General features: G+C 37.5%; 14 protein-coding genes across 42 annotated transcripts; 8 read left to right on the forward strand and 6 right to left on the reverse strand.

Annotated features, from left to right (window-relative positions):
- Positions 1-3,044: 3,044 nt before the first annotated feature.
- On the reverse strand, positions 3,045-23,035 carry LOC135584942 (protein PARALOG OF AIPP2-like). Of its 18 annotated transcripts, none has more exons than XR_010491430.1 (17): positions 22,626-23,024; positions 22,081-22,161; positions 19,301-19,381; positions 14,631-15,860; positions 11,805-11,890; positions 11,196-11,722; positions 10,616-11,068; positions 10,413-10,534; positions 9,714-10,333; positions 9,351-9,581; positions 9,137-9,261; positions 8,410-8,960; positions 4,926-5,046; positions 4,031-4,845; positions 3,845-3,890; positions 3,587-3,709; positions 3,045-3,502 (listed from the first exon to the last, which is right to left on the reverse strand). XR_010491430.1 is itself a non-coding variant. In XM_065126619.1 (17 exons), the coding sequence occupies exons 1-15, from the start codon at positions 22,692-22,694 to the stop codon at positions 4,034-4,036; spliced, it is 5,010 nt and encodes a 1,669-aa protein (XP_064982691.1). In that variant the 5' UTR covers positions 22,695-23,024; the 3' UTR covers positions 3,045-3,714; positions 3,845-3,890; positions 4,031-4,033. The 18 variants fall into 18 exon arrangements, 15 of the variants coding, with proteins under 15 accessions (XP_064982691.1, XP_064982694.1, XP_064982697.1 ...); XR_010491428.1 differs by having other exon boundaries at positions 3,587-3,714; XR_010491429.1 differs by having other exon boundaries at positions 3,587-3,733.
- Positions 23,036-35,977: 12,942 nt separating this feature from the next.
- On the forward strand, positions 35,978-37,439 carry LOC135623538 (AT-hook motif nuclear-localized protein 23-like). The gene is made up of 2 exons (XM_065126631.1): positions 35,978-36,102; positions 36,290-37,439. Exon 2 carries the CDS (start codon positions 36,327-36,329, stop codon positions 37,197-37,199), a length of 873 nt encoding a protein of 290 aa, XP_064982703.1. The 5' UTR covers positions 35,978-36,102; positions 36,290-36,326; the 3' UTR covers positions 37,200-37,439.
- A 3,762-nt stretch (positions 37,440-41,201) lies between these two features.
- LOC135585931 (uncharacterized) lies at positions 41,202-45,322 on the forward strand. 3 transcript variants are annotated; one of them, XM_065126634.1, is made up of 3 exons: positions 41,202-41,496; positions 44,549-44,818; positions 44,900-45,322. In XM_065126634.1, the coding sequence occupies exons 1-2, from the start codon at positions 41,227-41,229 to the stop codon at positions 44,780-44,782; spliced, it is 504 nt and encodes a 167-aa protein (XP_064982706.1). In that variant the 5' UTR covers positions 41,202-41,226; the 3' UTR covers positions 44,783-44,818; positions 44,900-45,322. The 3 variants fall into 3 exon arrangements, with proteins under 3 accessions (XP_064982706.1, XP_064982707.1, XP_064982704.1); XM_065126635.1 differs by having other exon boundaries at positions 44,916-45,322; XM_065126632.1 differs by having other exon boundaries at positions 44,549-45,322.
- Positions 45,323-47,329: 2,007 nt separating this feature from the next.
- On the reverse strand, positions 47,330-51,570 carry LOC135621885 (type I inositol polyphosphate 5-phosphatase 2-like). Its single transcript, XM_065123506.1, has 10 exons — positions 50,997-51,570; positions 50,793-50,892; positions 50,618-50,698; positions 49,444-49,531; positions 49,221-49,325; positions 48,396-49,143; positions 48,137-48,321; positions 47,954-48,062; positions 47,742-47,890; positions 47,330-47,632 (listed from the first exon to the last, which is right to left on the reverse strand). The coding sequence occupies exons 1-10, from the start codon at positions 51,024-51,026 to the stop codon at positions 47,443-47,445; spliced, it is 1,785 nt and encodes a 594-aa protein (XP_064979578.1). The 5' UTR covers positions 51,027-51,570; the 3' UTR covers positions 47,330-47,442.
- Positions 51,571-52,843: 1,273 nt separating this feature from the next.
- Positions 52,844-57,385, forward strand: LOC135584955 (vacuolar protein sorting-associated protein 55 homolog). 6 transcript variants are annotated; one of them, XR_010491431.1, is made up of 6 exons: positions 52,844-52,998; positions 56,071-56,227; positions 56,308-56,347; positions 56,424-56,502; positions 56,588-56,842; positions 57,044-57,385. XR_010491431.1 is itself a non-coding variant. In XM_065126636.1 (5 exons), exons 2-5 carry the CDS (start codon positions 56,129-56,131, stop codon positions 56,778-56,780), a joined length of 411 nt encoding a protein of 136 aa, XP_064982708.1. In that variant the 5' UTR covers positions 52,844-52,998; positions 56,071-56,128; the 3' UTR covers positions 56,781-57,003. The 6 variants fall into 6 exon arrangements, 5 of the variants coding, with proteins under 5 accessions (XP_064982708.1, XP_018686698.2, XP_064982709.1 ...); XM_065126636.1 differs by lacking the exon at positions 57,044-57,385 and having other exon boundaries at positions 56,588-57,003; XM_018831153.2 differs by lacking the exon at positions 57,044-57,385 and having other exon boundaries at positions 52,856-53,807; positions 56,588-57,003.
- Positions 57,386-59,325: 1,940 nt separating this feature from the next.
- Positions 59,326-60,231, forward strand: LOC135622066 (uncharacterized). Its single transcript, XM_065123702.1, has one exon. The coding sequence runs from the start codon at positions 59,326-59,328 to the stop codon at positions 60,229-60,231; it is 906 nt and encodes a 301-aa protein (XP_064979774.1).
- A 2,352-nt stretch (positions 60,232-62,583) lies between these two features.
- LOC103998761 (B3 domain-containing protein Os02g0683500-like) lies at positions 62,584-64,159 on the reverse strand. Its single transcript, XM_009420338.3, has one exon. It carries the CDS (start codon positions 63,786-63,788, stop codon positions 63,018-63,020), a length of 771 nt encoding a protein of 256 aa, XP_009418613.2. The 5' UTR covers positions 63,789-64,159; the 3' UTR covers positions 62,584-63,017.
- Positions 64,160-68,481: 4,322 nt separating this feature from the next.
- On the reverse strand, positions 68,482-76,093 carry LOC135623539 (uncharacterized). 2 transcript variants are annotated; one of them, XM_065126640.1, is made up of 11 exons: positions 75,934-76,093; positions 75,730-75,813; positions 74,352-74,447; positions 74,096-74,171; positions 73,921-74,016; positions 73,724-73,812; positions 73,511-73,615; positions 71,710-71,847; positions 70,453-70,558; positions 69,383-69,582; positions 68,482-68,932 (listed from the first exon to the last, which is right to left on the reverse strand). In XM_065126640.1, the coding sequence occupies exons 1-11, from the start codon at positions 76,000-76,002 to the stop codon at positions 68,864-68,866; spliced, it is 1,128 nt and encodes a 375-aa protein (XP_064982712.1). In that variant the 5' UTR covers positions 76,003-76,093; the 3' UTR covers positions 68,482-68,863. The 2 variants fall into 2 exon arrangements, with proteins under 2 accessions (XP_064982712.1, XP_064982714.1); XM_065126642.1 differs by having other exon boundaries at positions 75,730-75,809; positions 75,930-76,090.
- A 6,843-nt stretch (positions 76,094-82,936) lies between these two features.
- LOC135623540 (tricetin 3',4',5'-O-trimethyltransferase-like) lies at positions 82,937-84,389 on the forward strand. Its single transcript, XM_065126643.1, has 3 exons — positions 82,937-83,748; positions 83,833-83,897; positions 83,958-84,389. Exons 1-3 carry the CDS (start codon positions 83,022-83,024, stop codon positions 84,252-84,254), a joined length of 1,089 nt encoding a protein of 362 aa, XP_064982715.1. The 5' UTR covers positions 82,937-83,021; the 3' UTR covers positions 84,255-84,389.
- Positions 84,390-90,054: 5,665 nt separating this feature from the next.
- LOC135623541 (tricetin 3',4',5'-O-trimethyltransferase-like) lies at positions 90,055-91,464 on the forward strand. The gene is made up of 3 exons (XM_065126644.1): positions 90,055-90,843; positions 90,909-90,973; positions 91,045-91,464. The coding sequence occupies exons 1-3, from the start codon at positions 90,117-90,119 to the stop codon at positions 91,339-91,341; spliced, it is 1,089 nt and encodes a 362-aa protein (XP_064982716.1). The 5' UTR covers positions 90,055-90,116; the 3' UTR covers positions 91,342-91,464.
- A 9,988-nt stretch (positions 91,465-101,452) lies between these two features.
- On the forward strand, positions 101,453-102,368 carry LOC135621886 (caffeic acid 3-O-methyltransferase-like). The gene is made up of 3 exons (XM_065123507.1): positions 101,453-101,828; positions 101,894-101,958; positions 102,030-102,368. The coding sequence occupies exons 1-3, from the start codon at positions 101,468-101,470 to the stop codon at positions 102,324-102,326; spliced, it is 723 nt and encodes a 240-aa protein (XP_064979579.1). The 5' UTR covers positions 101,453-101,467; the 3' UTR covers positions 102,327-102,368.
- Positions 102,369-104,165: 1,797 nt separating this feature from the next.
- Positions 104,166-109,404, reverse strand: LOC103998766 (septum site-determining protein minD homolog, chloroplastic). Its single transcript, XM_009420345.3, has 2 exons — positions 108,188-109,404; positions 104,166-104,579 (listed from the first exon to the last, which is right to left on the reverse strand). The coding sequence occupies exon 1, from the start codon at positions 109,284-109,286 to the stop codon at positions 108,315-108,317; it is 972 nt and encodes a 323-aa protein (XP_009418620.2). The 5' UTR covers positions 109,287-109,404; the 3' UTR covers positions 104,166-104,579; positions 108,188-108,314.
- Positions 109,405-110,688: 1,284 nt separating this feature from the next.
- LOC135585859 (uncharacterized) lies at positions 110,689-119,190 on the reverse strand. Of its 4 annotated transcripts, XM_065126645.1 has the most exons (10): positions 119,012-119,190; positions 117,281-118,428; positions 115,291-115,969; positions 115,109-115,192; positions 113,127-113,282; positions 112,984-113,040; positions 112,126-112,223; positions 111,331-111,430; positions 111,133-111,231; positions 110,689-111,023 (listed from the first exon to the last, which is right to left on the reverse strand). In XM_065126645.1, exons 1-10 carry the CDS (start codon positions 119,087-119,089, stop codon positions 110,961-110,963), a joined length of 2,562 nt encoding a protein of 853 aa, XP_064982717.1. In that variant the 5' UTR covers positions 119,090-119,190; the 3' UTR covers positions 110,689-110,960. The 4 variants fall into 4 exon arrangements, with proteins under 4 accessions (XP_064982717.1, XP_064982718.1, XP_064982719.1 ...); XM_065126646.1 differs by lacking the exon at positions 112,984-113,040 and having other exon boundaries at positions 119,012-119,169; XM_065126647.1 differs by lacking the exons at positions 110,689-111,023; positions 111,133-111,231; positions 111,331-111,430; ... (1 more) ...; positions 112,984-113,040; positions 113,127-113,282 and adding exons at positions 114,640-114,783; positions 114,879-115,011 and having other exon boundaries at positions 119,012-119,169.
- Positions 119,191-136,372: 17,182 nt separating this feature from the next.
- LOC135623542 (probable voltage-gated potassium channel subunit beta) lies at positions 136,373-139,072 on the forward strand. Its single transcript, XM_065126649.1, has 2 exons — positions 136,373-137,109; positions 138,869-139,072. The coding sequence occupies exons 1-2, from the start codon at positions 136,546-136,548 to the stop codon at positions 139,055-139,057; spliced, it is 753 nt and encodes a 250-aa protein (XP_064982721.1). The 5' UTR covers positions 136,373-136,545; the 3' UTR covers positions 139,058-139,072.
- The last annotated feature ends 2,897 nt before the right edge of the window (positions 139,073-141,969 follow it).

Raw genomic sequence — 141,969 nt, forward strand, 5'->3', positions numbered from 1 at the left:
CTGAGCTCAGGCTGATGCACCACTCTGCCAGAGCTCGAAGACTGAGCTCTGTGGTTGCATCGCCTGGCAGAGCTCGGAACTTGAGCTCTGGCGGTGCAACCTCTTGGCTGGGGCGGTTGCACCTCCCAGCCGTGCAGCCCTGGCGGTTGCACCTCCCAGCCCCACAGCCCAGGCGGTTGCACCTCCTGGCTGGGGCGGTTGCACCTCTCAACCCCACAGCCCAGGCGGTTGCACCTCCTGGCTGGGGCGGTTGCACCTCCTGGTGCAATCAGGGTCCGAATGGTTCACTCCATTCGACCCACTTTGAATCTTTTCAGGGGCCCAATTGCCCCAAGATTAAGCTAATGGGATCACCTCCCATTTTCATGCTTAATCATCGTGCTAACTACGATTATCTCTAAGACAACTTCTGCAGCTTGCTCCGATGCGTCAATCGCTTCTTCCGGCGAGTTTCCTGCCAACTTCCGTCGATCAACCGATAACCCTCGGTGATCCTTCTGCGGACATCCGGCATACTCCTGGACTTTGCGACGATCCACTTGGCGAGTTCCGACGAGCTTCGCTTGGCAAGCTTCTGGACTTCTCGGATCTGTTCTCTCTGAACCTCCGACGACCGTCCGAACTTCCGTCGAACTCTCGAACTCCCAACGTGATCATGATCTTGACTCCGGCGCAACTCCTGCTGCTTGTCTTACTCTCATCGTAGTTAATCCTGCACACTTATCTCAACACATAGATTAGATAACAGATGACAATTGACTTCATCATCAAAATCCGAGATTCAACATTTTTCCTTTGAATTAATTTGTTTGGTGGAATTCAACTGACTTCTAAAGGGGCAAGGAGAGGTGAGGTCGATTTAAGGTTACCTTTGTGTCAAATCGTTATGGAGATATTCGACGATGATTAACCAACAAATGAAATTGGTTATATCAAGTAATGATAATTGAGAAGTCATGAAAAATAAGGATACTATTGATAATTAAGGAATTGTATTTAGTAAATTATATATATTTTTTAGGCAAGCATACGAAGTAAAGTGTTGCCGACAAAAAAAAAAAAAAGGGTTCTGCAACAGCAATCTCCTTTGTAATTTTACACCATTTTCATATTTACTGCAGCATAATGCATGCAATGTTTTAGCTCAACTGATTCCTGTTGATTAATGATTCAAACAGGTCAAATAAAAATCTTGAGAAAAGAATGGATCTCACAGTATAGAAGACTTAAATCAAATAGGTTTACCATAACATTGGTGGCTGATTAGCTCAAGTTTTTAGGTGGATGTTTTTGGCACTTAAATTTTACTTATGTCTAAAATAATTTACCATAACATTGGTGACTTAAATCAAATGATTCTAACAGGTCCAACTTTTTAGCCATGCATCACTTAAATTTTACTTATGTCTAAAATAATTCATCTATTTTTAAAAATATAATATATAATTTTATTTTGATAAATCTAAGTTAACAGATGTTAGAATATGTTTATATGGTATGTTATAAAAAAATTTATTTAGCCCTATAATGACATACGTAATTTAACCAATATAATAAACTATTAATATAATGACATACGTAATTTAAGTTATAAAAAAAATTTATTTAGCTCTCGTGATTTTGGTTATGAACCTTTTAAGCCCTTAAGATATTGCTCATGTTTAAAATAAACTTTTCATTTTAAAAAATATAGCATATAAACCCTTCTTATCAAGTTTGAGTAAACAAACATTAGAATTTGTTTACGTGATGTGATATATTGACTCATAATAAATTATTAATATAATAATATATATGATTTAAATTAAAAAAAATTAAGATCATAATCAATGACGAGAGGAGACATCGTCATGGAAGAGATAACTAGTAGTAGCACCGAGTCGCTACTACCTAGTAGGGTATCATACGCACAGAGTCTCTCCCGCATTGACAATGAGCTTAGGAGCTTCCGGTTCTGTTTTAGGTGGATGTGCATCGACTAATCCGACACTAAGCATACAATGGTCTCTTGTTCCCTCTTCCTCCTCCTAGGCATCTTCGTCCATACCGCCTCTCATTTCATCATCTCATGTGCCCCCACTCATCGCGCCTACGACGTAATAGTCTAGCTCTCCCTTACCTATGTCGTTGGCCTCTCCTACCGTTGCCTCTACGCTTTCGTTAGCCTCCGCTACTTCCTCTTTCTCAACACGATAAACTTTTTTTTAAAACTTAAATTATATATATTATTATATTAATAATTTATTATGAGACACCATATCATATAAATAAACTCTAACGTTTATCAACTTAAACTTAATGAGAAAGACTTATATATTATATTTTTAAAAATAAAAAATTATTTTAAATATAAACCAAAAGAGCTGAAAGTAATCCAAATCACAAGAACTAAAATGAATCTTTTTTTAATATAAATTATATATCATTATATTAATAATTTATAATGAATCAATATGACACGAATAAACCTTAAAGACTTAAAGAAATGAACCGTAACCCTTAATTATATTAATAAAAAAATCTCATGTATCAATGATTTCTCCTACATAGGAAAGTTCCCACACCAATCTATTACATTTATCCAACTTAGAAAAGTTGTTTATTGTCTCCATTTTGTCTTCACCCTGAAAGAATGTTTTAGATATGAGATCAAAAAGATTTAGCCATTACCTCCTGCCATTTATATGCAAGATAGCTTTGTACATTGAAACAATAACACATGATTAGCACGTAAGAACAGATTATATTCACAGGATAATCTGATGTGATGAAACACCTTAGTATAAGTTCCAAACATTACTGCAAGGTTTCATAGAACTATAAATCATTCAGCTCACAAATGGACAGAGCTTCTCTAGATCGGGATATCACTGAAGCTTATTATCAGGCCACCAAGATCCTACCCTGAATGAAACTTTTATCAGATCCCAATTACCAAGCTCAGCTGAATGCGATCGTGGCTGGAAATAGAGCTTTAAAGCAAAGCTCAAAGTTTTAATTTCTCCAAGGGTAGATGGACTCAACATGGATCTTTCCAACAAAAATAAGAAGCAACAAACAGTATATATTTGCATATTCGGGACCATTAATCTGGTGCTGACACTTATCGGACATTTAAGAAGAAAACAGAAAAAAAAAAAAAAAAAGAACACTTGCCTCTTGTTAGAAAAAAGAAAAAAGAAAACTAGAGCTAATTCGGACCAGCATGTACACCATACTTTGAGAACCCAAATTCATCTTCCCGATCAGACCAGCATGTAAAATACTTCTACTTCGGCATGACTGTGGATGCATCAATCCCCTGACTTATTTTCTTGACCTCTCCTTGTTTTTTAAAGTATGTACTAATTACAGGGCATGATGGCATTTACCTTCAGCTGCATGTATGAACTGAACTTGAAACCTAACTCTGAAAGTTTAGCTAAGAACTAAAAAACGAGATACAATGACAATATTTGCCTTAACTTCAATCTCGTAGGTTTATCTGCTGCACCCTGATGGCCTGCGATAATTGTCCAATGCTGTCAGGTAGGCTCCAAATCATTGTTCAGCATCAGGAAGGGGAAGTGGGCAGCAGTAAACTAACCACATTTCGGTCAGCAATGTACAAGTAAAGCTAATGGAGCCAGCTGGCTCAAGGATGACCAATGTCACTTGATTCCCAGGTACATCATGCTATCATCATGCCTCTTGATTCCCAGGTACAGGACTGTACTGCAATAAGAATTTATACCTAGAAATGCATGAGTTAACACATAAAGAACTTTTTTCATGAACTTTAGAGCCAAAGAAAGTATATAATCATGACAACATAGATGGAACATAACAATGGAGCCCCACTAACCTGATCCTGGTTAGACTTCTCTTATACACAACCATGGTGCTACAACCTGAAAGCAAAAATCAGGAAAAAAAAAGGTTAAAATAGTTGCATGTTGTACTGTCAGTGAAAGATGCCCAAGGCCCTGATAAAGCCTTGTAATATTCTCAGGAAACTATATTCTGACTACTCTAACAGATGACAACTTACAAGTTATCCATGCTCTGAATCTTTGTAGCCGCCAAAAAGAAGCAAAGTATTAATACAGGGCTTATCAGGCAAAAGCTGCTCTGCTTGTGGAATTGGTTTGACCGTTTGTGCCTTCTCAGAGGCAGGAAAAGCTAGTGAGAGTGAAAGCGAAGCTCTTAAATCATCACAATCCACTGCAGAAGCAGGCATCTTATCTCGATGACTCTTTTCTCCAACCTTTGGAGATAACAAAGGAAAGATATCCTGCTCTATTGGTCTCTTCTTTCTTCCCAGACCGAGTTCAAGATCAGGGGCATTAGATTCAGGTGAATCTTCATCATCCGATGAAAGGACATATACTAAATTGTCTGCCTTTGTACTTGTTTGAGGACCTGGATCAATTGGGAAGAAGTGTCTTTCAGCGTTTTTTAAGCTCTCAGATACATTTTCACAGTAGATGCTATCATTTGTTAAGCAAGACAGTAACGGTTGCATCTCTGAGGATATGCTACTGCTTAGATTTTCTCCCGTGGATATACAAGGGAGATGCCCTCCACTATCAAGCCTCGTCTTTTTGTGCACCTTTTCATCAGTCAGAGATGTGAAGCTTGCTTCATCTTTCCAAAGCATTACATCAGAAGAGCGTTTTAACATACAACCAGAAGAATTTTTAATTGTTTCGAATGAGATGGATTGTGCACGTTTCTGATTAGGCTTTAGTTTCCAGCTAAGCCGGTCCACCTCAACATTTTCTGATAATTGATTATTTAAAATAGATTCACTTGTAATGAAGTTCTGAACTTTCTGCTTGAAATTCTGAACTTTACTGTCATTCCCTGCATGAACAAAGTGGAGGAAAAATGAGAACACTTGTATAACAAATCATAAAATGTAAGTCAACCTCAAGACAACTCACCTTGCCCACAATTTAATGAAACTGAACAAGTGGGGCCTTCATAATCACTGACTTTTTTATTATTAGCAGGAACATGATGTACAAAAACTTCTCTGCTATCTGAATCACCAGCGAGATTGTCCTAGCACATAACAAAACGTTAACCAAATTGGTGAGATTAAAGAGCCAACAGATGAAGACATGATAAAATATCAATACACTCGATTTGATTTAAAATTAACTTCAACATAGTTGACTGTTGCAAGTTTTTTTCCCTTTGGAGGAAGGTTGACCATTTCATGTACACCAACATGCAGTACAATCAGTGATTTAAAAAGACGCTCGGGTGCTCGCCTAGGCGCTCGGGCGAGGCGAGGCCTGAGCGCCTCGCCTCATTTCCAGGCGGCGTGCTTCAAAGAGACGAGCGCCTAGAGTTTTTTTCCCTTTGGAGGAAGGTTGACCATTTCATGTACACCAGCATGCAGTACAATCAGTGATTTAAAAAGACGCTCGGGTGCTCGCCTAGGCGCTCGGGCGAGGCGAGGCGAGGCCCGAGCGCCTCGCTTCATTTCCAGGTGGCGTGCTTCAAAGAGGCGTCGCCTAGGCGCTCGCCCGAGCCTAGGCGTCGGGCGCTTTGGGCGAGCGCCTGGGTTAAACCAAGCGACCGAACCAACGGTTTAGGTCTGGTTCGGTCTCCGGTGCTTTAGTTGGTTCGATTGAACAAACTAAAGCACCGATATCAGCGCGACTTCCCCAACCCTAACCCTGCTCGCCGTTCACGCTGCTCGCTGCCGCTGTTGCCGCTCCCGCTCCCGTTGCTACCACTGTTGCCGCTCGCCGCTGCTCGCTTTTACTGCTACCACTGTCGTCGCTCCCGCAGCCGCTGCTCGCTGTTGTCGCTGCCTCTGTCGCCGCTCTCGCTCTCGCTCCCGCTGTTCGCTGCTACCGCTGCCACTGTCGTCGCTCGTCGTTGCCACTATCGCTACCACTTCCGCTTTTCTCAGCACCCTCGGTCTTCCCTTGCACTCTTCTCCTCTCTTTCGCTTCTCTTTCGAAATCGAAAGTATACTGTTAACAGTATACAGTATAATATACTGTTATACTGTATACTGTTAATAGTATACAGTATACTGTTAACTGTATACAATATAAAACAATTATTTTAATTTTAATACTATTAATTTTTATTTATTTGAAATTATTGTTAACTATATACAGTATAGCAAGTGTACATTGTGATTTTATATCTTAGATTTTCTTAATTTAATAGCATATTTTTTATTTAAAATTTTAAATAATTATATTTATTAATTATATTATATATTTTTATATTTTAGCGCCTCACTTCGCTTGGACGAGCGCCTAGCGCCTCGGACGTTTTTGGACCATGACGCCTTTTGGCGCCTAACGCTTTTTAAATCACTAAGTACAATTTAAACAAAGATTATAGTTACATGCAAGGAGGTCAAATCACTTGGCTTACCACATGTTCGAGACCTGTGCATGCAAACATCCCAGAATGCCTTAAAGTGTTTAAGAAAGACATAGAGGGTCTCAAATATTGCAATTTTGTACAGTTGATACTACTGAGTGTTGGTACACCTATGTACCGAAGAGGAAGAAGAGGAGATGGTGGAGGAAAAGGAGAGGGAAGAAGAAAAAAACGCTGGTGCTGCGATTTCGATTTCCGAAGCGAACACCAGCAACAGCACCGAGCCGCTACTGCCTAGTAGGGCGTTGTACACACGTAGTCTCTGTCATGCTAACAACGAGCTCAGGAGCTTCTGACGCCCTGTTAGCCAGCAGCGGCTCGATGCTGCTACTGCTGGTCGCTTCCATGACGACGCATTCTCACACCATTGATGGAGGTCTCAATTTTTTTCTTAAACTAAAATTATGTCATTATATTAATGGTTTATCATGAGTCAGTATGTCATGTAAACAGACTCTAACGTTTATTAACTCAGACTTGACGGGAGGGACTTATATGCTATGTTTCTAAAAATATATAGGTTATTTTAGACATAAGTAAATCATAAGGGCTTAAGAGATCTATGACTAAAACCACAGGGGTTCAAATGTACCTTAACCCTAAATTACACATGTCATTATATTAATGGTTTATTGTAAGCTAGCATGCCACGTAAACAAACTCTAACGTTTGTTAACTCAAACTTAACGGGAGGGGCTTATATGCTACGTTTTTCTAAATATAAGGATTATTTTAGACACGAGTAAACTATAAAGACTTAAGAGGTCCACGGCTAAAACTATAGAGGCTAAAATAGACCTTAACCCTATAGGCAAAATACTATTTGGGTAGTCACCAAAACAAAAGAAGAATGGAAACTGACATATTAATGTTGAGAGGAAACTTGACAAATTTCAATATAGCTCCAAGAAACTCTATACATCTTTGTTTCTAATATAATCTTACTATATCAATTTACTTGATATTTATTTATTTTGCTAGACTTACATGGATTGAAAAATCCAATCAAGTCATGTTTGCATGGAAAAAGTGTTCTTCAGTAGACTATACAATGAACAAGAGTAAATTTGATTTTGGATTCACTTTTTTTACTGATATTAGTTTAAATTGTTGTTTAAGATTCTAATAATGATACAATTAAAGTTGCATCTTTGGAAGGTCAATCATCTTTGACAATAAACTAGGTGCATATGAGAATACATATACATATCAACTTGTTTGTGGAAGAAAACACATTTAAGAAAAAAAAATAGATATGATTAATCATCAAGATCTGCTTCGTTTGTGTTTTTATTCTCACATTAGATCTGCACAGAAATGATTTAGGACTTGTATAGGACCAACTAATACAACGAACCATAATATTCCAAAATTGAGGGTTGGCAACATGGATCATTTACTGCTATTAAACTCTAGTCAAGCTACAAACAATTGAATCTCTTTTTATTGTTTATAATAAAGCTTTCTTAGGTGTTCTATCTCTCCTTGCATTATGAATCTTATGTGACTAAACTTGTGTAACTGGAGCATTTATTAATCTCCATTGGTCATGTCCATACCATTTTGAATGGTTTTCGAGAAAGATAAGAGATAATTTCTGATTTGTTCTTTTCGGTGAATTATAAGACATGTAAGAAGGTACCAAAACCAACACAACTCATATCAATATATGGCTGTGGGGCTCATGGTGAATTTAGTGTAAGCACTAAGCATCTGACCACAGGCCAAACATAACTGTTATATGACATCTGATATTCAGTGCAAGAAATGAAAGAAAAGAAGGTATCTCATTTTTTCTATAAGTTCAGAAAGATAATAGTTGTTGAGTAAGTTATTAAAACAACACAAGGATCAATTACACACAGGATCCATCATTTATTTCTAAGATGTAAATAATTTCCAGCGGTAGCTGTAACCATCAAAGATGCTTCTCTAATCAATAAGCATGGGCATATAATTGATATTGGAAAAAGTAAAGATAAAAAAATATGCACCAGAAAAAACTGAGCTTACTGGGCTAGTGAGATCATTTTCGATTTCCGAAGGCAACCGTTCAATATCTATCTGAAACTTTGGCTCCGAATAAGCAACAGGGACACTAGGAATCTGAAGCTTTGGCTCTGGATATGCAATAGGAGTACTAGGAAGAAAATTAATGTTCTTAAACGAGCAATTTTCAGAAAGCAAGCATGAAGCCTTCTCTCTCAGCACTTTATCATCAGCAACAACTTGACATAAGGTCTTCTGGACAATAGGAGGTTTCTCTGTGTTGTGTATCCCATTGTTGTTTCCTGATGGAATAACCACAGGATCAGTGCAGGCACCAGATTTAGATGGCTTTTCCTTCGGTGATCTGTCAGATTCTGATAGCTCCTTAGAATCCTCATCAGATGCATGAAGAGAGCAACAAAGTCCAGAATCAAAAGTGGTTGGCAGATCTTGGATAATAGTTTTTGAGTTCAAATTGCAAACAGAAGGTTTTCTCTCCAGACCAGGCAGGTCCACCAAGCTATTTATCTTTCTTCCTCTAAATACACCCCAAAGATAAAATAACTTGTTCCAGCCTGAAACAGCACAGCAACCCACAAGTTAGATGATTATTAGTGCTATAGAAATATAAATAATGCATAAGATCACATGAAATATGCAAATCTAGATAGCTTATAAAACAAAGTCCACAAAAGTAATCCTTTCCATTCTCCCTCTTACTATGAATATTACTGCTAAGGCCATTGCTTACGTTGGGAATTCTCTGGTAACATGTTCGATGGGAATATAAGAAGTTCCACAGTATCAATATTCCCTATGAGGGCTAAATCATTTTTTAGCATATTTTCCAGCAACTTCCAATAGTATTTTCCGTAACTGCTCAAGATGAAGCACAAAATATCAATTATTTTGTCAATATATAGATCAAAAGGCAATTCACAGGGAGAAAGTACTTAATAAATCACCTTTCAATATCTTTAGCAAAGAAAAAAAGAGCAATGTTATCATCTTTAGGACTGTTTATGTGAAACTGCAAAGGCCAGGATCTTAGACGAGGTATTTCCTCCAGTTGGATTTTGCAAGGAAATTGAGATGCCACTTCAAGTGCTTTAGGGGAGACATAAGTAGACAAGTGGGCCTGAAAACCATCAAAAAGTGTAGGAGCCTCGGCAGTTCTCAGCACCTCAAAAGCACCTCTGCACATAATAAACAAAAGTAGAAAAATTATAATGCTGGAAATTCTATAAATGGTATTGCATAATCTATAAGATTAGATGGCTAAAGACGAATTTGAAGGCAACGTATGAACTAAAAAGAACATATCATACTGCCAAATGTAGTCGAGCTCCGGAATTACTGAAGCTCTTAATGGATGCATTGGAATGGAAGCTTCATTGGACAAGGTTTGTATGATGGGTTTCTTTAGATTCAAGTCATCTCCAATGTCAAGAGCTATCCCTTCTCCAGCAATAAGCATAGCTTTCTTATGGTTTTCCACTTTCTGGTGTGCATGAATGGCATTTGTTGCTTTGCTAAAATTTTGCACATCAGATGTACCTTCCAGGGATGGCAAGTTTCTAAAATTTAAAGAACTTGATGAAAAATCTTTAGCTGTTAATTCAGAATTTGCATCGGCACTGCACAAAGAAACTTCCTCAGATTGATCAGGTGATCTAGAAGTCCTTTTTGTTCCAAGTTTCCAACCCAACACCTCAGGGCCATCTTTCGACTTCACATTTCTGTTATCCATATCCCTTAAACTTCGTTCAGAAGAAGGCTTCATGGCAGATATGCGAAGTTTGTCAACTGCACAGAACTGTGTTGAATGACCTGTTTCATTACACCTATGGCAACGAGGTAATCGATTGCTGGCTGAGGCTGCCTGCCTAGAATTGCTTGAAAATGTGTGGTCCTTGGTTTTATCATCTCTATGTGTCAGTTCTGCAGCCTGAGGTGTATTGAAGTGTTGCAATATTAGGTTACTGCATCATCTAGTAAGAAAAACAGAGATTTGGGTGGATATTTACCTTGGGTACAAGTTGAAAAGGCTTTTGATCTTCATTCTTACATGATCTAATTGAAGATATACATGCAGAAGTTTGTGACAAAGATGATGATGGCTGCTTCTTCACATCATTAGCTAATGAACCTCCCAACAGTCAGTTATTAACTTGATTAAAAAGATGAACAATATATGACTAAGCTACAAAAACAAAGAAGGATACTTTACCTAAAGTAGCTGCATCATTTGATCCTTTATTGTTGCCAAGATTGCCGGAATCAGATGTCCTTTTTAGTCTGGGATCATTTTGTTGAACCTTTGAGTCGACCTTCAGAGGAGAAATACTGGTGGTAGATGCTGATGGACTGACAAAGCGGGAACCAGGTATAGAACCTTTAAGATCTACGGCACTCCTTTCTTTCTGCTGTTTCACACCTCTAGGATCATCAGGCTGTGGTGGGTTAAGTGACTGCACTTTGCTCATTGTCTTGACACTCGAGAAGCCTGAACTCTCACTTCTGAATGATGCCGATTTTGTAATCGTTCGCAATGGGCCTTCTTTTCTTATGCTGCTTGAATTAAATTCTCTGGTCATTTTTTTATTTTGAGGAATATTCTCCACCAACTGTTTCACTTTTGGCACTTTTGAGTTGTTAAAAGAAGCTGACTTTGATAGAGGCCCTACCAAATTTATAATTTGTAAAGTTTATAAATATGTGGAAGTAGGAATGGTACACAAAAATTGTCTAATATAAAAGAAAAAAATAAAATAATATAAATCTACAATCATACAGCAATATGAAATTACCCCTTGTTGGTTCAAGATGTGCTTGTGGCTTGGACAAATCAGGAACAGAAGAAGTTTGTGAGCGAGGAACAGGTTGAGAGATAACTTCTGGCTGACCACATGATGTTATCAGGGCAGATGGTTTTACCTTAACAAAATCAGGTTTGTTAGAGGAGTTCTCATGGGAGTGCAGAGTAGGTTTCATTGGAATGGTTGTCTTAGTGGAAGCACCACATGCTTCGGAGATTTTCTCTTTTGTAACACAGGTAACCTCCAAATTCTCCCCCTTCCTTTTAAATGAATTGGAGTTTCCAAGTTCTTTATTATCTGTCCTAGTGTCTGCATTGTCTCCCTTATTTTCTACACAAGGAAAACTATTTGATGTGCTCCCAGTGATCTGATTATATTCAGATACAGATGGTGCTTCTATTGCTTCAGTTTGTGCTTCAGATTTTCCTATCATTTGATTTTCAGCCTCCTTGAGTTGGCATTCTTCACATAGCCACTCACCTTCAGGAACTTTATCCAACATTATTCGCATACAGTAACTGATCAAAAGAAATTTTCTGTTAAACGCAATATCCAATGAAAAGCATTCAATAAGAAAAAAATCACTCATTTTGATCTTACGTATGCTCTGCACCATCACTGCACCTACTACAAATAGCAAGCAACTCTTCCTGTCCTGCATCTCCACAGATATCACAAACTTTTACCTGCAATAAAATTAATATGGAAGATAACAACCAATTGCATGCTATCAACCTCTTCAGAAGTAAATTACAAATGGAACAACAAATTGTGCATAATCAATATGGACAAGGCTGCTAAGCATTTTGTCATGTGCATGAGGCATCAAAACTATACTGAAATTGAAAGTTGACTGGACCTTCTGCAGAAAGATTCTGATATAACCACTAGTGTTACTAATCTGCTAATGAACCATACAATTTACATGATAAAAAATCAATAAGTAGTACATTTATCACAAGCATATGGGAAACAATTTAACAAAAAACATTCTTACATTAGGAATCAATGGATTATTGAAACTAATTTTTTGCATTTACAGGAGGCATCTAGCATCTTTTCTCCCTCATTTTTTCTTGGTTTCACTTTAAAAATAAAGATTAATAAGAAATGAACCGATATGATATGACGTGCTTAGAGTACATTAGATATAGGACAGATATATATAGATACAATAACAAAGCCATGAAGTCCTAACTATTTGGGGTTGCAGATACAAAAATAATATAACCTAGAAAATCACCCATAAAAATGTTTCATTCTGCTCAGGCTTCAAAAGGCAGTAAGAGGAAAATAAATGGTGGCCTGACAACATTAACTATTCTGATATTTTCTCAGGTTAGATTTGGAATTTCCAACAAAATACAGACAAAGATATAGGACACAAATATGATATGCTGAATCTTGAAAACCATAAGATACAACATGGCATGGATATGGCAACACAAAAGTACATAAAACATTATATACATAGAAATATGCAATATTCTTGACATGGTTAAAAATGGAGCAAGGGAAAAACTTTCAAATGTTAAAAAATGTAGTTACCTGTCATGATAAATGAAGCAACTGACTAGCAACCTTAAATTATAATCATGAATAAAATAATTAATAATAACATAATAATCCAATAATACAGAGAAGATAGATATTAGAAAAATAAATGAAGAGCAATATTTTAATTGCATTTATCACAATATGATGCTTCAATTTATCATAAATCCATCTTAACTGTGGTCAAGAGATCAACATACAAATGAGAACAAAAGTTGTATAGAAATGTTCACAAAGCATCCTAGAGCATAGTTTTAAAGAATTGTTGAATAGATACATACCGGTTGAGATTTGCCAATCAGATCAGGAACCCAAAATTGAACATATAGTTCAGTACCACTTCAGATTTAGTTTTCATTATTCTATGCTAGGCAATATAGGTTGGTTTACTGTATGGAATACCAGTATTGTATTGGTCCAACAAGTTATCAAACTCAATATTAGACAAGTATTCAAAACTTTGCCATAGGGTACCCCAAAATTATTCGACAATTTAATAATTATACTTAGGAAATGTCTCAAACATGTCCAGAAAATCCTGTAAGTATCAGATCCAACACAGTATCTAATATGAACACAGCACAAAGTTAGAATTTGTGTTTCATAGAAAATTCTGAATGATCTGACAAACAAGCAAGGAATTCAAAGTATACATCTATACCTAAAGCATCCTTGCGGCCACAGAGGAAATGGAAGAGATGCTTTATATAAAAATGGGAGTTACTCTTTAATAAAAAGAAAACAAAAACACATCTAGTTTTCTGAAATCAGAGGTGGGAGAGTTCAAGTAGTCATTTAAGCACTACCACCAACCATCAAATTTTTATATCATGATTCTAATAAGCATCAGCTTCATTATGTTTATATATTCTACAGGCTCTTCTATTAACCTGAGGGGTATTAATATATATCATTGGAACTACTTCAGATTCTGGCTTCAGTCATTTTCATGATGGCAATTACCATGTACAGCATGACTAAAACTGAAAATAGTGACAACTGATTAGGGTCAAGATTGGTTATTATGGCTGTAGTCACTCTATGGAGATGGTTGCTGTATGTATAGAATTTGATCAGATTTGCAAGCAGTCAATTGATACACCCTATGTTGCTGATTCATATATCATAAAATTACATGACAAATTTTGCACATAGCTTATAGAAATTTTGATTCAATAATCAGTTCATGCATTAATGCTGCACTGTTCTTCATATTTCAACAGTAAAAGTAGAATATTTTAGACATTCCATTTCTGTTTCCTGTTAAAGTCAAATAGTTAATACTTAATAGGTACCCTTTGCAGACAGTCAAAAGGAATCCTGAGCTGGATGTCCATTTTACACTTCATCCAATAGCCAAAAGCTTCATCGAAGTTCTGCAAATTCTTAAAGTCAACCATGAGCAATTTTCTTTTATTCATACCCAAGCTCATCAACAAAGAACTCCCACATGTTAGGTTGACAGATTTAAGATGCACACAACATTGACAAAGAAATAGTAGAAAACTAGAAATCCCTTTAATATCTTAAGAAAAAATAAGTGCAGAAAGAGTGAACAGCAAAAGATTCTTTTTAACAAATCTAAAATGGCAATTTTACAGCATATGTGAAATCCTGCTTGTCACTTAAGCATATACAATGTATGCAACATTGCACAACCTAGGCCCCTTATTGATGAGATTGTAGTGCATTTAGCTGACATATTTTATCTTGTTTCCGAGTAATTATTTCTACGGGCAAATGATTTAGTAGTTTAGTATAATCAAGCATCACATTAAGCACACTGACAGTCACCTGACTGCAGAAAAAATCTAAATGAATAATATTATTAAAAATATCTCAAAAACTGAAGAAAAAAAATTATGAACTTACATCATCTTCAATTTCTGTTGAAACTTCACACATTGAGTTTGGCTCCGATGGCACCTGAGATGACTGTGAGTTTGACATAGGCTTATCAGATTGCTGGTTAGCACCCCTGCTATTTGTTGCCACATGAAGCTCGAACCTACTGTTATCACCATTCTCAGCTCCCAGACATTCATCAGAATCTTTTAGAGAAATTAACTGAGGCTGACTCTTTCCACTATCTTCTTTGGTAACTCCAAGTGTGATATCTTTTTTACCATCAACATTACATGCAACTAGTTTTCCCTCTACTGGAGGTTTTTCATCATCCATGGAGCACTGAGAAAGACTTATGTTCTTTGAGGAACCTGAACATGGAAATTGTGCTTTTAGAGATATATTACTACTTGAGCATGGGTCTTCGATGTTGTCAATCTTCTGACACAAGACATCATCTCTAAAACTAGAAGTGTTACTATTTTTCACTGAGGATTTTCCATTTCCGCTAGACTTCTGATTCTCTTCAATTTCACTATTATTACATTGTTGGGCAGCCTCTTTCTGAATTGCCTTTTCATCATTTCTGACAAGCAAATTATCGGCTGACACAGAGGTGCCTCCTATGACTTTCTCACCCAGTTCCCCAAGACAAGCATGAATTGCATTATTGGCATCTTTAAATCCAGAAATATGTGAATTATTTTCTATATGACACTCTTGTCTATTCTTTTCTACAGTAATAGCTGAAGCTTTCCTCTGATGCAACTCAGATGTTGTACTGCCATTTAGTACAAAAGGATTACCAGTTGTGTAACTAGTTTCTTCATGAAGAAAATTATTATCTTCAGCGGCATCTAAAGAAACCTTTGAATTTACAACAACATTATCAGATGCATCATGTGCTTCTGATGCTCTAGATAATTCTTTGCTCTCAGCATTTTCGATAGATGAATCATAACTTGAACTAGATAAATGGCTAGTTTCAGAAAATGCATTGTTCAGCTTATCATGCACTCTGCTCTTAACAACATAACCACTAGCAGCAATACAAGAGCTACTATCATCTTCTTTTCTGGAAGAAATATTATCAGATTGTCCGTCCTCAATTTTTGATTCCATAAGTGGTGAAAGTCGATTAAAGTGCAAACAGGAAGAGCAAGGAGCAGAGCACACGTTGCATGTCCCAGGTTCTGCTCTACTGGTGTGAGGACCCTTGAGTATGTTTAAGCATTTAGTTTCAACTGGAAATTGTTCCTGTAAATAACCAAAAAAAGGTCAAATGTAACTTGGACACATGATTTGAACTCATGTTGAAATTTCATTATATGTATAGCAAGGGGTTCCATAGGCACAAGAAAATACCACACATGTTCACCATATTCTAGATGGGTGACTTTATGTTCCCAGAGTTACAACAAAAGCAAAAGAACTGTGGAAGATTCTAATGTCTGAGCTCACAAAAATAGGTGCTCAGAAATCTCAGAAAAAGAAAATCCGATTTGGAATAAAAAAGAAGAATCCATAAGTTGAGACAAATTCCTACTTCAGTATCAAGATAACACACAATGTGCATATCAAGATATTACCCAAAAGCTTATATAAGACAACAGTAAAGACGAGCTCTGATGCACCATAAAAACTATAACTGTAAATAAAAGCACACATGTACACACAAGCACTAGAAACTCACATAGTTATGACAGTTTTCAAACTTGAAACAACTCATGGAACACCATATGCCATCAGAAAAGGTGTGATCTTTAGAAAGGCCAGTATAAAGAATGGCACGAATGGATTATCAAGCAACATTGCAACTAATAAAATTTAATTCAATTCTAAAATAACTGACATTACACAGCAGAAATATTATGCCTAAAGGATTATAAACTATTATTGTAGAAGCTTGACAGAAAACTAGAGGACATGCCTTGGCGCCACAATAAGGCCACTCCTTTGTGACTTGGGTGATAACACTCTAGTCAAAGAAGCAAACCCCCTACTTACATTGGCAGAAGTCTCATGTGTTGAGCCGCTTTATCTTATTGAAGTCATCAGGAGCCCAAGAGCTCGCCTAGGTGCCGCGCGAGGAGAGGAGTGGCCCGAGCGCCTGCCTATTGGGCCGGGTGGGCGACTTCACTCAAGTGCAATCCAGGTGCTCGCTTGGGCCCAAGAGTTCGGTGGGCTAGGCGCCCACGTGGTTCAACTCAGGCCAAGTCGAGCCTGTGTCAAACCAAATTAGTTTCCTATCTGGTTCGACTTAACCAGTTATCTAACACTCCAACACCCGACACAAGTCATGTGCCCTAATGTAGAACTCTCTCTTTCCCACAGTGTTTCTACATGGCGACAAACTTCCTCCCATCAGTGAACGACGACAGTAGCGACGTCTTCCTCTAGCGGCGACTTCTTCCCCTCCCTTTTGGTATATTTCTCTCTTTCTCCTCCCTCCTCCCTCTCACTGCAACCCCCTTCGCCTCGCTGTAGCCCTCCCCGTTCCCCAATCGCTCTTCCCTCTTCCCTTGTTGCTGCAATTTCCCTCTTTGCTGTTTGTCAATATAACTTATAAATATACAGTGGTATTTGTTTTTCATATGAGCTTTCCTACTGTAGTCAACTTGCTTATTGGACTGAATCAATAGTAAAATGTCAATTATTATGGAGAACTTGATTGAGCTTTCCTGTTGTTGCCACAGCATGCCCCCTTCCCCGCTCACTCTTCCCTCTTCCCCTCCTTATACGACCCGTGTATCTCTTTCCTGCTGTTATTAGATAAGGACAATGTAGTTTGGTACTTTAAATTAATATAAGGTTGATGTGTTATTTTAGTTTTAGTTTATTTTTATTAATCATGATATATAATTTTAAAATTATAATATTATGGAGCACCTAGCGCCTCAAGCGTTTTGGGACCGTAGTGCCTTTTGGAGCCTAGCACTTTTGACAACATTGCTTTATCTTAAACTTGACAAACATATAGTAGGCTTGTCAATTTTTTATCATAATACCCTAAAAATAATAAATCTGAAAATGAATCTTAACAAACAAAACTTCTCACAAAGGTTTGTACTCATAGCTATACACGCAAAATTTTGCTAGACATCAATAATCTGTGTTTTGCAAGGAAAAAATATAAATTTAGTTAAAGAAGCCAGTGGATTATCATACATAAAGAAATGATACATGTTCAAATAAGTATTAATAATATGTCGGGAATTGTAAGAAAATCCAGCAAAACAGTTGCATCCCTATTTTAATGAAAAGTTATAGTCTAGAATGTTACAAGTTTGAGAACAATAAGAATGCCATGAGGGTTAGTCACCAGGGGAAAACACACATAAGACATGCAAAAGAGTTAAGCATCAAGGGGATACCATGATATTTACATAAGAACCAACATAATTATAAGAAAATCCAACAAAACAATTGCATCTATTAGCCCAAAATTCAAGTCTAGAATGTTAAAGTTACGTGTCAACTACATGCAGTGGGATTCTATAAGAACTTAAAACCTGTCCTTCCATGGTGCTGAAGTTTAAATGGAATACCACCAACAACTGAAAGCTTTAACAAAGCAACACTGTACTTTTACCATGAGTACTGAACTTAGGCCTAAGGGCATGTTTGACAGAATCACTGATAGTGATAATTGTGGTGGTGGTGGATATGGTAGTAGTGGTGGTGAAGGTAGTAGCGATATTGGTCGTGGTAAATGATGATGGTAGCTAGAACAGCAGTGTTGGCTGTGATGATAGTAGTAATGGTGATAATGATGGTTGGTGATAGTGATAACCGGTGATGATGGTGGCAGTGGTCAGTGTTGGTGATGGTGTTTGTATGAAGGTAGTGCTTATCAAGAAATGGTTAAAGATGGTGAGCCGATAATGATGGTCGATGGGGGTAGTAGATGGTCACCATACAGATGGGTGTCGGGATCAGGAGATATTTTATCATAAATTCTTTTATGAGAAATCAGGAGGTCTTGACCTCCTACTAAAAGCAATTTTTTAATTGCTCCTCCCAAAAAGCCCTTTTCAGAAATTGATACCAAACACTCAATATTTTGTGAAATCAACTTTTTATATTTAAAAGTTGTAGATTACTACTACCAATACTACCATTATCATGATCACCGCCACCGTGGCTATTACCACCACCTCTACCTCTACATCCACCTTCATCAACACCTGCCACCACCTTCATAACTGTTACCACCAACAACCACAGCAACTACCACTGAGGTCGCTGCCACTATCACCACCACCTTTACCCCTGTCGCTACCAGCATCATCTTCATCAATAACTTCCACTGTCAACTCTACCACAGCTATCACTTGCACTAGCACTGCTACCACTATTAGCAAAAAACACAGTTGGCATTATTAGATATATTACCAGCAACATTTTTCTAGAAGTTGCTTTGTCAAACATTTATTTTGTAAGAGAAGTACTTTCGCAAACTAGAAAGCCTTTTCTAACCAAATATATTCACCATCCTTCCATCCATAAAGCTCCTTCAAATGAAGCATTTTCAAAAGCTACTTTTTAAGAAAGAAGTTAGCTTTACTGAAGATGTCCTAAGGAAATTATGTCAAGAAGGACAAATGTCAACAATATATAAAGAAGTATAAGGCTAAACTAAGGGCTCAAAAATTACAAAAAAAGGACTAACAACCTATCTCAGTTGAGTGTCTCACCAAATTCGTCGTCTGAGGCTCATGGTCATACTCGTTAACAGGATCTTGGATGTGGCAAGCTCCTTGGAGTATTTGTGTGATCTAGAAAGCAGTTTCAGAACCCATATCAATTATTACAATCAGCATAGCAGAACTAAACCTACCAGACAAAGAAAAAGCAAAAAATTTATCACCACCAGTAAACCATCAAACTAAAGAACTCATCTATATACACATCCAAAAATGCCATTTACCATCATCAATCATTTTCCCTACCTAGTAAAGCAGATGCTCAAGGGAATGGAACCATGCAGCCACGTCAAAATGCCTAAGATCCACAAACTATGTAAATTAATATGCAAAAGAATCATTCTTTCCGACAAGAAACAAATAGTGTCTGAAAAAAAAAATCCAATTCCCACAACAATCAGTTATACAAGCAGATAGCATCAAAATGCAAGCTATAAACAAATCAAACAAATCATTCCACCAAGAAAGCCAAAGGACCAAAAGAGATCCAATTGATCACATAGGCAAATGCAGGATCATGATCAAGGGCAGTAAAGGGGCATTTCTACATTCCTTCGGTTGAGAGATCCTCCTGGTGGCATCATAAAGCCCTGCCAGACTGGACAGCAATCAGAAATTCCCCAACAAACTAGCAAAATGCCAAGAATCAGCTAGAAATCAACAGAAATTGGTAAGAACGAACCATCCAATGGTACCTAGACTTACTACTGGAAAAATATAAAAATGAACATCGGGCTTTAGCCAATTTAGTTCTAAGAACACAATCATTCAGGTCAGGTTTGGTCTGGTCCAGTGGCTCGGGGAACTGGATCGTGTGGAGCACCTGGGTTTGATTCCTAGTGAAAGAAACAAATTTATTTTCTTTAGTTAAACATGTATATTGAGAAATTTCAATTATAATTTATATATTACAAAATTCAAATTGTAACTAACAAATATAATTTATCTTTTGAATTAAATTTATATATAATATATGGTTCTTGCAATTGCTTCTCATGTGGGGGACCTAATATCAATAGCTAATAATAGCACAAAAAGAAATTTTTCATTTAAATTTATATTTTATGCAATTTCAATTATAACATAAATTTTATACCACTTTTGTATCATATTATATATTTATATTAGGAAATATAATATATGTATAATATACAAGTTAACTTCCCCTTATTTAAACCTGTGACTTGCATATTAAGCAATTTATATTGCACTTATAAGATTAAACTAGATTTATATATAAAGTGATATATAATAATATTAAGCAATTTAATATATATTATATTAGACAATTCAACTAGTAAACAAGCTTAATTTGAACTTAAATATTATTACATTAAAACACGAACTCAGCCATGAATACTCATCAATTTTACTTTCTTCTTTTTTATTTTTTTAATACAGTATTTTTTGGCCAATTCTGATACAGTCAATTTGATCCGACTGATCTAGATGATAATGAGTTTTATGCCACTAGATGATCCAAAGACCAAATTTTGCTAAAAGACAGTTCCTTTTGTTATTATCTTATGATGTTTTTTCTCCTCTAGAGTGACAATTGCCGATGCCAAACATTCCCATAAAAGTTAAGTCTCTATCAAAAGGTTCACAATTTAGAGCCAATAATAGTAAAACCACAATTATTTTGTCAGAATGGTAAAATATAGTAATGAAGACAACTACATATAGTCAAAATCAGCCTTAAAGTTTGTGGTACCACCACGGACTAATTTGAGAAAGATGTGAATGAGTCGTGGAACTTCAAGAAAATATGTCAAATCTCAAAACAAAATCAATGTTCATTATGCTGAAATCCTATATCCAACTACATCATACCAATGTAAATGTGAATCTTCATTAAAGTTTCTGTTAGATTAATAGTTATTCTTCCGCAACTATCAAAGCTTTCTATATAACCTTATGTAATAAAAAACTGCATATCTTAACCTTGGATCAAAATTAAAAACACCGAGAGCACTGTGGAATGTTATTATAACTTAGTGTTCATCATAAATAATCTTCTATGCAAAGAATGATTCTTTGCTGCAGCATAAAATAGATTATTTGCAATTGAAATCATCTAACACAAACAAAGTCCAAAAACCTCACTGCACAGGTAGGTTTTAGGTGTGAAACTCCAATGCAATTATGCAACCATTTCTTCAAGAAGAAAATTAAGTAGAAGCCATCATATTTGTATTTCTTTGTTATGGTTCCAAGTGAGGTTTGTAGTTATGATTCCTAAAAAGTCAAGGAAACAATAAAATAATAAGGCTCTTTTGCTGGAAGTCTATAGTCATGCAATTGAGGTATCAAACAACACTTAATACTGGCAGGAATAAAAGGATTACAATGCTAATTTGACTAGATTTCGTGCAAGGAGGATGTGGATTTAAAAGAGAACAATGTTTCCCACTGGTTCAACAGGATTTTATAAAAGAAATGTAAACTAGATAAGATAGCTACATAAACACTCACACACACAAATCATCAGAAAAAGGTTAATATTTACTACATATGTGGCTTGAACTTATCCAATCTCGCATGCAAGCTAAAAGAAACTATCTACGTGACTTAAAAGATTGCAATCATTATGCTCAAATGAGTTGTCTTCTACTCCTGTTAAGTAGTTAATGAGAATGCAATAATGCAATCATATTGTCTCCTTAAAGAAAATTCTGACGATAGTGCTGTAAAAGCAATAAGACTAAAATTAAGGGATCAAAAATTGCCGACATAGTAAGCAACTCACTCATCTTGGTTGAGTGTCTCACCGTATCTGTCCCCTGAAGCTCATAGTCATACTCATCAACAGGACCTTGAATGTGGCAAGTTCCTTGCAGTATTGGCGTGATCTAGAGCAGGTTCAGACCACATTAATTATAACAATCAGCGTAGAGGAACCAAACCCATTAATTCAAAAAAGAAAATTTTATCACCACTACTAAATCATTGAACAAAAGGCCTTATCAGACGACACATCAAGATCTGCCATTACTATAATTATCCATTTTCCTACCTACTAAACCAGATGCACAACAGAATTCGAACCATGGGGCCGTATCAAAATGCCTAAAAACCACAAAGTACAGCAAATTAATATGCAAAAAAGAATCAATCTTTCTCCAACTAGCGACAAGAAAATTTGCAAAGAACCCAGTTTCCGTTTCCAATTGATTACACGCGCGAATAAGATGAAGAACGGAGCAGAAAAGGACCAAATCAAACAAATCATTCCGCAAAGACCGAGACAGATCCAACTGATGAGGCGAATATGGGAACATGATCAAAGAGCAGTGAGGGGGGTCTCTTTACATGCCTCCGGTCGCGAGAGACTCTCGGTGGCGTCGTAGAGTTCAGCCAGGGCGCGATCCCGGCGGTTCCTCATCCCTCCCGCGTTGGTCCCTATCGGTCCCGATCGGATTACCCCCCGTCAGGGTTCCATCCGTCTCCGCCGCGACCGGAATCAGGGCTTTCGAGGCTTCCTAGGAGAAGAAGAGGGCGCAGATTGGAGAGTGGGGTTACAGAAGGGGAGGAAGTGGGGGTGCGACGGCTATCGTGAGCCGGTGGAAGGGAGGATCGGCGTGCACCGATGGGGGGTCACGCTTAATTTTCTTGTGGGCTTTATCGGAAGCGGAGAGGCGATGAGAGAGAGAGAGAAGACGGTAGAGAGGAAGGAGAGAAGGGGAGAAAGGGGCAGGCGAGGCAAAGGGAGAGATGAAAGAGAAGGCTACTCCTCTTAATAAAAAAAGAAAACAAAAATAATAAAAATCGAGAAAATCTCATTGGCACGTGACTTGCACATGATGTCAATTGTGTGCGACTCCAAAGTAGCACCTGTGAAACACCTGATGATATGCACGTGAGTCACACGTGTATGCACTCTTTTAGGGGAGGCGACGCAAATCTCTATGGCGTGAATTCTAATCTCCCTCTCGTATTATATTAATGATACATTTTTTTTCCTGAAAATTAAATTATATGGAGAATTGATTCGAAATAGTCGGAAACTAAATCAAAATTATTTATGTCCTTAAACTTCAGCAGTTCCAACTATAAATTATTTATGTCCATAAACTGATATAATGGTAGTATCATTTAAGTATTAATGTTGCTCTTAATTATTAAATTAGTTTAAGGGAAATTTATGACTGAATTATTAAAATGAAAATTCTTGCTCATGGATACTCATTAATTTTTATTTTATCTTCTTTTTTCTGAAATTTAATTTTTTTATCATTTGCGAGCTCATCGATTTGATCGATATTGAGATTTTGCAGCTGATCAATTTAGATATTAATTCCAATATTACTGACTTATTGTATCAAAGTGTTGGGTGCTAAAAATCCAGTAGTTATATATATATATATATATATATATATATATATATATATATATATATATATCTCTCTCTCTCTCTCTCTCTCTCTCTCTCTCCCATGGGGTGGTCATTGAGAATGCTTGACATGGCCTAAGAAAAATGAAGTCACTGCATGCCAATTGGTTAGTACAATCACATTTGTTCTGTCAGAATGGTTTGAATTCAGCAATGAAGAGAATCTGTAAAGTGTAAGCAGTCATAGCCAGCCTTGAATCTCTTATGTACTGTCAGTGGAAAGTATTCTGGGAAGAATGTGATTGAACAGTGCAAAACTTTAGGAACATGTTTCAGAACTTATCACAAAAGCTCAGTAATCACTGTGCTGAAAGTCCTACCACATCAGACTACATCACATAAATGAGGCTTCTGCTAGATGAATGATTACTCTTCCTTAGCTCTTAACCTTGGATCAAAGCTGAAGCTACAGATATAGCATTTCTGCAACTGCAGTATTCTTACATAGGAATAGTCCAAAGGCCTGAAACTACTTGGGTGTGGAACTTCAATGCAACCATTTCCTGGAGAAGAAAGTTGAGTTAAGATGATCATATCCTTGGTTCTTTGTAAAGGTGGAGTCATGACACCCTCAAACTAAAGGAAGGAAATAATAGTTTATATAACTGGTTTCCACCAAGAATTTAGAAAGGAAAAGAAAATTGTATGAACACATTAGAAGCACTGAGAAGAAAGCACAAAATCCTACAAATCATATACCTTCAATTTATCTTTTCAGGCTTGTAGGCTGGAAAAAATAAACTGAAATGACACTTAATACATTTTTTTATTTAAGCTTTTGATTCTATCAATCAAATTTAATGTCAAGAAGCAGTCTATGAAGATGTCTGTGTATTCTCCCTGCACAATCTTGATATCCAACAAAAGTAATGGTTTAAGACATACAGGAGCACATGATTAGATCAGCTCCACAAAAATGCACTATGTAAAGAACTTCACTTTAGCTCCAAACAATATTACCTTTTTGTAGTCCATCATTACTATGATTTTAGAAACTAATATTCTATCTACTTTTGAAACTAATTGCTAAAAGATTTTACTTAGCCAAGATTATACAAGTTTATTTTGAACTACTAAACTCATGTGAGTCTTTATCATTTGCATGGACTTTGAACATTTCCATAGTAACTTTCCCAAATATCCTTCTATTGCTCTTCTTCCTTGTCTACCAAGTTGTAGGTTGCAAAGATTTCTTTCAAGAGTCTCTAAATATGTCCTTTAGCTGCTAAATTGAAGAAGAAGTTGCATTACATTTTAAAAGACCCCACCATGGGCAGTTGATCAAGACATGTTTACTGCTTTCTTCCCCATTATTCAAAGAAAAGCAACATGTTGCAAGCTGATTTCCTTGTCTTGTGTTTGAAGTAAGCAGCATGTAATAAATTAATCTCCATTACAGTGTCTAGAAGTCTTCAATACCAGCATCATCCAAGTAAAAAAGTTGCCTAAAGACTGGTTAAAGCAGATGGCAAGTGTAAATCAGTGATCTATAAGAGCCACTTGCTTGTGATCTTCAAATGCTTCATCTTGATTCTTCAATGTCAGAAAGCTCCATGTCAAGCCCATGTGGCTTATATGTGACCTCTCTAATCTTTTTGTGATGCCATCATCAATCATGCCATCAATTAGGCTGCCAACTGACCAAAGCAGGAAAGCTGATTCACCATCAATTCTGTGCTAAATTGTATTCCTTGTCATCTTCCTCCCTCAAGTAACTTCATCTCATCCAGGCTCTCCACTTGTTTGTTTCACTTGAGATAAATTCCAACCACTTTCACATCTTTGATTCTTGGACCACTCAATACCATTGATTACTACTTTCCAAATTTCAGAATTATTTTCTACATTTATTACCATTGACTTTCTAAGAAGTTTTATGAGACTCTCTCTCTCTCTCTCTCTCTCTCTCTCATATTAGTAAGAATAGACTTTGGAAAACAAAGCACCAATCTGTTTAACTGATTAGAAGAGCAAGTTGGAAGTCATAAGAAGTATACTAACTTTAATAAGCCAGGTTTCCTGCATAGTAGAAAAGACTATTGACCTGGCTTTGTATTCTTCCGTCCACATTTTCTCATAAGCTTCTCTCTCCAATTTTCGAGGAAATACATTTTTTCTCTCAATCAAAGGGGAAAATTGGATGATCATTCAAACATGACAATAGTGCAACTCCTTATCATGGTTTTTATTCCCTAACTTGTTGGACTCTTAAAGTTATCAACACATGTTTACCTCACATTGTTCATGGCCAGTTCAGAATCCCAAGCAATATGTGGACTTGACAATACTACTCAAAGTATGAGCTTGATTCTTTTTGAAGGACTTGTTTCTTTGTACATTAATGTATCCAGTGATGTTTTGGCTGACACAAGAAAAAGAAACCAGCTAAGTTTGACGAAAGTTTAAGTATAGGACTAATTCTTGGGCCAGTCTAAAAGAATGTGTTTGTCTTGGATTCAGTCATGAAAAGGAAGCTGTATTCTAATGGCATAAGCTGGTGGCTTACTTGGACAGACTCAACTAAGCTGTTTGAGGTCCATTTAAGATTTTTCTGCCTTTGACTAGGCCATGTTAGGTTTGGTTCCTTCAAACATAAGCCAGATGGTTCATATTATGTTTGGTAGATCCATTTGATTATGTTTGATTGAACCAAAACTTGATTATGCTGTATTAACTTGGAGTCTGGCAAGCAAGACATGTGTATGTACTCTTTTTTTTCTTTCTTTTGAGAAAGAAGGTGCACTTTCATTCACTAAGATCCATCAAATTGTATAAGAACCATATTCTCTCTGAAAATTCCAAAATTACAAGAGCCAAAAATAGTTAGTGACTCATTTTCCAGGGTTCCACTTGATGTCCTCCCAGGCTGGAATAAAGAAGGATAGTTTCAGAAAGTTGGAATTGCATCTTTAGGCTCCTACTGTCAGTTCCCATTGGAATAAGCATATGGAAGTAACCAATTTCTTGTGAATTTTCTTTTTCACTTTGAGCCTATGAATTCACCACAAATAAAGATGTTAGAATCATGAGATTTTTTGAGTTTCTTCAAGGGATAATCTTTCATTCATGTCCTTGGATAAATGAGTGAATGATCTTTAATCATAAGAATGGATCATTTTGTCCTTTTGTTGGAGTATAGATATGATGGTGTTGAGTGGGAACTTAATAATTTTTTATTTTTATTTTGAAGGAACAGTATGAACTTTTGTTGCTAGAAATAATTACATGGTAGACTTCATCAGTCTCATATGTCTCATCTCCAATACATGTCTATTTGGTGCAGTGGCCAGCCAAAAGAACATATGGAAGCACAAATAAATCCAATTAGGATTCTTTTGGCAGCTGTTGAACATAGTACATAACAGATAAGGTGGGGAAAGAATGTCACAGAAGAATATTATCTACAAAGACATCAAACAAGTTTTCCTTTCCTCAAAGTAGAAGGGCTAAGGATTCCAACAATTGAAGTAGAAATCATGGATCACTAAATTTCTAGCAAATTGCCAAGTCATAGTCTTCATTGAACAAGAGCCTAATAAAGACAACAATAATTTTGAAATCATGATTGCTTCATTGTTCTATGTTCTACCCTCATTAGTTAGCAAGTAATTCACAATCTCAATCAGAAAATATATTCCTTCCATAAAATCTGCATTCTTTGAATCAACATGACATTCCTTATCTTCAGAGAACATGAATATTCTTAGCCTTAGTCTCAAGCTCTGCTGTGACTGCTGAAAAAGTACTAATGTGAAAGGCTTGTGAGGGATAAATGGCATAACTATTACATAAAAAAAAAGAAACTTCTCAAGAAATCAATCCTTGCTTCTTCATGAAAAAGCATAATTAAATTTTGAGATAAATTGTGGCAAGTCTTTCCAAGTTACATGACAATTTGAGAATTGGTAAGCTATCTCTAAACTTCCCATGTGAATGTATGTTCATAGTGCAGGAATCCTTGAATACATATATCAAAATGATATGCATATCCCTCTGATTTATCTGAAAGTTAGGCTTCAAGTCATTGTAAATACTCTGAAGCGAAAAAAAACATATAAAAATGGTCATCTTGCAATCATTTAAGAAAAAAGTTGAGTAAACATCAAGAATCACTGTGGCAAATGACAGCAGCATCATTGCATTAGAAAGCTAAAGTTCACCATGCAGTAGCTCAACAATTCCTCATTTTGCTGATCCACTGAAACACTTTCAGTTTTGTTGTTTTGTACAAACATGATTGAATCCTCAGATTCCATCAGGCTTACACTGTTGACTGGTTTCAGTTTACCATCATTTCTAGCTCAGCAGTCGAGAGGAGTTGGTAGCATTGTTTTTGGATCTATGTATTCTTTTATTGCTGTCAACCTTTAAATCCACCTGTTCAAACATACTGCTCTCACACTCTTTGTTAAGAGGAGATCTTATTGTGATGTTCTCAATTAGCATAATACAGCATATGTTATGCAACAAGATGACTACATTTCAAGTATTTGATTATAATTGTCTTTCATGCTTCATACATATCTTTGGTATTTCACATGTAAATAAGAATAATTGCTGGTAATTACACTTTTGTATCAGTAAGTGTTTGCCATCTGATAGAAAGCCACAGATCAATCATCATCCTACTCAGCTTAAATCATACCTCATCAAAAGAAACAAAAACAAAAGAGACCTTCTTAAATTACATTGCTGCATTGTAAATGTGATGAGGTAATCCATCAAAAGAGAGTTCATCATTTACAGCCAAATATTTTATGCACCACAGTGTAAATTTATTTGAGTTGGAATCTAAAAGCATACAGGATGTAGTTGGGGGAATCCCACATTAAAATCATGCATAAAATCCTTCTGACATCCACAACAACCCTAAAATAAATGTGTTTAGGTAACCATCCTTGCCAAGTTTCAAACTTGTGTACTTGCTTGTATAACATACATGTCTCTTCCATAAAAGCTCACATTAACCATTGCTAATCATGACATTCAATTACTAATTATCACCCTTAAAGAACTTGAACATCTTTGTTGTAACTATTTAATGATACAAAAAATTTCTTGCCTTTACATGGAAATCTATGCTAAGCTAAAGTTTAGATGGACTAAATATAATAAAACACCAAATTTGGAGTAATATATAAAAGTGTTCATTGGCCATAATAACTAAGGTCTTGTTAGGATCACAAACTTCGCACTCAGAAACCTTGAAATTTTATGGAGGACAGAGGTAGGTTGGCTCACGTGGAAACGTGCGTAAAGAACAATATATTATTATTATTATTTGATGGGTTTAATGCGCTCCCTTCACGTGGATGAGTTGTTCGTGCGAGATGGGGAGCACATGCACGCATCGAGGCTCGTTCCCTCGTTAATCGAACGTGCCAAAGCCAAAGGCATTTTTTGATGGCTGGGCCATCCTCTCTCTCTCTCTCTCTCTCTCTCTCTCTCTCTCTCTATATATATATATATATATATATATATATATATATATATATATATATATATATGTCAAACTTAGATAAGAAACACTTTTTTTCTCTATATATAAATAAGTTTGATTTATCGATCTGAGCCAGAGTGTCGATCGATCACCATATCGCTTCGTACTGATGTACCAACACATAGTATGTTAATATATATTTATGCTTCAATGAGAAAGAAAAAAAGATTGAAGAGGAAGGTCGGATGGCAGAACAAAAAGGATGAAGGAAAAAAAAAAAATGAGAAGAGGAAGTGCAACAATACCTATAAAGTAACGACAACAACAACAATATCAAAAGGAAGAGACGGTATGGCTACGGCATCAGAATGGTGAAGCGATAAAAAGATAATATTGTTGCAACATCGTAGCAATGAAGCGATGAAGAGACAATGCCATTGCATCATCACAATAGTGAAGCGACGAAGAGGCATCGTCGCTACATCATCACTACGGTGAAGAGGTAGTGTCTGCTTCATACACAAATGCAAGAAGAACCTAATATATTTTTTTACGACGAAATAGATTAAGGCCCATCATTTTTACAATTTTTATTATTTTAATATAAACTACTTGAAATAGGATAATCCATGTATCCGTCCACACTCGGACCGATACGTACCACCAAAATATCATTTCAAATGGATTGCTCCGGGGAATACATTGGACCTATATATTATATTATATTATATATATATGTAAGATAATTGATTAAATTTTGGAAATAAAGAAATACCCCATAGTGAAAAAAAATAAATTTATCATGTTTCTTTCATTTTATTAACAATTTATTTATTATGTTTTTGATGTCCTTATAACACTAGCCTGCATTACACACAACCTTAAAATTTATAATTCACCTGTTTTACTATTTATAAGCCCTCGGTTTCTAATAAGATACGTTCATGAAGTCCTTTATATACATATAATCCATCTTAGCTTCATAAAAAAACTAATTGCATTCATATGTTAATTCATTCAAGGGAAACAAGTAATGGATGTCATAGAAAATACAATTGATATATATATATATATATATATCCAATCAAACCTAAAGATCAGCACCCAAGATGGTATAAGTTGAATCTCCAAATTTTGGACAACCAAGACTTGAGCCCTTGTTTTATTCCCAAGTTAGTTCAAGAAAATTTTGGGCTGTGTTGCACTTGATTGAGGCACTTCTTTTTCCATGATGGTTATGAAACCATGAAGCCTGTGAGGATTCCATTCTCTAAGTTAGATAGTATTGTAAAACAACAACACTAATTATATGTAATGTGTAAGGTAAAATAAAGAGTTAATTACATATTAATCTGATAATTAGTTTTTTTTATGTTTTGATTCTTATATTTAATAAATTTATATCAAAATTCTTATAATTATGAAAATAAGATATTTAATCATATTTATCCAACATTATCAATTTTACTAATGGAAGATATAGCACGTGACAATATGTGTATGGATGGTATAAAAATGATGAACAAAAAAGTAATTTTAATAGTCATGATGGATAATGATGATGTTGTGGGTAACTATTGTGATAGTGATAATTTTAATAGTCAGTCTTATCGATATAATGAATGACACGAAAACGATAGCTCAAAAGATAATTTTGATTCGATCTATATCTTTTGTCAATAAAACCGACAACACTAAGATAAATGAGATTAAATATTTAACTTTCATAATTATAAAAAAATTTAATATAAAATTTTTAAATCTAGGAATCAAGATATTAAAGAGGACTAATTATATGAACTCCAATGTAAATTTTTTAAACTTAGAAATCGAGATGCTAACAGGTATAACTACAAAGATAATCTATAATTAGTCCTAAAATAACATACTAACTCCATAATTAACACTAGTTGAGTCCTAGTCATGGCATCTCCCAAAAGCAAATCTGTTGGCTTCCAACTTAGGTTGTGACAAACTTTATCATTTCATCATGTAGATAGCTATAAAATTGATACACCAACCAAATCTCACTGACAAACACATAGTTTAAGAAAAAGCTTTGCCACTTATTATTAAACTAATAATAGTTTTCTTTATCTATTCATTTTATAATCTAATCAAAATTGACCTTCGAAAAGGAACTTGTTGGAGGCATCAATGCTTGAAGGTGACAAGCTTAGGGATTTCATTAGTTACCTTTTGCTCCCTCTCATTCTCTACATTAATTAACTTCATGACACCATAAAAGATACTAGTTTCCAGTTTTTAACTCTAACAGAAAGGTTACACAAGATTATAGTTTCTTATATTCTAGCATTTGACTTAATAACATAGACAATGTCTTGCCTCATTTGATGAGTTTATAATATGTTGATAGAGAAGATAGATTATGTCTTCTTGTTCTTTTACTCTAATCAACTTTTCTTCTTATAGAAAACCACAAAAGAATTCCTTTTTTTTTCTTTCTGCTACAAAGATCCATGTATGTTGCAAATATCTAATTGGTAGCACTTGATCTCTACATATACTGAGAGAGTTCTCATCATATATAGAATGATTGGATTGGAGAATCTTCCTTGGATTTAGGCAATAAGTTCTAAAGTACATCAAGTTATTTGAAGTTTCCAATATTATCGTTGCTATCAATTGCCCTTTCACAGAACTTTTTGGATAGCATGTAGTGTCTGTAAGGAAGCATAATAATTAATCGAAGCTTTTCCACAACTTAATTTAAGAGCACCAAAGCTAAAACCATGAGATTGGAAAAGGTCTCAACTCTAAGTTCAAACAATGACTATAACTTCCACCAACTTGAATTAAGAACAGCTTAATTTCTTCGGTCAATAATCCGTATCAATCTGTTCAAGTCTCTCACGCCACCATAAGATCACGACAGGGATCGTCGACAACAAAGAACACTTGTTAATGGCTTTCTTAAAGCTAAAGATAATCGGAAAATGGTGGAAGTCGTCGTCTAATCTTTTACCGAATCACCAACTTTGGCCACTCGGTACGGCCGTGTCAAGAGAGTTGAATACATCATGGTTTCCATGCTCGATGACTTGGTCACCATTGAAGGAGAAAGAAGATAATAAATAGTGTTGCGACAGCAGTGTCGCTGAACGCATATATGTTAATGTAAAGCCCTCGATCGATCAAGAAAGATTAATGTCAGTTCACATGTACAGCTCTATGTAGCAAAGAACCAATCTATCATGATGAACGGGTTGATATCTTCTGAACTGATCTGCCGAGCACACCGACTTGGGAGATGTCCAATTGCTCGATCAAGAGGGTAGATGTTATCATGTGTTGTTGTCATGTGTTGGCATTTTAACCGGCATACAGTATTCTAATGTATCGATATACATCCATGATAGATATATGCTTACTCCTCTTGCGGAGGTTAATTATAGGAGATTGACGATCTCTCAACTTGATGAGGGAATATATTATTAACGTTTTAATCAATTTAATATGGTCTGTACCTGTATATATAGGATTGTCCAAGGTACCTCCAAGGTAAAAATATCGAGTTCCCGAAGTATCATCTAATGAAGATCAAGATTAGGAGAGATTTCTCGACCTAATCCCTCCAATGCTCAAGTTAGTAACAAGTTTGAGAGTATGGACGCGAGTAGTTCAAAAAAGATAAGTTCCCTTCTCATTCTGTTAAGAGTGTGTTTTTGTATTTGATTCAAGGGGGTAAAATATTCTATGAAATATTATGGAAAAAATATTCTATGAAATATTCTTTGGACTCTTGTCTAAAGGTAAAAGTTGACTTGGACTCCATTTGATGGTTACATATCGAATGATGAATAGTCGATAGTATATTTTCTATCATGGTCAATCATCGCTAGGAATGTAAACCCCTTCTGATTATCTCTGATAATTAAGAGGAGGATAAAAAAAAATAATAATAATAAACAGATTACATGAAAGGAGTTGGGAAAAAGGTTGAAATTAAGTGATTCGAAGATATTTATGTTTATTTATAAAGAAATATCTTAGAAATAAATTATAAATAATGAGAAATCTCCTAAGTATATTTGGGGGGACAGTAGTGGGCGTGAATGAGACCGCGGAGGACCAGAACGCGATGAGGGAGACAACACGTGGGGTTGGTTCTGACGTGGAAGGAGATGGATGGCGAAGAGGGAGCGGGAAGCGTTGGGGTCACCGGGCATAGTAGCGATAGACGAAGGCAACAAACAAAGTATGTGTCAGTCATTCTGCGTGCTTTGTTCCTTTTGGCCCCTCTGAAGATTATATTACTGTGTTTCAGTTTGATGCATCGATCCAATATTAATCGACCTTTCTGCTTTTGCGTATATTATAAACCATTTGTTATTGAATCCAACTTATGTTTTTTTTATTTTTGAAAATAATAAATGATGAAGACAAGATTTTAGTCTTGTATTTTATTCAATTGTAAATAGTATTACGTTGTTGGCTAATGTCACATATGTACTGCCACTAGTGTTATGTTATTGGTTGATCTCTCTCTCTCTCTCTCTCTCTCTCTCTCCACTAAATGGTGTGTATCAGTCTTTATGGCTCAATCTTTCTGCTGGTCGCTTCAGGGTGCACGTAGCCCGGGATTTGCGGGCGGGGAGGGGCGCCACTTTGAGTCAAGCAGGACGAGGGAGCCATTCCCGATGAGAGATGAGGAGGCGGAGGAGGAGGAGGAGGAGGAGGAGGTGGAGGGAGCGAAGCAATAGGAGGTGGGGGGTGGGGTGGGGTGTCTCCGAGACATGGCCGACATGATTACAGTGGACATGCCGCTCCCTTGCGGCCTTTAGACTCGGAGACCGCGCGCCCGTGCTCCCTCCTCCCCCACCGCTCCCTCTCTCCGATGTGCATCTCTCGCTCTCTCTCTCTCCATTCGCCTCAACCAATGCCTCGGCTTGAAGCCCTGCCTTTTCATGGCTTCACTCCTCCCTCGGCAATGGATGGAATTGGAGAGACGTTGCATTATCCTTACATAGCTGCTCTACTCTTTCTTGTGCTCCTTGAGATGGAGTCCACAGCCTTCTCTCTCTCTCTCTCTCATAACAAATGGAGTATCATCTCAACAAGACTAAATTGAAACTAGGCAATCCATTGGAGGAGTCCACTGCCTTCTCTCTCTCTCTCTCTCTCTCTCACATACAACAAATGGATGATCATTTGATCTAACTTGCTATTTGTGAAACAACAGAGAGATGCAAAGGGATCTTATTGGATTTCATGAATTTATGGTCACTGCTAAGGTTGCAATATTGTTGGGTTCTAACATTGTAGTCAATGATAATACAACATATCAATTATGGTTCAAAATCTTTAATTATTTGGTGAAATTTTAATATGCCATTATATATATATATATATATATATATATATATATATATATATATATATATATATATATATATAAAAGATTATTGTTTTGGATTTTCTCAACTCATTATGTAATTTATGCCTTGAAATTAATTACATTTAAATAGTTTAATTTGTGTCAATTATATCATACAAGGCATGGATGAATTGCCCCTCAAAATAGCCAAAAGAAATTAATAAGATCAAGTTTTTTGACCACCAATGCTTTGTTGTCCAATCCACACTTCACTACGCAACTTAAACTAATCCAAATCATATGAAAGCATTGACTTGAGGAAGAAGAAACGAACCTAATTCGATCAAAACTGAGGTGACAAAACCTACCCTTCACATGCTTTATCAAAGAAGTCTACTAATTGATATAAAAGACATGCTTGGAGGGCTTTTTGATCAAACAAACATTTAAGCATCTCCCAGCCTAATCCCATGCTATGTAGTTCTTTAATCTCTATTAGCATTTGAGCACACAAGTAGGAATGTTCTTTTGTCTAACACAAATATTTCCATTCTTTTGTCTTGCTATCATTGACCCAATCAACATTCTTTCTTGACAATGGTTTCATTTTTTTGGTTGGGCATAAAACATGAACCATGTTTTTTTTTCATAGATATCTTTACTCTCATGATCATTCAAGTATGCCGACATTTTTTTCCATGTGTTTGTAGATATAATGAAGTAGTACTACACATGGATTGCTTAAATATTAAGTTGGTGACCAAGTTACATCATAACAAGGTTCTATGCCATGTGTTTATGTGCTTGTTTTAAATTGTATAAACATTTTTATTTTCAAAATATCTTATCATAAATTTAAATGGTCGTTCAACGTAAATTTCTTTTTTAATTCATCACGTACGATTACGGATATAATATCTAATTGATAGGTTAATAAGTTATATTGAATTGCATGAGAAAGTACTAATCTTATTATTACTTGCTTAATCATTTATGCAAATATGCCGACGAAGTGAGGGATTATAGCCGTTTAGTCCAAGCTTAGCTTTGATTTTGAGAGAGAAAAAACCTTCAAGTAATGAGTTGATGGAGAAGCTCAAGTGTGAAGAATGTTACTGTCCACTCAATCTATTTACCACCTCAAGCATGCAAAATAGAGCTAAACCAAATGGTCAGTTCACCACATCCAATCCCATCATCATCACAGAGAAACCCTAGGAAAGTTCTCTTGGGTGCAAACCAAGCCATGCATCATGCCAAGCTAATCACCACAAGTCACCCTTGCACAAATGGGGTGAGAAAGAATGAGGCCCCCATTCACTCTTCCTTCTATCAACCCTAACCTTAACCCCTCACCAAAGGCTTCCTCTCTCAAAAGCCTACAAACCCTTACCCTTCTTAATATAATAGTCAGCACCCTTTAAATAATTCCACCCCCACAGGCATAGCCATCCATCATCTCCATCACATTATGTCACACATCTGTTCATAGCCCACCACCTTCCTTTCTCCCTCCCAATACTTTATTCACCCTCATCAAAATCTAGGCATTCTCCTCTCCACCCTCTCTCTCTCTCTCTCTCTCTCTCTCTCTCTCTCTGTGGAGTTGGAGAAGCTCCAAGGTCTTCCTGTTCTCTCTGCACTCATCCATTCTATATTTCCTCTCCCCCTCTCATAGGCTTCCATGATCTCTCCTCCTCACCTCCTTGTCATCCTTATTCATATAAAAATTTGTATTCCACTCAAAAAATATTTTTTTAAAGGCCTTTTGATTTAATTTTCTATTTTATTTCCTTTTTTTATTTGTAGAAAACTAAGCCAATACAAGTTTTCTTCTCATCCCCGCATGGCGGGGCTCGATCTCGGCACTGCCTCCCGCTTCCTCCACCCTCTCCACCTCCACCTTCCCCACACCAGGCCCGACTCGGAGGAATCCCCCGCGGCCGGGGGCGACGGGGCCTCCGGTGAGGTGCAGGCCAGCCATGGCTTGGAGCTGTCCGCCCCCGCTGGCCCCGGCGACGTCGTCGGCCGCCGGCCCCGAGGGCGCCCCCCGGGGTCCAAGAACAAGCCGAAGCCACCGGTGATCATCACCCGGGAGAGCGCTAACGCGCTGCGCGCGCACATGCTGGAGGTCGCCGGCGGCTGCGACGTGTTCGAGTGCCTGTCGACGTACGCCCGCCGCCGGCAGCGCGGGGTGTGCGTGCTCAGCGGCAGCGGGACCGTCGCCAACGTCAGCCTCCGCCAGCCTGCCGGCGCCCCCGTCGCGACCCTGCAGGGCCGCTTCGAGATCCTGTCCCTCTCGGGCTCCTTCCTCCCGCCGCCCGCCCCGCCGGGGGCGACCAGCCTCGCGGTCTTCCTGGCCGGCGGGCCTGGGCAGGTGGTCGGGGGGAGCGTCGTCGGCGCGCTGATCGCTGCCGGGCCCGTGATAGTGATCGCGGCGTCGTTTACCAACGTCGCCTACGAGCGACTGCCGTTGGACGAGGAGGAGGAGGAGGCAACGGCCGCGGCCGCAGCACATCAGCAGCTCCAGATGCACCCGCCGGTGTCACAGAGCCCCAACGCCGACGGAGGTGGAACAAGCGGCGGCGTCGGGACTTCCTTTACGGACCCGTCGTCCGGGTTGCCGTTCTTCAGCTTGCCGCTCAACATGCCGCAGCTGCCGATGGACGGGCACAGCGGGTGGGCCGGCGGTGCTTCTGCTGCCCGGCCGCCGTACTGATCACGGATCCAAAACGCGGTAGCAGCAAGCAAAGGTTAGACACGGATCTATGAGGACGATCTCCATGTAAACTTAATTTGTCTCTGAAAACTCTCTCATCTCATCTTCTTCTTTGTCCTCCTCCTATGCTGTGATATTATGGTCTTCTCTCATGTGATCATCTTCCTCGAACCATGTCGTTTGTTGTTCTATCATGAAAATTCTGATCTTTTCGCTAAAGTGATGGGTTTAAGACATGCATTTTTACTTCTTTTTCTTTCACTGATCTGCATCTTCTTTCTTCTACACACCTGTTTGTTGAAAGTTCTTGATCTTGATGGCAGTCTTGTTAGAAATTTCCAGGTTAAGTAAAAGACACAAGAAGGCATGGGGATAACAAAGAAAAATAAGCTTCCAATCATGATTATGATCTTGTTTTTCCTTTCTTTTCTGAGAAAATATTATTATCTGGCATGTACTCCACACAGTATGGATCTCATCATCTTCTTGAAGTTAGATGATGGTCACTTTTTTTGTATTTAGGGTTCCAAGTGATGAACAGGGGTGCATAGGAACAACAAGGCATGGAGAGAGAGAGAGAGAGAGAGAGAGAGAAGAGACATGGATTTTGGAAGTGATATCACTTGAACTCCATTTATATCTTTGTTTAAGGGTTTATATAGCTTTTATCTCAAGGTAACCTGTGTTCTCTTATCCCTCGTTGCTCTCTATTCTTGCATCTGAAATCTAAACCTATTGATGCATAAGAAACATAGGCTCCTTTTTTGTTACTTTGATGATACCAAGAAAAGCTTATGGTGGCTCCTAAATCCATGACACTGTCCTGTTGTTGTAGCTCTTGTTGGCCTGTTTGAAGTTTCATGATCTCCATTTTGGAGATCAAACAATCATGTACTCTGGAAACTCTTCTTGTCTATAGCAGGTAGTGTCTCTACTTCTCTCTTTTATATGAGTAGTTAACACTAATTAAGAAATATAAGCATAATCTTACTCCCAAACAAGCTTGTTCTTTCCACCAAGATTTGGTTATCAAGTGGTGGCAACCTTAACATCAGTTGTCTTTATGATCTTATCAAGGAAGTTGACCTTCCAACTTAATAATGGACTATGTTGATGGATCTAATATATAATATGAAGGATTAAGTATAGAGGAAACTAAAAAAAATGATGAGTCCCTAATACATATATGACTGCAGCAAGCATTGAAGGTTTAAGCTTAGATTCCTCTTCAATCAACATGTGCCAAAGAAAAGGTTTATCTATTTGGCTCATGCATCAGTGTTTTAAGGGTAGCCACTAAGTTTTTCTTATTGATTATAAATGCAGCAATAGAACATAACTTAGTTGGATCAGCAGACTTGGCTACAAGTGCAGCAAACTGGACTCTCATCCTTTTGTAGTTGTTTTCTCCTTTGGTTTTCTTCTTCTCTCCATCTCAGTGGGGTTCTCTCATCCATCAGAATTAGAAAGAATTGTGCCTCCTGGATTTGCATCACCCTAACTAAGAAGACAAAGAAAAGCATGTCATCTATTCTTTGATAACATTTAATCTTCAATATGATTTGATCTTTGACACCCTTTTATAATTTATTTAGATGAAGAGGAATGGTTGCATACTCTGATGCTTATTCTTGTTAAGTGTTCATTCATCTATCTCTTGCCAATAAGTTCAATTTTTTTTGCATCAGTGTGCAAGTCCAATATATGATTTAATATTACAACTTTTGTGCATATTGCTTTATATATATACATACATACTGAAGTAAGAATCTTAGAAAAATATTGCAAAACTTAATTAGAATGTCATTATTGTAAAGTTATCATTCAGGTAGCTTTGATGGATCTCAATCTGGACACTGGTGAATGTTAGTCATGATGCCATCAAGTTGCTACATGATCTACCTATTTCAACAGAGTTAAATCATATGCATTGGCATCAATTTAGTTTCTAAGTTTGACAAATATATTTGATCTTATAAATCCTGACTGGTTTAGTAGATTCTTTCTTATGCAAAATTCAAACAAACTTTGAACTTTAAAGTCAATCACATGGACATGAGATATACACAACTGCTCCATTTGATGGCTTATAACTCAACAAGTTACATTCATTCTCATTCTCAAAATTTCTTTGTTCTTGGTGCATCTAGAGGTCTTGGTTGAGGTCAGATGTGATCACCTAACAGTGATCTCAGCGACGACGAAAAATATATGAATGTACATACTAACTTGTTTCAGCTAAAGTTCTGATCCACAATTTCAGGGAATTCCAGGAAAAAGTGAAGCATGCTTCAGGTTTTCTTTAGTTCTTGAATTGTGTCTGTCATAAAAAACCCTAGATGTGTGATTGCAGAGCAAATTATGAGCTTAAACATAACTACTGTGTTCATAGTGGAAATTAATGAACATACAGAAATGAACAAGAATTCATGTTTTGCACATCATGTGTGCTTGTCATTTTCGTTTCTTTGCTTGTTAATTAACCATTGTGGCAAAGAAATTATTACTATCCTTGCCAACCATCAGGTTATTGATAAGCTCATTATTTTCATGTTTTACATGAATGTCAATATTATCTCTCGGGCTAATTACATATTATTTGTTATACTTATATCCTATTAGTATCGTGTTTTATATTTAAAAAATTTATATTAAAATATTTATAGTTTTGAAAATAAAATAAATAATCTCATTTATTCTAATATCATCAGCTGTATTGACAAAAAATATAATATGTGATATCACGTGTTGGATCGATATAAAAGTGAGGAGCAAAAAAATAATTTTAATATTCTTTTTGTTTCACTTATCGATAAAAAGATAATTTCAATATAATAACGGAAGGGATATTGAAATTATCTTTTTTCTTGTCATTTTGTATCAATCTAATACGTGATATCACATGTTGTGTTTTCTGTTAATACATGTAATAAGGTTAGAATAAATGAGGTTATATGCTTTATTTTTAAAACTATAGGAATCTTAATGTAAATTTTTTAAGTACAAAAATCATGATGCTAATAAAATATACATACAAATGATAATCTATAATTAGCCCACTATTTATCTATCATGTGAAGACTTGTATTAATTCATTAGTAGCTGCCACATTAAAATGGTTCATTTATGCTATGATTGGTAATGATGAGTTCATGAAAACCCAAGCAAAATACTATCAATCTCCAAAGATAGAATACAAATTCTTATTTGCCATCATTACAACATGTAGCTAAAAATATTAGCCCCTCATATTAGTTAAACTGTTGCCACTAAATGCATATAGAAAAACCACACCTCATTGGTGTTCACCTCCAATTATTTTTGAAAAATAAAAAAAAATCTTCAAAAATTTTTCAGTTTGTCCACATAAAATACCATCATATTTTGTATATCCCTCTAAAAGACTCAAGTTTATTATGCATCTATAAATCTTTAAACCCCTTTCTTCATTAGTTGTTTAATGAGAATTAAGAATGTGTGAGCTTAAAATTAAGCATATGCAAACAGGATTTTTGCATTTTGTAGAGGAACATGTAAGATATAAGATATTTCACAAGGTTCATATCTTCATCTAGGATTTTAAATATCCATATCATAATGATTTTGACAACATATATTGGATGATACATTGATCATTATCATTGGATACCATTGAATAAAATAATTGAATAATTAAAAAAATTACTAGTATTGATTTATATATCTCAATGTTGGTAAAGATTCAATCAAATTTCATGAGCTACTGTTATGCTTGTTTCGGATCGGATCCTTGTGTACAGAGCCTATCAAGGACGGATGCGGATGGACACGTAAATTTAGGTGTTGAATCCGATTCGGTTCTTCGGGTTCGGATCTTGACTCAAAAAGGTCCATGAAACGACCGAGGGACACAGCTGCCGAGGACCCAACTTGAATCGGATCCGGGTGTTCGGGTTTGGATCCGATACAGTTCATTAAACCATATAGAATGGTAGCTTCGATCTCGATCTCCCTCTCCTCGAGCCGGGTGAACTATTGGGTGGATCCGATGAGGCTCCTTCGACGGATCGCCGGCTTGCTGGGCCTCGCGAGGGAGGAGGACGACGCCCGCAGAGGAAAGGAAGGCAGTGGCGGAGGAGGAGGAGGAGGAGGCGATGGAGGGGGCGGCGAGGAGCGGAGAAGAACGAGCGGAGCGGCGGGCTGTAGCGCCGCAGCCGCTGCAAGAGGAGGGTTCGGCGTCCAGGTTCCCGTCGCCGTCGAGAAGCCTGCTCTCAGCCCGGTCCTCGTCCCCTGCGAGCCCGGCGAAGGCGGCGTCCAGGTACTGGATTCGCCTCATTTCCCCCTCTTCCTTCTCCTGGATTGCCTTCTTGAACGGATTGAATTGTGGTTGCGTGATGCTTTGGGTTTGATTTGGTCTTCGAACACAGATTAAGTGCCTTAACACTTTGGGTTGTCTAACATTACAAATCAAAGGAGATTTAGTCATTCCATTACAAGAACCCTAGAGCTTCTAATTGATGCTTGATTGCTTGGTTGCCAATCTCACCTATGTTACCATCACAAAATTGAGCTTGTAGGATAAAGCTGATTCTATTATATGCGGGTTAAAAAGAATTATATGGAACAATTATGGATTAGGAAAGCATGATAACATCTTTATTATGCTACATGTTCTTTAGACACTAGTGAATTATGCTCAAACAAGTGAGTTGCATCTGATTAAATTAGTGATGGAAAATGAAATGACACCCTTGTCATAGAAGGAAAATAGAATAACAATAGAACATTTTTATAAGAAACGAATGACACCCTTATAAGAAATTATTAGTTTTTGAAGCCCAAGGTTAAGAAATGTTACAAAAAGCGAGTCATCTAAACTCAAAACTCAAACTTTTATTGGCCAAACTCATTAGCTTATCATAATTCATGGTTTCCAACAGATCGACATTGTATCATTAATATATGATCGTTCAATCTTTCAACATCTATCTTTATGCTTTTAGGAAAATATTGTAGGCACTTGTGTATTCTGTTCATTTTATAAGAAATTATTAGTTTTTGAAGCCCAAGGTTAAGATGTGTTACAAAAAGCGAGTCATCTAGACTCAAAACTCAAACTTTTATTGGCCAAACTCATTAGCTTATCATAATTCACGGTTTCCAACAGATTCACATTGTATCATGAATATATGATCATTCAATCTTTCAACATCTATCTTTATGCTTTTAGAAAATTATTGTAGGCACTCGTGTATGCTGTTCATTTTATAAGAAATTATTAGTTTTTGAAGCCCAAGGTTAAGAAATATTACAAAAAGCGAGTCATCTAGACTCAAAACTCAAACTTTTATTGGCCAAACTCATTAGCTTATCAGAATTCATGGTTTCCAACAGATTCACATTGTATCATTAATATTTGATCATTCAATCTTTCAACATCTATCTTTATGCTTTTAGAAAATTATTGTAGGCACTTCTGTATGATGTTCATTTTATAAGAAATTATTAGTTTTTGAAGCCCAAGGTTAAGAAATGTTACAAAAAGCGAGTCATCTAGACTCAAAACTCAAACTTTTATCGGCCAAACTCATTAGCTTGTCATAATTCATGGTTTCCAACAGATTCACATTGTATCATTAATATATGATCATTCAATCTTTCAACATCTATCTTTATGCTTTTAGAAAATTATTGTACGTAACCAGATAGTATATATCTTGGACATGGCACTTGCAACCACACAAAAGATTGTAGGTTTCCATGGTTATCAAAGTTTAAGGATATTTTGTGGTGCTTATATCTGTCAAGAAATTTATTTGGTGAATCGAACAACTTGACCCCTTTAGCTGCTGCCAAAGAATGCATAAATTAAATTAATCATTTTAAGGCACTTGTGTATGCTATTCATTTTATTAAAGAATTTAGTATCGTCCGATGTTTATGTCCCCAAAGCAAGAAACAGTAAATGTTTTTAACATACTCGATATTTAGAGCTTGCCTATGACTCAAGTCGATCTTAGATTTTCAAAGCAGAACAACAAAAAAGAAGTGAAATAATAGGATATGGAGAAAATATAAACTTTTATGACAATGCACTGATGAACTTTGTCAATCTTAGAGTATGATTATTATGTATTTATGGAACTAAATAGAAATACTCAGAAATTTAAAGTCAACCACATTCTACTATCATGATGAGTTCAAAGACTTGAAAATAAATTGCCCTCCATGACATAATTGTTCTGTCTTTCTTCGAAGTAATAAAATATTTTGTTTAAACTTCCTAATGTATAATTCTGTACTAATATGTCATAACCATTTCTTTTTCCTCAAGCCTAACAATGATTTCTCAAAAAGTTGAAAGATCAACCTTTCAGGTATTTAACCTATTGTTTGATATCACAATCTATGACCTATAGTATGATATATACAAACCCTAAACAGTCCATTTCTTAAAATAATTTATTAGATCTATAACCTGTTACATATGAAATCCTGTTTTTGTTGCTTATACGGGAGTTCTTATGAGGACTACTCAGTCAAAAAGTATTCTTTCAGAATTATTAGCAAGAACCTTGACTCTACATCTCCAAGAAAGTACTTCATAGGTAACTTCAATATTGTTGCTTTCATAGGTAACTTAGATATTATTGCTTTCTACGTGAATAGACATGCCATTCTTACAGAATTTTTATCTTGCTGACTGTATTACTTGTTACCTATCATGGAAACCATATATGGTGAAGATTAGTTTTCATCGTATAAGTCTCTTGTCATCCAAATGTCAAGTGTCGGTCCAATTTCATTCCCCTGTCACTTGTGGCTAACTGTAGATCACACAAAGAAGCAGCTTCTGTCGGTAAAGTTTTCTCCCAAATTTGGATGGCAAATCTCTAATGGCAAGGTCTACCATTTTAGATGTATATTCCATGGCAAGGTATTTGGATGGCAAATACCTTGTTCGAGAACAATGGCCTCCCTTTCTTCTGGTCTGCTAAATGCCTCATGATATATGTGGAAGATCTGCAATCCTCGTTGTTGCTCTTCATCCGTTGGTCTCATATCTGAGAGTCCAATGCTTCTGCTACAGTCTTATCATTCCTACTGAATCAGTGACATTGATAGGCGGAAGAGGGTGGAGCTATCATTCCTCGAACTATGTCTCCTTCAGTTTTTTCTGAATTCTTCCAAGTCCTTGTACATTGACTGTGATCTTAGAATTCTTGTCCTTGTCCCGTGTAAAGCCACTAATCTTTCTTGAAATGCCGTCTCAAATGCTTGCTTATTGGATTTGAATGTACGATCTACCAAATCGGCAAAAAGCTCTCTAGATCTAATTTTTTGTTTCCATCGTTGACTTCTCATGTCAGGGGTTCAGGTGGTACACAAGAAGACTCCGGATCGACGAGGATGGGGACGTGGCGAACGAGTTCCTGGACGAAGTTGCACCTGAGGTCTCACCCGAGAACCTCGTAGTACTTCCCAAGTTCCAGGTGAAGCACAACACCCAGCCCACCGCCATGGCCATGAGAAAGCAGGTCATCGCGGTGGACGGGAACATCCACCAGAGCCTGGAGTACCAGGGGAAATTGCAGTGGGCATGATGAAAGATGAACCCACACCACCACCAGATTCTTGTAGTATGTTCTTTATTGCCGTACATGAACACATACTAATTGTACACGAAGGACGTGACGGAAACAGAAACATTCTAGTTCTAGTACTTGGTGGCTGCAGGTCGGACGCTGGAAACCGGGAAGGTCGGCACGGCTACTCCCGGATGAGTCGGAGTGGCGGCGCCGATTGGCAGGTGCTGATGGCCGCCATGGAGCAAGTGGGAGCCGCGATGTGCAGCGGCGTCGTCGCTATGCCGGGCCTTCTCCTGGTGCATTTTCATCTTGGCCTCGGCCTTCTTGGCCTTGGCCCACTCCTCGGGTGCCACCTTCTCCTCCTTGGTCCTAGCAGTGGCCTTCTCAACCTTCTCCTCGGCCTTGACTTCGTGCTCCTTTAGCTTCTCCTTGGCGGTGCTTGCCATGTCCTTCACCTTCTTGACAGCCTGCATTTCGATGTATATCTGCTACCTGTGTGATCTATTGATTGATAATAACCCGGAGCAGGATGAGAGCAGGTGCCATTGTGCTTTATATGCATACAGGTCGGGGACGGGCAACGTTGATGGGGTGAACTACGTGGAATGCATGCAGCTCATGTCGAGTCTTCTACTGCCATGTTTTCGAGTGAAAAGGTAACACGTGGAAGTAGGCTGAGTGCTAAGACACATGGCATGATAACATTCGATTTTGTTGTTCTTATCTCATCTTAGGTAACATTTCCTGGACACAACCTGCTGCTTCCTCCGGGCTGATTTCATATTACTCTTTATATTTAATTATATTTAATAATTTGATCCTTCGTATCATCGATTATACTAACAGAAAATATCGAATGTGTTATCATATATAAAAAATAATTTTTAAAAAAATATTTTTATAATTATTATTTTTATCATCCAAAAATATTAATTTTACATAAGATATTTTTTATAAAAAATTTGTTATTTTTCTTTGACTTCGTTTTCTCCTTCGGTTTTGTTATCCTACTTTATTTTTCTTTCCTCTACCCTTTCCAATATGTAGGAGTTACTTCTATCGTGCATTGTTAGCTTTGGGCTCTCTTAGAGAAGGAAGATTTTTCCAACGACTTCCAAGTTCGACATTGAGATTGACGTAGCCATGGTCAATCCTTGCCCATCGTGCCTACGTTAATTCGAGAGTACAAAAGAAGGTTATATACTCTAATCGTGATAACTTCATTGGCAATTGGGTGGGTTGGTCTTGACATATACGGCTATCATGACATCTTCTGCATTGTGATGCTTAACAAACCCTTGCTCAATGTCGTCGTAGATGTCAACCTTGATAGTGTCGATACCTCTCCGCAGAGCTCAACCTCTTGAATGACATTACTCATGTCCGTATCAACTCCAGTCACTTTTGTAGCATCATCGTCCAAAACATCAGCTCGACTCTAGCAACAATTGCTTCATTGGCTCGTTTCCGGATGTTGCCCTTCGCCTACCATTGCTTAAGTACCTTGGCCTTCAATTCAATGACTTTGGAGGAGTGCTCTTCAAGAAGGAGCTCGACATCATATTCTTGAACGATAACTATTTCAGCTCTTTGATATCTAACAACTTTGACAACTCCAAACCTTTCATTGTCGTCATTGTCAACAATAAAATCCATGGTTGCCTTCAAAGCAACATTGGCAAGATAGCGACCACCCTCAACAAGAATGATGAACAAGCTTTCAAGATTTAATCAAAACTTTCTCCTCCTAATAGGCCATTCAAGAGGATAACGAAGTCGAAAAAAGATAGCGAAGCTTTCACATAAAATATCTTTAAATTAATATTTTTGGACAGTGAGAATAATAGCTATAAAATTATCTTTTTATTCCTTTTATAGCATCATTTTCTGCACATGAAAACATATGCGATATCTTCTAGCAAAAGAGTTGACAGCATCAAGAGAAACGAGCTTGACCCTAGCAACAATCGCTTAATTAGCTCGTTCTCGAACGTTGCCCTTCGCTTACCATTGCTTAAGTACCTCGACCTTCAATTCAATGACTTTGGAGGAGTGCTCTTCCACAAGGAGCTTGACATCGTATACTTGAATGACAACCATTTCAATTCTCAGACAACTTTGGCAACTCCAAAGCCTTCATCATTGTTATCACCAACAATAAAATCTATGATTGCCTTCCAAGCAACATTGGCAAGATAACGACCACTCTCAACGAGCTTATTTTGATGAATAAGCTTTCGAGATTTAATCAGAACTTTCTCCTCTTAGTAGGCCATTCAGAAGGATAACGAAATCGAAAAAAGGATAATGAATCTTTCACATAAAATATCTTTAAATTAATATTTTTAGACTATGAGAATAATAACTATAAAATTATCTTTTTATTCCTTTTATAGCATCATTTTCTACTTATGAAAACATATACGATATGTTGTAGCAAAAGAGTTGATAGCACGAAGAGAAACGAGATTAAATGTTTCACTTGCATAAGTATAATGATCCCAACATAAATATTTAAAATACAAGGACCGTAATGCTACTATATATATATATATATATATATATGAAAATTTTGACTATTAGTTTTCATTAGAGACCCCAAAATATGCATTTGATCCCAATTGAACACAAGAGAAGAAGTCAGAAATCTTCATCATCAAAATCAAAACTCCTATCTACAAGTTCTTCTCAGGTATCAACCCAGCAGTCGTGAAGTTTAACACCCTCTCCAATTTCCTCTGGTTAAGGACTTCGACTTCAACCAGGAACACAGAACTAACAGGGCGGTGATCGGAGAGGCTCTGCTCAGATCTCCAGTACGATAGCTGTTTGATTCCCTTCCCCAACCACACAATGCGATCGCACCTGAAAGATCATGCAAGACACGGTTGGCTTCCTTTGAAGCACAGGAAGATACTGGAGTGTCCGAGAGAGAGAGAGAGAGAGAGAGAGAGAGAGAGAGAGAGAGAGATACCACGCAGGGGACCTCCTTTTCTCCCCCTCTCTTGCATCCTCTCCAACATATCTGTTGGAATTACTCTCGTACTTGTAGGTGGGTGGAAAAGTAATCAACCCTTCCTTCCATCCATCGAATGTGTGGCCACTTCTCAGCTCGTCGCTCAGCTGCCACAATGATCGAAATGAGATCATTTCATCATCAGCATCGCAAGCAACATGCATCGGTACCTGATCAAACTTCATGAGCTCATCCCACCGTCGTGAAGCAACCAGACCTCTGATCTCAGCGTCCGGCATTGTCAGGCGATAGTTCAAGTCCCCGAACCAGAAGATTCGACTGTTTCATTCATGAGATCAAACCGGGGAATGCTATAAGCGGACCAAGAACAGCTCCATGGATATAATACTTACTCATGAGACGGAATCGTCTGTGGATGATCGGCATTCATGGCGGAAGCGAACCGCGTGCGCTGAAGGATGTCGTAAACGTCGGAGTTCCGCTTGTGCTGATCCCCCTCCTTGTGGCCGGACGTGAGGTGAGAGCAGACGAAGCACAGACGCGTTTGGAAGAGAGTCATGCTCACAGAAACCGATCCCTGCACCATTTCCATGGAAACAGCTGAGCACCGGATGTTTGCGCTACGATTCCTGAGAGGAGAAGACACGACACCTTGTTGCCCATGTAGCCCATGAGTCCAACGCCCACCGGTGAGACCTTCAGGTTGTTCACGTGCCTGCGCAGCCTCCGGCACACCCAAACCGAGACGTAGATGCCCACCATCTGCTTGCTGACGACGCGAGAGTATCTGGAGCGCGGCCTTGATCTCTGTTCGTCCGCGTCAGCTTCGTCGCTCTTCGCTTCCTCTTCGGAGGACCCGTCGGAGATGTCGTTCACGGAATCGAGAACATCGGCTGCCACTTGCTGCTCTGACCACAGCATTCCGAGGTTCCCCGAGCTGTGACACACTCTCTTCAGCCCTGCATTGTTGGCCAGATTGCGAGGCTCCAACACCTGAGCCTCTTCCAGCCAATCCAATCCGATTCTGGCAGAACTGCTGAACACCCTTCTCAGTCTCTTGCCGGATGTCAGCACTTGATGTGGCGTATCTAGTGAATACTCAGGCCAGTCTAGCTTGATGCCACCATCACTGGTGTTGGTCTTCTTCCGGTTGAGCTTACCGTAGTCGTCGGTGCCAGTAGTCGGTAGAGATGCTGCCTCCTTGTTGTCTGTGTCAGCATCAGCAGGAGTCGAGGACATGGATGCAGCCGAGGGAGGAGCACTGTAGCTTTTGCAGAGTGCCTTGGGCTGCAAAGACTTGTTGAGTGTTCTCCTTATGATCTCCTCCCACTTCTGGATTGGCCTGTTGTCCTCAGCTCCGAGCACATTGCCGGCATTCAAGGGGACTACCTCTTGGAAGCTGCAAGAGGAGATCACTTGAGCAACTAGAAGATTGTTGAGTGACAGATACAGTTTTGATGATGAGCATCTACTTACCCAAGAACATACATATCAGCAGGTTCTTTGGTGTCAAGCCATTCATCAAGCTCAAGATCCTCCACTGGGAACCTTCCCGCGACGTTCCATGTGCCGACCATCACCCTATCGATCGAAAAAGGAGAACAAACACCGATCAATACTCCGAGTGTTGTGATCCAGTTTTCTTGAGACTAATGGTGGACCAAAATTTCAAGAACTCGACGGGGTATCAGATCCAAACCTCACATCTTTGTTGGTTATGTAGTTAAAACGCAGAGTTTCAGATTTTCTTCTCCGAATTCTTGACAATGGAATTCTTGTTTCTGTTTCTGGAGTGTTTGACACAAGAACAAGAAGTCAATTCACGAGAACAAACTTAAGCAGATCTAACCAAGTGATTCAAGATATTGGTAAATAATGTATTTATAATTATTTCACAGAAAAATGCAATGCATGAATATAGTTTCTAAAGCTCATATCTATGACAAGGGAATTATTGTCTCCGTTTCTGGAGTGTTTGACACAAGAACAAGAAGTCAATGCATGAGAACAAACCAAGCAGATCTAATCAAGTGATTCAAGAAATTGGTAAGTAATGTATTTATAATTGTTTCACAGAAAAATGCTATGTATGCATATAGTTTCTAAAGCTCATATCCATGACAAGGGAATTATTGTCTCCGTTTCTGGAGTGTTTGACACAAGAACAAGAAGTCAATGCATGAGAACAAACTCAAGCATATCTAATCAAGCGATTCAAGAAATTGGTAAGTAATGTATTTATAATTGTTTCACAGAAAAATGCTATGTATGCATATAGTTTCTAAAGCTCATATCCATGACAAGGGAATTATTGTCTCTGTTTCTGGAGTGTTTGACACAAGAACAAGAAGTCAATGCATGAGAACAAACTCAAGCAGATCTAATCAAGCGATTCAAGAAATTGGTAAGTAATGTCTTTATAATTGTTTCACAGAAAATGCTATGTATGTATATAGTTTCTAAAGCTCATATCCATGTTCTACATGATGCTTATCGGTGCTTCATCCAACATGATTTTGTTTTATTCTTGCATGGTTGGATTACATGAAAATTTCTTCCAAACTTGTAGGAGCACCGAGTAAAATCTGGGGTCAAATTCCAAGTCCTGTTTACTACAAGATCTCAAACATGAAATTGTTGGAAGTCCAATGAAATATGTACCAAACAATACATCTAAACCTGATAGTGGTTGTGAATAGTAGCTAATCCTTCTAAATCAAGCTGTATCATTTTTTTCAACCAATGCTTGACTTGTTGCAGGACATGAGAAATATATTGCTGAAGCACAGCTAATGTAAACATCAAGAGATCAAAATTCTGGCATGGAAAACAAGAAACACAGTCCGTGATTCCATCTATCGGTTTGTCGGTACCTGATGCATGAGGTTTGTATTCATCTTTGCTTCCTACTGCTTCAAGAAATGAAGCCATGCTTGAGATCCTTGCATCTTGGACTGTAGAAGAGTAGCACGCAAGTAGTTTGAATGGCAGTGTGATCAGCTTGAACAAGCTAGAATTGCATCCTCATTAACATTCATCTAAACTAACCATCATCGTCGCTCTCGGTGTCGACCTCATCCTCGCTGAATTCATGCACCTTTGGCTTGATGTTGAGCCACTTCCTCATTACTATAGAGGGCCAGAAGGACTGATCATAGACAGAGCAGCAACAGCACAAGCAGAGCAGTTAAGACCTTGTCACCGATCAACAAAAAGCAATTCAACAAACACTGGACAGGCAAAGAGCAGCACCTCAGAGCGCCGGCCTTTCCTGGTTCTCATGGTCTCCTCTCCTCTTCTACGACAGACCGGCCCAAGTTACTATAAGAAGAGTCCTCCCCGATTGTGTAACCGATGACCTCCAATCGGCTCGAAAAGGGAGGCATCGTACGACCAAAAGGTGCTCGAGAAAAGGAGGGGCGGCAAGCATGTGGCGGAGGCGGAGACCTGGGCGCCCGAAATCTTCAAACTTGCTGACTCCACGGATCAACCAGAACCGCGGGATCTGCTCGCCAGCTTCCTCTCCGTTTCCTGGCTGTGCTGGGCATCGTCGTCGGCACAGAAAAGGATGCGCATGTCGCTCCAACAGCGATCAACTTGGCCAACGCAGGTCATGCGCGGTATGAACCGTTGAGCGAGTGGGAAAGACAGCGACCGGCACGACCGCTACATCTCGAACTAACCGAAAGCGACCGGGGCGCAGGGGACGGAGGTGTAGACATGGAACAACAGTAGGAGCCAGTCTGCTCCACAACTTGGAAGCCCATGGATGGAGCCAATGGGTTGGAGACAGCTACAGGAGGCAATGGGAGGTGCAGAATTTAGAGCAGCGAAGAGTGTAGCCATGCACAAGGCAACAAAGAAGAACAAAGAAGGAAGGTGGCGGTGGAATATTATGTACAGCTACAAGGACAGTGATACTGTGTTGGACTTGTGCGCTCATATATCCTATAACAAGAGCTGTTCTATGGCGGTGTATGCCTGCAGTTGCAGATATCAAAAAGGACGGCGGAAAGAGGAGAGGAAGAAGAAAGTTTCTTCCATCATGTCATTCATTGGCTGATGGTGTGACTGAGACTGGCAGAGGAGAAGTGTGGCTGAGGTGGTGGAGGCATGCATATAAACAGCACATCCATGGCAGTGATGTCTACATCAACTTTGGAACCAACGCATTCCCTTTTGCAGGACTTCATCCAGCCTTATCTTCTACAGGCAAACCTACAACCAGGAGAGACAGAGAGAGAAGAGAGAGATGACAAGCCATAGGATATCTGTGTTCATAGTTTTAAGTAACATCTATCAATCAGCCTTCACAAGGATCCAATGAAAGGTGTCTCTCAACCCACAGATTAGTTGAAGATTATAAACAGAGACAGAGATATATACACTTAATTCTTTCATATCTTAATAGAAACACCATCAAAAACATTCTTTAAACCATTTAGTCTGAATTTGTGAACAGACCAATTACTGTTATTATCTCCTATCTCTAATGTTATTAATAAAATATTATAAAAATAATTTATAAATTTTTTTATTTTTCCTTAATCTATATATTATTAATTGTGATATTTTATTACTTGTCCTATGTATTTAATTAATTATTAATGAACTAAGCATAAAAATCATAATATACTATAGTTATATAAAAAATTTAATATAAAAAACTAAAATCAATAGACCAAATATACAATACATATATTTCAATGTTGTTCATAAAATTTTTATCTGATTTATAAGTATATTATCATCGGATCTAAAAGCTATACGATGCCGATTTATAATAAAAGTTAAATTCATCTTTTTTTTCTTTTACTATTATTTGTTTGATTAATAGGTTGATTTGTTCCTGGGAGATCATATCGGCGAGAATAAAAGATATAAAATTATCATAATTAATTAATTTTTTTATTAATCAATAATGAGAATCCATCTATAATAAGACCCTAAAACACACAAAATTAATAACAATATAAAGATAATATATTTGATTTATGCTCGAACATTCAAAATAAAGTTTTGAATGCAATAACAAAGAAACCATTTGTCAACACTTAGCCTTCATTCATATCCTATATATAGTCTCACTTCTGTTAGGGTAAGTCGGTACGCGTATACGTCTCTCTCTTTCTGGTTGCTTCGTCAGGTGGAGGACAAACGGAGCCCGTCGGTGGTTTTGACGGCACTGCCGACGAAACCCTAGATCTACGAGCCCGAATCTTTCCGGCGGAACCCTTTCTTTCCTCCCGTTGTAGTACGCCCCATGTTCCCTTTTGCCTATCGTGATATGAGTTGGTTTGATCAGGGTATACCGGTTAGGCTATGGAAAAGGATGCAATCTTCTTTTGGTTTCATCATGCGAATAAACTGGTGATTCAGTCTGTTTCATCATGCAATATTTATTTGAATTTGTTATGAGGTAGAGAAAGTAGGAGGAATTCTTATGTGATTTGATGAAATAGGATACTGACATAATGAGGTGTTGTGTCTGGTTGGACTAGCTGTAGCCTGCGAGAGGGTTTTTCGAATGTTTTGTTGTTAGCAATTCTGTTTAATTGAGATGAACGATTTGATGACCAGACGATACAGAACAGGGTTCTAGACATAAGGCAGATGTCTTTAAAGAGCTGATTAAGATGATACATTTCTTGAAGCAGGATAGGGAGAATGAAAAGTGTGGCTGCTTTAATAGTAGAGAAAACTTAAGAAAGATCCCCAAATTTGGTTGAGGAGAAAACATTATGAATCTATCGTGTGAGGTTTCTTTGTTTAGTTGCAGGATAAGCTACTGTTGTGGCATTAAATTAAGAATATAGGAATTCTCCTTGTGGATTGCTTGCGATTAAAGACTTTGACACAGTTCAGACTATAAGAATTGTTCAACATTAGCAATCAACTCAGCTTGGTGTTTGGGCAGCAAATTGATCAGGAGTTTGCATGTACCGTACCATTTACAACTAGAAGGTGGTACCTTTCTTATGTTACTGAAGTATGGTGGTGAGTATGAAGCACTAAAATAGTGACCTCCCAATTAAATCTGAGAGTGTAAAAATTTTAAATTGGGTTAGTAATTCTTGCTTGCATTTTTTATTACCTTATGTTGTAATTTCTATTTAAGATGCCTTTATTTCAATGTCTAGGATCTCTTAGAAAGTTTGTGTGGTTTCTGGTCAGCTGGTGTATGTGGCTAGATTAAGTAGTTTTAATCTAAGGTAAAATGCTCTTATCATACTATATCCTGTAAAAGCTGAGAACAGTTACTGTCTGTCTGAATTCAATACATGCTTTTGTGTGGTATCCAATGTATTATGCTTGAATCAGTATTCTTTTCATGGTTGGCCTGTGTCCATGGTGCTGGGATTAGACATTGTTGGGAAAGATGTCTATTGGAATTCTGAAAGAAGTGTCGGACAAAGTAGAGCTTGAAATGATGGGAGAAGCTTTTTGGTATTATTTACAATTTGATACATCATGAAGCCTTAGATGGTGATAGTTTCTTTTTGGGGCAACAAGTTCTTCATGCATCAATTGTTGTGTTATATGGTTGTGAAAATGCCATTGCCAGAATGAAAAGAAGGGGTTCCTGTTATCTATCAGACTAAGCATACTGCCCTACGCATATTAGTCTGCAATCTAATTAACTCTTTCATTAGTTGAACCCATAAGCTACTCAGTTTTCTTCGTTTCTTGCACCTTTTGACATGAACCTGTGATGTCTGGTCTTGATCCGAATAGGACGGTTTTAATTTCCTGGGGAGAAGATTCTATTCAGAAGAGTTTGGATTTGGAAGTTAAAAGGCTTTAAAAGAGTTGTTAATTTCAACCTTCTAATGCTTTGAGACTTTGAAGCTTCTAGGGAGGCAGTGATCATCATAAGGAGTTCGTCCATAATCTGTGGTACAAAACACAGAGGGGACGGTAAGGATTAGGTTTGGCTATGAATCTTCTAAATCCTGTTTGATATAAGCACCTAGCATTACTCAAAAATTTCCAAATGCAAATCTAAGTTCTAATAGAAATCCTTGTTTTGTGTTTAATAGAATTTCAAGGTACCCTGGGAACAAAATCCTTGAATTTCAAGCGGCTGATGGGAATTCTGGAGCCACCCAAATCCAGGGGGATAAGAGTGTTTGGTTGAATCCTAGGATTTCAAGGAAATATTATGAAATCCTAGTAGGTGTTTAATGGAATAGTGATGCTATCCCAATGGAGATGTCAAGGCATTTCCTGAAACCAATGGGCATCCTCTTCAAATAAAGATTTTTTAATTTATTTTTACATCACTCAACAGTTTCATCCAGAAATATTTGGGCCATTGTGGGACCATCACAGTATTTAAATATATCCGTTAGTTTTATTTTTTTTTTGTATAATATGTTTATACAATAGTTATTTACACAGTAATATTTTTGTATGATTTGATTAGTATATATTTTCTAATAAGTATATCATAGTTCCGTTTACTACCTGTTATTTTTCATTAGCGCCTTTTATATGATTTTATTGTTTATATTTTAATTATATCTATCAATATAAAGCTATTTAACCTACAAAATATGATGGTAAACGAATATTTTATTGTATTAAAAATATGTTTTCTCAAATTTGTTTCTAATATGAATCTTTAACAAATAAAGTATGACAGGAGCCTCAAGCAGTAGGTCACCCTCTTTGGTTTTGTAGTGATCCTTTAATCCCTTTTTTATATTATTTTCTTGGTCAATCCTGATCTGAGCAACTTTGATTTGGTTGATCCTATGAATTCTGTTTATATCACATGTAACTAATCTTGATGCCATTATTGATATTGCAAACTATACTTGAACTATAAATTGATTGGAGGCTTCCATCGATGACTTTGTTCAAGAGACGTGCACATTACTTTTTTTCTTATACTTTCTTCTCTATTTCCTTTTTCCTTGTTTGTTCTGCCAACATGCCTCTTCAATAATACTACATTTGTTCACCCTCTCTGGATCCTGCGGGAGCCTTTTGCAATGGGCCACTTGGTAACATGCCTGTACACAACCGATCCATACCCTGCATCACTGATATGTAGGAGCATGCCGTCCAGTAGGTGGTGTTTTCTAGCTACTTCCTTTCCTCTCATATCAGTATGTCTAGTAGCTGTTCTCTGCAATTCTCTCTTTCTCATTTTTAGCTTTTGGTTTGGTAGTATAGGCTTAAATCTACTGGAAATATGGGATGTCTTGTCGTGTTATCATATGTTACTATGTTACGTAAGATGTAAACCAGCAAGAGATCTTGAGTTAATTCCTTATGCTGTGATGCTTAAGGAGAACTATATTGTGATCTATCTCCACAGGTTTTGAATTGTTGATTTCTTACGCCACTGAGCTCACCATTGATCGGTAAAGAAGACAATGGCAGGTTTATCCAACAGATTGACTGCTTGCCTGCACACTGGGCAGCTTGCTCTTTTGGCAATTCTGGTCTCTGGTGGAATAGTATTACAAATTTTGGTGAGTATACTCTAGATGCTAGTCTATTACATTGCTTACAACTGCATCTCTATATTCTCTCTTGTTCATTGTGATTTCAGGCATGTGCTTTATACAATAACTGGTGGCCTATGTTAACAGGTAATGGAGTAATTGATTTGTGAATATATTGACAATGAATGTAATATCTTGGTAAGTTTGTGAAATTTTTCTGCAGCCTTGATGTATGTGATCCTTCCTATGCCATTGCTGTTCTTTGGGGGTTCCAGCTCACTCATGTCCGGTGATGGAGATGGGTTAGTACTTGTTGTTCTAACAAGAGCGACTTTTTTGCTTTCCTAGATCTGAAATAACAAGTTTCTTGCCTTCCATGCTTACCAGCTGGGTGAATTTCACGAAATTCTTGACGGGAGCATCAGTTGTAGGAAGCATCGCGATACCCTCCATATTGAAGCATGCAAATCTCATTGGATGGGGTGCTCTGGCAATGGAGCTGTCTTCATTCGTGGTCTTTGGTGTGGCGATCTTGTCGTTCCTTCAGATGAGTGATCGTGACGAGTATAGTTACTTCTAATACTTGATTAATAACTCATCAGGGAATTACAAAACACCTGTTTATTCCCCTCATGTACAGAGGTACGCTTTCCTTTCATTGAGAAGAGGCAATTGCTGCTTGTGAATTTATGCAACTGTGCTGCCACACAGTTTGTTACTAGATTTTGTTTTTGTTGTTTGAAAGATGTTGGGAATAGTATTATACCTTTTGATTATTGGAATAAATTATTTTTTAACTTTAATTTCACATGTTACAAAAGGTTATTTTTTCCTGTGATACAGACAGGAGATATGGCACTTGCTGAAATATCTCTGCATGGTTTAGAAATGCACAAGTAGCAAGATTCTAGTGAAGGTGAAAAATCTGAGAGGACACTACTATGAATTCATTTGAACAATGTAATAGAAGCTCTATCAACAGGAAGCAATTGCATATGAACAAGTGAGTAGATCATGATAAAAGACATCAGAGTAGATATTGAGAACCAGGTAATTGACCTTGTTGTCCAGATGAGATTTTCTATTGAGCTACCACTACAAACTGCATTAGGTAAACAAAAGTTGTATTAGTTTAGGCATTAGGAGTTAATTTCTTGTATGCAAACTTGATCCTTTTCAGGGGACCTTCTTATGAAATGAACACATATACATTTAGTTGAGACAGATGATTTTGTTGGTAAAAGAAAAAAAGAGAAAAATGTTGAAGGATCAGTCCTAAATTGCTGATGTATCATTAAAGAATTGAAGTGATTCTTATATTTGCATTTGGACAAGTGCCATTGTAATCACTTCATCAGCTAACTATCATTTAAGGATGATGTTAGTATCTTTCAAAAAAATAAATTATGATTTTATATTTTTGACTGAAATTAGCCAATGTTGATTATAGTTATGATAAACCTGAATTATTTGAATTAAAATTTGCAGGAGGGATATGTGTGAAAGATCTTAATATTGTTCAAAAATATATCTGAATGTGAAAAGGCTTAGGAAATTGATGTCAACCTTCAACCTGTGACCTAAGTATTATTCTACATCATTTTCCCTCCTCTCTGGGCTTCATGGTTGGCAGAATTCCCTCATTGGCACGGAATCTTTCTTGTCAAACTTGACCATATTTAATGTAGGAAGGTTGATGATGGAGAGTGATGTTTTGTTTGAGAAACTTCTTAGAATAATTGCAATCTCTCACTAGAAGAAGGCAAAAAAAAGAAAAAAAATGCAGTCCAAGCCATTGCATATTAATGACATGTATTTTTTTCGTCTCTTCTAGATGAGGTTGACTTGACATCATGCACTTCTGACACGGTAAGAGTCACAAGTTGTGACCATTGACAAGTGTGGAAGGCAATTCAGAAGTAGTGGCCTGTAATTGACATGGCTTCAAATGGTTGACTAATTTGCCATGTTTCCATCGCAATGAATTCAACACCTAAGCATTGATGGGGCTTCATGTTGACTAGGGTGCGGTAGAACATTCTTAGATTTGATCATATTAATACAAGTCCATTGATGGGCCTACACGTTGACTTTGTGTTGGGGTGGAACATTCTTAGATTTGATCATTTTAATACAATCCACTATACATGGTGATGATTTCATCCTTTCTTTTTAAGATATCTTCAAGCAATTAAGTTAGTATTTTTTTCCTAGTTTATTATCCTTAAGCTTATATTAATATGATAAAATTGGACAAAAATAAATTATTGTGTATATAGGTTTTACCATTACTTAAAGAACAAAAAGTCCCAAATCCACCAAGGTGATGATATCTTGCACATAATGTGTATGGCCACAGTACAAAGATCTATGTCAATAATTTAAACCCCAAAAATATTGATTTTATCCTTTATTTTATTTATTAGACATTTTCCCCCTTCTTCTTTATTTTATTATTTTTTAAATATTTTAAAATTAACAGTTGTTGACTCAATAATTAATCTCTTCTCCGATTATTTGACTTCCACCTATTCTTTCAGGGGACCAAATTACCTATTAAATCTATTATTAATTCTATTTTGTAGTTTAAATCCCAACATTTAATGCGCATCACAAAATTGACCCGTCGGCGTATACCCACGTCTCACTCTTCTCGACGGAAGTGCTTTTGGTACTCAGGACGCTTCGCGTCGTAAATTACCTGCTCTGTAAGTGGAGACAGCGGTGGACCCAGCGACAAGACGCGTTGTGGCACGAGAAGTACGGGAAGAAAATTATACTTCGGTCTCGTTGGCAGATCTCTTTCCGACTCCGCACGGGTCACCCCTGAGAGCTGCACGGGGTGACGTCACCTCTCCAAGCCATGTCGTATTGCGCGTCAGAGGGAGGACCACGTCACCTTTCATTTGTTTCATGGGTGAACAACTCCTGCTGCGTGAATCTAATTAATCAGGCGGATCGAGAAGCCTACTTAATAGCTCGAGACTGGAGGACGCGACGAAGGTATCTGTCTCTCTCGATCTCTCGATCTCTCGATCTGGTGTTTGGAGAATCGACGAAGAAACGAACCTTGGGGCTTGAATCTGGCGGTCGATGGCCGGAGGCCGCAGCTGGTGGCAGCGGCGATGAAGTGCAAGGAGCATCCCTACGAATTGGGCGCCGGCGTCTGCGCCTCCTGCCTCAGGGAGCGCCTCCTCGCCCTCGTAGCCGCCGAGAACGAGCTATCCCCCCACCGCCAACCATGGGGTTTCGACGCGCCCACCATCGCCTTCCCCCGGTCCGTGTCGCCTTACCTGCCACACCGCCGATCCGTCGGTTCCGACGCCTCGCACCACCACGACCCCAGCTTCTTCAGCACCCCCGGGCTCGGCCACACCTTGGATGGCGAATTCGACGGCGGTCGGAACCGGAGGTCCGGGCGGTTCTCCGTCCTCAAAGCGCTCTTCAGGCATCACACATCGGAGAAGGGAGAGGACGACTGGGTGCCTCGTAAGGGCTCCGGACCGAGATCATGGTTCTCGGCGCTCGTTCGCCTCCGCCGCCGCAAGAAGAAGCGGCAACCGGAGCCCTTCTCGGCGGCAGAGGGAGAGGCGGCACCGGAACAGGATACGAGGTCGTGTCGGTTGGTGCAGCGGGGGATGTCGCCGGCCATGGAGGACGAGGAGGAGGCGGACGCGAGCGGGTACACGAGCGAGTCCTCGAACGGGTGGAGGCGTCCGATTCCGACGCCGCTGCGGCGGATCTCCGCGAGCAGCCGTCACCGCCACCGCCACCACCAACAGCAACAACAACAACAACAACTGCGAGGCGTCGGCGGCGTGTCGGGGTTTACGGTCCGCCTGAGCCCGCTGATGAGGTCGGGCGCCAGCGGGCGGCACAGCCAGGTGTCTGAATCGGCGGGAGTCTCCGGTGAGCTGCGATACCCGGCGAACTCGGTCCGCCGGGACCGGCGCACTGCCACCGGATGCGCTCCGCTCGGGCTCGACCCGAGCCGGTCTTGGAAGCTAGCCGATTTCGGCCGGTTCAAATGACGATTCTGCCCACCGCTTAGCATAACAGAAAAAGAAAACGATTTACTGTGAATTAGATATCTTTTATTATAAATATTCATATTTATAATAAAGCTGTGATATTGAAAACCTCCGACTTAGAAACTTTGGCGGGCTAACTCAAGTAACACTACCATTCTTAATAGTAAGATCTAAGATACATGGGAGATTCTTTACTATACTAATTCCGATGAAATGGGGTACAAATTTATGGTGTAAGTTTATCGGTGTATTCGTCAATTATTTCATCAAATTAAACTATGACAAATGATATTAAAATAGATCAATAAGAATGTAAAGTAGTGTTTGTGAATCTTGTTCCCTTTCCTACTTATAATAAAACCTAAGGGTCTTTAGACTTCTCAGTCAATTGCCTCCATCTTCCAAGTATCTGAGTAACCTCTGGCAACACTTGTGCCTAAAATAAATATACTTTACTGTTTAACAATGACACAATAGAATAGAAAGGTATCCTTTGAACACTATCAGTCTTATCACAAATTGCATCACTCCATTTGAGAACCATTTACTGATCATTTTCAAGCTTAACTTGAAGATCATGTTGTTCATGAGTTGATGATTTCAGTTGAAGGCTAAAGATTGAGTTATTGTGGTAGGTTAGAAGCTTAACACACAAATCAACTACTTTTTCAGGATATGTAAGGTTGATGAGGTTTCTTATTGAGAATAAACATATGGAATTGTCTTTGTAAAATTGGCTTCTTCTTTCTTTCTTTTTGATAGAATGCTCATTGGTATTTATCATTCAATACCTTATAGAAAAAAAATAAAAATTTTGAAGTCAATAAATGTTATTTAATTATTTTATCATCAAGTCAAATCAATAATCATTAGTTTTGTTCGGGAGAAATAAATTTTCAAAAAAAAATCAGATATCGATAATAAAAAAATATATCAATAAATCGATACAAGATTAATATGGCTTTGACACTGCCACTACTTATTTTCATAAAGAAAAATTAAATTCTTCATCCCGTTAAATCAATTATATAAACTTAACTCAAACAAAATTCTCCTTGTATATCTTCTTATATAAGATTAAAAAAAAGTTATAGCTTTTGTCACACTCTCTGTACCGACGTATTTATAGAATAGTCAAATTTTAATTTTAAAATTTCTTCCATGTTTTCTACTAGGAATCTTTGTTTTATTAGAATAATTAAATCTAAAAATCTAAAAATACTTATCAATCCTAACAAGGTTTACTAAAGGATTAAGGTTTTTGTTTTAAAAGTTAATGTTGCTTTAAGATTTCTAATGATAGAATTTAATCCAAAAGCTGATAGAAAACTAGAAAATTTTGTAATGCAGTTAACAAGTGAAGAAGCCTTGAAGAAAATTATTCTACCAAAGTATTTGCATGAAAGAAAAAAGAGGATTTGATGTGTGCTGGAGAGGAGCTTGCTGCATTTTTCCAAGCAATTTTGTGTCCCAAAATATGACATGTTTGATTCATGCAATCCATATGATCAAAGAGTATAAACATTTGTGTCTGATGTGAGTGTATCCATGTTTGCTCCTGAGATGCATACATGTATCATGAAGATACAAAACATTAGGAAACCTGTAACTCCTAATATTTTCAGCTAAATAATTTATGACATCAAGAAAAATTAAGGTATGCAATCATCATGATGGAATGAGAAGTTCAAGTATCTTCTCAACAATTAGACTGTCCTCTTTCTTTCTCTCTCTATATCTCTATGGCATACACAGAGATTAATCAAGTGATTTACAGAAGCCAAATGCTTGATTTCATGTAGCTCAAGAGCAGTGTCTAAGAATGTGGGGTAGTCCTAAGGATGAATAAATGAACCCTAGAGGTAGTGTTGAGGAACATCCTATATATAATGATCACAAACCTTGAAGCAAACATATGTACATGCTTTCCCTTTTCATGTAACTTGGCATTAATGTTTTCATTGCCCAGTAAATGTGGCAGAAAACCCCCTAACTACAATTTCAACAGAGCTGAATCCTTCTGTTCCTTTGTGAATTGATCCCACAAGGATCTTCTGATGTATATCCATGTTGTCTGTACCCCAATGAGAGCAGTGAATTTGAAAGGACTGATAAAGAGATGATGAAACCTTGTGAATAGCACATGATCTTGTAATATTAAGCTTCAAGTTCTATAGAGACACTGCACACCTTCTGTGTGTTCCATGCAACCATATCCACCAATTTGAAGCATTGCTAAACCAGCTTAATCAACCATTAAAGCATAAACATACAAGAAAATGCCAACATGATAGATGAAAGAAATGGGAGATCCAACCTCAAGTGACCCTAACATGCTGCCAAGCTTGCTGAGTGTTTGGAACATGCAGGAGAAAGCTGGGAGAACCCTAGCAAAAATGACAAGGGAAAAGGGTTCCTCAAGAAAGAGCAAGTAAGAACATAGTTCAACTACTGAACCAAAAGATTGGATTACAACCTCATGTAGTTAGATGTCTTGACATATATGTGATTGGAGTCCTATAGCTCATATCTAAGATAGAAGAGATACAGCAATCATGTCTTTGTTGACATGCGACCCAATCCTTTCTCTCCTCTCATCCAAACTCATACTCACAGCAAGAGATTAGAATTATTTCTTAGGCTAAAGATGGCAAGGAAAACAAAAAGAATGATAGGATCCTGCAATCTCTTTCTATGAAGCAACGGCATGATGGCTGCTTCTCTCCCTTTCCTTCTTCCTCGTTGAGTGGTGGCTTGTTTGATCCTGCTTCCAGTGGAGGGAGAGTTTAGGCAGGACCTGCAGTGCCCATGGAGGTCTCTCCATGGCCATCCATCTCGGACCATTCGAGGTCGACTCCGAACAGCCGGACTCGCCTTGGCTCGGCCATGCGACGACGCACCGGCACTGATTCCAGAACTAGCGGCGTGCCGGCCATTCCACCACCGACTTGCACCCTGGTTTGCTGCGGCGGCTGGGGCATCGCTCGATGAAACAGCTGTGGCCTCCCGAGGTCCGCAGCACCGTGCACGGCGGGCATGGTGGGTGAGAAAAGCTTACCCCAGGGTGAGAATTGCAGGACGGGAAGGGCCGGGCGTCGCCAGGTTGGTTCGGGCCGGTGCCAGTCGATGAAGAAGCGGCCGTGTCCAGACTCTCCGGCGGTGGCACGGCTGAAGGAGACGGTGTCTCCGGAATCGAGCTGCTTGTCCTTCACGAACCGGCTCCATCCCTTGGTCATCACGTAGCTCTGGCTGCTGTTCCAGTACGAGTAGCGGAACTCCCAGTGCTTGCCGTTGGGGTCCTCGAAGCAGAGGTGGATGCCCTTGTCCGCCGACGAGGGGTCGAGGGGGAAGTACTTCTCTGCGTAGTGCTTGGGGATCACAAGGCGGTTCAGCTTACCGACATCGCTCGGTGTGACTACCTTGTGGAACATGTGCTCGCGCTCCACGGGAGGAGCGGAGCAGTCGGCAGCATCAGCATGACCAAGCCGAAGGGAGGAGTAGGATGAAAGCGAGGTAGAAGCAGCGAAGGGGATCGGCCTAAATACCTCCATATTCATGCCACCTTTTTTCTTCAAAGGATCCAAGAATGACACTGCTGTCCTGCTTCTTTCTTACATGAGAAAGATGATTCCGGAAAGAGATCAATCAGGAGAGGATGAAGGAAGAAGAAGACGAAGAAGAAGAAGGATCGGAGATCACCATGTCTGTACTCCCTTATGGAAGGATGAATATGTCAGAGAGAGAGAGAGAGAGAGAGAGAGAAGGTAGGGTTACTGCTGTTTGATTCTTTGCTTTGCCAACCTGATCCTGCATGCCCCACAAGGTTCCCTGAACAAGGTAGGGATGCTTACCTTCAACCTAATCGGAAAAGGATAATGGGAAGACAAAGGATGGAGGTAGCTGAGAGAGAGAGAGAGAGAGGAAGAAGAAAGACAACAACAGGAGACCCTAGGAATAATATGACACTACTAACCCTGCAGAAACCTTGTGCATTTGTTTACTCCATGACTGCAATTGCAGCTCCCTAATGTCAACTAATTAAGATAAAAGTATCATTGCTACATTGGTACTTGCATGGATAACCATCACAACATGTGGTGCACGCACACAAACCCACACTGCACTGTCTTCTTGTTTAGCTGTGGCTTCAACATGGGTTTGGTGCTGTGGCAGAGTCAGTGGAGGGGAGAAAGACAACACGGATCAATAGATCTGACATGGTAGGAACAACATCTTGTTTCCCGAACCTGTGATGTGATCCAGACAATTGACAGAGATTCCAAGAACATTATATTTCATTGTCATCAGAATCTGCAAGTTTATCCACAGTGAAACTCTTCCTGATGCCATTGCCATTTCTTGATCTCAAACGGATCGACATCTCGGTCTTGAAATGTTCTTTATGTTGGTTGAATCACAATTATTTTCCTCAATGACTTGCCCAAAAATATATCATATTGTTGGATGCCAGAGATCTTAAAAGACTTGAATGTAGCAAATCCAACACATCTCGAGCTGGAAGTATGGCATTAAGAATCTGAAGAACACTGGTTAATCTTTAGCTTTCAGGCTGTCAAAAGACAACGATGCATGCCCATTAGCCCTCATGCATTCGTTGCTAACTGTGCCTACAACTCAACCTTCGGAAGAGATGTTGTCTCAAATCCAAGAAAAGAAGCCTTGCTGAGGAGAAAACAAGTAAGCATTATGAAAGGCATTTAAACTGCAATGTCATGTTTAATGGAACATGTAAACTGCCATAAGATGAACCGAGAAGAATCAGACCGTATGATACGGGAAAGAAATAGAGAAGAAGTCTCAGTCATGTTCAAGCACACAACATGGGGTGTGGCAGCAGCCAACAAGGAACAGCACAAAGTTCTCTTCTAGTTTAATGGGATGATGATGTCAGCAGCTTGAAGAAGCCTGACGTTGGTTTATGGATCCTAACAAAGATTAGGATGACAATAATTAAGGTTTTGCTAGTTGACTTTAAGATCAGGAAAAGTCACTCCACCACCTCCCAATCCCACTTGCAGCGCACACCCCCAAAAACCAGCTACAGCTTCTTCTTCTTCTTCTTCTTCATCTCCTCCTGCTGCATTAGGTTGGATCAACACAGCCATCTGTTCATGAGCTTGTCTTAGGCTTGCAGGTGTGGTTATTTATTGGGGTAGTCTCCATGTCATGCAGGTATTTGTACTTGTAGGTGTGTCGACTTCATGTCTTGGCAGAAGTCATGTAGTACATTTTATTGTTGTGTGCAGTAGGCACTGGGTAGGGTTAGAGAGTGCCTATTTATTATGAACACATGTGAGCCAAAGGGAATCAATCCTTATGAATCACCACATGCAAACATTAGGAAGTCTCTTATGCAACTCTGCTGGACATTGGTTGGTAGAACCAATGCTTTAGCATTTCAAACACAGGAGAAAGAAGGAGACTGTGCACTCTTTAGAATATTCTAATTAGATTGTTAAGAGAGAGAGAGAGAGAGAGAGAGAGAGAGAGAGAGAGATTCATCTCAGCAATCTAATACAATTTATGCCCAACACATTGGAGCATAGATTAGAATATGATTTAATAGGTCATTCCTTATATAAAATATTAGTGAGGCTTCCTGAACCAATCCTTTTTATGCTAAAAACATCTCTAAATGCATGAAACAACACCTTCATTTGATAGTAAAAACTTCATTTACTAGCAGCTTCTGTTTAGAGAGAGAAATTTTGGTAGATGAGATTATTTTCCTAGTATGACCACAAAATTCTCTCTTAAAGTTTCTACACTTTTTGTGAACTTAGATTCAGTCAAAAAGGGAAAGAGTATTTGGTGCTTTTCAATCTTGCAAATGAGTGAGTGGCTGTGTTCATATCCTCACACAGATTAGATAGAAATAATCAGATACATCCTTTTAAATGTCTTTCTTCTGTGCTTGTAAATTTATATGTCATTTTTCTTTTGTACTTTAATCACTTCCTCCAGCCGCTCTATTTAATATCATATGTGGGATGAGATCAAGACATCACGTTCCAAAGGGATTCTTTGGCATAGCTTGATGATATAAGAGTACCTGATATGCCAATGAGTACATCATACAAGAAAATTACAAGACATGAAGTCAGAATCAATTTAGAGAGAGAGAGAGAGAGAGAGAGAGAGAGAGAGAGAGAACTAAATACTAATTTGACATGGATTTCTACTTGGAAGCATTACACGATATAGTCTCAATTAATCTCGTTGAGACATCAAAAGGACAGTCCCAAAAAATGCAGAGAAGTGATAAGGACTCATAATTGCCTTGTATACCTCTTACACAGCTCACAAGGGAATCCACAGAACCTCTCATGTGATAACAGTGGCAGACCAAAAAAATCTGGTTTCAGCCTACTAATTGATCTTTTTTTACTTAACACGATCTCTTTTTTTTTTTGGTCAAAACAAAAAATTAGCTACAATATCGAGTCCAGCCTGCTTGTGAAGTACAAGAGGATTTGGTGTCAACTAATTAGCTACAACAATATGGATCCAGGTTTTATAATTATGCTTGTAAGAGAAGATTAGAAAGAACAAATCAGTTTAGTAGCATAGAGAATTATCACTTTTGTGGCTTTTATTGTGTGTGTGTGTGTGTCCTTAGAGCATGTTGTTGTATTGAAGGGTGAGCCGGGGACCCTCCTAGGTGTGTGAAACTGTGTGTATGGGTGACCTACTTTTTCTAGTTACCATGGCAGCCTCCACATGCTGTCAAAAGTATTACAATCAATGTTGCCTAATTACAGCTTCTTGATCCTTGGAGATCATGCATTAAATGACTGGTTGGGACATGGACCACAGAGACACCAGTTAGATGATTGATTCCACATACAAAATGCAATCAGTGGTGTCACAAAGAGTTTCCTTCCATTGTTTTCTATTTCTTTTTTTCTTTTAAATAATATCCTCTTTTCATTTGTGAAACTGTCTTCAATTATTAACATGTCCACATACCTTCTCACTCATGTATCTTTTTCAAAAGGCGCATTATGGTTAGTAAATGTGAAGTGCAAACCCTAGCCAAGTATCACAGGGAGAGACAGGAAAATTCTGATAGGAAACCTAGGAACCAAGTTAGGTCATGACCTTTAAATAGTTTGGCTGGTGGGCAAAGCAACCTTGCCTACCCTTCCTCTCTCTTCTCTCCATAGCCAGTTTGTTTCAGAGGGGAGGAACTTGTCTTACTACCCAAAATGTTGTGTTGTGTCTATCATACTCCTGGGAAGTAGACTAGGGACCATACTGTGCAATCATCCTCCTCTCCTTCAGACACCATAACTTTCCTCACCATTACTGTGGCACTATCCATTCTCATGTATACAATTGCTTATCTTTTTCCATATTCCATTTTGCATGTAGCATCCATTAATACACACCTACAATCGTGTCACCACAGCCTGCATGCGAGGCACACACAAAAGCCAAGGCTTGTTCTGCTTGCAAGCAAATAGGTAATATATGAGTGACATCAGTCTCGAGGAGAAAACAAAACAAAGTGCGAGCTCATAGTAATCTACTGCTGTTACCATTCTATTATTTATTAAGTCATATCAATCTTAAAGAGATTGAGTGGGGAAGAAGAATGTGCCATACTTTTCTTGTTCATAGCTAGCTTCCGATGAAAATAATCACTGCTGCGAGTTAGTTGGTGTTACCAGCTGTTACTGCAAAAGTGATTCATTGATGGCTTTTGAATGTTGTCTGAGTAGTACCATTGGCTCGGTACAATTTAATACCGACACTGAAAGAAATGAAAGGCTGGTATCAGATGCCAAGAAATAATTAGTGCTATTCTTTTCTCCACCATCATGGAAGGACTTCCCTGTCTTCAAACAACAAATAATTTACAAAAGGAAGTTGCAGAAGAATTCTTGTGGATTCACACTCATAGTTATCGATGTCATCACCCTCTGTGCAAATCTGGACAAGATCATCGTTCATTCAGTAAAAAAAAACAGTGGAGAAGACATGAGCATTGTGACTGAAATCCTACTTTAAAGCTTCCAACATCATCATATCCTGTTATTAATTGGACCAGTTCATGTGTTTTTTCAGTCTTGAAAGTAACTAGAAAGGATAACCTTACATACAACATAATTGTGGCAGAGTATCATGTAACTCAACAGGAAGAGAACACAGGAATACTCCAAAAATTTCACAAATGATGACAACTTATATAAACTTCAACAAACTGATAAAAGTTATAGCCAGTAATTCGTAAAAGTAAACTTTGTATATTACAACAATAAAGTTGCAGCATTTTCATATAAGTGGCATATACAACCAAGAAATGGTTATCAATTTGGCCGCTGCTACAAGCATGGCTGTGAAAAATTTTCATCTGATAATGCTGTTCAAAACCAGCATTATTATTATTATTATTATTATTATTAATACAACTCCAAGCACTGGCTCTGCATCAGATCCATCAAGTGAATAGTACATTTATCAGTCAGATAAGAGTAAGCATATAGAACCAGGAAATAATTATCCATTTGGCTGTTGCTAAGAGCATGACCAGGAAAACTTGTCTGATGATGTAGTTGAAAAGCCTCTAGTGGGTACTTCAGGAAAGACTTGTGTTTATACCTTTAAGTCAATCTAGCTTGACATTGGAATAAAGAAGGGTGTCCCTTGTCAGCGGCATGTTGAGTAATAAGTAGACCTGAGAAACCAATGCCAGAGTATCAGCACACAAAATTGAATCTAAAACAGTAGGACCTTTTGCAATCAATAGGAATCCTCAGCATTGGATGTCAAATGGTGAGAGGGGTTCAAATTTTTATTTTAAAATATTGCCATAAATGATGATCTATCTTCGCACATCATCATCGCATGTAACATGAAGTACACCCAGACAAAAAAAAAAGTGAGGAAAAAGAAAATGAATATATTATCAACTGAGAGTCTATGACTATTTGTTGCACTCCTATTTCCTGCTTAAAAGATATAATTACAAGTAAAAAAGTAACTCTAGTTCTTCAGCAAATAAATTTGTTCTTGTCAAGACTATGCAGCAACCACACAATGAAGTGAGAACTACAAATGCTTTTAAGTTCTTTTTTCTTTAACTTGTTCAAATATAATTAAACAAAATATAACTTTTTTTTCTCACCCCTATGAGAGTTGATAGAAGAAGGATAACTCCCGTTATCCAAGCCAAACTCCGTCTGATGAGCAGCACCTCTGATTCAGTCGTACTAGAGCTTTCTTCTTCCAACAATCTGGAAAATCTTGCTGTAGAAGTTACATCCAACAACATTCCCGACTCTAGTGAAGACTCATTGTTTAATACGACAACTCCAACAAGCTTCCCTAAAAGACAAAAGAAAATAATATAAAGAACTCTCACAAAAGTTGCCTAAGAATTAAGTGAAATAATTCAACCCAAAAAAATTAGTTTAGTCACTGACAATGTTTCTAAAGGTGGGCTACCTGAAACATTTAACTAGGCCATAAAACCTATGTCTGACTTAGGCAAATATGATGGTAGTCTATCATCTTTCATTGAAATACAGCATATATGTAAGCGTTATTTCATATTAATTGCAGCATATGTTCAGTTTAAGCATTAAGGCAGACATGAAATTTGCCGCTAATGGACTACCAGGCCACCATGACAACAGCGGTCATAAATTTGTTGGAGCTTGTTGCTTGGCCAATTACAATATTACCTAGCAACAAACTTCCAAAATCATTTTAAACGGTTATGCAAAACCAATGATCTGAAGTGAGAACCTTCACTAATCGTCAAAAATCAGACAAAAGTTATCATATGAGAAAAGGAAAATTTTACCATACCTTGAGAATTTTGCATGCTTACTCTTTATGAGTCTTGTGAAGATCAACAGTTACACAGAAACATAACAAGGATATAATCAACAACTTAAGCTTTTTATATCAAAGATTAAACCATATCTGGCAAAATAATAAGATTTAAGTAACTAAAGAAGAATTAGAAGTCACTGCTTATTCATTTTATGTAGTCCCATTAAATGAGAAGTGGACAATATATCTGCAGTCTCACTCTCAAAGAAACATAACCAGGTTCGTAAAGCATCTTTTAGTTTCATTCATGAACAGCCACCTTCCAGAAAGATGCAAACCATAAGTTAAATACTATTTCTAAGTTGACAACATTGACTAGAAAATAAACACAAGCCTAAACCTATAACCATCACTAACCTTTGTAAGACACTTGTAACATATCAGACAACTTTAGAAGTGTTGTCTGAAGCAGCTCCACCCCCTGTCGAGCAGTGTCCCCCGAACCATATTCGGCTCTAAGAGCCTGTAATAGATTCATCAAGTCACAAAATACACATGTAAATAAACATAAAAATCAATTATAGAAGTCACAAACTTCAACAGAATTCCTATAGTTTCTGGCCAATCCTGCCATCAAGCAATTATTTATTAACTGGAAAATACAAGAGATTAGAAATGCCACTGGATGAAGAAACATGCATGACAACCATGATAGTCGAACATTCTTAGCAGCAATAAAATAAGTAACAACAAGCTATAACTTAGTAGCAACAACATATTTTGTTTAAGCTGTGGTTTGACCATCTCTTGAAACATAATGGAACCCATATGTTTCAGATAAGCCAATAAAGAACAGCCAAAACAATTTTTAGCAAACTTTTATAAGATGCTTCAGTAAACAATCATCAAGATACAATTCTATTATAAAATTCTTAAACAATATCCTTCAAAGGCAAGGTTTAGCAAGCTGACAACAAAAGTGAAACCAAACTAGTTAACTTACCTGACTTTGCTAAGGTCATTAGAATATTTTGTCTGGAAAAATGCATCAAATGCTAGTATTCATAAGGAAATGTTCAAGCTATCCGACTCTAACACTATAACCATAGTTTCAGAGGCACCAAGGCATTTATTTGTTCCAAGAATTGAAATCTTGTAACCTCATTGTAAAAATTTGAGAATTTCTTTTGTTGAACAAAGAAGAGCCAAAGCTAACAATAGTAAACTGTAAATTGTAGTAAGTTCAGCCCAGTATTCGACAAGTCTTCTACGTAAAAAGGGAGAGAAACAGTAGAAATTGGTAGACTTGCTAATGTCATCAGAATGTTTTGACTGGAAAAAATTCATCAAAAGCCTATATTTGTAAGACAACTTTTAAGCTCAAATTATAACTCTATGACCATAGTTCAGAGAAACCAAGGCATTTATTTGTGTCCAAGAATTTGGAATCTTGTAACCTGAGGCCGACTACAAAGAATATCATCAGCCAGAAAAATGATTCGATAACAACGAGGGTTGTATTTGCATTGTATATTTGCAATAATGAGTTTCATTTGTGAATAATGCATCAAATAGCAATAATAACAGGAACAATGAAAGTAGACATAAACAAAGTGTTATTCAGGATGAAGCCAAACATATGATCACATCCTATTAGCGACAATAAAAGATCACCTCAATGCCTGTGAAACGGCCTGTCATAATTTCTGAAGGCATAAAGCTGCTTTCTGATAAATCTTTGTGAATCTCCACTGCCATTTTAACATTTCTAACCAAAGAAACAAGAATAGATGCAAATTGAAGGTCTGCTTTCTGCAAAGCATGTGCAAGTAGCTGTCAACATTCTACAAATTGTTTATGTCAAAGAAAATGTGCCAATATGAATGTCAATGACATTAAGTAAATAAACTACCACTGGTTAAATTTCTTACCACATTAAATCATTCTCAGACTATGAACAAAGATATTCAGTTATAGGGGTAGAAAAATTCATAAGGAGTTGACAAGAAAGAACTACTCAAGTGAGGTGATTAATAAATACAAATAATCAAGTGCTATGATCATTTCTGAATTTTCAAATTAATAAGATTTACATATACTAGTGTGGTTAAAGGTACTAGACGCTAAAAGGCACCAAGCTGTCAAACTGCCTGAGGTGATAGGCACTCACCCAAGCAAAGCAAGACACTTGAAAATATTAAAATATATATAATTAAGGAGAAGAGGGAGGAGGCATGGGATAGGAGGAGGAGGAAAGAGAAGGGAGTTGTCTAGGAACGGGGAGGCTCAGCGGCTATTTGTTGGGAGGGGAGATATCAGGGAACATAATTAGTTAACGGAGGAGGAGAGGGAGGGGGCGACGATGGAGGAGGAGAAAGAGGGAGGGGACACTCAGAGGGAAGGAGAGGGGTAGATTGCGTTTAACAGCATATGGTGCGTAGAGCAGAGGAAGGTCGTGGATGACTACATATGGCCAAGGAAGAGAGTAGCCAACAATGTACGACAAAGGAATGAAGCAAATAGCAGAGGAACGAATGGTGATGATGCAGGGTTTCTCTTTCGCTCGCAAAATGAGATCTAGGTAGAGGTGGGGGGAGTAGGGGTGGGGGTGGTAAGTGGGAGACTTTAGTTGGTTCGACTAAACCAACTAATTCAAATTGACTGAACCTAGACTTTGATTCGCCCAGCGCTTGGGCTCAGGTGTGCACCCAAGTCGTGCATGTTTAAAACGTCGCCCGGACCATCTTTGAGGCACTCAATTTGGCCAATAACAATGGTAGGTAACTTTAAAAAGAAAAAACTTTTGAAAACAATATATTCTATTAGTGTTTCTACTTTTTGTTAAACTGTCTCTATTGAACTAGCCTAAAAAGAAGACTTCAAATGACAATATGCTTATAACCATCCCGACGAAGATAGTAACTATTCCAAAATAAATATGCGTTAATTCACTATTTAATTGTTCTTGCTTTCGGTTGCATAAAATGTTTCATTCAGATAAAAATTCAAATAGCATCTGAACTCTAAAACCAACAACATGATAAGAATTAACTGATACTTCTGTAACTACAAACACAGTCATTAGAATGCCACTTGAACACAATCTTTCCCTTGGTCATGATAGGCGTGCAAAATGTAATCCAACCTCTTGCTGTCAAAATATCACATAAAAACCACTAGAAATATATCCATATATACATGGAGAAATCGGTGCAACGTGAGTGCTAGCATACAGATCTGAAATATATGTTATTCAGAAAACAGTACAGATGAATCCAACAACTGAACCATGAACTCTATAAGAAACTCAATTAATTTACAGACAATCCTACTTAGGAGGAACAATGGCTTAAGGATTTTGGAGAAGAAAAAGGAAATACATAACTAAAAGGAGTTTTAAGGATGAATTAACACTAGACTACAAGTATGTCATGAATCAAAGAACAACATATACAAGGTGCTAAGAAAGTTGAACCTTTGCAAGATGCAAACTCAAAGTGCTACCACTCGCTAAAGGAACAGTCAACTTCCCATCTAGTGACTCTATGGTGCCAACATATGATCCCCCCATCCATTTTGCCTGCAATGTATTGATACCATTTTACATTATGCTCTTTCCAGGAAACTAACATATTTCCAACAACTTGTAATATCCAACAACTAATTAACTAGAAAATAAAATTCTTACAAGATCACTTAGTTCCTTATCAAGGCAAGCGGCATTGCATTCAAGATCCAAAGAATTGTCCAAAGAAACAACAGAAACTTCATCTTCACCTGGAAAAAAAATTGTGATGCTTCATGCATTACAAAGAAAAGCAAAAAAGGGCCATCATAGATATGCATATCTTTGGAGGAAAACTACACCAGAAAAAAATCAAACACCTGGAAGTTCTAGTTTGGTATTGCTCGATCCAGAAATCCTACTTCTGAAAACATTAGCAGTTTGGCTACTTAAGTACTCAGATGAGAGAACTGGTTCTGCAAGAAAGTGAAGAGTATAAACACCTCTACGAGTTATATATATAGTTCAGAGCTCAAAAGAAACAAATACACTAACCCTCAACTCCACTAACTTCCAGCAAGAAAATAGCATTAGGTCTGTCAAAAGGATTGGGAAATAGAACCTCGTTTAACTGCCAGCAAAACAAGCACCAAGGTTTAGCTTTCATAAGTGCAGCATTTCACAAAGTAATGTAAGAGTTGCCCTGGGTATTAGACAAAATAGGAATGTCCATTTCCAACAAAACCTATCAATAGAACAGCCCCATATGTAATAAAGCTAAGCAGATCTAAAGGTTAACCACAAATAGTACCTTGAATGAAGAATCAACGGAAAGTGATAAAGATGGTGCAAAACCAAGTAGAACTGATATTGTTGCAGCAATTTCATTCGAAGACATTGAGTTCACCTGTGAGAATGCATGAAGCTCCATGATCATGTCATATAAGGTGTTCGGAGAAAAACAATGAACAAAATACAAACTTCACATGAACTTAAAAATGTGAGGTAACAAAAAATCATATATTGACAAGATGAAGTTCCATCACATACACTAATGATCACAAACTTCATCAAAACAAAAATCCAGGAATATTCATATACGATAAACAGATGGTAAAATATAAAATTTACATGTTTCAACTTATTGATATGTTTCTTATGAATGCAACCAATATTTGCAAACACATAACAGAGTTCTTTTTTCAAAACACAGACAAGACTAATATAGGAAGAACTATCTTATAACTAAAAGAAACCAGAGATTATGTAGAACAATTATACTAAAAACCTCCATTGGATTCTTTAGTTTGGTTTGGCTTAGAACTTCTTCTGACCCTTTTCCATCCTATTGCTTTCAAGACTTCAAACATGCAAGTTAGCTTAAATTGGACACACTGAGGATCGTACGAGCAAATGTACAGGACATCACAACAGTTCAGACACCAGATATAAAGAACTTATTGGTGTGTTTTACTCAAGTATGAAAATGTGATTAGAGAAGATAAGGATAGTTAACTCTTAAGAGACATGATTGACATCTTTTATAATATTCCCTATAAATACAGAGAAAGGAAGATGGATTCCCTTCAGCACTCCTCATTAAACAACACCTACATAATCTTCTCATGATAGGGGTAAGCAATTGTTAAATTTTATTCACATTTGCAAACTTGAAGTATGTATGTGGTGAGTTCCTGACAGTCCATCTACACCTAATAACTAAGTCATGAACATGAAGAACCTTGTTCTGAAACACTAATATCTTCAGACCACTTCCTCCAATGGCTTCTTGAGTAATACATAAATCCTTATTTTTAGGTACCAATCATGTCGTGGATCCAGGTTAAAAATTCTAGTGTATGAGGTCATAACATTAAGAGGTAGTGAAGAATCATCAGTGCTTCCTAGAACATTATATATTGAAAAGAATTAAGTAACAATTCCTCGATTGATGCCATCTGAATTAAAATAACCAGCATCCAATTCCTTTACTAAAGACTGCTCTTCTAATAGTTTGTTCAACCGGCTGACCACCGACTCGAACTTGTTAGACCCAGAAAGCTATGCATAGTAAGACATATCGAATGCGTCAAGACCCCAAACAATAAGATGAGAAACCCATACCACGAGCTCAAAGACCCGAATTTACAGTGATGCACATAAGAAAAGGCAGAGAAAACTAAGATTACCTTCCCTGCGCTATCCTGCGCGTGATTCCTGATGTATCTGTGGGTAGAACCATCCAAGAAGACGACCGATCCCTTGCTCTCTCCCTGCACGGACAAATTCCAAGTAAATTTCGCGATGCCATCACAAGATCACAATTCTTCCACAAGAGACAACCGAAACCACAACAAAGCTCGGAAATCGAAGAGAAGGGGCGGGAAACGTGCCCTAGCTTGCAGGTACATGGATGACGCCAAGATCAAGAGACTCAGACTCGCAACAAAGAGAGAATCCATGACTTTAGGGTTTCCAAGATCGGGGAAATGGTGCGATTTCAGGGTTTCCAAGATCGGGGGAATCAAAGAACCAAGAGAGAGAGAGAGAGGTGAATAAAAAGCGCAATAAAATATGGTCAATTTGTCATCTCGAATGTCTTGGTGTTACGACATTAGTTACGAAGTGGGCGGTTCAATTGTGGATCTCCGCCACGTCCTCAACTGAAGATTAGTCGTGTCTTAAGTAGCATCATAACTATTCTTGACATATATATATATATATATATATATATATATATATATATATAGAAATTTTATTTGGATCAAATTTAAAATTATTATATAATTAAAAGGTCTAAAGTTCGAGTCCATGTATGCATACAAATGTAATGAAACAAAATCATATCAACATATTTTATGAGATTGAAAGCTTTTTAGATATATTTTCTATATGACGTCTGTAAAGAAAATTGAAAATTTAATGAAACTCATGCTCAATCTATAAGCTAATAAAACATTAGAGATTCAGTTCCAACAACAACATTAATCTATTTCTTTGGAATTGTTGATTCAAAATGCAATTGCTATTCCTTTTTATTGTCATCTTCCTCGGAAATCAAAAGATATTATGGTGCGCATCTGTTCATCAGTTCATCTTGTCCCGAAGGTACCATGATGCTTTTGATGTGCATATATGTCTCCAATCATCATCATGATAGAGCATATATCATACTAATTCGACCTTCACGGCAGCCTAAAACATCATAATTGGATGAACACTTCTAAGTGAATCAGAGTTATAGAAAAAAGTAACCCGGGTTTTCATTTGGTATCGACTCCGATCGGGTTGGGCTTTCATGTGATCCTTTCGACTATCTATTAATTTCGTTCGATCAATTACCTAAATATATAAAATTTAATTAAAAAGTATCTAAATCTAATTTAAATTTAATGGGCGAAGATCAACTATTCTTACAACTCGATTATCCTTTTAACAGGTTCACGAGAAAACTTTTACACCCCCAGTGTCTCCTCTCTTAAATTTCACAAACACTTAGAGCTTTATAAGAGTTCTCACAAGATTACAATAACGTTTTTCTTTCTTTTTGGTCTCGGTTATTGTGTGTACTGAGCAAGGATAAGAGAGGTATTTATAAGCCCTAAATAGATTCAAACTTGGAGCCTAAAAGTGTTTCTTCCCTAGTTTTCGGGGCACTGGTGGTACCACCGCCTACAACACTGATATTAGGCGGTACCATTACTTAGTCTGGTGATACCTGTTAGGATTGGAGTGGCACTAAGAGGGGGGGGGGGTGAATTAGTGCAGCGGTAAAGTGCGATAACTTTTCACGATTTAAACACTTTTTGGAAACTTCGTACGATAAATGCAACGTTTTTGTTTAAAATCGTTTCGATTGCGTTTTAACTTGAAGGGATAAGTAAGACGGAAACAAAGCAGTATAGCATTAAAGTGCAAATGGTTTGCAGTAATGTAAATGACAATAAGTAAATGCAAACCAGAGATCACATCGATTTTACAGTGATTCGGTCAAATGACCTACATCCACTTGTGAGGCCCCTCTTCGACGAGACTCCCACCTTCCACTAGCAAATCTCTTGAAAGGGAAGGGTGAATATCTTATAACTTTTTACAAGCAGTTCACTCTCTTACAGATTTTCAGCAAGAAAGAAGGAGGTGAACACTAGCAAATTGAAAACAAGGCTAGCTAAGACTTTTCTAAGGCCTTTCTCTCAAACACTTGCTACTCAAAAAGTTATAATCTCAGCTGAGATTTGAGAGGTATTTATAGGCATTAAGAGGGTTTAAATTTGGGCTCCAAAATTTGAATTCTCTTTGAGTTCCCGATGCTGGCGGTGCCACCGCCTATTAGTGGCGGTGCCACCGCCTGTCAGTGTCAGACACTGACAGTGCTGGGCGGTGCCACCGCCCAGCTCTCGGGTGCTGAACGGTGCCACCGCCCAGTCTGGCGGTGCCACCGCCAGATCCTTCGGTTTACTTGTTAGGCTTCAAATTTAGCCCAAACTAAGTCTAATTTTGGGCCCAGTTGGCCCCTTAACCAGGATATAGGATTATCTTTTAATCCTAATCCTAACTACAAGTGAACTACATAACAAAACATATCCTAAGCAAGTTTTCAACCGCGAACGTCGAGTCTTGTTTCGACGAGCTTTCCAACGGGCTCCCAGCAAGCTCCCGAACTTGTGATGACTTTAATGAGTAGCCGAGCCTTCTCGGTGAACTTCGTGAACCTCCGACGATCTCTTCGGTGAACTTCCGAAAATTCCGACAGGTTCCCGATTTCTTCTTGCTTGGTTACGGCAGCATCTCCGACGATTCTTCGGACTGTTAAACGTCCATCGAACTTGACTCCGGTATCCTTGCTTTATGTTTATCGTAGTTAATCATGCATACTTAACTCAATAATATGGATTAGATTAATTAACCCATCAATTGATTTTATCATCAAAATCCGAGATTCAACAATACTGTCGCCTAACACAATTTGGGAGACTATTTGTGTGGTACCACCACTCAGACCGATGGTACTATCGTCTGACACTACTTTGGGTCATTGAATGAGTCTTTCTCTTGGCCCAAAACAGTCATAATTTGGATCTAGTTGATCCATAATTAAGTTGACCTAATTATATTTTAAACCAACTTAACCAGAACTAAAACTACTTTGATCTAGACAGTTATTATAAAGTATTAACCATATGTTGTCCGACATGTCATTGGTTCATCAGCGCTTCGTCAAATTCTTCGGCGCATCATCCTTTTTTGTAGTCTTTTACCCAATCAACATGTTAACCTCCGCAACTCCGATTTCCTTGACGCAATGTTCGCTCTTCTAGGTCTGATGCCCAAATTTATGGCATGAAGCTTTCTGCCGACACGTCGACCGATCCTCCGGCTCGACATCCAATCTTCTGATATATTTCACTCCGACCCAACATTAATTCTTCTTACTTTAATTATCTTTCATAATCGAAGCTAGTTCTACGTCACTCAAAACATTAGATCACAAACACGTCAATCGATTTCATTATCAAAATTTGAAATTCGATAGCCAAAAATTCATAACTGGATACTTGGATGATGTTGGGCTTTCATCAATATGATCTTTCGAGCTATTTATTAATTTCATTTGAACTAGACAAATTATCTAAATATATAAAAATTTGATTAAAAGTATCTAAATTTGATTTAAATTTGCTCTTTCGGATCCAAATATTTAAAAAATTATCCTAGCGATAAGTATTTTCTATATAAGTGTGTTTTGAGGAAGAAGAAAATAATTGCCCAAGTGTTAGGGTTCGACAAAGATCATGTACAATGACTCTCGACATAATATTAATACATTTTTCGTCACAACACATGTGCTAATAGTGTCTTCTTGTGTACTATGGATGTGCGTGTCACTACCAAATCTAATAATTATTTTGTGTAATATAAGATTGTGACTTAGGATGCCATTAGATTTGTTGTCAATCCGAACTTTGGACCCACCCAAATTGTGATGCCTCTTTTATTCCTCACCTACTACATTTTCTGCATTGTAATCAAATCACTGAAAGTAGAGAAACCTGTTTTGTTTTACTCCAACTCAAACACACAAGAAAGAAACCAATATAAATTAAAATTTCACATATGCATACTATTTTGTGCACACAAACATGGGTAAAGAAGAAAATGAAGAATTAATGTCCATACAAGACCAGAAATATAAAGAGATAAGTCAACTTAGAGAGGAGACCTCATGTTTTCAAGAAGTCAATGTCTAGAGAGAGAGAGAGAGAGAGAATAAAAACTCTCTTTTCATGAATTTTCTTAATTTTGCCAAACAAATTTCAGTCCAAGTTTCAAACCACTTAATAATAAATATACAATGTGGTCTCTTTTTTAATATAGCAATTTGCTTTCTGGTATTAATTTCTTCGTCTAAAAATTTATACCTTCACTATTTTTCTTATTTTTAAAAATTATTATATCTTAATATTTGATCAAGTTTTGAAAACTAAGGAGAGAATAGAAATTACAATTCATCAACTAACTATTGAATCAATTGATGATAAAATCAATTGATGAGACGTTTTGAGTGGCGTAGGACTAACTTCGATCAGAAAAGAAAAATATATTAAAGTATGAGGAATCAGACGTTGGGCCAGAGTGGAACATGTTAGAAGATTGAACGTTGAGCCGGAGGATCCGTCAACGTATTGGTAGAAGGCTTCGTGCCATAAGTTTGGGTATCGGGCTAGAAGGATAGGACATTGTGCTAAGGAGATCGAATGTTATGAAGGTCAACATGCCGATTGAGTAATACACCATAAGAGAGGACGAAGCGTCGAATAAACCAATGATATACCGGACAACATAGGATTCATGTAATCATATGTATCTAGATCGAGTTAGTTAGGTACCTAGACATAGTCTTTAAGATTATGTCAGGTGGTGGTACCGCACAGTGTCAGCCAGTACCTCGAAAATCCGAGGATTTGAATTTGAACTCTATGTTTTGAAGTTATTTATGGTCTATAAATACCCCATAAATTTTTACTTGGAAAATAAACGAAAACGTGAACAAAAATCTTAAGATTTTAGGGTATGAAAGTGTGAAAAAATGTTAAGTTTTAAAGAAAGACCGTTAGTGGATACTGGTAACCTCAACAAAGAATGAATCTAGAGTGGATATAGGTCATGACGATCGAACCAGTATACATCCGATATGTTTTATTTCTATGTCGTTTCTTTTATACTTTTTATTCTCATTATTTACTAATTTACTTGTTCGCTGTACTCACTCACTTGAACCTTTTCAAGTTTAAATAATTTTTTCGATATGGATTTAATCGTAGTTTTTTAAATCAACGTGAATTTTATCAAAAGTACTAATTCCCTTCACCCCCCTCTCTTAGTACCAACTTATCCTAACGGCAACGTCTATCCACATAAACAGTATAGTAATGTTCTATCATTTAGGTAGGTGAAGGAGAGCAATGCTACGGAGAAGCTTTCCCTGGGTGTGCCATCCCTTTCCATTGCACTCATCTCTCTCCATCGTTGAGTAGGTGAACCATGCTCCAAGTCCACTTCTGCTTTGCTCGAGGGTTTGGAGGTCCAAAGGAGGTGATGGGGAGTTGGTGAGAGACGTGATGTGTCTCCTCTACTCTCCTATGTGTGTCTTCATTAACCATTATAAGTTCACCATCACAAATGTTTAGGTGGAAAGGTTACAAATTCCGCAAGAACTCAATCAAACAACTTATATATACATTTTAGGTTATGAGACCTTATTTTTAGGTGACGATGAATGCCAACCATTAGGCCAAGAAGTCAATTATTCGTTGGAACTAAACATGCAGATGGTGGTAAGGGTTTGGTCCTCCGATGGCACCAACCTGAGCCGATGCTTTCCAAATGGTGTGACAGATGCTGAGAACTTTGTGACGCTCGCAGTCACCATTGTGTGTGCTTTATGTTATTCGCCAACTCAGAGGTGTTAACGGAGAAAGATGGCACCAATCCATGGCTTTAAATATGGTTTGGATGGATACGTATCTGTGATTGAAAATACCGATCAATTCGATAGATATCAATTGTTTTTTATCGGTCTGATCAAGCCATAATAACTAAATATACTATTTGGTATCGAATATAAATTTTATTGAACTGATGATAAGACCGTATTTGAATCTTTATGGATTGGAATATGACCAAAATATGACAAAAATGTCACTCGTTTCTAATTTAAAAAAAATCTGATTTCTTATTTACATTTGTCAAAAATTGATTAACAAATATATCAATTACATCAATTTAGATATAAAATTTAGAAGATAACATAAAACACACATAAATTTCGTGGAACGTTGTTACGTGATATCATCCATACCGATGGTTATTATGACATATTATCAACGTCGATGATGATCATCACATATCAATCATGTCAGTGACTATTAGGTCATGTCGATAACTATTATGCTAGATCAGTCATGTTAATGTATGTCACATCAAGTTTACCATAAGTATTCTAACCCTAAGTGATTAGGGAGTTTTGACTTAAATAATAGGTTATTCGGAAGGATGAGAAGAACTCAAAAATTAAAGGAAACATCCAAAAAATATACTAAAAAATCAACACATGATTTAACATGGTTTGATGACTAACTGCATCTTACATTTACGAAAAAAAATAAATTGTTCACTACATAAGAAAAAACAATACAATGAATCGCTATTTCTCCTCATTATTAAAGAATATTCGAAGAGCGTCTATCTTCTCTCAACTCTCTCTCTCTCTCTCTCATCAAAACCTTAAGACTCAATATATATTTATACAAATAAATTCTAATTCACCGATGACTACTTTTATAACCTAATCATAAAAAAAACTAAATCTTGTTTTATTAATACGAAGAAAGTGTCAATATGAAACCCAAATCACTGAGAAAAGGCTAGCGTTCAATACTACTAAAGCCAAAATCTCATAGAATTATGTATGTGAAATCTAACTATTTAAAGACCAAAACTCTTTTGTATCATTTATAAAGACCAGAGACTCTTTAATATGTGCCCCAAATCACTGAAAACGTAATAACGTATTATACAATTTAAAGACCTCAAACTATATTTTTCTCATGTTTAAAGATTATGTTTCTTTTAATAAATCAAGTAAAATTGTCTAGAGAGAGAGGAGAGAGAGAGAGAGAGAGAGAGAGAGAGACTGTGGAAACATCTAGTAGTGGTGAGTAATGTTTGCCACCTTTGCACTCAAAGCCATCCATCATACCCAACCCCACACAAAAAGCTCATTTGGTCGACCACACCCATCATCAAACCCACACAACAAGGCTGGTTTGGTGGTGCGGTGGGTGAGCCGAAGACACATATAAACCCACCACCTCGTTGTCCCACTCCCCACTCCACCTCCCACCACCCTCACCCTCCATCTTCCCCTCCCACCCTCTCTCTCTCTCCCTCTCTCTCTCTCTCTCGGTCAGTCGTTGCGGCAATGGGATCCCTCAAGAACGCGCTGCAGCTGACCCCCGAGGAGGACGAGGACGCGTGCATGTACGCCATGCAGCTGGCGAGCGCCTCCATCCTGCCCATGACGCTCAAGGCGGCCATCGAGCTGGACCTGCTCGAGATCCTCGTCAGGGCCGGCCCGGGCGCCCAGCTGAGCCCCGCCGACGTGGTGGCCCAGCTTCCCACCGAGAACCCTCAGGCTGCCGTGATGGTGGACCGGATGCTCCGCCTGCTGGCCGCCTACAACGTCGTCAGCTGCACCGTCGGCACCGACGCCGACGGGAAGCCATCGAGGAAGTACGGCGCCGCGCCGGCGTGCAAGTACCTGACCAAGAACGAGGACGGGGTGTCCATGGCTGCTCTGACCCTGATGAACCAGGACAAGGTCCTCATGGAGAGCTGGTACTACTTGAAGGACGCGGTGTTGGACGGCGGCATCCCCTTCAACAAGGCGTACGGGATGTCGGCGTTTGAGTACTACGGCGCGGACGCCCGGTTCAACAAGGTGTTCAACGAGGGCATGAGGAATCACTCTACCATCCTCAGCAAGAAGCTGCTCAACATCTACCGCGGCTTCGAGGGCGTCAAGGTGCTCGTGGACGTCGGCGGCGGCATCGGCGCCACCCTCTACATGATTACCACCAAGCACCCGCACATCAGGGGCATCAACTTCGACCTCCCTCACGTCATCTCCGAGGCGCCACCCTTCCCAGGTCCCCCCATCAACTCCTCCTCTGTCTGCGCCGCCGCAACCTGACACGTCTCACCTCTCATTCTCTCGGCATGGTGTCTTGCAGGGGTGGAACACGTCGGCGGAGACATGTTCGCGAGCGTCCCAAGCGGAGATGCAATCTTCATGAAGGTCAGAGAGTGCATGTTTCCTTCGATGCAATCCATCTGAGACTGACACTGATAAATGCAGTGGATTCTCCATGACTGGAGCGACGAGCACTGCACCAAGATCCTGAAGAACTGCTGCGAGGCGCTGCCGGAGAAGGGGAAGGTGATAGTGGTGGAGTGCGTCCTGCCCGTGGTGCCGGAACCGACTCCCCGAGCTCAGGGCGTCTTCAACATCGACCTCATCATGCTGGCGCACAACCCGGGAGGGAAAGAGAGGACGGAGAAGGAGTTCGAGGGGTTGGCCAAGGAGGCAGGCTTCTCCGGATTCAAAGCGAGCTACATCTTTGCCAACACCTGGGTCATGGAGTTCACCAAGTAGACTGCGACTGCACACTGTGACATCGCTTGCGTTTGCTTCGTTCGGAGATCTCGTGTCCTTTTATGTCTTGCGTGGAGTGTCAATGATAAGCGTTTACATAACTTGTTGGATTCCGTGGCCTCAGCCCGTTGACCATGCACACGTTGACATAGTCAACGATTTGCAGACCCAATTTATTTTTTAATTAGTTTAGGTGTTTTATATGTGTCACAAGTTGTCACATAACAGCATCTATTCAAAAAAAAGAAAAAGAAAAGAAATAATAAAAAATATCATAAAAATAAATACTTTTTATTTATGTATTTTATTTTTTATATTAAATTTGTTCGTCGATATTCGAGATGTACGGTTGATGAGAGACTAAGATTTCTCCAACTGTTCTTTCACTTCGTACTTAACATGATATTAGAGCTGTTCTCACCCAAAGCCCTTCTCTCCCTGCCAACACCAGCGGTGTGACGCTAGTGCATAACAGTTCTTGCTCCCCTCAACTCTCTGCTGATGGCAATGAAGAGCAATGCGACACATCGAAGGGCAAGTGGGTGAAAGAAGCACGGGCATCGATCTGCACCAACCTGTCGCCGATGCAACTCTGATCTCGCAACCATCGTTGCTGCTGCGGCACTCTCTCTCTTTCTCTATAGTGACTCGCTTGTGGCCGCCCCTTTCTCCTCCCTACGTCGGTGTCTTCTCTTCTCCCACCTAAGCCGGTGGTTTTCTTATGGCCACCTGCTTCGACAGCCTGCTCCTGCGGTCGGATTGTAGGAGGCGATTCCCATTGTTACTTTTCCAACGGTGGTTGTTTTCCCTGCGATTACTGTAGCACTTCTCTGGTGAATGGATCGATCCCCGATGATCTGCTCAGCTTGCCCAGGCTCTTCCAGATCGAATTCCAGGACAATCTGGTCATAGACGAGTTTCCAAACACTAGCGCCGCCCTCATCTCGCTGGACCTCGGCCAGATTAGCCTCTTTAACAACCGGCTCTCGGGGCTGCTTCCACCGTCTGTCGGCTACTTCTCCGGCGACTACTTCCCCTGAACTCCTCCGCCTCGTCGAGCAACATCTGGAACTGGTTAACGCACTTGGTGCAGACCACGAACCGCTTTCTCTCGCTTGTCCTGGTCCTCCTTCAGCAATGGCAGCTCAAGGATCTTCTTCTTGGATACTTGCAACACCTCATGCACCTGCACCACCTCCATTGTTCTCGTCTTCTTGTCTTCTACCGGCAACTCGATCTTGAACAACGATTCTCTCGCCACCGCAAACAGCTTAGCTGCTATCGACTATCAAGGCGCATATAAAACATTATGAGTGTAATGTGAATTAAATATTTTAGTCACAACTATCAAAGCGACTAATTCAATTATCCTGACATCTTGAACATCCAAATCGATAAAGAGTTGTCTGCTAACTATGTGACAAAGTTGGATACTATAAAAGTTTGTCGATCTCGACCCAAATTTCCTCCTTCATTAGATCGGCTCCAAGAAAATCTCACGGCCATTCCGAATACCAGTCAACACAATTGGATTGTTGACTCTGGCGCATTCCATCACATCACCTCTGATCTACAGAATTTGTCTATCCACAATAACTACAACGGAAATGAAGATATCATCATCGGTAACGGTAAAGAAATTCTCATTACTCATACTAGTTCTACAATACTTAATTCACATAACACAACATTTACACTCGATGATGTTTGTGTACACCTCACATCAAACGAAATCTTATTTTCGTTTCTTAATTCTACAAACAAAATAATATCTCAATTAATTTTTTTTCTAACTTCTTTCTTGTCAATGATTTGAGCATGGGGGCATCCTTGGTTTGAGGCCAGAGTAAGGACAATATTTATGAGTGGCTATCAGTTCCACAAATCACCCAGCTTGTTGCCTACTCTTCCATTACAACTTCAATTGATGTGTGGCATCGTCGTCTTAGTCATCCCTTATCTTTTATCCAACAAAAATTATTTTCTTATTTTTTACTTCCTACTCTTAAAACCAGTAGCAATAACTCATTGTGATGCTTATTTAAGGAATAAAAGTCATATATTGTCTTTTGGAATCTCCTTTATATCCTGCTCTAAACCTTTTGAAATTATTTTTACTGATGTGAGTTTAGATTTTATATCATTTCTTTTGACAAAATTTAGATTTTATATCATTTTCATAGACTACTTTATCAAGTATACATGGTTATACTCTCTCCACCATAAATATGAAGTTTTAACAATATTTTTTAACTTTAGAAGGTTGGTCGAGAACTTCTTTCGGTCTACAATCAAAACAGTTTACTTTGATACGACGGTGAATATCAAGCCCTTACATCCTGTCTCTTAGCTTATGGTATACAATATCTTAAGTCACCCCCACATACTCATTAACTAGTTGGTTCTATTGAATGCAAACATCGATGTATAGTTGAAACTGATCTCACACTCCTCCATCAAGCCTCTATGCTAATAACCTTTTAAACTGGTGTCTACCTTATCAATCGTATACTCACTCCAGTCTTTCTTTACTAAACACCATTTGAAAAACTATTTTACAAATCCCCAAATCTTCAAAAACTCAAAGTATTTGACTGTTTAAGTTATCCATGGCTACGTCCCTGTGCCTTGCATAAGATAACATCAAGATCTAAGCCTTGCATTTTTATCGGATACTCTCTTGAACATAACGCCTTTCGATGCTACGAACCCCAAAATCCAAAAGTCTTTATATCACATCATGTTGTTTTTGTGGAGTTTACCTTTCCATTTTAAAACCCAAAGTCTCCTGCTGTGCGCCCTACTCCAACAAATATACATCACTAGAGCACACCGACGATCCCATCACATGAGTCTCCTACAACACTATTCAGACCTTCTCCTCAAGATCCACACTCTCTTCTTCTCCCGGTTCAGTAGCTCCTCACCCCCTCCATTGCTCTTCTCCCTTCTTCATAAGGTTCCCATACTACTGAAATAATACTCTCGGAAACACAACTACTACTTTTATCCTCTTTTGGGACCAGTGATATTAAAGTACCTCCAACCCGTGTTAGTATATCTCCACCGCCCATACCTACAACATAACTTATACATCCAATGATAACATGCTCCAAAAGTGGTATCTTTAAACCACGACAAGTCCTTGACCTACATGCTATCACAAAATCCCCGTCAGAGACCAATGAACCTACCACAATTATTCAGGCCCAAAAATCTCCATACTAGCCTAAAGCTGTGTGAAGAATATAATGCCCTCCTTTATAATTCTACATGGACCCTTATACCCTCTCGTCTCACACAAAATATTATCGGGTATAAGTTAGTCTTTCGAATTAAGCAGAACCTAGATAAATCCGTTGCGAGATATAAAGCATGTCTAGTGGCAAAAGATTTTATCAACATCCTAGTGTTGACTTCACAAAGACATTTAGTCTCATTGTTAAACCCACAATAATCCGACTTATTCTGAATTTTGCTATCTCAAAAGGTTAGCATTTATGACAACTCGATGTTAACAATGCCTTTCTACAGGGGACTCTAACTAAAGATGTCTTCATGTAACAACCTCTGGCTTCATCCACTTTCAGTATCCAAAGCATGTTTGTAAACTATAAAAAGCTATTTATGGACTTTGTCAAGTTCCAAAAGCTTGGTACACCGAACTTGACTCATTTTTGACATCAAATGGCTTCATCAACTCCAAGTCTAATACGTCGCTATTTCTTCATCACCAAAGTAGCAATACAATATATCTTATAGTATATATGAATAATATTATTATCACGGGCAATAATCCTTTAGAAATCAAGGCATTCCTTTAGCATTTGATAGATCAATTCTCCTTCAAAGATCTAGGAACCTTAAGCTACTTTTTGGGAGTAGAAGCAACATACACATCTTCAGGACTCTTCTTATTACAAAGAAAGTATATTTAAGATCTGTTATCAATGACGAACATGCAAGATGCAAAAGCAGTTATAACTCCTCTGTCTACTAATGAGTCATTCAAACTATATAATGGAAACCCTACTATGGACCCAATTCAATACTACCAAATACTTGGCTCCTTATAGTAATTATCTCACACCCATCCAGATATCTCATTTGCGGTCAATAAATTATCACAATTCATGCATCGATCATCTACTATGCATTAATCTATAATTAAACGAATCTTGCGATATCTTCACGGGACTCTCTATTATGGCCTCTTTTTCTGCAAACGCTCTCTCATTTATCTCCATGCCTTTGTTGATGCTGATTAAGTAGGGGATTTTGATGACGGAACATCTACGTCATGGTATATTATCTTCTTTTGAGCTAATCCAATTAGTTAGAGTTCTAAGAAACAAAAGATAATTGCATGATCTACAGTTAAAACTAAATACTGTGTCATTGCAACCGCTGCTGCAGAACTCAATTAGGTCATAAATCTACTCAAGGAACTTGATATCAACTCCACCTTTACTCATACAATATATTATGACAATGTCGGAGCCACTTACCTATACGCCAATCTAGTATTCCACTCATGCATAAAACACACAATCATCGACTTTCACTTCGTACGAGAATAAATTGTTAGACATCAACTATGTGTTTCTCACATACATACGACTGATCAACTAGTAGACTCACTCACGAAACCTCTTGCCCATAAATTATTTTCATCGCATCGATTCAAGATCGACAACGTTGATAGGAGCACTATCTTGCGGGGGCATGATAGCAGCTAAGATTTCCCTTGATAACAGCTAAGATTTTTCCAACTACATAAGAAAATATCATAGCTCTGTCGAGAAAAAATCCTCCCTCAGAACATATATAAATAAGGAGCATCATATCATCAATTCATTTCTTGAGTTCTATCTGGTTTTAGTTAGATAGTATTACATCATATTCTGACCAAGATAACCGAACGTATCTCAACTCCATATATTCCACAACAACTCCAATCAAGCATGACAATATAAATATTATTAAAAAAAGGGAAAAATAATCGAGTAGTTCGAGCGTCGCTATTGCACAACAAGAATACAAATTGAAATAAGTAAATTTGACCTTTCAATGCAATTTAATTTGCAATGACCTTTTCTGGCCGCAAATACAATTCAACATGCTCGATTGCAAGACTATTCCATGTGTGTCAATGTCATGCAGAAAAGCAGAACTTGTAGATGTGAATGACTGACTGCATTTGAGCATATTAATGATGAGAGCATACCCTTAGAGAACAGATATATCCTTGATTTTTTAATCTATTATATGATTTTGTGTTAACTCAGATGAAATCGAATTAGATCGATCAAGTTTAATCTTCTTTCCTACTGAAAACAAAAAGAAAGAACGAACGAAGAGGAAACAACAGGAGTTATCCAATAAAAATTATCTTTTTTTAGTAATATAATTTCACCTAACAGTTTAGTATTTTATTTTATTTTGACAAATGATGGCATATAAAGGCTGAAAAGTCTTCATGGAGTATATACTATGATGCATGTAGTAGCTTTTAGTAGCTTTCAGAGACACTTGTGAGCATTTGTGTGGTTCCAGATTTCGATGAGGAAGAAGACTTTTCCTCACTGTTTTGTGCTCACAACACTTACTCCGTCTCAACAAGTCCTAATGTTGATTCCTCTCCTCGCTCACGGAAGAAGTAAACATCATCGACAGCTATTTGTCGCAAACATTTTGTGACTTTGTGACCAGGAAAAGGAAGAGATTACGCATAACAAATACTGTAATGGCAGATTAGGTGATGAAGGTGACGAGCTGAAGGTGTATAAATCATCCACCCACTGATCTCCTCTGTGTCTCCTACCCACCCTTCATCCTTCCCCTGGTTCTAGTTGCAGAGCCATGGGATCCATCAAGGAGGAGCTGCAGCTGACACCCGAGGAGGACGAGGAGGCCTGCAAGTACGCCGTCGAGCTGGCCGGCGGCCCCATCCTGCCGATGACGGTCGGGGCCGCCGTCCAGCTCGGCCTCTTCGAGATCCTCATCAAGGCCGGGCCGACCCCGAAGCTGAGCGCCGCCGACATCGCCGCCCAGATGCCCACCCAGAACCCCCAGGCGGCCGCCATGGTGGACCGGATCCTCCGCCTGCTCGCCACCTACAACGTCGTGAGATGCACCGTCGAGACCGGTGCCGACGGCAGGCCGTTGGGGAAGTACGGACCGGCGCCGGTGTGCAAGTACCTGGCCAAGAACGAGGACGGTGTGTCCATGGCCGCTCTGGTCCTGATGAACCAGGACAAGGTCCTCATGGAGAGCTGGTACCACTTGAAGGACGCGGTGTTGGACGGCGGCATCCCCTTCAACAAGGCGTACGGGATGACGACGTTCGAATACTACGGCACGGACGCCCGGTTCAACAAGGTGTTCAACGAGGGCATGAGGAACCACTCCACCATCATGACCAAGAAGCTGCTCGACATCTACCGCGGCTTCGAGGGCGTCAAGGTGCTCGTGGACGTCGGCGGCGGCGTCGGCGGCACCATCTCCATCATCGCCGCCAAGCACCCTCACATCAAGGCCATCAACTTCGACCTCCCCCATGTCATCTCCGAGGCGCCACCCATCGCAGGTCCATCTCGACCACCGCAACCTGATCTCATCTCAAGAGCTCATGGGGTTGTTTGCTTGCCGCAGGAGTCGAGCATAGAGGCGGCGACATGTTCGATAGCGTCCCGAGCGGAGACGCCATCCTGATGAAGGTGATAAGACCACCATTAAACCCTCCAAATCAAACATGCGGACTGACTTCAGGTTTTGTGGATGCATGCAGTGGATCCTCCACGACTGGAGCGACGAGCTGTGCGTGAAGATACTGAGGAACTGTTGGAAGGCATTGCCGGAGAAAGGAAGGGTTATACTGGTGGAGTGCGTCCTCCCGGTGGTTCCGGAGCCGATGGGGCGAGGCCGGGAAGTCTTCTATTTGGACGTCGTGATGATGGTTCACAACCCGGGAGGGAAGGAGAGGACAGAGACAGAGTACGAGGGCTTGGCAAGAGAAGCAGGCTTCTCAGGATTCAAAACCACTTACATCTTCGCTAATACATGGATCATTGAGATCACAAAATAGAGTGGGGATATGTTATTTATTATCCTTAAAGAGAACATTGGCCTATGATTTCTCTTCTATCTATCATGATGTTACTTTCTCCAAATAATAAGATGGAAGTATAAGTGATTTCACCCACACAAAGGGGAGAGTCGAAAGTGATTTGTTGATCCAACTCGAAAACATTTGTTTAATTTGTTGCTATATGCATCTTTACAAACTAAACCACACTGTAATTGCAAGAAGAAATCGTATGAGAATATGATGGCAATGTTCAAATGATGATGATCAATAACAGTGACAAGTAGTAATGCTATTCAACATCAATTGTCAACGTGGGGGTGGTTCCACCAAATCTTTTGGCAGCTTATGTAAGTTTAGTCCATGGCGTTTCTCCTATTAATTATAAATATATCCTAAACATTGATTTGATTGATGGTTTGAAATATCATCTAATATTGAGAATTCAAAATCTTATTCGATATATTTTAATATCTTAATTGTGGTATATCCGATTCTCTTACGAAAGATTAAGGATTTGAAACCTCATCTAATATATTTTTATATCTTAAATATTAATTTGATAGTGATATACAAAGCTCACTTATTGAAGGTTCAAAATTTCATCTATTGGTTTAAAATAATATATCAAACCTAAGGATTTAAAATCCCAATTGATATATTTTACACTTAAATATTGATCTAACGGTGAGGTATCAAATCCTTCAAAATTTAAAATTTTATTTGACATATTTTTGAAGATATCAATAATCTTAACTAATAAAAACTTTGATGAGTAATCGTAAAATCTTAAACTCAAGTCTCATCATCTATTCTTTACAAACAAAAAAAAAAAAATTATAAGTGGACAAATATTATTTTCATAACGATTCACTTGGTTTTACTTTCTAAATATTTTTGACTTGATGTGAACAAGCTGATCATTCCAGTGGAAAAATCCACGCTGACAATGACAAGAAGGTTGGAAGTCTTGATTGGCCTACCAATTTCTAATTTTCTATACGAGTAACTTTCAACACATCGTTCCAGGTGGAAAAATCCATGCTGTCAACGACAAGAAGGTTGAACAAGTCTTGCTTTGCCCACAAATTTCTAATTTTCTACACTGGTAACTTTCAAGACACTTGTGAGAGTATGTAAGACCACCTATTTGTTTTCTACACTTGTGAGACCACGAGAGACAGTCATGAAATGATAATATAACTCTTATTTTCTCAAGAGTTTATGATAGACATATAAAATAGTAAGATTTCATTCTCACTATATAGGAAAAAATATACATTTTTTTATTTATTTTCTCTATGAATTTGAAATAAAATTTTATTTTCTTGGAAGTCAGTTGAATGTCCCATGACTCATTTGGGGAATCTAAAATGATTTAATTTTTTTCACATTATACAAAGTATAACATAATCCTTAATCTTCTCAAAATTTGGAGTGATACCATAATCCAAAATTTTTTAGGGGCAAATATGCTACTACTTCCAAACCTCCAATGGAGACAATATGTAAAGTCCTCTTCTTCCCTTTCTACAAGTTTCTCTTTTGATCTTAGATTAATTTTCCCATAAACATTTGTCCCTCCGTTGACAAAGGTTGACAAATGATGCATGCATGATGATGTAAAGTCCTCTTCTTCCCTTGACAAATGCACAAACATGGCATTTGTCCCATTCCATCATCATGCATGCTCACCTCAGATGATGCATGTGAAACTGGTTAGACTTCCACAATCCAATGCCATGTTTGTGCATGACCATGGTGAAGACAATAATGCAGATAAGGAACTTAAGGTTCAAAGGAAGCAGATATTATGATTAAGAACAAAAAAAGTTGAAGAACTGGCTGGTAGACATTTCGAGAATTAACTGTGGGTGTCTGTCTCTAAACTTAAAGATTCCCTGATCTGCCACATATGTCATATATTTCATACTTCAAGCCACATCAAGGCACAGTTCTCTTGTTCAAATGCAAACTCTTCTGCAAAGATGGGTACACCTTATGGTGAGTACATAGATGATAACTTCTCTATCCAACCCAGCCATGTGGATAGAGGACTTCAGCACCTGCTACAAGCTACCTAAACAATCCAATGTTAAGTCAACTCATTTAAAACAAGGACTATAGAAAGTTGGGATCATGGGAGATACTTGAATGAACAGTTCAACAATAAGCCCTCTCTCTTTTTTTTTACTTAACACCATTAATGAACTTTCTAACCACAACATAGTTTGATCAGTCCTACAAGCTGAAAACTCACCATTCCTGCAGCTCTTTCTCACATGCCACGTCGAGATATAGCTTACCCATGACTTGAGGTGGCTTTCTAGGGAAGGAACTCCCCAGAATTTTTTTCTAGGGTTCTCGGTAATTGTTGTTATTGTTTTAACATTGTTTATACTAGGAAAACTGATGAAGGGGGAATAATGGTTGATGGAGGCTAGCCCATACATCATGGCACATTTACGAGGACAGCTAATCCGTACAATTCCCTAAGGTGCGTGAGCACTACTTATTAGTGTTAAGTCTCAAATTTTGATAATAAAATTAATTAATAATTTAATAATTTAATCCATATGTTGAGATAAGTATTGTAGGATTAACTACGATAATGAATAAGGCATAAAGCAGATGTTGGGCCAAGTCAAAGATCGGACGATACGTCGAAGATTCGATGCCGGAAGCTCGTCGAGGATTCATCGGGAGCTCGCTGAGGGTTCCTCAGAAGTTCGCCAAGAATTCGTCAGGAGTTCGCCAAGAATTCGTCAGGAGTTCGCCAAGAATTCATCGGGAGATCGTTGAGAGTTCACTAAAAATTCGTCGAGAGTTCGTCAAGAGCTCGTCGAGAGTTCGTCGGGAGTTCGCCAAGAATTCATTGGAAGTTCGTGTTGAATATTGGATTTTGATGATGAAATCAATTGATAGAGTTTATGATCTAATCTATGTTTTTGAGTAACACAGGACTAGCTTTGATCATAAAGAGATAGTTAAAACAGGAAAAATCAATGTTGGGCCAAAGTAAAACATATCAGAAGATTATATACATGTACAACCATTGGAGAAATGTACACCCATTTTATGGATGTTGTTAATGGTTTAAAAGTAATTGGTAAATTTTTTTAAAATTTTGAACTTGTTAATAAAATACTAAGATCCCTTCCAAAATGATCTTAAAGTAACGACGATACAAGAGGCAAAAGACTTAAACAAGTTTCCACATGAAGAACTTATTGGTTCATTAATAACATATGAAATGACATACAAGACACATGATAAACGTGATGAACGTAAGAACAATCTTTCAACAAAAAGGAAGGACTTGACACTTAGAACAAAATAAGACCACTCGAGCGAAAGTTAAGTGATGATGACATAGAAATCCTCACAAGTAAATTTATAAAACATGAGACTAAGAATAAAAATGAACTTAAAAAGAAGAAGCTATCAAAGAAGAAGAAAGTATTCAAGGTGGCTTGGGACGAATCGAGCCCATCCAAAGATGAGAAGCAAACCAACAAAGACCAAATACACCTTAATGGCTTTCGACAATGAGGTAACTAAAACCCCCTTAGTTTACTATGAAATTACTTGAGGCATTTCATAAGTTATTTTTAAATTAGTATATAAAATATAAATAAATAAATAAAAGGGGATCATGCTTTTATTTTTAATGTTTTTAAAAAAATTAAAAAATTAATCATGACAATTGCATCTCTTTATGGTAAAGGAACAAAATATTAGATTTAAATCTAATACTTGTATACTTAATAAGATTAATCCTATGTATATTTTTAAGAAGCAATAATGTGTATCTTGATGATTTTCATATTACTTTTTGATCTTGATTGAAGATGCTTTATGTTCAATGAAACCATACTTGATAATTTAATGATGCATGATGATTTGAAGTAATAATAATTTTTTTATATTATACTATTGATCTTTGTTGTGATGAACTTCAGTTTTACAAATTGCATGATTTTGACATTAAAAAAAAACAAAAAATTTGGGCATGCTTGTATAAAATCAATCACATGAATTGAAACAACTAAAAAGGGAATGCATTATTGAAAATTTCTATATCACAATCTTACCGATTTTTCGAAAAGAAATTAATGAATCTATTTATATTATTTTTATGAATCTCTTGAAAGTGATTTTGATGATTTGATGATTTGAATTTGAATGAGTTATTAATCCAAATCATGATATTGATTTCTCGGAATTCATAACTTAAGATTTTCTTTGAAGATCATTGACTATTTAATCTTCTAAGATTTTTTTTGTTATTTACTAAAAACGAGATTTGTCTAGATGAATCATTCATGAATTGATCTTTCTTAATCTTTCATCTTTTATGTCATAATTTTTATATGACTCCTTTGTATATATGTTATGATTAGAACATTGATGCAAAAGAAAGCAAAAAGTGCTAGTTTGAATGATAAACTTATGCATATTAAATTCTTGATTTCTCGTTGTTTGATACTTGATATTTCTTTTGTGTGAACTAAGATATCATATTTGTTCTCGCATAATTCTCTCTTTTTATTAAAGAGGAGACTTATCTAAATAAATCTTAATTCTTTCACTTGATACTTATGAATTGAAATTTATATTATATGAATCAAGATTTTTCATTAATTATTCTCATATGATTCTTCTTGGTATTTAGAAAGATTTATCCAAATAAACTAATTATATATATATATATATATATATATATATATATATATATATCTTGAGTTTTTAATGTTTATGACTCGAATTTTATTATGAACAATTCTCATGTATTTATGATTTGTATATCTCATGATATGATTGAATCATCGATGTAAAAAGAGATAAATTGTACTATTATATTCTTTCCTTCTTTTTACCAATAACAAAGAGGGAAAAAGGATTGCTAGTGTGCACATCTCACAAGAGAACCAACATTTTCTAGCTTATACAATTAAAAAAGAAGCAAATCACACTAGCTTGCACATCGTAAAGGAAAGCAAACTTGCTAGCTTGCATGTTCTAAAATAATATAAAATTTTCTAATTTGCATATTCTAAAACGATGCATTGCTATTTTGCTAGCTTGCAATCTCAAGCAAAAGTTCTATCTTGCCTATCTCAAGAAGCAAAACTTATAACTTATATATTGCAAAAGGAAACAAAAATTACTAGCTTGCACACTTCAACAAGAGACAAAAATGTTATCTTACATATCTATAAAACTTGCTAAGCTTCCATGTTTTATAATGAAGTAGAACTTGAATGTTTCAAAAATTACTAATTGCATTTCTCGTTTTTGTTGATGCTAAAAAGAAAAAATATAATGATGAATTGAATCATGATGAGAAGATATGATGAGATGATGTACTTAGATATTTTGATTAAGCATGTTTTTATGTTGCATGATATGATTAATTGGTTATTTCAATATTCATAATGCATGCAATGGTGAAATATTTAAATTCTCTAAATTTAAATATTATATCAATATGACATATTGATAGAGAGAGTTTAGTTTAAACTCATCAATTGATTATCATCATATAAAAGGGGGAGATTATTGAATTTTGGATTTTGATTATGAAACCAATTGATAGAGTTTATGATCTAATCTACGTTTTTTAGTAACGTAGGACTAGCTTCGATCATGAAGAGACAATTAAAGCTAAAAGAATCAATATTAGGCTAGAGTGAAACATGTCAAAAGATTGGACGTCGAGCTAGAGGATCGGTCGATGTATCAGTAGAAGGCTTCGTATCATGAGTTCGGGCATCGAGCCTAGAAGAGCGGATATTGCGCCAAGGAGATCGAAGTTGTTGAGGTCAATATGTCGATTGGGCAAAGACCGCAAAAGAGGACGCGATACGCCGAAGGATTGGACGAAGCGTCGATGAACTAATGATACGCTGAAAAATATTTGATTAATACTTTATAATAATTATCTAGATCAAAGTAGTGTTAAGATATAATTGGATTAAAATTAAGCTAACTCAATTAGGGGGGCTATTAGGCCTAAGTAAGGGCTGAGTTGGGTCAAATGGAAGGCCCACTTGGCCACTTAGAACCATACCAAGCGGTGGCACCACCTAGAGTGGGCGGTGGAACCGCTTGAGGCTCAGCCTTCAAGGAGGTTTAAGCGATACTAGGTGATGGTACCGCCGGCCATAAAGGTTGTCAAGCGGTGGTACCGTCATAGTCCAATCTCTGAGACTCTGTCAGGCGATGGTACTGCCCAATGTCAAAGTGTTAGGCGGTAGTAATGTCCAGTACTAACAATGGTACCACCAGTACCCCGAAATTCGGGGATGATACACTTTTTGGCTTCAAGTTTGAATCCATGTGGAGCCTATAAAAACCTCATTCATCCCTACTTAGAAGCACATGAACTAAGAGCAAAAAAAGAAGGAAATCATTATTATAATATTATGAGAACTCCTCTCAAGCTCTCTAAGTATTGGGTGAAGTTTAAGAGATGGGTGAGTGGTTGTAAAGGTTATCTCATAAACCTATAAAAAGGAGAAAAGGGGTATAAAAATTTTCACTTGTTAAAAGATCGGTAGTGGAAGTCAGTAGCCTTAAGTAAAGAGGAATCAGAATTGGATGTATGTCACAACGACTGAACCATTATAAAAATATGATTTGCAGTTACTTTAAGCTTTTCATTTTAATTACAAACTAAATTCTTATTTTCACTACTTTTATGAACATTTTCAAGTCAAAGTATCGGAATCAAGCATCTTTCCGATATGTTTTCATCATATGAAGTTTTTTAAATCGACTCAATTTTCATCATATTGGACAAAGATTACTTAGCTAATGCCTTAATTATCATAGTTAGAACTTAGATTGAGTTAAAATTGAGAGATAATCCCACTAACTTAATTAGGGACCAATTGGGCCCGATTTGGTTTAGGCCGGACTGATGGGCCAAACAATGACCTGAAGCTCAACGTCAAGCGGTGGCACTATCGGAGCTAGCAATGGAACTGCTTGAGGCTCAACGTCATAGGTGGTCTGGGCAATGGTATCACTAGCATTTAATGTTGTCATGCGATGGTACCGCTAGATCCCAATCTTCGAGGCTTTGTCAGGCAGTAGTACCGTCAGAATGGGCGATGGTACCACCCAGTGTTAGAGTGTCAGACGATGGCACCGCTCAGTACTGGCGGTACCACTACTAGTACCCGAGAAACTCGAGATAAGATACTTTTTTGCTCCAATTTTAAAGTCATTAGGGCCTATAAATACTCCACTTTTTTCTGCATGAGGAAGCAAAAAAGTATGAATAAAATCTTAAAGTGTTGTAAAAGTTCTAAGTGTCCTCCTCCTCCCTTTCTATGTCTTGTGATCATTCAAGTGAGGTATGAGGTTTGTAAGGATTGTCTCATAAACCTGAAAAAGGAAAAAATATTATAATAATGTGATTGGCCTTCGCCTTTTGAATAAAGACTATTAGTGGATGCCAATGACCTCAACGAATGAAGAATCAAAAGTGGAAGTAGGTCACAACGACTGAACAATTATAAATCTAGTGTGTTCTTTGCTTGTTGCTTACTTTCATTACTTAGCTGTACTCTACATTGTTCATTTATTTCAAGTCGACATCTTCTCAATATGATTTCTTCATTATATTTTTATCAACTTGAAAAGATTTGGAATTACAATCGTAATTTTTATTGCTGTACTAAAAAAAATTTGAATACGAGGAGCTACCTAACAAAAAAAAGTTGTTAACTAAACTAACAAAGAAGTTGCTAACTACACTTTAATGGCGCTTGATAAATTGAATCGAAGCTCAATCGAAGCTCATTTATCCTTTGATAAATTGTTGAATATTTTTCATGATTTATTTGATGAATGTAAATTAGTCAGTAAAAAATATAAATTATTAAAAAAATGAGCATGCCTCTCTTGTTAGTGAATTCAATAAATTAAATATTAAGCATGATAATGAAATATTGCATCATTGTATAAAACATGATAAAAAAAATTTGCTACTACATGAAACCTTAGAAAATTTTGAAATATGAAGCAAATATGTAAACATGATCCTTGCAAAAAGGGATCATGTTCATAAAAGAGATGGAATCGGCTTTGTAAGTAATACTCATCAAAAGCCATCCAAATTTGTTAAAGGCCTAACTTTACATATTTTACCCTGAAACAAATGTAACTTTGTTACAAATTTGGATATTATGCTCTATTTAAGAGGTATGGTCCATATAAGTTAATTTGGGTCCCTAAAAGCTATTAAGTATCGATAGAGCATCATCTACTCTCGGTGTCATGAGAGAGGAATGTCTCACGTGTTTTTGTTCAAGTAAATCCTTAGCTATGATCATTTTGATTGAGAGAGAAAAGAGTTCTCCAGGAGAATCTGATTAGAACGAGACTTAGATTCCATATGGGTCTGATAGCACCATGCCCGATATTCAGTCTTTGGGATATTAGATGGATGAAGGACTATAGATACATGATAACTAAGGATAGATAGAACTAATCGATTGGATTTTCTTATATCATATGGGGACTACGACGTAATGGCATAATATGTCTGTAGTCGATTAATCGAGTGAATTATTATGGAGATAATAATTTATTAAGCCAAAAGGAGTTCTGACAAATATAACTCACAACCAACTTGATATTATGTCTAGAGAGTCATACACATATGGTAGGTGTTGCAACAAGTAGAGGTTCATATATGAGATATTCGTCGGATCCATTAGAGTAAGAGACTTGAGTAGTTGGATAGAGATTTAGTACCCAATAGGGCATGATCCATTATAGTAAATTTATAGAAACCTCTATAAATAAGAGGGGACCAAAAGGCCATAGGCTAGACCCTTTTTAGTTACCACCTCCTATACTCTCTCTCTCTCTCCTCGTTAGCCAGCAATCTATGTTTAGGGCGTGTGGATAACAAGAAGAGTCGGCCCCTTCTTAATCTTATAGTGCACGTAAGGAGGAAGTTTGTGCAGTGATTTGAGGAGCGTATTTGTAACCCCTATCATGTGGATCACTACTAGAGAAGAGGAAAGTGATCTCCTTAATCTTCTATTATAGTTTTTAGTTTTGTAGGTTTTTAGTTTTGTAAGTTTTTGTGTGCCAATCTTCGCATGATGATAAGAAACTAGTTTATGTGAAAATCTGGGATTTTTGTTTTTTATTCTTTTACTACGCATATGATGTTGTCCTAAATTTCTTAACATGTCACAACTTGATTGATCACCCAAGGGGCCCCTAAGGGGTCACATGAGATAGTGGGAGTGGGAAGAAGACCTAGTTAGCATGGTCCCGAGATGCTGCTTTCTTGCTATGAGCGAGTTTGGTATCGCCTCAAGGTGCGCTTGAATTTCACTGAGGTTTCTATACAATCAGTCAACGTTAGGATAATATTCCCAACCCGAACCCTCCTTGGGTAAAGTTAGTAAGGCAACGATAACAATATAGCATTTGCCTCTCTAGGTTTTGGGACTAGCTTTTATACTTGGGTGACTGATGGAGGACGACCGACCACTCATCTTGGAACCCCTCATGTCGTTAGGGGCTCATTTATATCGGTAGCCAATGAGCACATCTCATCGAGGATTGAGTCACGGGAGAATGATTATGAGAGTGTCGTTTATCATGGCTATAGTTTATCTAAGATAAGCTGAGATGGTCCCGGTGTTCGGTGTCATGACCCAAAGTGAGAAATCGGGACAATGAGCCTCATTGTCGTGTATTAATGTTGCTCGTGATCGGCTCGTGCAGCTTTCCCAAAGATTGAGGCGAACACGGCCAGAGGGTCGTGCACCTACCGGCAACTATAGGGATGGGGCCACCAACTCTTCCGTACATATCGTTTCATGACAGTGCGATTATAAAGTCAGCAGTGTAATGACTATTTTTTCTCTCATGTTTAAAGATTATGTTTTCCTTTAACAAATCAAGGTAAAATTGTCTACACAAAGACGACGAGAGAGAGAGAGAGAGAGAGAGAGATTGTGGAAACATGTAGTAATGGTTAGCAATAGTTGCAGCAGAGCACCGTCGGCACCGACGCCGACGGGAGGCCATCGACGAAGTACGACGCCGCACCGGCGTGCAAGTACCTGACCAAGAACGAGGACGGGTGTCCATGGCTGCTCTGGCCATGATGAACCTGGACAAGGTCCTCATGGAGAGCTGGTACCACTTGAAGGACGCGGTGTTGGACGGCGGCATCCCCTTCAACAAGGCGTACGGGATGACGGCGTTCGAATACTACGGCACGGATGCCCGGTTCAACAAGGTGTTCAACGAGGGCATGAGGAACCACTCCACCATCATGACCAAGAAGCTGCTCGACATCTACCGCGGCTTCGAGGGCGTCAAGGTGCTCGTGGACGTCGGCGGCGGCGTCGGCGGCACCATCTCCATCATCGCCGCCAAGCACCCTCACATCAAGGCCATCAACTTCGACCTCCCCCATGTCATCTCCGAGGCGCCACCCATCGCAGGTCCATCTCGACCACCGCAACCTGATCTCATCTCAAGCGCTCATGGGGTTGTTTGCTTGCCGCAGGAGTCGAGCATAGAGGCGGCGACATGTTCGATAGCGTCCCGAGGGGAGACGCCATCCTGATGAAGGTGATAAGACCACCATTAAACCCTCCAAATCAAGCATGCGGACTGACTTCAGGTTTTGTGGATGCATGCAGTGGATCCTCCACGACTGGAGCGACGAGCTGTGCGTGAAGATACTGAGGAACTGTTGGAAGGCATTGCCGGAGAAAGGAAGGGTTATATTGGTGGAGTGCGTCCTCCCGGTGGTTCCGGAGCCGATGGGGCGAGGTCGGGGAATGTTCCATTTGGACCTCGCGATGATGGCTCACCTCCCGGGAGGGAAGGAGAGGACAGAGACAGAGTTCGAGAGCTTGGCAAGAGAAGCAGGCTTCTCAGGATTCAAAGCCACTTACGTCTTCGCTAATACTTGGGTCATTGAGATCGAAAAATAGAATGGGGAATTATAGTTTAAGTGCGTGCATGTTCTATTTCTGGATCCTATATGTTGTGATCTTATGCACTAATGTTTGTTCTACCTAAAATTATCCCTAAAGAGAACATTGGCCTATGATTCTCTTCTAATGTAAGTCAATTCAATAATTTATAATAAATCTATCCTTCTAATATTTTTAATATTTATTCAAAAGTGAATACATATTATTTATTTAAATTAATTCATAAATATATAATATAAATAAATGAATGTATGTATGTATGTACTCTGATAAAAAATTTCATATGACCCAAATATATAATAAATAAATAAATATAATCATGTTAATAAATATAAATAATATTTAAAAATAAATAAATAAAATTTTATCTTATAAAAAATATAAATCATATTGATTTCTTACAAAATTATTTTGATATTTTTATAATTTTATATAACATCAAGAGGGTTTTTTAAATTAAAAAAAATATATATAAGTATTAGCATTTGAGCATTTTTAATACAGCATCTAAATCAAATACGATCTGAAAAAAAAATTTCAAGCATTGAAATGTGTTTTGGAACCTCGATATATATTTTATGGAAGAACCATTCTCAAGAGGAGATTTTTATGGCAAGAGTAGCTTTCAAGTGAAAACATTTGTTAATCTGTTGCTATATGCATCTTTAAAAGCTAAAGATTCAAAACCTCAACAAACATTCCTATCTTTAAAGTTTTAAAGGTTTAAATATTGGTTTGATAGTGAGGTTTCAGATCCTATCTTTAACACCTCAACAAACACATTTAACACCAGAAATGTTCAAAGTCTCATTGGACATATTTTTGAAGATATTAGTTAGCTTAGCTAGTAAAGATTTTTAATAGTATATTAGAAGTTCTTGGGTTCGAATCCCACCATCTCTTTGAGAAAAATTGAAGTGTACAAATATTCTTATCATAATTATTCATTTGGTGAAACTTCTAAATATTTTTTTTGACTTCATGTGAACAAGTTGATCATTCCAGGTAGAAAAATCCATGCTGACAATGAGAAGGCTGAAGAAGTCTTGATTGGCCTGCAAATTTCTAATTTTGGACAATGGTAACTTTCAAGACACTAGTGAGACTATGTAGGACCTATTTGTCTTCTATACTTGTAATGACAGACAGTCATGAGTTGATAATATTTTTCCTTAGTGTGTATGATGAATATGACTCTTATTTTCTCAAGAGTTTATGACAGACATATAAAATAGTAAATTTTAATTCTCACTACATAGGACAAAAGATACTTTTTATTTTCTCTATGAATTTGAAACAGAATTTTTATTTTCTTGGAAGTCAGTTGAATGTCCCATGACTCATTTGGAGCATCTAAAATGATGGAAGTTTTCCATCATAATCCTTATCATCTAAAAATTTGGAGTGATACTATAATCCAAAAAATTTTTAGGGGTGCACATATAATACTAAACTTTGGAGGGGCAACTATGCAACTTCTAGACTTTGAAAGGATAGATATGTAAAATCATCTTCCTTCTTCCCTTTCTGTCTCTTTTATTCTTAGATTAATTTTCCCATAAGCATTTGTCCCTCCTTTGACAAAGGTTTTGCAATAACTATTCCATCATCAAACATGCTCACCTCAGATGATGCATGTGAAACTGGTTAGACTAATCCAGGTGCCATGTTTGTGCATGACCATGGTGAAGACAATAATGCAGATAGGTAAGGAACTTGAGGTTCAAAGGAAGCAGACATTATGATTAAGAACAAAACAGTTGATGAACTGGTAGACATTTCAAGAATTAACTGTGGGTGTCTGTCTCTATCTCTAAACTTAATGATACCCTGATCTGCCAGTGAACACAAAATTCCATCCATATATTTCATACTTCAAGCCACATCAAGGCACAGTTCTCTTGTTCAAATGCAAACTCTTCTACAAAAATGGCTAACTTCTCTATCCAACCCAGCCAGGTGGATAGAGAGAAGGTGCATCTGCACCTGCTACAAGCTACACTAAACAATGTTAAGTCAACTCATTTAAAACAAGGACTTCAGAAAGATGGGATCATGTTAGATACTTGAATGAACAGTTCAACAATCAGCCCTCTCTCCTTTTTCCTTAACGCCATTAAGGAACTTTCAAACCTTGTCATGGCGGCCAAAATCAACATCAACATAACCACGAGTACATAAAGTTGTAAGTTTAATCAGTCCTACAAGCTGGAAACTCACCATTCCTGCAGCTCTTTTCATGTACTTGTCCTGGAAACCAGAATTATGGAATAAGTTAAGCTTATGTAATGATTGACAACACCACCAAGTCATAATATCCCAATTACTTAGGGTTGATTTCATGATGCATTGATCTTTTAAAGAATTAATCCAACTTTCATCAATCAAAATAATATCAACAAATAACATAATTTTGTGTAAGGCTAGTTTCATCCACAAGTCATGTGAAAAAATAAATACTTAAATCTACTCCTCAATGATCCTATAATAATATAAGAATTTGTTACACATCTTCGGCAGTGCTAGTACTAAAGACTACTCTATCATGCATATCCTTTTTATATCAATATTAGATAGTCTTTTTTTCACTAAAACCCAATGTAAAACATACACAAATATTATCTTCTTCTCTCTATATTTTTATTAATTATTTTCATAAATAAATAATTTCTATGATTGATCTTACAGGAAAAAAATAAAACTAATCTTCAAGTATACTTGTCTTATAACTAACTCTACTATCAATCACTCCTTTAGTTTTATAGTATGCATCATTACTATAAACAAGGAATAATTATGAACATCTTGTTCTTATATATCAATACAAAAAAGCTTCTCCTCCATTACTAGACATTTTTTTAGTTTTCAAAGTCTTTTTTAATAAACTAGTTAATAAAATAATTCTTGATCTCCTAAGTTTCTCTGTATCCCAAAAGAAATATCATCAAGTTCTACACTTAACAATTTTCATCTCTCTTCAAAACTTTTTTTTAATTTACTCGAACTTTGGGAAAGAGTTATCGAAAGTAGGATAAGACTTGAAATAAATATCTCTTAAAATCAATTTGATTTTATGCTTGGAAGATTAAAAATTATTTATTTATTAAGATAATTAATAAAAATATAGGGAGAAAAAGAAAATTTTATAATTTTTATTAACTTAGAAAAAGCATATGATAAGGTTCCTAGAGATTTATTATCACGAGTTTAAAAAAAATATATATCCACAAATTATATTGATATTATTAAAGATATGTATAATAATATAGTTACTAGTGTTAGAACTATAGGAAATGTGCCTACTAAGTTTCCAATTAGCATAGGATTACATCAAGAATCCGTATTAAGTCTCTATCTTTTTACATTGATAATAAATGAACTTACTAGTGACTTACATGATAGATCTCCCTGATATATGTTATTTGCTAATGATATTATCTTAGTTAATGAGAGCTTAAGTGAAATTAATTTAAACTTGAACTATGAAGCCAAGCCTTAGAAAATAAAGGTTTCAGATTAAATAGGACTAAAACTAAATATATAAAATGTAATTTTAGTGATTCTAGAAATAGATAAAATAATATAGTTAACTTGGACGTACAAAAAGTCTTTTTAAGTAAAAGTTTCAAGTATCCCGAATCAATTATTTAATAAGATAGAGATATCAATGAATATATTATTCATAAAGTAAAGAAAAGATGATTAAGATGACGAAGGACGTCAAGAGTCTTGTGTGATCATCGGATACCTTTAAAATAAAAAAATATATATGAAACAATTATGAAATCAACAATGCTTTATGAATCTAAGTATCAGGTAGTTAAAAAAAAACATATACAAAAAGTTTGTGTTGCCGAGATGGATATGTAAAATTACTATGAAAGAAAAAAAAAGAAATGCTTTTATTCATGAACTATTATGTACCATTTTGAAAGAGGATAAAATGAAAGAAAATCATTTAAGATGGTATAGACATATATTAAGATTTTCGGATGTGGTAGTCAAAAGAAGTGAAATAATTAATATTAACAATACAAAAAGAGGTAAGAGGAAGACCTAAAAAAGATTTTGATATAAACTATAAATAAAGATTTAAGTGTTTTGAACTTAACTAAACATCATTTTACAGATCTCAATGACGGTAAAAGATCCAGATAACCAACCCCAAATAGTTGGGACTTATGGCTTTATTATTGTTGTTGTTGTTGTAACTCTAAAATCATTCCTTAATTTCCATAGCAATAATAAGCATCCTTTAATTTAATCTTTAACTCTTTATGCATCAATTGTTACCTCACTTTCTCTATATCCTTTCCTCCATTTTTAGTATCTTACTTACCATAAAAATTTTAACAAGTCTTAATAGTCTTCTTTTAAATAGTATACATCTTCTAAACTTCTCATTTTTAAGTCTATCCAGGTAAAGAGGATAATCCAAGTCAAACTTCTTTAGTAGTTCGCATTATCTTTTCCATATTACAAGCAACAAACAATCACTGACTAATCCCAAGTTTAGTTCAAGTTCATGTGTAAAAAAGTTTATTTAATTATTATAAAATAAGAGAAAGACTCTGAGTTATTGATCCTGGAGGGGTATTATCTTGTATCCATCTCAACCACTCCAAATACATATGAGCTTCTCAATACTCCATTGAACTTTATCTCTCTCACTCATGCAAGAACCTTTTGCTTTCTCAGATCCAAACTCTTCTATAAGCCCTCAAAAAAAGATTTCGATAAGTGGAAATACATCATTCCAAATCAGAGCAAGTTGTTATCATCCAAAATTCAAAACCCATGAGAGAGAAACAATTAGAGTTGTATCTCATCATCAAACACTTCCAATGATATTTTTGTATTTTTCATTTACAAGTATATGTAAAGGCCTTCTCCCAATTTTACAGTGGACATAAAGAAAAATCATTCATTATGACTTTGGAATGCAATCACGACGACCTGTGGTTCAACTTAATATCCCCATTAAGTTAATAGTACAACCAAAACACTAGTATTCTTGCTCGATTGAATCATCTTATAATTACATCTTCAGCCAGGCTGAGGTTCCAAATAGTTACAAGGTAGTCCAGAGTCACCAACAAGACATAATCATTAAAACTAAAGAATTTACCTGTATATTACAAGAACAAAAATATCCCTTGCCACATGAAAGAAACAAACGTAAAAACATATCACATTATGATATTTTAATTCTTTACACAGCTGGAGTTTGATTTATGTTACTATATCAATGACCCACTTATTCTGCATGAAAGAAAGATAACATTTGTAAAGATAGACAAACCACTAGACTAGAGCTTTTCAAAAATATATTTTCAGTGCCAAGATGTACATTAAAAGAATTTCCTTTGTCTAGTCCATATTAACAACTGCAAATTATAGCTCCATTGTAGAACTAGTAATCATCAGTGATTTGGTAGATAAATGGTCACAACATCCAACTTCATGGAACCTTACAAAAAAACATTTTTACAGATTACATCAACTAATATATACAACGATAGGTTTTGTGACATTTCAAAATGCTATCAAGACTAAAATACCATCCTGCTACTAAACATGTGTTTGACTCCAAAAGTGAGAAGGAACTAGGATGCAGCTAGGTCATTTCATCACATTGATGAAGAAAACTATCCTCACATATGATTCAATCTACTACTTCGATTACATCACGACAAACACCTAATGTGCAATATTTCAAAAGGAATATAAACTGATAAACGTGTGATCAACTCAAATTCAGAGTTCTAAACCAAATCAGATAGTTCAAGAAACATTTATAAGCAAAGAATCAGACAACTTCAAGTTAACAAGATAAGCAGAACAAGAAAAGGCGGTACCTATCAACTGTACACAACCAAACTTTGATCCCAATTTTGATTCGCCATAATACTCCTAGTATGCTGAGAATCAAACTCATAGTCTCAAAAATATCAAACTCAAAATCCATCCTCCATGTCTAGAATCTCAACCACCAAAGAAGGAAAAGAAGCCCTTCTTCTTGGGTTCCTCCTCAACCAAGACAGCAGTCATTGTATCCTGCTCCACCAGTCTCCATGCTGCCTGCTCGAATGCAAGCCCAGCCATTGTGGGAGGCTTGTTTAGAACAAGCGGATATCCCCTATTCGTGCTTTTGATAACTTCTGAATCCTCCGGGATGACACCAAGCAATGCAAGTCCGAGCATTTCCTGCACGTCAAGCACTGACATCATGTCCTCGCCCCTTATTAGGTCCGTACGAACCCGATTGACGATCATCTTGATGTCACGGATGCCATCGCACTCGAGAAGGCCAGTGACACGGTCGGCGTCGCGTAGGGCAGTGATGTCGGGGGTGGTGACCAACACGGCCTCATTCGCCGGCGCAATGGCGGTGATGAATCCGGCATCTATGCCGGCGGGGCAGTCGATGAGCACGAAATGTGGAGGACCCGCGGGCCGTGAGCGGAGCGCGTCGACAACCCACGTAAGAGCCTTGGCGCCGAAGCCGAGTGGGAGCTTAGAGCGGGGCTTGGAGATGCAAAGGAGCTCGAGCGAGGGACAGCGGCGGTCGCGGACGAGGGCCTGGTCGAGGCGGCAGTCGCCGTTGAGGACCTCGACGGCGGTGTAGTTGACGCGGTTCTCGAGGCCAAGGAGGAGGTCGAGGTTTCGGAGACCGGCGTCGGCGTCGATGGCGACGACGGAGAAGCCGAAGCGGGCTAGGGAGAGGCCAACGTTGGCGGTGGTAGTGGTCTTGCCGACGCCGCCTTTTCCGGAAGTGACGACCACCACGCGGGGGGTCTCCCCGGCGAGCTGGGGCTTACGGTTCCACTGGAGGGCGGCTGAGACAGCAGGGCGGCGACGGTGTTGAGGAGAGAGGATCTTGGAGGGGAGGAAGAGGGGGGGATGGGAGGGGGAGAGGGGGATGGAAGGGAGAAGATGAGGGAAGGGGGAAGCCATCGGTAGGGTTTCGGGGACGCGGGGTTTCAAAGGGAGAAGTGGAAGAAGGGATCGGCGGCCATGGCCGATTAGGGAGCGAGGAATGACGCGTGCGATTGCAATCGAAAGGGGATTCGGTGGGTGTGGCTGAATAAATGGGTTCGGGCTTGGGTCGGGTTCTAATAAAGCGGGTTTAGTCGAGCCCTTCCTCTCTCTCCTACTCACTCATCTACGGATCGCAATGGATCGGGTATTTCCATTACCCGATCCGTTTAAGTCAATTTAGAAACCTCGCTAATCGAATTTAAATTAGGTATAAATAAGAAAATTAACACCGATTCTAACATCAAGTAGAGGGAGAATAATTATGAACCTGAGAGATTTATATGAAGTATTGATGGATAAGCACGCAATACTCATCAGTTTCTTAATCAGGGACTCACATGGAAACAAACTACCCAAAGAATGATGAAGTCAGTACTGTCTCATGCTACAGAAAATACTGAAGCAAACAGTATTCTCCATCCCACACGCCATCCGCTGTACCACCTGCCGCCGCCGACGTCCACTGCCTCCCAACTAACCGCCGCCACCGCCGAATCTACCATCTCACTTGACCCATTTCCACCCACGCCTATCTACATTCGACAGTTCCAATTGCTCTTTCAAAAGAGCCAACCTCGACGGCCGCCAACACGAGCAGTGGAAGGAGGAGGTGCAGGCGCTGATACGGGTGAGAATCGGACTGGAGCGGAGATTTCACGAGATGGGGCCGAAGTGGTCGATCTGGCAGGAGGTGAGAGCGGCGGTGGCGGCGATGAGCCACCACCGCAACGCCAAAAGAGGTGCAAGGAGAAGTGGGAGGCCATCGACAAGTAGTTCAGGAGGATGAAAGAGAAGGGGGAGAAGGTGTTGGACGTAATTCCACTACGTGCCCATACTAGGAAGAGATGGACTAGTTTAGTGTTGCAAAGTAGGACGGCTCAGATTGAACCCAACTCGAGCCCGATAAAGATCTCTAGACTGGACTGATTTCTTTTTAACTTAAACTAGCTCGTGTTAAGAACAACTAATCATGGTTATGCAACTGTTGTTTCAAGGATGGATATGTCAAAGCCCTAAAATAGCACCGAAATAATGCAAGATCATTTAATACAAGTAGAATTCAAATATTGTTTATGCAACTGTTAAACCCTGAACCAAATAATAAAGAAGCAACCTTACAATTACATGAAATATAAAGAACTTTCATTAGTTAGTGTTTGTCATCCAGTAGTTTAGGTATGGCTCTTTGTGGTTCTCATGCAAACAAAATTGAGTATGTTTTCCTGCCAGGCTAAAATGCAATCCAATATAAGATACAGATCCCAGATTCCAGCATAAAATACATGTAGAGACACAGAAGAAATAAGATGCCATGATAGAACAGTAAAATTATAGCGATATCATTTGCAATATGAAAAGTTAGGAACAAGGTGTTGCCCCAACTGTTGCTTGCAGCTATGGATACTGATTCTAGTTTCAACTAAGAAATTGACAAGAACAGTTCTCAGGCGACAAACAAGAACATGGGTGAATAATTTGCACTTATAAAAATGAGCTGGATACTTTCAGAGACCACTAAATTTCAAAAAAATATTTCCTGAGAAGCTTTTGTCAATCTACCAAAAGCAGAGAAGTCAATTTATTTGCATATTAAGAAATACCAGATTTGCATACTGGACACAAAGTCTTCCTCCTGAGCCATGTGTCGATGCACTGCCAAGTGTGAATTAAATAGATTATTTGTTTGATGATGCATATTCAAGGCAAATATTACTCATAAGCCAAGAATTTTAAGTGGTATTAGTATGATAAGAATCTTTACTTCTTTGTGAAATTTATGTAAGCAAGGCAGATGACGGATGACATCTCCAACGGTCGGTGGCTCAAGGCAGATGACACATGCTTCTACATTGCCATTACTCTGTCAAAGATGATGGAATGGAAAATAAGCAGTGGTACAGAAGTGAACAAATTGGTTGAAATGCTTGTATTATTCATAAAAAAGAGAACCATACAAAACCTGGATCACTGATTCTGGCAAGATGTTGATCTGACTCTCTGATGCACCAGAATGTTGATGGTTGTCTTCATCAAGGCCCAACAGCATCTCATAGTCATCTCTGTTGTTGAAAAGAAAATTAATTTGTCCGATAGTTGAAAAAGGAAAACAATTTGTTTCTAGCAGATGTGAGTTTCTTGATTGATGGAGGACATAATTAGCATTTGTTGTACATGTTCCGTGATGTGGAGATCCACATTAAGAAACTAGGAAATATATTGGAATCATGCGACAGGTACCATACGTACTACATGGGGGCTCTGACCCAAATTACGAAAATAGGAAACATATAATGGGTGGTTTATTCAAATTGCAAATATTCTGCAACAGCAAGATTATAGTACATTGAAATCGATTAGTCATGTAGAAGTTCAAAACTTTCTTTATCTTACCCTTAAGAGCACAGCAACACAACCATAACAATATGTTATTCCTCACTTCTAATGAAATTACAAAGTAATAAGTCCATCATCACCTTCATTAAAAACATTTTTAAAGAAAATATAATAGTCTTCATGGCTGCAAACCCAACATCTTCACATCTGTACTCAAATCTAATGGGCGGCGGCCTTATATGATAAAAATAAGTTTCTCAAACCATAGGTTTGTTCAGCTACCGAAATTTCCCATACCTCAACCAGCAGTAATCACAATAATCACAATAAAATGTCTTGCAATATGTTCAACAGAATAGAACCAGAATACTATGGAACATGATAAGTGACTTATTTGTCAAAGAATAACATAAATGCTTACTCGGTGATGTCACGTTGAACCAGAAGAGTATCATCTAAAATCTCCATGTCTTGTTCATTCTCAAACGCAGCTTCCAATGCTTCCAAGAAGTTGAGCCTCTGGGCATTGTGTAAAGGACACCACTATATTAGAGAAGAGAACAATAATTTACAATCAAACCACCCTATTATCTAAGCACAACACTAAGCTAGACAACAATGAGCCATGGAAAAGGCAAAACACGAATACTTTAGAATAACATGCTTAAAGAGGCATGAGCAGGGGCATAGCTAACAAGATAGTCAACACAATGACAAACAAAAATATAATCCAAATAAACAATTAACATAATGAAAGAATATCTAATCCCACTAATAAAAAGATAATATATAAACCACTGAAAGATTAGTTTTATTAAAATCCAAGAATATCTTATCCAGTTCCACTGAAAATAATATATGGAACAATATGCAATGTCATGAAACAATGCGGCACCTTGAATAAAGCAAGCACATAAAGATTCACTAAAAAATGTCCTTAGCAAGGGGTTTGCACTGAACATTTAGCAAAGTAAACCAACTTTATAGGAAAAACAACCATGTAGATAAAAGAGGAAAAGGTAAGCGGACCTAAACCATTAAAGACAAAATTGTAAGAATTTAAGGCCAATGAGCAGAATGGATCACAAATTTAGCACTAGGGACTAGGGAGGCATTGTCTAGTGCTGGCATTATTTCATTATTTTTACAATGATCTCCATTTAGAAGCTAGGTCAGCAAAATCATATTTAGCAAACAATGGAAAGTGCAAATTTCAATGAGTAAATTTGAGAAAGTGTCATCTGCAAAATTTCATCTACAGAAAAATGTAAGGGTTTACCGTCTCCAGATCCATTTCGCCATTGTTGAAATTTCTCCGTAGTTCAGCAATTATTGACTGGAAGAAGGTGATTAATTATTTACCATATATTTATATCTCAACCATATAATGGAAGTTCATGACATGAATATAGAAAGCATTACCATCTCAAGATCCATATCAGGACTGTTGAAGTTTCTCCTAAATTGGGTCAATCTGCCTGATGCTGAAACTCTAGCACGATTTGTCAACTGTTGGGAATAACTACGGAATGAAGGACGTGGACCGTGTACAAATAAATGCGCCATAGATGCATCCCTCTGAGAGAAACAAAAAATATGTCAAAATATGTGCAAAATTGGTTTTTAAGGAGACAAGGTGTTAACTAAGGTTTATAAATATTGGAAAATGAAGGAATAACAAAAATCCACACTCAATTAACAGTGCTGGCTGTTTTAATACAAAATACCCAAACCATATGAACAATGTCAATAGCCAACCTGAGTTCGGCCAATTTCTTGGTCCTAAAGTAAGAAATCCGTGGAAAACAACAAGAATCAATCAAATGGAGTTGGCTGATATGGTAGTTTAGATTGGGAGGGGAAGAAGGGAAAAGCTGAGATGGAAAGACAAAATTCTGTAACTATAAAAGATAGGAGACATTGCTTTTATTTGTTCTTTGATGCGACCATCACATTCTCATCTACCACCACCACTATTGTGTATTTGTAGTATTCCACCACCATCTACCATAATGCAAAATAGATAGAAAAGAGTACAAGGAAAGAGATGAATAAAGAATAATCCATAACCTGTTATGGGAATAGGAATCACATAGATTAAAGATGCCATAGGATTCAGAATCAATCCCAAATTTCTTCTTATTGTTTACTTTTGCATTACCATTCATTTTACCTGCATTGCATTAGAAACATTACGGCCAATGTAGGACTTATTATTACTTCTAAAGTTGTAGGTTGACAAGCTTTGGCACTTTGTATGGTATATATGATAGTTATTTACTTACAATGTCTTTATATGATATGATTGTTGTTAATTCTCTAAGAATATTCTTTCTTATTTTTCATTGTTGTTCTTGTGCAATTATTATCTTTTGTATCTCAATTTCAATTTTTTAAAAGAAGATAAAAGAATCATTTAGCATAATTTTGTATTTTCTCCAAATTTATTTCATGCTTTTCTAGTTCTATTTTTTTTTCTTTTTTTTTCTTTTCTAGGTCAATTCCAATCCTGTCAATCCACTGTGACCTTCCTATCATACTGACCCTGAAATAGCATTCTTAATCAATCCCAGACATACAAACTATACAAAAACCACCTCAACTGGCTGCATGAAAAGGTCTGAAAGCACTAACGCAGGAACTGAAGTTACCATAGAAACAATAAATACCTAACAAAATGATGCTGTGTTAGGAGTAGTATTTATAAGTTTATGTATTTGACCAGCAGACCCATACAATGACCCTCATTTCTAGACGGATAACTGGAATAGGATTGTCATTCTCATTATATCTCCTCCAGTGATTGAAGAATTGACATGCAGAGGTCGGTTTCTACACCTGAAGAATGTAAAATCCAAACTATTTTGTTCTACAATAAAAGCCTTAAAGAAAGAAAAGCTGACCAATCTCACTCCAATTTCACCTAATCGCCAGATCACAGCACTGTGGCCGGCATACACTTCTTTGAAAGAGATTGCAATTCAGCATGATACATGCACCATCCCATGTCAATAAATAGGCATCAAGCATTTTGTTGCAGTACCAGCCAGAACATAGGCACTGGAACTCCACCTGCATGCTGGACAGCAACTATAATTCACCATGCTAGAAAATGTAAATGCTCATTCTAGATTGTTCCAAATCTGATGTTGCTGAAATCTTTTGTATATATACCTATCATTTCGTGACGTTTACTTGTAGGCACTTAGACTTGATTGGATGAAACATGAAAAATGATGTACCAAATCCGACAAGAACAATTATAACAAAAGACAGGAAAGAAACCATGCCCACAACATTCAGGTTCCTGTTAGAGTTGAATCCTTGTAAATTATAATAAAATTTTAGGAGAAGAACAAAGTTTGGCTTTTAAACAGAAGAAACTAGCACATTGAGACACTCACAGGATGAGATCGATTCCTCCTTGAAGATGCAACATATCTGTCATCCTCCTCCTGCTGCAATGACCAAGCTATACTTGCATCACTCTGTTCAATGATAAAGGATCAGCATTATGTTAAATACGAGCATCACACAATACTGCAATTAACAAATCCCTGACAAAAATAATCAAACAAGGAAGAACCTCCTCTGTGCCTTCAAAGCCTGGCAATTCATGATAAAATTGCTCCTGAAGTTGACGAGCTAATATCTCATCTGACTCAACTTGGCTTTGGATTGCATTATAATGACTGCAACCATTCTCTTGGAAAATTCTAGGGGAACTTATCTTGTCAACTTCTAAATGTCGCCCCAAAATTTCTCCATGCCACTTGGCATTGTGGCATCTAATGGATTTTGGATTTGAAGCTTCAGTATAGGATTGGATGTAAGACTTTTCAAAGAATTCTAAAGGTAAGCTTGAGCTTTCACCAAAATGTGACCGAACTGCATTACATTTCCTTTTTGGCTTCTGCTTTAGGCACCTATGGCACCTCCCATTTTCTGATTCAGATTCAGATTCAGAGGTCACATAGACCATGCTTGAATTTGATTCATGATGAGAAAATATTATCTCAGGATTGTCATGAAGAAGATTCACATGGTCAGCTTCTACCATTACAATTTCATTTTCATGTGTTTGATCAAGTAATTGACCTATGGTCTCTTCACTATTGGAAACACTGGCACTTTGACAAGATAAGTCTACAGGAGCTTTTCCTTTATGATCTCTCAGGGCCCTCTGACCTGCTTTTGCAAATTCAGGTGTATCATCACTGCTGACTGCAACAGAAGTTACATCCTGCCTTGATTTTAAACATTCCCTGCATGGTAGCATTAAGTTTAAATACCACAATGATTCAACACGCATTGTCATCATGGGTGCCAGCATTAATTTTGGGTACCACTGAATATGTACTAGGCATATGATGATAAAATTAAATAATACATGATAAAATTATTAAAATCAACCAACATTATGAACATAAACCTGTATCCAAATTAAATAATATGTGACAATATTTAAAAAGTTAAAAAGTATATGTGTAATTCAATTACTTAAGAATTTCAACACGGATGTACCATATACATATATATAATGAAAGTTAAATAAAATTTATATTACTTAAACGAAGTCCAAAAAGAAGTGATGACAACAAGAAGATGATCATGGGAACAAGAGCGAACTGGAGAACAAGAGGGAAGCATAACTAAGCAAGATAAATGAATAGAAAATCCAACAAGACATAAAAATGGAGTGGTCAATAGGAGATGAGGTGAAGAGAAGACAAGAAGAATGGTAGAGAGTGCATGACAATGAAGGGAGATGGGGAAGCAAAGGGGAGAGGTGGTCAAAGGAAGAGAGGGCGACGAAAGGAGAAAAAGACATTTTCTTTCTAACCTTAATCCAATTTATAACTGGCATAAGTACCCTCTAAAACAAATAACAAGAAAGATTTAAGTTGAGAATATTGGAGCAATATAAGGTGTATTATAAAAGCCAATCGATTTTATTTAACCCAACCAGTTCATGAGGATTATTCAAAAACCAGCCAGTTCAAATGACCAACGGATCAAATAAGTGAATCGGACCAATTATGATTTTTCCGATTCGACCACTAGGTTTGGTCGGGTTCTAATAACTATGCTTTTAATCAAGCAAAAAAGACAACAAAAAGCTTCTAACCATGCAACAACATTTTTTATTACAACATTAACAAAAAACTCCCAATCATGCAAACAACATTTTCTACTACGGCCATATCAAAAGTAGATTATCCAGGTCCTTCTTACCATATTTGTTATATCTCTGTCATATGAAACCTCCTAACCCTATATTTATCTGAACAAAAAAGGGATAGTCAACTCAATGCAGCTTGCCTATTTACTTTCACAGAAATTAACAAATACTACAATTTTTAATTTCCAAATAAGGACTTGATAACCACTGATATACTTGGGGATGGCACATCCAATATGCAATAGAATTGACTGCATGAGACTGAAACACGCAAGCTAAATTACTTCCAAAATGAAGATAACAGAATCTGTACAGATACAAACATGTGCTATGGTGGTTCATAATTTCATTGTATGTACTTGGTTCATTTAATCAGTTTAGTGTCGTAACTGACCTGTCAAACTGAGATTCAACTTCTGTTCTCCGTACATTATTTTGTGCTTTACCGGCATTCAAAATTTCTTTTCCTTTCTTTCTATCAGGCCAAACTTCTTTCGGATTGGGACTGACGATTTCAACTTGATCTGCAGAATTCCCACCAGAGAGAACATTTCCAACACTATCATCTTCCATCACATTTTTACCATGTTGGATGTTATTTGGGGCAATGCAACCATTATGCACTAGCTTCTTGTCTTCAATTCTCCCATTAACAACTTTTGTTGGTCGATCGTCTAGACACGATGAACTTTGTGTAACACTTTCTTTCTTGTAATCTTGAAGGCTGACACCGGTAAGCAGGGAGCATGTTTCACCAGCAAAAGACTTCATGATGTTTAGACCATCAACTTTGGACGAAATTTTACTCTTTGCAATATTATTAGGAGAAATAACACCATTACGTACTAGCCTCTTCTGAGTCATCTTCCTTTGAAACCTACTAGGCAGCAATTGTCTTGGCAGTTCTTCTGATGCAACTTGTGAATCACTGCTAATGTCAATCCGCTTACCTTTTTCTTTATCTCTCTCTACATTGCCAGCATTATCGCCTGGTTCCAAAGGAAATCTACTTCCAGTCTCCAACCTTCCAAAGTAACTATTTTGTTGAGATATTTTTTCACCATGCAATCCAGTGTACACACAATTCTTTATATTCTTTCCCTGACAAGACGCTTCTTGCTCACTATTCCTCCTCAAGTCCATACAATGAGTGGGATAAGAAACGTGACTAGAAATTTGCTGATGGAGTCCAGTCGACTTGACACTCTTCTCCTGATCGGAATCAAGTACTTTGCCTTTGTTTGGCAGAAAATGATTCCTGTAATGTGTGTTAGCCAAAGAGCCCCTTAATCTTAGACGACTGTTATTGTCTCGTGCAGTACTGCGGCAAGCCACCTCACACACATTAGATCTCCAACAGTGATGAGCATCTATTTTTGCCGCAGGAGCCACTTTCTGATCTGAAGAAGCAACTAGTTCTTTGTCGAGATCAATGAGCATCCCTGAGGTCCTGGAGCAGTCATTGACTGTGCATCTGGTTGCCTGCTTATCAGGGGTGTCAGGGACTTCTAATACCAGAACATGTTCCATGGCCTCCATATTCTGCATTGTCACAGGAACTATCAGAAAATACTTTTCCTTTTTATTTGTGTTTCTTATCCATCGGTGCTAGTTAACCAAGATTTTGAACTCAGGCATAAGGATATCAATTTCCTATATAATACTAAGAGTAATATTAATGACCATAATTAATATACAAAGAGTAAAACAATCATCTTCGGTAGTAATAACAGCGTTAAATTATAACACCGGCATCGACAACAAGAGCAGATCCTAACACTAGCAAACAAAGAAAACCTTCAGCAATTGAGAGTTCTCTTGAATCCCACATCCTTAACGAAGGATATTGGAAAATCCAGCCAAACCTCAAATGAATTAAAATGGAGTTCCAAGAATTCTTGAAGAGGAACAATTAGAACATCATCTCGAGGAAGAAAGAAGAAATGCAAACAGCAAGCCATCAAAACAAACGTTAAAAAAAGGCCCTCTCTGCTATTATAATAGGTTAAGAAGAAAGAGGCGACCGAACTGAAGCGAAATCTGATATGACATGCGATCAAGTCGGCGCATGTTCGTCCACCGTAGGAGAAAGAAAAGAACCTCTACAGATCATCGGAACAGATACCTTGTTGACGCCGAGGGTATCGAGGGCAGAGAGGAGCTCCGAATCGAGATCGGAATCCAGAGGGACGGCGGAACCCATACACGAAACCGGCGAATCGCCCGGCTTTGAAAACCCCCCTTTTCTTCTGCCCCTCTCGCTCTTCAGGATCTTTTACCCTACGTTTGCTCTCCAAGATGTACGCGGCTCCGTGCATCGAGATTCGCACACGCCGTGATGTGACGGCATACGCCGCCGCCAAATAGTTGCGGGCTCGCACGTGACCGAACCCTGACAGCTGCTTGTGTTGTTCCGCGCTGACATCGGACCGCTGTTTCGACCGCCTCAACCTGCACGGGATCCTCTACGTAGAAGTAATGGACGGATGAGATTCGTTGTTAGTCACCTCTATCAGAATCTCAGAAGCATATGATTGGCTATAATGGATACTTTAATCATATGATTTGAGAAGATTATTAGTTACAATAGAAAGTATCAAAAGATAAAGATAAGATAAGATAAGATAACGATACTTACAAACAAAAATAGATATCTTAAATATTTACATGAAGCTTAAGTAAAAATTGATATTATATGAATTATAATATATAATTTCATTTAATTTTGATCGTCATTTCTAGGATGGCATATGCTCTTGAGAAATTATCTATTTTGAATGTATAATTTTATTTTTTTAGGACCGGTGAGCGATCTCATAGGTTAGTAAGGAATTATTTATTTTGGACATACGGTTTTAACTTTTTCATGATTCGTGGGCTTCAAAAACTATTTCTGAGGGTAAGGATGACCCGATAGGCTTATAAATCCTTGATTTCTCTCACTTAAGTATTTGATCTTATATAACGGATAATTTAACCATATGATTTAGGAGGATTATTGCTTATAATAAAAAATATTGATACGAAAGATAAGAGCAATTACAAATAAAAACAGATATCTTAAATATTTGCATAAACATTACGAGCGAGAAGATATAATTTTTAATCAGGAGAGAGAGAGGAGAAGATGGTTATATGGATTATAATATTAAAATATAATCGGTTGTGAGAAGACATGATATTGTGAATCATGATATTATAATCCATGAAGTTGATTAATTTTGATCAAAAAAGATTCGATTAATCGAGAAGAATTTTGAAAGATTCGATTGATCCGAAAGAATTTCATTTACTTTGATATTATATTAATTATAACATATAATTTCACTTAATTTTGGTCATCGTTGGTTCGACAATATAGATTCATGAGAAATTATCTATTTTGGATACACGATTTTATCTTTTTAGGACATGAGCAACCCCAAAAGCTCACGAGAAATTATCCATTTTGGGTGCATAGTTTTGCCCTTTCAGAATTTGTAAGTCCTAAAAGATACCTATAAGAGTAACGATGACCTGACTAGCTTATAAGCTTTTAATTCTCCTCTCAAAAGCATTTGATTGTCTATAGTGGATAATTTAACCACATGATTTAAGAAGGATTATTGCTTACAATGGAAAGTATCGATAGATAAGATAAGAGCACTTATAAACAAAAACAGATGTCTTGAATATTTGCATGAAGATTGCTAATAAAATTAAAAAGATATGATTTTTAATCAAGAGAGAGAAAAGTATATGATTATATGGATTATAATATTAAAATATAATTAGTTGTAAGAAGACATGATATTATGAATCATGATATTATAATCCATGAAGTTGGTTAATTTTAATCGAAAAATATTTGATTGATCGAGAAGAATTTGGAAAGGAAGAATTTCACTTAATTTGATATTATATAAATTATAACATATTATTTCACTTAATTTTGGTTATCATCGGTGTGATCTCATAAACTCACGAGAAATTATCCATTTTGGACCTACGATTTTATCCGTTTAGGACTCATGAGGGACCTCGTAGACTCACGAGGAAATATCTATTTTGGGCATATGGTTTTGCTATTTCAGGATCTATGAGCCCCAAAAGATGCCTCTAAGGGTAAGGGTTACTCGATAGGTTTACAAATCCTTGGTTTCTCTCTTAGAAGTATTTGACATTATATATCAGATAATTTAGCTATATGATTTTAGGAGGATTATTCCTTACAACATAAAGTATCGACAAATAAGTTAAGAGCACTTACAAACAAAAATAGATATCTTAAATATTTGCATAAAAATTATAACGTTGAGATTATATGATTTTTAATCAAGAAAGAGAGAGAGAAGTATATGGATTAGAATATTAAAGAGAAGACATGATATTATGAATCATGATATTATAATATATAAAATTGGTTAATTTTGATCGAAAAAGATTCTATTAATCGATAAGAATTTCACTTAATTTGATATTATATGAATTATAATATATAATTTTACTTAATTTTGGTAGTCATTGGTATGACCCGTAGACTCATAATAAATTTTTCGTTTTGAGTGCACGATTTTATCATTTCAAGACTCATGAGCGACCTTGTAGATGTTATGATCGGAGCGACACTAAGAGGGGGGGGGTGAATTAGTGCAGCGGATTAAAACGTTGGTTTCGACAAATCTTTCGTACGATAAGAACGGAACTTAAAAAGCTTAACTTGAAAGCGTATTCTTAAAGTTGCGTAGCAAAGGTAATAAGGAACTAAAGCATGTAAGAAGGTTTGCAGTAATGTAAATAGCAATAACGAAATGCAAACCAGAGATCACGCCGATTTTAGAGTGGTTCGGTCAAATGACCTACATCCACTTGCGAGGCCCCTCTTTGATGAGGCTCCCGCCTTCCACTAGCAAATCTCTTGAAATGGAAGGGCAAATACCCCTCTTACAACCTTTTACGAGCAATTCAACATCTTACAAATTTTCAGCAAGAAAGAAGGAGGAGAACTCTCTAGCAAATTGAAAACAAGAAAGGCAAAGACTCTTCTAAGACTTTTCTCTCAATCACTTGCTGCTCAAAGAGTTGTATTCTCAGCTGAGACTTGAGGGGTATTTATAGGCCTCAAGAGGATTCAAATTTGGGCTCCAAAAATTTGAATTCTCTTATGTTCTCGATGCTGGCGGTGCCACCGCCCAGCGCTCGGGTGCTGGACGGTGCAACCGCCCAGCCCAGGAGGTGTCACCGCCCAGCTCTCGGGTGCTGGGCGATGCTACCGCCCAGCCAGGCGGTGCCACCGCCTAGCTCTCCGATTTCACTGGTTTGGCTTAATTTTAGCCCAAACCAAATCTGACTTTGGGCCCAATTGGCCCCTAACCAAGATATATGATTATCTCTTAATCCTAATCCTAATTACAAGTGAACTACATAATAAAAACACATCCTAAGCAAGCTTTCAACCGCGAACGTCAAGTCTTGTTTCGACGAGCTTTCCGACGAACTTCTTCCGACGGACTCCCAGCAAGCTCTCGAACTTGTGATGACTTTAACGAGTAGCCGAGCCTTCTCGGTGATCTCCGTGAACCTCCGACGATCTCTTCGGCGAACTTCCGAAAATTCCGACAGGTTCCCGATTTCTTCTCGATTGGTTCCGGCAACATCTCCGACGATTCTTCGGACTCTTAAACGTCCATCGAACTTGACTCCGGTATACTTGCTTTGTGTTTTCTAGTTATCGTAGGTAATCCTGCACACTTAGCTCAATAATATGGATTAGATCAATTAACCCATCAATTGATTTTATCATCAAAATCTGAAATTCAACAATCTCCCCCTTTTTTATGATGACAATCAATTGATGACGGAGTTAAATATAACTCCCCCTATCTATATGCCATATTATGAGAAGATGAAAACACTTGAATTTTATCCATTGAATTCAAGCCTAAACCGATAAGTTCTATCGTTATTCTCATTAAGCAATAGTAAATGCGAAACTTCGATGAAAATCATAAGTCAAATGATATGGGACGATTTTTACTACGATAGGAGATAAAGATTTTCAATATAAATTTCATGATATAGATGTAAGGCATGCTTTCAATATGATCAATCAATCTTGTGATATTTTCAAGGATTTTGCAAGGCATATAAGACATTCATATCACACAAGTTTTTGTAATTCATATAAGTCATGCTATCGATATGGTGTAAGTCATCACTTAGTCATCACTTCTCCCCCTTTGTCATCAACAAAAAGAGACAAGCCAACTAATTGATGATCATAGAATTCGCTGAAAATGATCATTGAATCATTAAAAGAGTTTAGCATTTAATAGTAAACAAAATTCATTATTCAAATTTGCCAGAAATAATTTATCCAAAAGAAATCATCATTTATGCAGATCAAAACAGTAGTTATCTAAAAGGAAGGATCAGTTATCGTTCAAACGATGACAAACTTTGAACTTGTTGTTAAAAGTAAACAAAATAGAATAAAAAGATACATCAATTTAATCCTTAGGAGGTAATCCACAGTGCTGATACATGATATCTATTTTTTCATTCATTTGTCATAGTGTCTTCAAATTTTCAACTTATTGATTTTGAATTTGTTCTTGCTGTGATTTGATCTGAGACAGTTCTGCCATAATGAAATCTTCAGAGGAGGAAAGAGGAGCTGAAGGTGCTGCGCCAAAAGGACTAGGAGGAGGAGATTCATTTCCCATAAGAATTGATGTTTCAGGGTGTTCTATTGGTGGAGGAATTAGATCAGTCCTTCTAGGCTGCCTAACCCATATGTCATTGCTAAATGTGCACCTAAGTCTCTTCAGTAGGTTTTTATTTATTATGTTATATCGATCATTTTGAATAGATTCTTCAACGGGTGGGATGCAAATGTCATAGGCACGAAGAATTCTAGTGATTAACCTCCCATATGGCAACATAGTATCTTTAGCCATAATATCCTGCATGTGTTGCCGAATTGAGTACCCAAAACAATTATTCTGATTGGTCATAATCCAATACATGGTACTTATCTCTATTTGACTTATTTCGTCAACATGAAATTGTTTGGGGAATATGATGCTTGTGATAATGTGATGAAGAATTTTAGAGTTGAAAGGCAGTAAATGTTCACAGCTCTTGGGTAGGAAGCCAAGGTTTGGATTTGCAAAAATTATTTCTGCGGCTTCGGTATAGGTTGCTCCTATTGTGTTGACGTCCCATTTACCTTTAAAATAGCATCCTATCTTTTTCAGGTATGCCAATTAGCTCACAAATAGTGCTGTCAAATATTCTAATGGGTGCTCCTAGAAGGTAAGTGCTTAGGCTATCGTTGTCCTCATATAGGTTGGCATAGAACAATCTAACTAACCGCGGATAGATTGGTTCATCTAATTATAGTAGAGGTAGAGCTTCTAGGTGTGCAAACCACCTAATGGGTTCTAAGTCCTCTAGTTCATCCAGATCAACGTATTTTCCCTTATGGATATATCATGTTTTAAATTTTGGAAAGCTAAGGGCTACCTCTTTTGATATAAAAAGATCATAGTCATATGAATCTCCTTCAATCCTTTTTCCTTTTGATCTCTTAGGAGCTATTATCTAGACAAGATGATGATGAAATTGTGAAAAATAAGCCAGGGAAAGAGAAAAGAAAAGAGGGATTTCAAGTGTTACCTTATGGAGATTATGTTGAGAGATGGAGAGCTTGGACCACCAAGAATCCTTCTCCAATGCTTCTAAGAGTTAGAATGAGGGTTAGAGGGAATGGGAGAGGGTTTTGAGAGCTTTTTCTTCGGGTTGGGGGTGGTGTCACCGCCGGCCCTAACCCCTCGGGTTAATAAGGGTCGCTCGGTCGGTGCCACCACCAAACCGAGCGGTGTCACCGCCTGGCGCCCGAGCGCTCGGGCGGTGCAACCGCCGGATCTGGCGGTGCCACCGCTGGCATCCCGCGGAGGAAAGAAAAAAAAATTTTCTTCCTCCCTTTTGTTTAGCTTCTTCCCTCAAGATAATAAGTTATACTTTAATGGATCATTTTGAATTGAAGAAGAAGGAAGAAATCAAATTCACAAAAGAAAGGAAAAGGACGAGTCATTTTTTGTGAAGCTCATTTTAGGGACAATTGGTGAGACATATGGCACTAGTATTATCACACTTTATAGGAATATTTTTCAAGTGAATTCCATAGTCTTCTAGTGTATTTTTCATCCAGACAACTTGCGCACAACATGCACTTGCAGTAATGTACTCGGCTTCGATCGTAGATAGAGCTACTGAATTTTGTTTCTTAAATGTCCAAGAAACAAGTGCATGACCTAAAAACTAGCATGTTCCAGATGTACTTTTTCTATCTTTTCTGTATCCGCCAAAATCGGCATCTACATAGGCTATTAAATCGAATTTATCTGATTTTGGATACCATAGTCATAAATTTGGAGTTCCTTTAAGATACCTAAATATTCTTTTAACACTCTTAAGATGAGATAATTTAGGATTAGATTGAAACCTAGCGCAAAGTCCTACACTAAACATAATATCTGGTCTAGTCGCGATGAGGTAGAGTAGACTACCTATCATTCCCCTATATGTTTTTTGATCGAAATTTTCACTATTTTCATCCATATCTAACTTAGTCGCAGTACTCATAGGGGTGTTTATTGCTTTTGAATTATCCATGTTAAATCATTTTAACAGTTCTAATGTATATTTGGATTGGTTAAGAAATATACCATCACTAAGTTGTTTGATTTGTAATCCTAAAAAGAAAGTTAATTCACCCATTAAACTCATTTCAAATTCATGACTCATACATTTGGTAAATGATTCACATAGTGATTCATCCGAAGAGCCAAAAATAATATCGTCAACATAAATTTGCACAATAAGAAAATTATTTTCAAAATGTTTAATAAACAATGTAGTATCAACCTTGCCTTTGGTAAAATTATTTAAAATAAGAAAGGAACTAAGCCTTTCATACCAAGCTCTAGGAGCTTGTTTCAAGCCATAGAGAGCTTTAGTCAATTTGAATACATGATTAGGAAGAAGAGAATTTTCAAATCCGGGAGGTTGTTCGACATATACTTCTTCGGAAATAAAACCATTCAAGAAAGCACTTTTGACATCCATTTGAAATGGTTTAAAATTATTACTACTAGCATAGGCAAGGAGCATCCTTATGGCTTCTAATCGAGCCACGGGAGCGAAGGTTTCTTCGTAATCGATACCTTCTTCTTGGTTGAAACCTTTGACCACTAATCTAGCCTTGTTTCTAACCACGATACCATTTTCGTCTTGCTTGTTTCTAAAGACCCACTTAGTACCTATGACTAAGTGGTCACTTGGTCTAGGAACAAGCTTCCATACCTCATTTCTCTCAAATTGGTTCAATTCTTCTTGTATTGCAATGACTAAAAAATCATCTTTTAAGGCTTCGTCAATGCATTTAGGTTCAATTTGAGAAAGGAATGCGGCGTTAGCACAAAAATTCTTGAAAGAAGAACGAGTTTGAACCCCTTTTGTTGTATCTCTTATAATTAGCTCCTTTGGATGACCATCTACATACTTCTATTCTTTGGGTAAAGAAATTTCGGAAGAAGATGCATTCAAATGGCTATTTTGAGGATGGGATTCATTTAAATTCAAATTATCAAAACCAAGATCATCATCAAAATTATTTTTCTTTAAATCGAAAATTTCATTAAAAACTACATGAATAGACTCTTCTATTACTAAGGTCCTTTTGTTAAAGACACGAAAGACTTTAGAAACGGAGGAGTAACCAAGAAAAATGCCTTCATCGGATTTAGCATCAAATTTGCCGAGGGCATCCTTTTCATTTAAAATGAAGCATTTACAACAAAAAACTTTAAAATAAGAAATATTTGATTTTTTGTTATTCTATAATTCATAGGGAGTTTTTGATAGAGATGGTCTTATTATGACCCTATTCATGATGTAACAAGCCGTATTTACGGCTTCGGCCCAAAAATATTTGGGTAAATTATGTTCATTTAACATAGTTCTTGCCATTTCTTGTAGGTTTCTATTTTTCCTTTCAACTACTCCATTTTGTTGAGGATTTCTTGGAGTTGAGAAGTTGTGATTGTACCCATTTACTTTGCAAAAATTTTGAAAGTCCCGGTTTTGAAATTCACCACCGTGATCACTCCGAATTGATGAAATCATGAAGCCCTTTTCGTTTTGAGTGAGTTTACAAAATTTAGAGAAACACTTGAAGCAATCACTTTTGTGAGCTAAGAAATAGGTCCAAGTGTGTCTAGAGTAGTCATCCACAATCACAAAAGCATATTTGCTTCCACCTAGACTTGTTGTATCAATTGGTCCAAATAAGTCCAAATGGATCAATTGTAACGGTCTAGTCGTGCTAATTTGATTTTTTGGTTTGAATCTTGTTTTTATTTGTTTGCCTAGTTGACATGCATCGCATACCTTATCCTTAATAAATTTCATATTCGGAATCCCTCGTACTAATTCTTGAGATGAGATTTTAGATATTGTTTTCATGCTTGCATGGCCTAATCTCCTATGCCAAAGCCAAGCATCATCATTTACGGCGGAGAAACACATTTCATTACTTAGTTCATTAAGATTGATGGTATAGACATTATTTTGTTTTAAAGCAATCATAGTCATGTTATGATTTGGTTTTTCAATAATGCACATATTTGATTCAAATCTAACGATATAACCTTTATCGCATAATTGACTAATGCTCAACAAATTATGTTTCAATCCATCAACTAGTAACACATCATCAATAGAAAAACTTGATTTGTTACCTATGGTTCCCTTGCCAATGATTTTGCCTTTGTTGTTGTCTTCGAAAGTGACATAGCCTTCGTCCATGCTAGTGAGCTTGGAGAATTGGGATGGATCTCCGATCATATGCCTTGAGCATCCACTATCAAGATACCATCTCTTGCTCCTAGCATGTGATGGTGTATGTTTCTACAAGAAGGAATTATTTTTAGGTACCCATTTACTTTTGGGTGCCTCAAAAACTAACCTAACTTGTTTATCATGTTGCATAGACTTGATTATGGTTCCTTTAGGAACCCAAATCAATTTGTTCAGACTAATTTTCTTGAATGGACATTGGTAAGTTATATGTCTATATTTGCTACAAAAGTTGCAATTGCTTTGGTGTTGAACATGTAAGATAAGACCTTTAATGAAGGTGGTTGGATTTTGGTGAATACTTCTCACAAATCCGATTCCACTCCTTTTAGGAATGTGACCCTTATTTATAAGGATCGTGTTTAAGGACTTGCTACCGACCTCGAATTTCTTCAAGGTGTCCTTAAGTACCAAGTTCTCATTTTGGAGAGTTTCTAGATCATGACATTTAGCACATGGAGCTAGACTATCATGATATTCAGTTTTTAATTTATCAAAATCATAAGTAAGACTATAATGCTTCTTTTTTAGCAATTTGTATTTTCTACTAATTGTCTTACATTCATCAAATAACTCATGGAAGGCATTTAATAATTCATGATAAGGTAAATATGCATTAATTAAATCTATTACCTCTTCTTCGAAGATCATTAGGGCGTAATGAGCAACTTGCTCGGTGTTGGACTCCTCTTCTTCGGACGTGCTTGAATCATCCCATGTTGCCTTGAGTGTCTTCTTCTTTGATGCTTTCTTTTTGGCTTGTGGACAATCATTCTTGTAGTGTCCCGGTTTCTTGCACTCATAGCAAATTACTTGTGTTCGAATTTATTTTTTGTATTATTTTTAAATTTGTTTTTTCTTAAATATTTTTTAAATTTTTGAGTCAAAAGTGCAATGTCATTATCACTGTCCTCATCACTTGATGTTCCTTTCAAGTGGTCTTATTGTGATATGAGTGTCATATCCTTCCTGTTCTTTGGAAGGGGGTTCTCGAGCTCGTCATGAGCTTGACATGTCATTTAGTAGGTCATTAAAGACACAATGAGTTCTTCAAGAGGGAATGTTTTAAGGTCTTTGGCCTCTTGAATGGCCGTAACTTTTGGATCCCAACTTTTTGGGAGAGATCTTAAGATTTTAGTTACTAGTTCAAAGTTAGTAAAACCTTTACCAAGAGCTTTGAGTCCATTGATGACATCCGTGAACCGGGTGTACATGTCTCCGATGGACTCACTTGGTTTCATTCAAAAAAGTTCGTAAGAATGCACAAGGATGTTGATTTTGGACTCTTTCACTCGGCTAGTGCCTTCATGAGTGACTTCAAGAGTTCTCCAAATATCAAAAGCCGAATCACAAATTGAAACGCGATTAAATTCATTTTTATCTAGTGCACAAAACAAGGCATTCATAGCCTTTGCATTTAAAGTAAAAACCTTTTTTTCCGATTCATTCCATTCGCTCATCGGACGATAAGATTTTTGAAATCCATTCTCGACAATAGACCAAAGCTCAAAGCCCATAGAAATGAGAAAGATCCTCATGCGAGTCTTCCAATATGTGTAATCCGACCCATTAAACATAGGTGGTCGTGCAATAGAATGACCCTCTTGCATGCCGGAGTAAGCCATCTCTCTTGGGTATTAAACCAAATATGAGAGATAATCTTGCTCTGATACCAATTGTTAGGATCGGAGCGGCACTAAGAGGGGGGGGGTGAATTAGTGCAGCGGATTAAAACGTTAGTTTCGACAAATCTTTTGTACGATAAGAACGGAACTTGAAAAGCTTAACTTGAAAGCGTATTTTTAAAGTTGCGCAGCAAAGGTAATAAGGAACTAAAGCATGTAAGAAGGTTTGCAGTAATGTAAATAGCAATAACGAAATGCAAACCAGAGATCACGCCGATTTTAGAGTGGTTCGGTCAAATGACCTACATCCACTTGCGAGGCCCCTCTTTGATGAGGCTCCCACCTTCCACTAGCAAATCTCTTGAAATAGAAGGGCAAATACCCCTCTTACAACCTTTTACAAGCAATTCAACCTCTTACAAATTTTCAGCAAGAAAGAAGGAGGAGAACTCTCTAGCAAATTGAAAACAAGAAAGGCAAAGACTCTTCTAAGACTTTTCTCTCAATCACTTGCTGCTCAAAGAGTTGTATTCTCAGCTGAGACTTGAGGGGTATTTATAGGCCTCAAGAAGATTCAAATTTGAGCTCCAAAAATTTGAATTCTCTTATGTTCCCGATGGTGGCGGTGCCACCGCCCAACGCTCGGGTGCTGGACGGTGCAACCACCCAGCCCAGGAGGTGTCACCGCCCAGCTCTCAGGTGCTGGGCGGTGCCACCGCCTGGCTCTCCGATTTCACTGGTCTGGCTTAATTTTAGCCCAAACCAAATCTGACTTTGGGCCCAATTGGCCCTTAACCAGGATATAGGATTATCTCTTAATCCTAATCCTAATTACAAGTGAACTACATAATAAAAACACATCCTAAGCAAGCTTTCAACTGCGAATGTCGAGTCTTGTTTCGACGAGCTTTCCGACGAACTTCTTCCGACGGACTCCCAACAAGCTCCCGAACTTGTGATGACTTTAACGAGTAGCCGAGTCTTCTCGGTGATCTCCATGAACCTCCGACGATCTCTTCGGCGAACTTCCAAAAATTCCGACATGTTCCCGATTTCTTCTCGATTGGTTCCGGCAACATCTCCGACGATTCTTCGGACTCTTAAACGTCCATCGAACTTGACTACGGTATACTTGCTTTGTGTTTTCTGGTTATCGTAGTTAATTCTACACACTTAGCTCAATAATATGGATTAGTTCAATTAACCCATCAATTGATTTTATCATCAAAATTCGAGATTCAACAGTAGAGTCGTGAGGAATTATTGGTTTTGGATGCACGATTATATTTTTTTAGGATTTATGAACCCCAAAAGATGCTTTTGAGGATAAGGGTAATCCAGTAGGCTTATAAGCCCTTGGTACCCTTTTTTAAAGCATCTAAAATTATATATAACAAATAATTTAGCCATATGATTTGAGGAGGATTATTGTTTACAACAAAAAGATTCTTAAATAAGATCAGGGCATTTACAAACAAGCTGCAGAAAATTTCAGCTGCATACCGTTGCCTTAACCCATCTATTTGCAATCTTTTTTGAATGAAATTTCTTATTCACTTCATAGATCATCTTGGCTTCCATCTAAGATTGATCTATTAAGAAATTCATCTCTAAAAATGATTTTATGTTGCTTCAAATTTTCATCGTAACCCGTTGAAATTTTTCGACGATAATTCTGCAATTGCAACTTGCACCAATTTCCTTGCTGTTATACTGCCAAAATTTTCTTGATTAAATTAGATATCCTTGCTGTCATCTAAACTGTGATTTTGCTATCAATTCCCTCCTCAATTCTCTTAAGTTTTTGGTAGAAATTACATCGAGAAACCATTGTTTCTTCGACGACAATTCTACTCTTACAAGACAACACATACTTGCTACAACTTCCACTGATTTCTATCAAACCTTTGCTACCATCTACCATAGATCCAAAACTTTCATCCACAACCCTAAAACTCTGCCAAACCACACCCTCAAACTGCACCCAAAACAGCCACAAAACAAGCCTAAACCGCAGCCTACATCCACCAATCCACCAACCCTTTCAACCATCACTTCTCTCAACCTATACATGCCTTTAACCTAATAACAAAAGAGAGATCTTAATATCATAGATTTGGAGGTATATACTATGGCATCTAAAGAGGCAATCAATGCTAAATTCGAAGCTTTGGAGGCGCGAATGGAGGATAAGATTCGGAAATAAAATATTTAATAATAACGGTTACATTCTCTCACTTAATCTTTATCGAATAATTTTCTTAAGAAATAAATACATGAATCATAGTGATAAGTCCTCTAAAAGAAAGGATTATCATATCACGATGTATTTAGTTTCTTAATCTTAATGTGGTAATATTACTTAATGAATAAACCTTATGTTTATTCTTGGTCCAATAATAATATATTTTCTCAAAATAATGTGCGTATGAATGAGAAAATATCATAATATATAAGAGTTTTAATATCATTACAAAGTGAAACCAAGTCTCATTTTCTCTACATGATCTCAACAATCATCAATGAAGTGCTAATATGCTCAATGACTACTTTCTTTTCTTTTACACGTTCTCTTATGGCTAAATACTTAATGTCGATGTGTTTACTGGACTTCCACTTTTATTATTTTTAGTCATAAAAACAACAACTAAATTATCACAGAAAATTTTTAATGGCGTAGAAATAGAATCCATGATTCTAAGCCCAGAAATGAAACTCTTAAGCCATACACCATGTGAAGTAGCCTCAAAACATGAGACAAACTCAACTTCCATGGTAGAAGTAGCAGTTAAGGTCTGCTTAGAGCTTCTCCAAGAAATAGCTCCACCAGCCATCATAAAAATATATCTTGATATTGATTTACAATAACCAACACAACCGGCGAAGTCTGAATCTGAGTAACCAATCACATCCAGATTATCTGTATATTTATACATAAGCATATAATCTTTGGTTCCTTGTAAATACATCATCACTTTCTTTTTAGCTCTATTGATTACATAAATATTGCAAGGTTGAGGAGATATGATTTTTAATCAAGAGAGAGAGGAGGAGAAGATAGTTATTTGAATTATAATATTAAAATATAAATAGTTGTGAGAAGATATGATATTATAATATATAAAGTTGGTTAATTTTGATCAAAAAGATTCTGATCTAAAAGAATTTTGAAAGATTCGATTGAACGGGAAGAATTTCACGTAATTTGATATTATATAAATTATAATATATGATTTCACTTAATTTTAATCGTCAATGGTATGACCCCATAAACATACGAGAAATTATTCACTTTAGGTACATAATTTTATTCTTTTATGACTCATGAGCAATCCCATAGGCTCGCAAGGAATTGTCTATTTTGGATATACAATTTTGTCTTTTTAGGATTCGTGAGTCCTAAAAAATATATTTGAGATTAAGGATGATCAAGTAGGCTTATAAACTCTTGGTTCTCCTCTCCAAGTCATCTGATTATATATAACAGATAATTTAGCCATATGATTTGAGTAAGGTTATTGCTTGAAAGTTTCGACAAATAAGATAAGGGCAGTTACAAATAAAAAAAGATATCTTAAATATTTGCATGAAGATTACAAGTAAGGTTGAGAAGATATAACTTTTAATCCAGAGAGAGAGGAGAGTAGATGGTATGGATTAGAATATTAAAATATGATTAGTTGTGAGAAAACATGATATTATGAATCATGATATTATAATATATAAAGTTAGTTAATTTTGATAAAAAAAATTGATTGATAAAAAATAATTTCACTTAATTTGATATTATATGAATTATATCATGTAATTTCATTTAATTTTGGTTGTCATTAATATGACATCGTAGGCTTATGAGAAATTATCTGTTTTGGATGCATTGTTTTACTCTTTTAGGACTCGTGAGAGACCACGTAGGCTCACGAGAAATTATCTATTTTGGGTACACGGTTTTGCCTTTTCAGAATTCGTAAGTCCCAAAAGAAACCTCTAAGGGTAAGTGTGACTTGACGAGCTTATAAGCTCTTAATTATTCTCTCCAAAACATTAATTGTATATAATAGATAATTTAGCCACATGATTTGAGGGGGATAATTGCTTACGATAGAAAGTATCGACGGATAAGATAAGGGCAGTTGCAAACAAAAACAGATGTCTTGAATATTTGCATGAAGATTGCTAGTAAGGTTGAGGAGACATAATTTTTAATCTAGAGAGAGAGAGGAGTACATGGCTATATAAATTATAATATAAAATTATGATTACTTTTAATCGAAAATGCTTTGATTAATCGGGAAGAATTTTACTTAATTTGACATTATATGAATTATAACATATAATTTCACCTAATTTTGATCGTTATTGATATGACCTCGTAGGCTCACAAGAAATCATCAGTAGTATAATTTTGCACTTTCAAAACTCGCGAGCTCCAAAAGATATCTCAAGGGTAAGGGTGACCCGACAGATATATAAGTCATTGATTTCCTTACTCCTCATCCAATATAGAACTAAATATCAATATATAGGACAGGTATATAAGTCATTGGTTCCCTTACTTCTCATCTAATATAGGACTAAATATCAGTGCCCTATTCGTAGGAGAGTTAAGAGTTCATGTACCTTCTTCTAGTATCATTCCGATAAGTCAACATTTGAGCATCACTAGTGTGACCCTGTAATCTCGTAAGGAATTATTTGTTTTAAACTTTCCCACACGATTTAACATTTTCCAGACTCTGAGCCTCAAAAGGCTCTTATAAGTAGAAGAGTGATCGAACGAATTTATAAATCTTTATTTCTTCTACTCTTCGACCAATGCGAGACTAAATATTCTTATCAAATCTAATATTATAACATATGATAAAATTAATTTAATATTTTAAAAGTATTTTTTTAATACTTTTAATCAAGAAAAAGAGAAATATATGATTATATGAATTATAATATAAAAAATAAGATTAGTTGTGAAAATACATGATATTTAATCATCAAGTTAGCTAATTTTGATCATCAATTCGATATGATAAAATTAATATAATATTATTTATTTCTCGATAATATTTGAAATAGAAAGAATATTCGAACGATTAGCAGAATTTAACTCGTGGACAAAACATTTATATTGGGCACTTACAAGCAATTAATTAAGGTTGAGATGGAAAAAAAAAATCAAATTATATGGTTATATATGAATTATAATATTAAAATACGATCGATTGTGGAAAGATATGATATTATAATCAATTAAATTAATTAATTTTCGATCGTGAATCTTAAGCAATAAAATTAATATAGGAAGAATGCCACTTATATATGCCCTACATATTGTATCTCACTTCAATATGAAAGTATAAAATAGTAGTAACTTATGTCTTATTTCTTATTAGATCGAAAGTATGTCTAACAAAAGCTCTTCGATAATTAAAATAATTTAGCAAATTTATTGTGAGGAAAAAATCTTTATAAGTACGTCAGTCTTCCACGGAATAGATGGTTTCAATACTAATTTAAACCATCAATTTTTTTATTATTTTTAAATTTAAAAATTTATAAAAATTATATTTTTGAATAATAAAAATAATAAAATTACAAAACTGATGTTCGAATCAAAATCGAAATTATTGGGTTTCAGAATCAATGATTTTGCTCTTTTATATTTAGAACTAATTTGACGGATATGGATTCTAGCTCGATTTGAATTTTAATTTTTGATCCGATTTCGATTTCGATTTCGATTCAAATTAAACCGAGATCAAAAATTATATTTAGAACTAATTTGCTCTTTTATATTTTTGATTCGATTTCAATTCAAATTAAACCGAGATCAAACCCAACCCAACTCAAGAGCTTAAGGTTGATTTGGTCAATTAAAAAAAATAAATATGTATTTGGAAAAATAACCTTCTATAGTTATAGTTTTATAATCATCAATTTAATGAGAAATATTCTTTTTTAAGTATTATGATTATGTTGTATATTGTTAACGTGACATGTCCAATAAAGTTAATCGTCTATGAGTACAATATTTGAGTGTCTCACTCAACAAGCTTATAAATCCTTGATTCCTCTATTTAATTAATATCAAACTAAATATTTTATCGGGATGAAGACAAATGCATAGAAATTATTCAACATAAAAAAGGGTAAATTCTCAATTTATGTATTGCTTATTATTATTATTTTTTAAGACAATGAGATTAACATTGCTACTTATTATGACATAACTGAAAAGATATTTTCTTGATCCATAAGAAAGGAGTGAGAATTCACACTAATATATCATACAGTTGTATTGGAGAAATTATTTGCTTTTGAATTTGAACCTCAATTTTCTTTTGTCTTTTCGGGATGGATTCTAAAAGGCATCTTTGGAGGAGAAGTCACCTTTGATCCTTCACAAGACATTTATTCTTTAGCTCTCCAACATTAGATTTGATTTCATCAGTAATAAAAATAATTTTGGATAATTTGATTCTATAATTTCTGTGTCAATTATTTTATCAGCATTTATTAATTCAAATTTCAGTGTCAATGATTTAAAAAAAAAATCATTTGCATAGCCTTCCTATAAAAAAAATTAATTTCTTTCTTCTATCTAATTCTATCAAGATATTTGGATTCACTAACACTCCATTCCTAACATCCAATTATAGTTCCATCAAATTAGAATCACCAACATGCAAACATAGAACTAATAAATAAATAACTTAGAGATAATGAGTTTCCTTGTAATTAATAAATTAATTACATTTTCTGGACCCCATCTCCTGAGCCAATCACAGAACAGGTAGAGATTGTGTTCAGTAGTTTTGGGCCCCATCTACAGCTTCTGGGTCCCATTTTTTTTCTCTCTCTCTCTTTCTACTCTTCTTCTTCTTCTTCGTGTCTCCCTGCAGTAATAAATGAGTAAAGCACCTGCGGTGAGCTCCGTCTTTATATACCGCCTAAATCCTCGTGTCGCTTTTCCTTGTTCTGCCATCATCAGTTCACTTCGGCAGCGGTGAGTTCATCCTCAGATCTGCTCAAATAGAAACATTGTACACGAAGAAGAAGAGGAGAGAAGAGGAGGAGAAGATCAGATCTGTCTCGAAGAGGGGGGGGGGGAGAGACGAAGAAGAGGAAGAAAGCCAAGATGCAGTACAAGAACTTGGGGCGATCGGGGTTGAAGGTGAGCCAGCTCTCGTACGGGGCGTGGGTCACGTTTGGGAACCAGGTCGATGTCAAGGAGGCGAAGGTGCTGCTGCAGTGCTGCCGCGACCACGGCGTGAACTTCTTCGACAACGCCGAGGTCTACGCCAACGGCCGAGCGGAGGAGATCATGGGCCAGGCCATCCGCGAGCTCGGTTGGCGCCGGTCCGACATCGTCGTGTCCACCAAGATCTTCTGGGGCGGCCCCGGCCCCAACGACAAGGGCCTCTCCCGGAAGCACCTCGTCGAGGGCACCCGCGCCTCCCTCCGCCGCCTCGACATGGACTACGTCGACGTCGTCTTGTGCCACCGCCCTGACGCCGCCACCCCCATCGAGGAGACCGTCCGCGCCATGAACCATATCATCGACAAGGGCTGGGCATTCTACTGGGGCACTTCCGAGTGGTCCGCCCAGCAGATCACTGAGGCCTGTGCCATCGCCTCCCGCCTCGACCTCGTCGGCCCTATCGTCGAGCAGCCCGAGTACAACCTCCTCTCTCGGCACAAGGTAGTGTGATCCGATCCGATCCAACATGATCTTATCTACTCTATCATGGTTCAGATCTAGTGAATGCTAAGATCTCTATGATGTGATCTGTATGGTGGTAATTCTTTTTTCCTTCTTTCTTTTTGGAAAGAGAATCCCTCCTTTGACCTCTTAGTCTTTAGATCTTAAGAATTTCTTTTACTTGATCTGTAGATGCATTTCGCTTCATCATGCTGGTAATACATAGTGAGATTTGCTATATTCGTTATGCAGTAAGGGTAAAAATATGATTTTGTTGAAGGATCTTGATTTGGTGGCTGACTAATTGATTCTCCCCTGGTTCAATCTTGTTTGGAACTCATAGTCACTAAATTGAGAATGAGTTTCCTATGCTTAGATTTTTTGTGCAAATTTTTTTAGGTGAGCTTTTTTTTTATCAGTTGTGTCTCACCTTTAAGAGCATAAGTATTTTAGTTTTTCTTTTTTAAGTGTTCTGTCATGTCACAATCTTCATATCTATTCTCGAATGTTACTTCTGCTCAAGACGGTGTATTTTTTCAGTAGCATTCTATGGTTGAACTTTCTCTAAAGCAATTACTCTGCATGGGAAATGATATTCTAATTTAATTTTCTAGCATGAGATAGATGTTCATTTAGCTTCGTTTGAGCTGAAACGGTAGCATGTGAAAATTTAAAGTCTAATGATCGTTGCTGTTGGCTAAATTGCTTTAACTATCCAGGAAAATGATGGCTGACAAAAAGATTTGCTTTAATATTAAATTGGCTAAACACTACCAGCTAGCCAATGATAATGTATTTGGGTCTTACGTTGAAGGTTTAAATTTTCATTATGACATCTCCTTTTGCTGTTGCTCTTCACCCCTTGTGATGGATTCCCTTCTCTCGGTGTGGATCTTGATGCTTCAAGTTGTGCTGGCACAAAAATAGCTATTATGTTCTTGAAGTATCTTCTTTTAATCAAAGCAGCAAAACCTTTTTGATGCAAAAGAGGTAACTGCAGATTAGTGGTAACCATGTCAGATCTCTGCAGCTTTGACTAGCCAATATAATGAAATTAGAGGTTGCATATAGAATTAACACTAAACAGGTCTTGTTAACATTGCTATTTAGCATGAGATTTTTTAAGACCAGAAAGTCAGAACATCAAATTATTCTATGGATGTCCACTTGTATGGTCATGAAAAAACATATTAGCTAAAGGTGTGGTAAGCTCACCAGAAAAGATGAGATATATGATGCAGTAAAGACAAAAGTTTTTTTTTCCATTCAGAAGTGGATCATTATATAACAATAAGTACAGAAGTTCGAATAATGGTTGATGCCTTGTAATGATTCACCATCTTGTTTTCTGTTTCATTACAATCAGGTAGTGTAGATTTGTATGTTTTTATATAACAGGAGTGAGATATCGGTCAAACTGTAACAGGATCAATCATTTTGTCCCCCAACCATACTTTGAGGAAGCCCATTAAATAGAACACACAACTAATCCAGAATGAAGTAGTGTGTCAATCTGAAAACCTGTTCAATTTAATCTTTGAAATACCTTGGGAAATGGATGATGTGCAACATGGGTAGCCTTCCACTTATTGTGCTGAAGTCTATAAAACTTGTCAGCACATAGCCTTGCTAATCATTCGAGAACTAGAATGTTATTGGTATCTCCTGTTTTTATTTAACATTAAATATTTTGTGGTAACTTTAACTGAAAATTTATTAAACAAATATTGTGCTTGTTATCTTTTCGATGTTGATACAGGTTGAAGTAGAATACCTTCCTCTGTACAGCACGTATGGCCTGGGTCTCACCACATGGAGTCCATTAGCATCGGGAGTGCTGACTGGGAAATACAGTAAAGGAAATGTACCTGCTGACAGTCGGTTTGCACTTGAGAATTACAAGGTGAGGTTGGAGACACTAATTCACTTGTTATATGCAACTATGTAGTTTTTGTTTACTTTGATTAGTAAGCTTAGAGTTGAATTGCAACAGACCAATTTGATAATTTGGATAATATTGAATTTGTGCCATCCATGCCATGCTATATTCCGTTAGGGGTAGGTAATCCCATGAAATCATCATGCTGTTGGAGTATTCAATGTCCAAACCAGAATGAGCTTCTGTAGCACTGTCAAAAAGAGACTGAGGTTTGAGCTAGTTTCTTTATTTTTATCATTTATATTCCATGCTATAAATATAGTCGACTTTGAACCAAGGTTCAAAAAACTGACCATACCGATTCATATGCTCGAGGTTACTTGAGAAAACATATTTTCCTTTCGGTGTCCAAACTTCTGTAAGCATTTTAAGCTTTCTTCAAGTTCTTTGTGCTTATCATTTCTTACGAAGTCTTTTGGATTCATTGCTCCGCTGAAAATCCTGGTATCAGAGCTAGTGGTTTACTGTTTTGATATAGTCTCTTACTTCGCTTACGATATTTATGCTATATATACATGAAATTGATTTCTCTTACAATCTACTTGTGAGGAGCCCGAGGAAGGCAATTAGGTCAGGGAACCGCAGTAAGACCTTTGACGCAAGCCCTCTAAAGTAAAGAAAGTAAGAAGAATTAAGCTCATGCATATCTAGTATATGTCTAAGCTTTGGGAAGAATCTATTCAGAAGTGGTATACTGACTCTCATACCTCCCATCTTGATTACTTAAATCTAGCCGAGACTTCAAAACCCACCAAAAAGGAACTTGCCCATAACATTTCAGTCATCTATGACCGAACTTGTCTCTCAAGCAGGGTAAATCTAAGAAACTTTAAGCTCCTGCTTGAAGAAAACCAAAACCTCGAGCACAGGATTAAAAGGCTCGAATCCTCAGTAAAAACATTAACTTCCTTATTTACTGAGAATAAGCCTCTCACCCAAGCTGAAGTTCAGAAACTATTGTTTGAAACAACTAAGCAACCTAAGCTTATTGAGGAAGAAGCCCTACGGCTTTCACGAAACCTTGATCAAAAACTCCAAAGAATTGAAATCTTACTATCCAAAATAGAAAAACAAATTTTTGGATGAGCCACATATCCTCAAGGAATACTGAATCCTACAAAGAAGCTCTTAAGGCCACTGAACCTATTGATCCTCCGTCACTTGGTTTTCTTAAAACCAGTGATTGTCCAGGAACTCTCAGCCACCAGACAGCTGTAATTAAACAGCACAATATGCAAATACAGCTTTTAGTACAAATAGCTGAGGACATAAAAGGAATACGAACGGAACTACAGACAATACGGGAGTTACAACAATCAAAGACTATACAATCCCAAATAGTACCAGACGAACTCATCTCCAAACTAGCAAATCTCAACTTAGGTCCTTCGGAAAGACCTAAAGAAGCAAAAGGAAAAATTCTGGTTTTCAAAGACCCCATAAAAATCTTCCAAGAAGCAAGAAGATGACCACCAGAACTCAAGAAGTATCTACATCAACTCCTCTCGTGGAAGACCAAATCAGGAATTACAGGAGAAACCAGAGGAGAATATTCAACGCCAGAAGGCGACTCGGGCAGCTTATCTCCAGAAACACGAACTCAAATACACAAATTCTGGAACAACAGATAGACCCTCAAGCACAGCTACAATTATCTATGAGGGAAAGGGCTGCAATAGCACCTGCTGAGGTGCTATATCATTCAAGAAGAGATGATGTACATCAAGAAAGTCGCCCTACCAATTTGATGAGGTGCAATAGCACTTGCGCGATTATCCCAACAGGTATACTCATCATCTGCTGTTTCAAATTACAGGCCACCAACAGACTCAACTATGGGGCCAGTAAATTACCCCCCCGCTGTGAATATAGAGTCTACAAGCCAAAGGCCGGTATATGAGGGATACTCAAGGCAACCTAGGTTCAAGACAAAGAACTTTTCAGAAGCCTGGAACCTCCCTTCGGCCTTCCAGCAGCAAGGAGCTATGTTCATAATCCCATCCCAACTAGGGATGTTTGACGAAGTCTTCATGAGGTGGGAATCAGTAACGAAAAACTTGGTATCCTTACAAGGATTTACTGACCCCTTAGCAAAAATGGAGTTCATTGAAAACCTGCTCGGGGAAGCAGAGAAATTAGCATGGATCCAATGGAGAATGGCCTACCCAGAAGAATACCAACTACTGATGGCTAATGCGGATGGAACGGGAGGAACGCAAAACATCCTCTCACAGTTAAGGACAATATTCATCTCTTCTTGAACGATATAGCACCTCAGCAGGTGCTATTGCAGCCCTTTCCCTCATAGATAATTGTAGCTGTGCTTGAGGGTCTATCTGTTGTTCCAGAATTTGTGTATTTGAGTTCGTGTTTCTGGAGATAAGCTGCCCGAGTCGCCTTCTGGCGTTGAATATTCTCCTTTGGTTTCTCCTGTAATTCCTGATTTGGTCTTCCACGAGAGGAGTTGATGTAGATACTTCTTGAGTTCTGGTGGTCATCTTCTTGCTTCTTGGAAGATTTTTATGGGGTCTTTGAAAACCAGAATTTTTCCTTTTGCTTCTTTAGGTCTTTCCGAAGGACCTAAGTTGAGATTTGCTAGTTTGGAGATGAGTTCGTCTGGTACTATTTGGGATTGTATAGTCTTTGATTGTTGTAACTCCCGTATTGTCTGTAGTTCCGTTCGTATTCCTTTTATGTCCTCAGCTATTTGTACTAAAAGCTGTATTTGCACATTGTGCTGTTTAATTACAGCTGTCTGGTGGCTGAGAGTTCCTGGACAATCACTGGTTTTAAGAAAACCAAGTGACGGAGGATCAATAGGTTCAGTGGCCTTAAGAGCTTCTTTGTAGGATTCAGTATTCCTTGAGGATATGTGGCTCATCCAAAAATTTGTTTTTCTATTTTGGATAGTAAGATTTCAA

Source organism: Musa acuminata, chromosome BXJ2-9, assembly GCF_036884655.1.
Source record: "Musa acuminata AAA Group cultivar baxijiao chromosome BXJ2-9, Cavendish_Baxijiao_AAA, whole genome shotgun sequence".
In the NCBI taxonomy this organism is placed as follows: domain Eukaryota; kingdom Viridiplantae; phylum Streptophyta; class Magnoliopsida; order Zingiberales; family Musaceae; genus Musa; species Musa acuminata.

What these genes read in the sequence shown, in the direction of transcription:
- LOC135584942 (XM_065126616.1), bottom strand. Translation starts at nt 22,694, where the DNA reads ATGAGGAACCGCCGGGATCGCGCCCTGGCTGAACTCTACGACGCCACC. An exon ending in ACATCTTGAACCAACAAGGG is followed by an intron (nt 11,069 to 11,195) that starts GTAATTTCATAT and finishes TAAATTTGGTAG; the next exon opens with GGCCTCTATCAAAGTCAGCT. An exon ending in TTTGCTAAAGATATTGAAAG is followed by an intron (nt 9,262 to 9,350) that starts GTGATTTATTAA and finishes CATCTTGAGCAG; the next exon opens with TTACGGAAAATACTATTGGA.
- LOC135623538 (XM_065126631.1), top strand. Translation starts at nt 36,327, where the DNA reads ATGGCGGGGCTCGATCTCGGCACTGCCTCCCGCTTCCTCCACCCTCTC.
- LOC135585931 (XM_065126632.1), top strand. Translation starts at nt 41,227, where the DNA reads ATGAGGCTCCTTCGACGGATCGCCGGCTTGCTGGGCCTCGCGAGGGAG. An exon ending in CCGGCGAAGGCGGCGTCCAG is followed by an intron (nt 41,497 to 44,548) that starts GTACTGGATTCG and finishes TTCTCATGTCAG; the next exon opens with GGGTTCAGGTGGTACACAAG.
- LOC135621885 (XM_065123506.1), bottom strand. Translation starts at nt 51,026, where the DNA reads ATGAGAACCAGGAAAGGCCGGCGCTCTGAG. An exon ending in GGAAAGGCCGGCGCTCTGAG is followed by an intron (nt 50,893 to 50,996) that starts GTGCTGCTCTTT and finishes GTCTATGATCAG; the next exon opens with TCCTTCTGGCCCTCTATAGT. An exon ending in ATACAAACCTCATGCATCAG is followed by an intron (nt 49,532 to 50,617) that starts GTACCGACAAAC and finishes CAAACACTCCAG; the next exon opens with AAACAGAAACAAGAATTCCA.
- LOC135584955 (XM_065126636.1), top strand. Translation starts at nt 56,129, where the DNA reads ATGGCAGGTTTATCCAACAGATTGACTGCTTGCCTGCACACTGGGCAG. An exon ending in GAATAGTATTACAAATTTTG is followed by an intron (nt 56,228 to 56,307) that starts GTGAGTATACTC and finishes TTGTGATTTCAG; the next exon opens with GCATGTGCTTTATACAATAA. An exon ending in ATGTCCGGTGATGGAGATGG is followed by an intron (nt 56,503 to 56,587) that starts GTTAGTACTTGT and finishes CATGCTTACCAG; the next exon opens with CTGGGTGAATTTCACGAAAT.
- LOC135622066 (XM_065123702.1), top strand. Translation starts at nt 59,326, where the DNA reads ATGAAGTGCAAGGAGCATCCCTACGAATTGGGCGCCGGCGTCTGCGCC.
- LOC103998761 (XM_009420338.3), bottom strand. Translation starts at nt 63,788, where the DNA reads ATGAATATGGAGGTATTTAGGCCGATCCCCTTCGCTGCTTCTACCTCG.
- LOC135623539 (XM_065126640.1), bottom strand. Translation starts at nt 76,002, where the DNA reads ATGGATTCTCTCTTTGTTGCGAGTCTGAGTCTCTTGATCTTGGCGTCA. An exon ending in TGAGTTTGCATCTTGCAAAG is followed by an intron (nt 71,848 to 73,510) that starts GTTCAACTTTCT and finishes CATGCTTTGCAG; the next exon opens with AAAGCAGACCTTCAATTTGC. An exon ending in TTCTATCAACTCTCATAGGG is followed by an intron (nt 68,933 to 69,382) that starts GTGAGAAAAAAA and finishes TTGGTTTCTCAG; the next exon opens with GTCTACTTATTACTCAACAT.
- LOC135623540 (XM_065126643.1), top strand. Translation starts at nt 83,022, where the DNA reads ATGGGATCCCTCAAGAACGCGCTGCAGCTGACCCCCGAGGAGGACGAG. An exon ending in CGAGGCGCCACCCTTCCCAG is followed by an intron (nt 83,749 to 83,832) that starts GTCCCCCCATCA and finishes GGTGTCTTGCAG; the next exon opens with GGGTGGAACACGTCGGCGGA. An exon ending in GAGATGCAATCTTCATGAAG is followed by an intron (nt 83,898 to 83,957) that starts GTCAGAGAGTGC and finishes TGATAAATGCAG; the next exon opens with TGGATTCTCCATGACTGGAG.
- LOC135623541 (XM_065126644.1), top strand. Translation starts at nt 90,117, where the DNA reads ATGGGATCCATCAAGGAGGAGCTGCAGCTGACACCCGAGGAGGACGAG. An exon ending in CGAGGCGCCACCCATCGCAG is followed by an intron (nt 90,844 to 90,908) that starts GTCCATCTCGAC and finishes TGCTTGCCGCAG; the next exon opens with GAGTCGAGCATAGAGGCGGC. An exon ending in GAGACGCCATCCTGATGAAG is followed by an intron (nt 90,974 to 91,044) that starts GTGATAAGACCA and finishes GGATGCATGCAG; the next exon opens with TGGATCCTCCACGACTGGAG.
- LOC135621886 (XM_065123507.1), top strand. Translation starts at nt 101,468, where the DNA reads ATGGCTGCTCTGGCCATGATGAACCTGGACAAGGTCCTCATGGAGAGC. An exon ending in CGAGGCGCCACCCATCGCAG is followed by an intron (nt 101,829 to 101,893) that starts GTCCATCTCGAC and finishes TGCTTGCCGCAG; the next exon opens with GAGTCGAGCATAGAGGCGGC. An exon ending in GAGACGCCATCCTGATGAAG is followed by an intron (nt 101,959 to 102,029) that starts GTGATAAGACCA and finishes GGATGCATGCAG; the next exon opens with TGGATCCTCCACGACTGGAG.
- LOC103998766 (XM_009420345.3), bottom strand. Translation starts at nt 109,286, where the DNA reads ATGGCTTCCCCCTTCCCTCATCTTCTCCCTTCCATCCCCCTCTCCCCC.
- LOC135585859 (XM_065126645.1), bottom strand. Translation starts at nt 119,089, where the DNA reads ATGGGTTCCGCCGTCCCTCTGGATTCCGATCTCGATTCGGAGCTCCTC. An exon ending in CTGATATGGATCTTGAGATG is followed by an intron (nt 113,041 to 113,126) that starts GTAATGCTTTCT and finishes ACCTTCTTCCAG; the next exon opens with TCAATAATTGCTGAACTACG. An exon ending in GCGAAATGGATCTGGAGACG is followed by an intron (nt 112,224 to 112,983) that starts GTAAACCCTTAC and finishes CACAATGCCCAG; the next exon opens with AGGCTCAACTTCTTGGAAGC.
- LOC135623542 (XM_065126649.1), top strand. Translation starts at nt 136,546, where the DNA reads ATGCAGTACAAGAACTTGGGGCGATCGGGGTTGAAGGTGAGCCAGCTC. An exon ending in ACCTCCTCTCTCGGCACAAG is followed by an intron (nt 137,110 to 138,868) that starts GTAGTGTGATCC and finishes ATGTTGATACAG; the next exon opens with GTTGAAGTAGAATACCTTCC.